This window comes from Natrix helvetica, assembly GCF_964273705.1.
Source record: "Natrix helvetica genome assembly, chromosome: 5".
NCBI classification, from domain to species: domain Eukaryota; kingdom Metazoa; phylum Chordata; class Lepidosauria; order Squamata; family Natricidae; genus Natrix; species Natrix helvetica.
In genome coordinates, this window is record NC_138551.1 from 142,147,657 (window position 1) to 142,277,663 (window position 130,007).

At 47.4% G+C, this 130,007-nt stretch overlaps 4 protein-coding genes across 8 annotated transcripts; 3 read left to right on the top strand and 1 right to left on the bottom strand.

Annotated features, from left to right (window-relative positions):
* Window positions 1-18,061: 18,061 nt before the first annotated feature.
* Window positions 18,062-26,883, bottom strand: KIAA2013. The gene is made up of 2 exons (XM_081954645.1): window positions 25,800-26,883; window positions 18,062-21,445 (listed from the first exon to the last, which is right to left on the bottom strand). Exons 1-2 carry the CDS (start codon window positions 26,755-26,757, stop codon window positions 20,586-20,588), a joined length of 1,818 nt encoding a protein of 605 aa, XP_081810771.1. The 5' UTR covers window positions 26,758-26,883; the 3' UTR covers window positions 18,062-20,585.
* An 87-nt stretch (window positions 26,884-26,970) lies between these two features.
* Window positions 26,971-69,254, top strand: PLOD1 (procollagen-lysine,2-oxoglutarate 5-dioxygenase 1). 4 transcript variants are annotated; one of them, XM_081954630.1, is made up of 20 exons: window positions 26,971-27,100; window positions 29,633-29,840; window positions 32,488-32,579; window positions 34,489-34,622; window positions 37,612-37,775; window positions 39,992-40,104; window positions 45,448-45,511; window positions 49,491-49,588; window positions 51,858-51,959; window positions 53,596-53,727; window positions 54,491-54,612; window positions 55,397-55,501; window positions 57,956-58,081; window positions 59,176-59,317; window positions 61,657-61,770; window positions 62,723-62,788; window positions 64,064-64,168; window positions 65,016-65,162; window positions 65,445-65,570; window positions 67,919-69,254. In XM_081954630.1, the coding sequence occupies exons 2-20, from the start codon at window positions 29,684-29,686 to the stop codon at window positions 68,072-68,074; spliced, it is 2,265 nt and encodes a 754-aa protein (XP_081810756.1). In that variant the 5' UTR covers window positions 26,971-27,100; window positions 29,633-29,683; the 3' UTR covers window positions 68,075-69,254. The 4 variants fall into 4 exon arrangements, with proteins under 4 accessions (XP_081810756.1, XP_081810757.1, XP_081810758.1 ...); XM_081954631.1 differs by lacking the exon at window positions 26,971-27,100 and having other exon boundaries at window positions 29,613-29,840; XM_081954632.1 differs by lacking the exon at window positions 26,971-27,100 and having other exon boundaries at window positions 29,744-29,946.
* Window positions 69,255-73,148: 3,894 nt separating this feature from the next.
* MFN2 (mitofusin 2) lies at window positions 73,149-109,144 on the top strand. 2 transcript variants are annotated; one of them, XM_081954628.1, is made up of 19 exons: window positions 73,149-73,227; window positions 75,821-75,901; window positions 79,714-79,892; window positions 82,747-82,882; window positions 84,607-84,769; window positions 85,166-85,290; window positions 86,897-87,005; window positions 89,038-89,145; window positions 89,246-89,399; window positions 89,752-89,819; window positions 91,401-91,522; window positions 92,479-92,605; window positions 92,945-93,049; window positions 97,417-97,519; window positions 98,425-98,645; window positions 98,907-99,062; window positions 103,619-103,815; window positions 105,425-105,559; window positions 107,254-109,144. In XM_081954628.1, exons 3-19 carry the CDS (start codon window positions 79,718-79,720, stop codon window positions 107,321-107,323), a joined length of 2,274 nt encoding a protein of 757 aa, XP_081810754.1. In that variant the 5' UTR covers window positions 73,149-73,227; window positions 75,821-75,901; window positions 79,714-79,717; the 3' UTR covers window positions 107,324-109,144. The 2 variants fall into 2 exon arrangements, with proteins under 2 accessions (XP_081810754.1, XP_081810755.1); XM_081954629.1 differs by having other exon boundaries at window positions 89,246-89,384.
* Window positions 109,145-110,836: 1,692 nt separating this feature from the next.
* On the top strand, window positions 110,837-125,844 carry MIIP (migration and invasion inhibitory protein). Its single transcript, XM_081956593.1, has 10 exons — window positions 110,837-110,900; window positions 111,450-111,673; window positions 115,272-115,661; window positions 116,280-116,382; window positions 117,584-117,695; window positions 119,075-119,139; window positions 120,486-120,615; window positions 121,244-121,340; window positions 123,590-123,688; window positions 125,688-125,844. Exons 1-10 carry the CDS (start codon window positions 110,897-110,899, stop codon window positions 125,826-125,828), a joined length of 1,365 nt encoding a protein of 454 aa, XP_081812719.1. The 5' UTR covers window positions 110,837-110,896; the 3' UTR covers window positions 125,829-125,844.
* The last annotated feature ends 4,163 nt before the right edge of the window (window positions 125,845-130,007 follow it).

Sequence of the window (130,007 nt, forward strand, 5' to 3'; positions counted from 1 at the left end):
GGAATTAAGAATAGACTAGAATAAGAATAGAATTAAGAGTTAAATGTTAATAATACAATAGAGTCAGGAATTAGGAATAGAATAGAATTAGGAATAGAATAGGATAAAACACAACAAACAGAACAGAAGCACAGATTAGACTAGACTAGATTCAAGCAGAACAGAACAGAATACAGAATTGAATGAATAGAATAGAAATAAAATCCTAGGGCTGGAAGGGACCCTGGAGGTCTTCTAGTCCAGCCCTCTGCCCAAAGCAATAGAAACCAGGGAAAGTTTGTAAATGCCATTTTCTGCTTGCAGGCACAAAAGGTTTTGCCTTGCAATTCTTGCAGTTCCTCCCAACCTGGAGCCGTTCAGATTCACCAAACCGCAGGGCACGTCATCCCCAATTCTCACCCCCCCCCAAAAAAAAAACCCAGTTTCCTTGCAAACGTCTCCCTGGCTGCCCAGTTTAGATATTTTCCAACAGCCTAAAAACAATCCAAAGGCAGAGGTTTAAAACAACTCTGGCCAGGCGGCGACAGCTGGGCCTTGGCTGACCCCTTGTGGTCGTCCCCTCTAAGCGCAGGCAGAGCCTAAATATCTTCCTTCACCAAGCCTGGCAGCGAAGGCTTCTCGCGACCTGAATGGAATTGCGAGTCGGCTGGGTGAGGAGGGAGGGTCTGGAGCCTCTCTAGGGACCCCGGGAAGTCTTTCTCCCATCCAGCGGGGGAGCCCGGGTGCCCCCCAGCCTGGGTAGCAGGAGGATGATGTAGCATATGAGAAGCGGCGGGGAGTTTCTCGCTGCCCAGACTCCTCTCGGTACCGGCGCTGAGCTGTTGGGATTGAAGGGGAAAAAAAGAACCATGTCTTAACTGTGTTCAAACCGTTTCTGCCTTCTTCCCCCCCCCCCCTCGCAGGTATTTCTGCAAAACCTGGATCGACAATTTGGGATGGTGGGGGTTAGAAGAGTCCTGGTGTCAGGCCTGCAGCCATATTCCTCTTGGATCTTTGGCTTGCCCATACTTTCTGTTATTCTACTATGCCGTTTCTATTGTGGGAAAATGGGAGGGGGGATGGTACGGAGTGAGATGCGATGTAGCCAAAACAAAATTCTTGCTAGAAAGCCAAGGTCATCCTTCGTCTTTGCAACTCTGCACCTGACCGGAACTGGATGGATGGAAGGAACTGCCAGCATGGCAGTGGGAGATTGGACCATGCGATGGGCTGGTGGGTGTGGGGACAAGATCTTGAACTTTCAACTGGGTATGGAAAACCGGGAAGCTTTCTGATCCGGGTTTTCCCAGATGTGCTAACATGGCTCTCTTAATAAATAGGAACCTTGAGCAATACTTTGCCTTGGACTCTGATTTACTTTTGGGTGCTATTTGGAACCCTGGCTTCATTGGGGTCAGACTGGATGACCTCGAAGGTCCCCCTTTGTGATTTTTCAATGGCCTACCTCCTGCCCGGAAGGTGACCTCAGTCCTGACTTCTTTCTCTGAGACATCCCTGGGTTCCAGTGACAAACGAGGCTGTCATTTTGGACGCTGTAGTTCTTATTTCCCAGCAACCAGTACGTTTTCATTTTCCCTTTGCCCTCCAAAGGGAAGAAGAGAGGGGGGGAGGGAGAGAGAGAGAGAGAGAAAGAAAGAGAGAGAGAGAGAGAGGTGTATTCAGCCAAACAAACATAGAGCAGAAAACTAAATGGCTTTAGTTATGAAACACCTGGGACAAAGCGTTTAAAAACTGTAAACTGAGAAGCTGCGGGTGAGGAGATTTCGAGGGAAGAACAAAAATGTGGATCTGGGGTTTTTTTCCCCCCAAGGATGAGATATTTTATTCTCATGCTGGTGTTATTTTTGTGTGCCTTTTCCCCTGCTTGTGAGTGCATGCTCACATTTGCAACTGGTAGGGAAGGTAAATGAATAGGACCCCTGGTCAACATCAAGGTAACCTGAGGGGAAAGAGGGAATGGAACTATCAGAGAGAAAGAGAGAGAGAGACAGAGACAGAGGTGGGGCCTGGACCGTCCATCAGCCCTCAGAGGGAGAGTCCACAGCCCCCAGGTCTGGAGTGGCTGATGAGGAAGAGGAGGAACAGCTGGGTCTAGTGCCTGACATATGGATGCACAGAAGGCAGAGGAGAGGAGAGCAGTGGAAATCTATGGGCTGATCCTGGGGTCGGAAGAGCCACCGCTGCTAGCAAAGCCGCTCCTTAACTCTGGGGACAAAAGGCAGGGGGTGGAGATGAATAGGTGTGACAGACAACGTTTCATCTCCCCGTCGGACAGACTTGTTCGCCTGCGGTGAGAGAGAACCGTTTTGCCGGGGTTGCCGCCGCTCCTCATAAAGGAATCTTTGAGTTCACTTCAGAGGGTTTGTTGTGGTTGGGGAGCTAGGTCAGAACAAGGAAATCAATTTTTTTTTAAGGGAAGCCCAAATAATAATAACCAAAATACAAACCTTCACCTCAATTTCTCCTCTGGGCTCAATTTCGTAGGCATCATCTTCAAGCAGAGCCTGGTAGGTGACTGAGCTGATGTGTATTTTCTGTGCTGGGGAGGGATAATAATAAAAATACTCTTTTAAAGCGCTGCCTTTCTGCTCCATGTCAACAGAGAAGAATACAAGCAATTGCCTGTTGTGTGTGTGTGTGTGTTCCAGCATAACTCTGGAACACCTCAAGCAATTTCAACCAAAATAGGTACACTGATGACTTACTCTCTGGAAACAAATACTGTGGGGGTAAGACACCCCTAAAACCCCTCAGTGTGTGTGTGTTCTGTTAAGATACAGCCTGTTGTGCCTTAAAAATGGCTTCTACTGTACTGCCGTAAAATGGCTTCTACTGTACAGCGCAGTGGAGTTCCCATGGTAAAGGCTTCACAGTACTCCCCAAGGGGGCTCCCTCTGGTAAGGGGGAAAATCCAATATTAGAAATTACATTTGGTCTGGACATTTCCCCACTATAAATAAATACCCGGGCAATGCCGTATTATCAGCTAGTCCTCAATAAATGTAGACGCCAAGCCTGAGACTTGAATAAAAAAAAAACACCAGGAATTTTGTCCAGGACTCTCAAGTCGACCCCTGTTCTTTAGCTGTTTCCTTCGTCTGGCAGCTCTGCGCATGCGCACACTGGGAACAGGCTCGAGTTGTTCTTCTGCCTCACTGATGTCTGGCTCTGAAGGCAGCTGATAATTGTCGGACGGCCTTGACCCCATCTCTGCCTCCGACACAGAACCTTATCCGAGCCTTCCCCAAACTCCAGGACTGGCCCAGGTTCCTCCCCAACCTCCTCACCGTCTGAATCTACTACCAGCTCCGCTGACCACTGGCGGGCCACAATACATTGAAAAGTAAATAGAAAGAAGATACAGAATATTATCTAACATGGAATTTATTCTACCAGCGATTGGAAAATAGGGCTGGAGAATAAGAACGCAATTTGCGCTGCTAAGCAAACAAAACAACCCAGGCAACGCAATGTTTATTAAGCGCTAACAAAATGTAAACAATAGAAAAATCAATAAAACTTTTTTGTTTTTGTTTAAAGGTATGCCTACTCACGCAGACTGCTTGACTCCATGCGAGAGGCCGTGTTCACCGTGTCGCCAAAGAGACAGTATCGGGGCATTTTGTGCCCGACGATGCCAGCCACGCAGGGCCCTGCAGGAAAGGCGGGGAAAGAAGAGAGAGAGGTCGTAGACACACACACACTCCCCTCCGGTGAAAAGCAACGGGTCGGCTCACCTGTGTGAATCCCAGCCCGTAACTGCAGCTTGCTCATGGGCAGGTGGGGGATCGCAACCTGTCGGACCGCAGCGACTAGATCCAGGGCCATCTTGGCGATCTCGTGGGCGTGCCTGGTGCCGTTCCTCTCGGGCAGACCGCTCACGACCATGTAGGCGTCCCCGATGGTTTCCACCTTGCGGCCCCAAGGAAAATCGGGAGCTGTCATGGCTGACTCGCTAGGCTCGCAACCAGACAACAGTGACGGGAAAGGCGGCGGGGGGGGGCACGGGAATGTAAGGGAGGTTTGGGAGGGCAATGTGGAATGCCATTTGGCCAACTGGAAGCCCTGAGACCAACCCCATATACCAGTGTTGGCAAACCTTTTCAGCACCAAGTGCCGAAACGGAAGTGTGCGTGCGCAAACATGCAGAGGCGCCGGAAGCCGGAAGAGTAGTTCCCCGTCGCACAGGCCTACGCCAGGAAGCTGAGCTTCCAGTTTCCAGCGTGTGCCTGTGCGCCGGTCACCTGGTCTTCTGGTTTTTGGCACGCATGCGCACGCCGCAAACCGGAAGCTCAGTTTCCCAGTACACGCATGCACGCCAGAGAGTTGCTCTTCCAGTTTGCAGCACTCCCGCATGGAACCCAGAACAGCGACAGCTGGTGTGCCTGGAGAGATGGCTTTGCGTGCCACTCCCAGCACGCGTGTCATAGGTCCGCCATCACAGCAATATACCAAGTTCACTGGCTGTCCAACTTCAGACAGTGTCAACCCTGAAGTTGGCCAAACCGTGGCCATTTTCTTTTGTAGTTTTTTCTCTAGAGAAGTTCTGCTTGCAGCTGACACAGCCTGGAGCGAAGGAGCCAGGGGAACGGGGAGGGCATAGAGATAGCTGGGGTGTTGTAGCCGAAATAAAATTATTTGCCCCCGAGAATCAAGGACATTGGTGCAGGTATTCGAAAGGTAGTGCCTGAAGTCACCTAGAAAGTGGACTACATGCTGATTGGACCTTGTGATGGGTGACTCTGGGGCAGTGGTGGGTTTCAAATTTTTTTAGAACCTCTTCCGTAGGTGTGGCCTGCTTTATGGGAGTGGCTTGCTGGCCATGTGACCGGGTGGGCGTGGCCAACTTGTAAAATGTGGTGAAACTCATTTAACTTAGCAACTTTGCTTAGGAACCAAAATGTTGGCTCAGAAACTCTGGCATTTGAAGCATGCAAGTCTTAAAGCTATCAAGTTACAAGACCTTTGCACCCCTAACCCTTTAGGAAAAAAAACCCCAGGGGTGTTCAAGCTTGACAGCTTTAAGACTTGTGGACTTCAACTCCCAGAATTCCTTCTCCAGTCATGTTGGCTCAGGAACTCTGGCATTGAAGTGTGCAAGTCTTAACGCTGTCAAGTTACAAGACCCTTGCATCCCTAACCCTTTAGAAAAAAAACCCAGGAGTGTTCAAACTTGACAGCTTTAAGACTTGTGGACTTCAACTCCCAGAATTCCTCCTCTCGCTCTTCATCTTGATGATGTGCAAACGGGGGGGGGGAGCTGGAACCGGTTCTAAACGGCACTGTAGATTTGTGGAACCTCTTCTATAGAAGGAGGTTAGAACTGGCAGGAATCCACCCCTGCTCTGGGGGGGAAGTGATAAATTGTTACTTTTAAATGGGTGTAAAACCGGCAGGAACCTAGAGCCGTTTTTTCACTAAGAAAATGCCAATTGGATATGTTCCAATAAAATGTTCTTTGAGGAATATGCCTGCCTCGGGGTTCTTATTGGATGGGAGCGTTACCTGGAATCTTGACAGACAGACGGTTCTCCCAAAAAAGCAAGTGCAAATGACTGGTGGACAATGGGAGAGCCATGGGGGAGAAGGGAAAAGTTTTCCTATGCTGTTTGCGCGTGAAATTGTTAGAACTGGCTTTTCACTTTCTCTACCAGCTGAGATTTTCCAGTAAAGTTATCCCCTTGGTGAGAAATAATGTCCTAGGAGTTTTCTTTTGCTGTCTAACCTGTGAGATGGTTGTCAGTAGCCCCCGGGACGAAGTCCCCTTCGGATTCAGGAAGGGCGAACAGCCAATTCCCCATCCCCAAAAACTTTTCCAAAACCCGAGAAAAATGAGACTAATTTTAACAATCTTGGGGATGGCTCTTCCAAACCTAAATTAGCTTTATAGATCCTGCCTCTTACGTTATCCTCTCCAGTTATGGATTTCTAAATTCTGTTTTGGGAAGAATCATTTCTTCCCGATTAAGGAAGTTAGAAGTTCAGGCTGGAGATTTTCGTAACAAAAATCCTCTTTTTAAGCATATAATTGCAGGTGGTTACAACATTCCAATTAGTGAACTACCTGTATCAGCACTGAAAAATATGACTTATGACCGTTTTCCCACACTCGCGACCATTTCACCCTCCCCAGGGTCACAGGATCGAAATTTGGACACTTGGCAACTGACTCACACTTACGACGGTTGCCGTGTCCCCAAAGTCACATGATCTCCTTTTATGACTTCTGTCCATGAGGAAGCCAGGTTAACTTAACCAACGTGACACTGACTTAACAACTGCAGCGATTCATTTAACGACTGTGCCAGGAGAGGTTGTTAAATGGGACAAAACTCACTTAACAACCGTCTCGCTTAGCAATGGAAACTTGGGGCTCCGTTGTGGTCGTAAAATGAGGACTTCTTTATATGATTTGGGTTTTTTTTTCTTTTCTTTTACGGGGACCTCTGTTCTTGGGCCAGACTGAGCTGCTCTGGCAACGGGGAGCAAAACCTGTACCCATTTCCTTGCTGTCCCCCAGGCAGAAGAAGGTGGGCTGACCTTGTAGACGTCGTAGGAGTCGATCCTGGTGTCGAAGCACACGTAGAGGTTGTTGAGCATTTCCACCACCTGCAGCGGGGTGCACGAAGCCGCGATGGTGGTGAAACCCACAATGTCCGAAAAGAAGATGGTCACCTGGGAGGAGGAGGAGGAGGAGGAGGAGGAGGAGGAAGAGGAGGAGGAGGAGGCAGAAGCCGTGATGATGCAGTGGTTAGAAGGCAGTATTGCAGGTTAATTCTGCCCACTGTCAGGAGTTCAATCCTGACCTGCGCGAGATTGACTCAGCCTTCCGTCCTTCCGAGGTGGGTAAAATGAAGACCCGGATTTTGGGGGGCAAAAGGCTGACTCTGCAAACTGCTTAGAGAGGGCTGTAAAAGCACTGTGAAGCGGTATATAAGTCTAAGCGCTATTCCTTCCTTCCTCCTTCCTCCCTCCCTCCTTCCTTCCTTTCTTCCTTCCTCCTTCCCTCCTTCCTTTCTTCCTCCCTCCCTCCTTCCTTCCTTCCATGGTGCATAGTGGTTAGAATACAGTATTGCAGGTTAATTCTCCCCACTGTCAGGAGTTCAATTCTCACCAGGCTCAAGGTTGACTCAGCCTTCCGTCCTTCCGAGGTGGGTAAAATGGGGACCCAGATTGTTGGGGGCAAGAGGCTGACTCTGTAAACCGCTTAGAGAGGGCTGTAAAAGCGGTATACAAGTCTAAGCGCTATTCCTTCCTTCCTTCCTTCCTTTCTTCCTCCCTCCCTCCCTCCTTCCTTTCTTCCGTCTTTCCTTCCTTCCATGGTGCACAGTGGTTAGAATGCAGCATTGCAGGTTAATTCTGCCCACTGCCAGGAGTTTGATCCTGACTGCGTAAGGTTGACTCAGCCTTCCGTCCTTCCAAGGTTGGTAAAATGAGGACCCAGATTGTTGGGGGCAAGAGGCTGACTCTGTAAACCGCTTAGAGAGGGCTGTAAAGCACTGTGAAGCGGTATATAAGTCTAAATGCTATTGTTTCCTCCCTCCCTCCCGCCCTTCCTTCCTTCCTTCCATGGAGCATAGTGGTTAGAAGCCAGTATTGCAGGTTACTTCTGCCAACTGCCAGCAGTTCGATCCTCACCAGCTCAGCCTTCCAACCTTCCGAACAGAAGTGACTATTTGACAGAACAGCAGAGCTGGAAGGGACCTTAGAGGTCTTCTAGTCCAACCCCACCTGCCAGGAGACCCTAGACCATTCCAATCTCTTCTTAAAACCCACCTGATGATGGTGCAGCCATGGTTTCTGGTTAATTGTTCCCACTGTCAGGAAATTTCTCCTTAGTTCTAGGTTCTAGTTCTTTAAGCAGTCTTCCATCCATTACTTCTTACTCTGACTTCTTCTCTGCAGCAGCCCCTCAGATATTGGAAGGCTGCTCTCACGTCTTTCCCTAGTCCCGTGATGGCAAACCTATGGCACGTGTGCCACAGGTGGCACACGGAGCCATTTGTTAGGGCACGTGAGGCGTTGCCCTGTCAGCTCCAGCGTGCATGAAGCCTCCGGAAGGCGAAAAATGGCCCTACGGGCACACCGAAAGTCCATTCCTGAACTTCCAGTTTGCCCATAGAGCTGTTTTTCACCCTCCGGAGGATTCAGGGAAGCCTCCTGAAGCATCCCGAGGGCCTCTGGGTGTGGTGGGGAAGGCCGTTTTCGCCCTCTCCATGCTCCTAAAAAGGGAGGACGAAAAACAGGTCCATCACACACCAAAAGTAGAGGGAGGGCAGGGGCCACACACGCATACGTGGGGAGGGGGTTCGTGCACATGTGCGCAGAGGGGGATCACGCGCATACAATTATGGGTGTGGACACGCCCATGCACGAAACCCCCCCCCTGCGCTCCACCCGCTTTTGGCATGCGGTGGGAACGCCATCGCTGCCCCAGTTCTTCTCTTCGTTAGACCAGACAGACCCAATTTTGACTCTGACTGAAACAGACTGGCTTCATTTCTAAGACACAGTCTGGAATATGGAAATGACAGCCACCCTCCCCCCAGGCCTTTCTATCTTCCCATAATGCCTTAGGGGGACAGTAGCTCAGAAGCATTGTGGGAAATGGGGGAGAGGGTCAGAGCCGGAGAGAATATCTGTGATAGGGTGATCTTGGCACACTCATACGTCATTCTTGGGGCTCTTTGCATAGTTCCCTGAGATGGTGCCAAAACTGGAAATGCGCAACGCAGCATGGAATAAGCAACCTCGCTAACTTTGTAGAAGGATGTCTATTGGCTTTATTGTTATGTGTGGGAGGTGGAATGGAATGGAATGGGATGGGATGGGATGGGATAGGATAGGATAGGATAGGATAGGATAGGATAGGATAGGATAGGATAGAATAGAATAGAATAGAATAGAATAGAATGGAATATGGAAAAGAATAGAAAAGAATAGAATAGAATATGGAATAGAATAGAATAGAATAGAATAGAATATGGAATGGAATGGAATAGAATAGAATATGGAATAGAATAGAATAGAATATGGAATGGAATGGAATAAATAGAATAGAATATGGAATGGAATGGTATGGAATAGAATAGAATAGAATAGAATAGGGAAAAGAATAGGGAATAGAATAGAATAGAATAGAATAGGGAAAAGAATAGGGAAAAGAATAGAATAGAATAGAATAGAATAGAATAGAATAGGGAATGGAATGGAATAGAATAGAATAGAATGGAATATGGAATAGAATGGAAGGGAATATAGAATAGAATAACAGAGTTGGAAGGGACCTTGGGGGGGTCTTCTAGTCCAACCCCTTGCTTAGGCAGGAAACCCTACATCACTTCAGAAAAATGGTTATCCAACATCATCTTAAAAACTTCCAGTGTTGGAGCATTCACAACTTCTGGAGGCAACTTCTGTTCCCCTGATTAATTGTTCTAACTGTCAGGAAATTTCTCCTCAGTTCTAAGTTGCTTCTCTCCTTGATTAATTTCCACCCATTGCTTCTTGTTCTACCCTCAGGTGCCTTGGAGAATAGCTTGACTCCCTCTTCTTTGTGGCAACCCCTGAGATATTGGAACAATGCTATCATGTCTCCCCTAGTCCTTCTTTCTCTTAAGCTAGACATTCCTAGTTCCTGCAACCGTTCTTCATATGTTTTAGTCTCCAGTCCCCTAATCCTCTTTGTTGCTCTTCTCTGCACTCTTTCTAGAGTCTCCACATCTTTTTTACATCATGGCGACCAGAACTGAATGCAGCATTCCAAGTGTGGCCTTACCAAGGCATTATAAAGTGGTATTAATACTTCACGTGATCTTGATTCTACCCCTCTGTTGATGCAGCCTAGAACTGGGTTGGCTTTTTTGGCAGCTGCAGCACACAGCTGGCTCATATCACAGAAACCTGAATTTTCTTCTCCTGCTCCTGCTTGAGACCCTAGCTGGATTTTGTCTGTATCTTGATGTTCTGTTTTTAATTCCCCCATTATTTCCAGATGGTTTCTGATACGTCTATGGCTATACATACCCTAATTGACCAATTAGGGTAATGATGACAGCACTCAAGGAAATGCAGACTTATTAGACAGGGGGGATTAATTAAGGGGGGGGATGTCCCTCTCGATGTGTGAGGGGAACAGCTGAGGACTGACAAGCGAAAGAAAATAAAAGAGCAACAAAGAGTCAATAATTATATCACAATTTGAATGTTCTTTGATTATGGGCCAATCAGATATAAAGAGCAATCATTATTTTGTATACTGCCCTAGGCAGAATTTGAGATGGAGGGGGCAAGTGGGTTTGAGGTATAAACACCCCCCCCCAGACTAAAACGTATGAAGAACGGTTTCAGGAAGTGGGCCTGGCTAGTCTAGTGAAGAGAAGGACCAGGGGAGACAGGATAGCATCTTCCAATATTTGAGAGGCTTCCACAGAGAGGAGGAGGAGGTCAAGCTATTCTCCAAAGCACCTGAAGGCCAGACAAGGAACAATGGATGGAAACTGATCCAGGAGAGATTCAACCTGGAAATAAGGAAGAATTTCCTGACAGGGAGAGCCATCAACCCATGGAACAGAAGTTGCCTTCAGAAGTTGTGGGAGCTTCATCACTGGAGGCTTTCAAGAAGAGACTGGACTGCCATCTGTCAGAAATGGTGTAGGGTCTCCTGCTTGGGTGGGAGGTTGGACTAAATGACCTCCAACGTCCCTTCCAACTCTGTGGGTTTTTATTTTAGGCCTCACTCATATCTCCCTTACTGATCCGGCTTTTTGTACGACAGAATTGTGCCGCGTTCAATCGGGAACCTTAAAGTTGTCTGACCCCTTCATGCATCATCTTACCTGGTCATAATTTTCTGCCTCTACATGCTTGCGTTTCCGTAGCTGTTTGGCCACGGATTTGGGCAACATTTGATGGAGAAGGTCTTCAGCTAAGTGCCTTTCCCGCTTCAGATCCTCCGTTCGCTCCTTGAGGTTCCTGGCATAATTCTGGATCCATTCGGTCATCTCTTTGAAGGAAAAAAGAACAGCCGGGTAGATAAGGCCGGTGACTACCAAGAGGCTGATTTTGAGACTGACCAGGGAGATGATATCCTTAGACTTCTTCTGAAGCTTCTCCTGGCTTTTCTGAAGCGAACATCTCTGGAGGACGTCAAATTCATCCATTAAAGGAGGGGACAATGACCAGAAGACTGAAGAAGGAGCAACTGTGTGGAGTCCTTCACGATGGGTGGCCAGGATGGAGAAGTTAGGATGCTCAGCCCAACATTCTTGGCTGCTTTCGGAGGTAAAAACAGAAGAAGTAAGAAGAGCAGACAGCCGATGCCACAAACCTTGGACCTCTTCAGGGTAGAGGGACTTTTCTGAAGCTCGTACCAACGCACCTTTGGTTCTCAGGAGAAGTTTGAGAAAGACCACATCTAACCAGTCTGGATTTGACCTCAACTTTTGGTCATCTCCCTCCTCAAGCGTCTGAAGGATCTCCAAGATTCTTGCAATCATTTGGAGCTGCAGGAAAGCCATCTCAGCGGCCTCAGTGCCATTGGTTCTCTCCCTGATCGAGGCGATGTAAGTTGGACAGCTGAAACGATCGTTGTCCTTGCACCAGGATTCTTTGCAGAGAGCAACTAGCGTGTCTTCCAGCCAAGAGATGTTCTCCACTGCCATGTTTCTCCCCTCTCCTCTTCCTCCTTGCCAATTAGCTTCTTGGACAAGGAGGTTGAACACTGAGAGGGCCAAGAAACTCCGGCACAATGAGAGATTGCTGACGGACTTCTCGGTGTGCCTCCAGGACTCCAGAAGTTGGCTTAGATCCAGAGCGGTGTTTCCCAGCAAGGTGAACAAGGAGATGGAGCAGAGAGCCAAGACCCGTCTCACCGTCTTGCTGGCGTGGCAGTCCGAGGGAGGGGAAGAGCATCTGGAAGGAAGGCGAAGGAGAACCTGTTAAGTGAGTAAGCTTCCCATGTTCTTCCTCCTGCGGTTAGCCTGGATTCTCCTAATAATATTCTGACAGGGTTACAGAATGAGGGGAGCCAAAGTTAATCGATCTGTTTCTTTCAGCCATGTTTGATATGCCATGCAAAGGTGGGTAATGCTTGGCGTACTAATATGCACCCCATTTACATGGGTTATACCCCGAAAATTCTCCAGTTGTGGGCATTTAAACACGCCTAGGGTCAGAATCATTTTCTGGCAGTTTTTTCCTCTTATTTTTTCCTACAATACTCAAAAATTGGACTCATAAACACATCCTGATTTGCATGTGGTTCATGTGGACGCCTTCCCTTGCTCTGGAGAATTATGGCTAGCTTTTAAGGGTGCGAAATTGATGTTGTTTTATTTTGTAAATTATAGAAAGAAGAGCCAGGAAATAGCTATTCTATATATCTATATCTATATCTATATCTATATCTATATCTATATCTCTATATCTATATCTATATATCTATATCTATATCTATATCTATATCTATATCTATATCTCTATCTCTATATCTATATATCTATATCTATATCTATATCTATATCTATACCTATATCTATACCTATACCTACCTACCTACATACATACCTCTATCTATCTACAGTATATCTATACCTATCTATCTATGATATCTATCTATCCATCCATCCATCCATCCATCCATCATCTACTGTATATATCAGTATCTATCTATCTATCTATCTATCTATCTATCTATCTATCATCTATCATCTATCTATCATCTATCTATCATCTATCTATCTATCTATCTATCTATCTATCTATCTATCTATCTATCTATCTATCTATCTATCATCTACTGTATATATCAGTATGTATCTATCTATCTATCATCTATCTATCTATCTATCTATCTAATCTCTCTCTCATATCTATCATCCACCTCTCTCTCTCATATCTATCTATCTATCCATCCATCCATCCATCCATCCATCCATCCATCATCTATCTATCTATCTATCTATCTATCTATCTATCTATCTATCTATCTATCATCTACTGTATATATCAGTATCTATCTATCTATCTATCTATCTATCTATCTATCTCTATCCACATCAATGTTGATATATCATCTCTCTCTCTCTCTTATCTATCTATCTATCTATCTATCTATCTATCTATCTATCTATATCCATATCAATATTGATATATCATCTCTCTCTATTTTATCTCTCTCTCTTATCTATCTATCTATCTATCTATCTATCTATCTCTATCCATATCGATATTGATATATCATCCCTCTCTCTCTTATCTATATCCACATCGATATTGATATATCATCTCTCTCTCTCTTATCTATATCCACATCGATATTGATATATCATCTCTCTCTCTCTCTCTCTCTCTCTCTCTCTCTCTCTCTCTCTTTCTCTCTCTCCATTGATATCTATTTCTATGAGAGACAGAGAGAGAGAGAGAGACAGACACAGAGAGAGAGACAGAGAGAGAAAGAGAGAGATTGAGATTCTGAATTAGCAGCATTTCAGTTTGGAACTTGCCCCACGATGGAGGTTAGAAAACAGCTTGAATTTGGTAGTTTGAAAGAAAGATAGAAGCCAGCTTCCCGAAAGGTGGTGAAAATAAGAAGGATGGATATGGGGAACTAGCAGAGTAGCTAGAAAAAAAAGTGCATTGAATGGTGAATTTAATGGCTGCAAAACCTCCAAACTAAATAAAAATAAAAATGTAGACCGCTCTTTTTATATTGTTTGGGTTTCAGGCCAAACCAAAACGGAGTTCTTACTAACTGCTTAAAAAAAATATTGTTTTTTTTTTAAAAAAAATGGCTAGTTGAGATACGTTTATACGCTTCCCTTCTTAAAGTCCATCTTCTTTGTCAGAATCCATCTTCAATTTATGCTGCCTTTTTTTTTCCCCAGTGGATGGACAGATGAATTATTCAATGAGGCTTGTTTGAATCTTGGTCCCAATTAAGGACCCCATCCGAAGAGGGAAGCCCACCTCTTCTTGGGCAGACAGCGACTTGAGAACAAACGCCATTTAAATTGAAGATGCTGCTTTTTTTTAATTTATTTTTTAATTTTAATTAAACAAAAACGCAAAAAAAGAATCATCCTTCATTATATCTTGTAGAAAGCGTGTCGATTGGTTACAGATAACTTTCGTGCATTTCTTCCACAATTATTACTTATAGTTCATATTAGATTATACACTTTAAATAAAAAAATCTTTGTATATCTTACTATCAATGTACCACAATTCTCATTTGACTACAATTATTTGAATGTGCTTTTACCTCAAATTATTCATACTTAAAGACACAACCACATAATGGCGTTCATTAGCTATTTCAAAAAATCTTCTAATAATATTACACTTTAATGACATATTCTAAGTAAAAGTCAATTAATAAAATTTCTAAACCTTTTTTTTCCTCCTTCCCCCCACAACTTGCTGTTTAGAGTTTGTACCCAACTTACTTTTACCAATACCAGAGCATGTATATATTATTAGACAATATCCATTGACATTTCCTTGTTGTTATTATAATTGGCTAAAAATCATTTACTATTTATATCCTACCTCCTCTCGTCAAACCCCCAAAACATTACACCTTTATGACAAGACCTGAATAAAAGTTTGTTAATAAAATTTATAGGTCTTTTTCCCCAGATCGCAATTTGCAATTTATATCCAAGATGCTTTCTTGATCCTGACGTAGAGCAAAATTCCAACCTGCCCCCCCAAATCATGATTTAAAAAACAACAACAGATGATTAAACATGGCTCGTCGGAGGCTACTCAAATGTTGCTTCCACGGGTGGAATCTTAGAAGAAAATAAACTTTGCTTTAGGATGCTGCAAACCATTCTCCCCTAAATGCTCGGACGTGATTGAAAATATAAAACAGCTTGGTTGCCAGCTTCTCCATCTTAAAAGCAAAAACACTCACCTGCAAGAAGAGAACCTGCTACGGGAGCGAAGCGAATCTGGACTCCCGCTCTCGCTTCCCTCTTTGCTCGGGTCTGACTTCACCTTGCAGGAAGACAAGGGAGTAAGGTAACGCAAGCTTTCTGTCCCCGACATGGTCCAGCTAGCGGCCCAGATTGGGACAAGGGCTGGGCAGGGAAAAGTCCCTTTGATCCAGGCTTCTGCTGGGAACAGAGAACGCAGCACCGTAACCAACAGTACATCTGTAGAACTATTCTGGGATTTCTAGCTCTTTTTTGAGCTACGTAGTGAAGAAACATGGATGCTCTCCCACTACAGGGCATTTGAAGTGGGAAGGAAATAGAGATTACAGATGAACAGAGTTGGAAGGGACCTTGGAGGTCATCTAATCCAACCTCCCCACCCCACCCCCTAACCCTACACCATTTCTGACAGATGGCAGTCCAGTCTCTTCTTGAAAGCCTCCAGGGATGAAGCTCCCACAACTTCCGAAGGCAACTTTGGTTCCATCGATTGATGGTTCTCACTGTCTGGAAATTCCTCATTTCTAGGTTGAATCTCTCCTTGGTCAGTTTCCATCCATTATTCCTTGTCCGGCCTTCGGATGCCTTGGAAAATAGCTTGACCCCTTCCTCTCTGTGGCAGCCCCTCAAATATTGGAAGGCTGCTCTCATGTCTCCCCTGGTCCTTCTCTTCACTAGACTAGCCAGCCCAGGTCCTGCAACCATTCTTCCTATGTTTTAGCCTCCAGTCCTTTGATCATCCTAGATAGATTCAGATTAACAGAAATGGAAAGGACCTTGTAGGTCATTTAGTCCAACCCCCCACCCAAGCAGGAGACTCTGGACCATTTCTGACAGATGGCAGTTCAGACTCTTCTTGAAAGCTCCCACAACTTCCGAAGCAACTTCTGTTCCATGGGTTGATTGCTCTCCCTGTCAGAAAAAAATTCCTCCTTATTTCCAGGTTGAATCTCTCCTTGTTCATTTTCCATCCATTATTTCTCGTCTGGCCTTCGGGTGCTTTGGAAAATAGCTTGACCCCCTCCTCTCTGTGGCAGCCCCTCAAATATTGGAAGGCTGCCATCATGTCTCCCTTGGTCCTTCTTTTCATTAGACTAGCCATGCCCAGTTCCTGCAACCGTTCATCGTATGTTTTAGCCTCCAGTCCCCTCATCATCTTGGTTGCTCTTTTCTGCATTCTTTCTAGAGTCTCAAAATCTTTTTTATAGTGTGGGGACCAAAACTGGATGTCATACTCTAGGTGTGGCCTTACTAAGGCTTTATAGGGTGGTTTTAGTACTTGCTGCTTCCCTCCAGTAAGCAACTAAGCGCGAGGGGGGATCAGGCGAGCTCACGCCTTTTGCGAGGGAAGGCCTTCCAGGCCTTCTGAAAGGCGCTGGTCGGCGATGGTGGCGGCGGCTTTCGCACACCACCGAAAGTGGGTGGGCGGCAGGGGCGGGCTAGCTTTCGCGAGGGAAGGCCTTCAGGCCTTTCCTTATGAGAGCTGCGAGCTGGCATATGCCGCGTGGTCGAAAGTGGGTGGGTGGCAGCAGCGGCGGCAGGCTAGCTTTTGCGGCTTTCGCCTGAAGGCCTTCCCTCGCAAAAGCCACGAGCTGGCGTATGGCACGCGGCTGAAAGCGGGTGGGTGGTGGCAGCGGCAGGCTAGCTTTCGCGAGGGAAGGCCTTCAGGCCTTTCCTTATGAGAGCTGCGAGCTGGCGTACGCCGCGTGGTTGAAAGTGGGTGGGTGGCGGCAGCGGCGGTAGGCTAGCTTTCGCGGCTTTCGCCTGAAGTATAAATTATTGCTGGTAGAATACCTTGAAATGGTTACAGTATAAATTATTGCTGGTAGAATACCTTGAAATTGTTTTTAAGGATTTTTTTATTTATAGAATATCTGTTTTTTAAAATTATTTTTAGGGAATTTTTATTTTTTAGTTGTTTATAAAATATATGTACTACAAGAAATGTTATTCCTTTTTGCAAATGTTTTCTTTGTGATGAAATGTGTTGCTTTTAAGTGTTCAGACCAGGTTTATGTGTCTCAAAAGTGGCTGCTTTTCTATGGTCAGGCCAGGTTGGTGCACGGCAGCTTTGCCAGATTTAGTGTGTTTCACCCCAGTTGTTTAGGTAATTGTGAAGTGGTTGATGGTTCTGTGAGCTTCCTGGCACTGTCCTTTATAATTTCCCACAATGCCTTGATGGTTTTTATTCCAGTGGCTTTGTCTTTCCTGTCCTTAGGGTTAGGGGGGAAAAAACTGGTTTCATTTGCAGTCCTTTTTTGGGGAGGGGGATTCTTTTTTTTTTTGGTGTTTTCCTGGCACTGTCATAGTTTGTGTGGGCGTGGGTGTGTAATGTCCCGCAGTTATCTACACATTAATAATGATCAAGAACTAATATTTCCTTATACATTTTAATGACCTTTCCTTACATAATTGATGTTTTCTTTCACTTTTGGATTTCATCCATTTCAGTGACATCGTCTTGGCCGCTCCTACCCAGTCACATGACTGCAAGGCCACTCCCACCCAGTCACATGGCTGGCAAGCCACTCCCACCCAGTCACATGGCCGGCAAGCCACTCCCACAAAGCAGGCCACACCCACAGAGTAGGTTCCAAAAAAATTTGAAACCCACCACTGGTACGAACTGTAAGATTCCCAAATATTATATTAAAGGTAAAGGTTCCTCTCGTACATATGTGCTAGTCGTTCCTGACTCTAGGGGGCGGTGCTCATCTCCGTTTCAAAGCCGAAGAGCCAGCGCTGTCTGAAGACGTCTCCGTGGTAAGGTGGCCGGCATGACTAAACGGCAAAGGGGCACGGAACGCTGTGACCTTCCCACCAAAAGTGGTCCCTATTTTTCTACTTGCATTTTTTTAATGTGCTTTCGAACTGCTAGGTTGGCAGAAGCTGGGACAAGTCACGGGAGCTCACTCCATTACGCGGTGCCAGGGATTCGAACCGCTGACTTTTCTGATCGGGAAGCTCAGCGCCTTAGCCACTTGCAAGGAAGAGAATTAAGAGACATCAAACAGGCCCTCTTTGCCCTGTGAGTGCCGTTCGAGACCCTTTCTTGTTTACCGAATAATCGAGCAAAAGCAGGGCTTAAAGAAAGAACAAAGCCAGCAAGAGACATCAAGTACAGATTCGAAAGATTCTTTTTTTTATTTCTTAAAAAAAAAAAAAAAACCAAAAAATCAAAACCCACAACCTTTGGTATCTTAAAATAATCACAATCGGGGTTTTTTTTTTTTTTTTTTTTGCAAATCGCAAGAAAAATCTCGTTCAGTCTCTCTAGAATTTAAAACAAAACAAAAAAAACCAAACAGGCAACAAACTTGGCGAAAGTCTAAATCAACAGCCTTTTCCCTCCCCCCCAATAAAAGTTCACTAAAGTTACTGTCAATTATACACCGTCTTCAGAGAAAAGATGCGAGCACTCAGTGTTAAGATGAAAAAGTCAAAATGAAAGCACAGGTACATTCTAAGTTGGCTGTTTTTCGGCCCGAAACGGTGAACAAAATGCCTGAAAATCCACCAACAATAAGTTAAGAAATGAGACGAACGCTCAGTTTAAGGGTTGGGAGGGGGAGAGAAACAACCCCCCCCCCCCATCTTTTAAATCGAAGTTAAGCAAGAACATTCAAACCCAAGAAGCCTGTGCTGATTAAAGGCCTCCTTATCGCTTAACATCGACATTAAAAAAATCCTTAATGCACTTTTTCAAGTATTTTTCAACAAAGAACAAAATGATAAGGAAAGCCAACGGAATTAAGAAGCGATAGAGAGAGGGGGGGGAGTCTTTGGGGTCATGGTGTGTGTGTGTGTGTGTGTGTGTGTGTAGAGACATAGCCAGGACACCCCAGGGTTGTCACCGCAAATGGTTTGTGTTCTATTTGCACCTCCTGTGCAGGAAGAGAGAGACACACACATACACACAAAGGATGTTGTTTTATGGGGATTTCTTGGACCGAAGACCCAAGATGGGAGCCGAGTCATTTATTGGCTCAAAAAGCAACTGATTTGGGGACCCCAGAGGTGGTTTTTTTGGGGGGGGACTGTTCCATCTTCTTTTTGCTTTTGCTAGGCTGCTCTTTGAAAAAAATGCACCTGCAAACACACAAACACACCTTCATTCTGCAGGCATAATTTCTTTTTCAACTGCTTTAACGATGGGAGCAAATCGTTCACCAATTTCCATACCAAGTTTTGGAATACAAAGGGAGGGGAGGGAGTATCTTAAGAGTATCCGCGGTGCTTATTTCCAATAATTCCCTGCCGGGGTTATTAATATCGGCAAGGAGGGGAAGGTTTCAAGAGGGATTGTCCAAGCCTGTCAGTCCCTCTTTTTTTAAAAAGAAAATTTTTTCTGAATAACTAAATAAGCAGCAGCCAAAGTTGAGGGGAAAAGCCAAAGGGAACCCGAAAAAAAAAAACCAGATTCCAGTAAATATGCACATATTATATACCAGGGGACTCTTTCCACACTGTTCTGCTTTCTTGGTTTTGCCACTTTTAGCACACAGCCGGTCCAATTGACTCCCTGCCTTGTTTTTAAACGGGTTTTTTCAGGTCAGAGGAGAGACAGTTCCCTGCCTGACCGAAGGCCCAGAATTCTGCCCCCGTGTCAATTCCAATTGTGCTGGGTAATCCTGGCGCTTCCCTGTCTCTGCTCGTCAGCTGAATAGCTAAGGAGACAGACAGACAGAGAGACAGTGAGAGACGTGGGGGGGGGGGGGGAGAAAGAGAGAGATGGAGAGAGACAGAGAGAAAGAAAGAGATCGAGAGAGAAAGAGATGGAGACAGAGACACAGAGAGAGAGAGAGACAGAGAGACAGAGAGATGGAGAGAGACAGAGAGAGAAAGAGATGGAGAGACAGAGACACACACAGAGAGAGAGAGAGAGAGAGAGAGAGAGAGACAGAGACAGAGACAGAGACAGAGATGGAGAGAGACAGAAAGAGACAGAGAGAGAGACATACACACCCAGAGAGACAGAGACACAGAGAGATGGAGAGAGACACACACACACACACAGAGACAGACAGAGACACAAAGACAGAGACAGACGCAAGCTAAGAAGGTTTGATTTTTACTCCGCATAAAGCTACATTTTGGGGGTACGGTCAGATCATTCGTGACAAGCTTCCCAACCCTCCCCCCAAAAAAGCATCCCCCCTCTACTCCTTCATCCTGGTTCATTTCGGGGTTACTCGTACAAGTGAGGGAACACAAGTGAGGCCCCTGCTTAACCCTTGGGGTGTCAGCCCCGGCACCCCTAAGCCAGCTTCCCCATCAATCACACTCCCCATCAACGCTTTAATTTTCGAGCAGCACCCCAAGACAAGGGAGATAATTACAATTACGGAACCCCGCATCATTTTGGTAGAAGAACTTTTATTTTTAACGGGCCTTTTGATCAGCCTTCCCCCCCACCCTCCTCGAGAGCTTAACTTCCAAAAAGGCAAACGACTAAGTAAACAGGTGCACAGGATGTGCAAACACACACGCACACAGCACAAAGGCTGCCTTCTTCCGAAGATGTCCTCGGCTCCTACAGGTGCCCTGCTTCCAGGGCTGATGTCAGAGAGAAGAAGCTCACACACACACACACACACACACATACGGGAACCCGGGGCCCTGCTTTGGCCATCGAGCCGAGCCTTAGACCTTGCTTCGGAAGAGAGGCTTGGCTCCGGGGCCGCAGTACTCGTTGTAAATGAGCTTGAAGAGGAAGAGATGGAAGAGGGTGATGAGGGAGGCCACGCTGAACCAGAAGAGGAAGGGGAGGCCCGGGTAGCGCTTGGCCATGTGCTCTTCGTGGGCCAGGATGGCCTTGAGGTGGAGGGTGTGGCGCAGGTCCTGCAAGTGCACCAGGTCGGTGGAGATGTACAGCAGCGGAGTGATGGGCTGGGTCACCATGACGGGGAAGGTGTGGCCGTGCACCTGGGAGGTCAGCTCCACGGGGTCGTTGGAGCAGCCGCCCTCGCAGGCGTACAGCTTCACCGGCTTGTCCTGGAACTTGACGGAGACGTGCAGGAAGGGCTTCCCGTCGGCGTCCAGCAGCACGGCCAGGTTAATCAGGTCCTTGTTGTAATGGATCCCCCGCAAAGAGTAGCTGTTCTGAAGGACTTCCGGGTCGGATTGGAACTGCAGGTGGTTTTCGGTGAACTGCAGCCCGCCAAAGCTGAGCACCATCCCCTGCATGAGGCCGTGAGCCCCGGCGGCCACCAGTCCTTTGCAGCCGCGCTTCTGCAGCGTCAGCTTCCACAGGTTGGAGAGCTGCAAGACCTGCAGGACGGTGGACAGCTGCCCGGGCCACAGGTTCTCGGCGTGCATGGTGGCGTGGCCGCTGAAGCAGTGGTCGGCATAGTTCAAAGTGGCTTCCATTTTCGCCTCCTCCTCGGGGCTGATGTGGGGGTCCAGGAGGGGAGCCGGGGTGGTGGACAGGACGAAGTAGAGCGTCAGGTTGACGGTGTCGCTGGAGGGGGTGTGAGCGTCGGTAATCTTGCGCATTTCCACACCTGAAAGGCAAAAAGATTGCTCAGTGCTTTTAAGAGCTCTGTCCTCCCCGGGAATAAAGAAACCTTGGATAATAAGATAATAATTCTTGGATAAAGGTAAAGGTTCCCCTCGCACATATGCGCTAGTCGTTCCTGACTCTAGGGGGCGGGGCTCATCTCCGTTTCAAAGCCGAAGAGCCAGCGCTGTCTGAAGACGTCTCCGTGGTCATGTGGCCGGCATGACTCAACGCCCAAAGGCGCACGGAACGCTGTTAGGTGGTTCCTATTGCATTTTTTACGTGCTTTCGAACTGCTAGGGACAGAAGCTGGGACAAATCACGGGAGCTCATTCCTTTACGCGGTGCTAGAGATTAGAACCACCGAACTGCCAATCTTTCTGATTGACAAGCTCAGCGTCTTGGCCCCCGAGTGCCATTAAGTCTTGGATAATAAGATAATAAAAGTCCATCATTAAATCCTCACAGTACAGTTAGCTAGCAAGGACTTTCCCTACCTTCTCCCTACTTCTCCAAGAAGTGAGAAACCTTCACATAGCCCAGGCATGTCCAAAGTGCGGCCCGGGGGCCAAATGTGGCCCTTTTTCAAATTTCAAGCGGCCCGCAGCCTCTTCTCCCCACTGGAGTTATTTGTTTAGTCTTTCATAAAATACCATATTTTTCGAAGTATAAAGATGCATCTTTTTCCCCTCAAAAAAAGAGGCTAAAAATCTGGGTGCACCTTATACACTGAATACAGCATTTTTTGCCTCCCAAAACTCTGCCCCCTTCACCAAAATGGCTGTGCATAGCCTTTAGGAGGTTTTCAGAGTGATCCTGGGGACTGTGGAGGGCATAAATGGGCAAAAAAGGGCCATTCTTTGCTCAACCTTGCCCCCCCTAGCCCCCAGGAGCACTCTAGAAGCCTCTTAAAGGCTATTCATGCCCTTTTTAAAAAAGGCCCATTTTCATGAAAAATGGGCCATTTTGGGGAGAGTGCAAAAACTTTTTTTTTTAATTTGCCTCTTCAAAATCTTGGTGCGTCTTATATCCCGAAAAATACGGTAGTTAATTCGCATTTAATGTTAAGGGTTCAAAGAATGTCAGGCTGAATGATCGGCCCCACACATTTTCACCTCACCAAATCTGGCCCTCCTTGCAAAAAGTTTGGACACCCCTGACATAGCCTGTACCAGTCAGGTCCTCGCCTTACAAGAGTTTGTTTAACGGCCGCTCAGAGTTAACAACGGCACCGAAAACAAGTGAAATATGACCATTTTCCACACTCAAGATGATTGCAGCATCCCCACGGTCCCCAGATCAAACGGAAGGTGCTTGGAAACGGGCCCCTATTTATGACGGTTGCAGGGTCCCGGGGGGGGGGGGGGAAGGTGTCACATGATCTCCTTTGGCGACCTCCGGATAAGCGAAGTCAAAAGCCGGATTCCCTTAACGCCATGTGTTGCTAACTTAATCGTTGCAGTGTTTCACTTAACAGTTCTGGCAGGAAAGGGTGTCAAACAGGGCAAAACTCACTTAACAACTGTCTCACTGAGGAACAGACATTTTAGCTCGGTTGTGCAGGTCCGTCGAAGACTACTCCACGTTTGCTCAGGCTTTTACAACCACCACTGTATTTTTTCCCGTGAGTAATTCCGATTATAAAATAGTCTGTCCCAACTAGGCTATTTCTACTTTCTGGACCTGGAGAGGCAGTCCTTCGGGGGTGGATAAAAATAGATGATTTTTAAAAAATAATAATTTTGATGGTAGTTTTCTATTTAAGATACGTGAATCTTTTAATTGATTCAGCATGAAATGGAGCTTAGTTATGCTGCATGAGGCTGTATATCAGTGGTCACCAGCCGGTGGTCCGTGGGCCACGGGTGGTCCCCGAGAAAATTTTGGTGCTCCGCAGAAAAACTATCTGTATTTTTTATATTGCGTTATTGACCATTTAAAAAAAATTCATACTAGTGGTCCATGGGATTTAAAATTATGAATTTAGTGGTCCCTGAGGTTCAAACGGTTTGTGACCCCCCCTTGCTGTGTGATCTGCAAGATTTATACATTTTTGGTAAACTCATTCCATGAACCCAAGGCCCGCAAGCTGAGATAATACAATACAATACAATAGTAGAGTTGGAAGAGACCTTGGAGGTCTTCTAGTCCAACCCCTTCCTAGGCAGGAAACCCTATACCGTTTCAGACAAATGGCTATCCAACATCTTCCTAAAGACTTCCAGTGTTGGGGCATTCACAACTTCTGGAGGCAACTTCTGTTCCACTGATTCATTGTTCTAACTGTCAGGAAATTTCTCCTCAGTTCTAAGTTGCTTCTCTCCTTGATTAGTTTCCACCCATTGCTTCTTGTTCTACCCTCAGGTGCCTTGGAGAATAGTTTGACTCCCTCTTCTTTGTAGCAACCCCTGAGATATTGGAACAATGCTATCATGTCTCCCCTAGTCCTTCTTTCTATTATAGACATACCTAGTTCCTTCAACCGATCTTCATGTTTTAGTCTCCAGTCCCCTCATCCTCTTTGTTGCTCTTCTCTGCACTCTTTCTAGTCTCCACATCTTTTCTACATTGTGGGGACCAAAACTGAGTGCAGTATTCCAAGTGTGGCCTTACCAAGGCATTATACAGTGGCATTAACACTTCACATGACCTTGATTCTATCCCTCTGTTGATGCAGCCTAGAACTGTGTTGGCTTTTTTGGCAGCTGCTGCACACGGCTGGCTCATATTTAAATGGTTATCCACTAGGACTCCAAGATCCCTTTCACAGTTACTACTATTGAGCCAGGTACCACCTATACTGTACCTGTGCCTTTTGTTTTTCTTGCCTAAATGTAGAACCTGACTCTTTTCACCATTGAATTTCATTTTATTAGATAGTGCCCAATGTTCAAGTTTGTCAAGATCCTTCTGTGTCTTTAGCCTATCTTCTGGAGTGTTGGCTATTCCTGCCAGCTTGGTGTCATCTGCAAATTTGATGAGTTCCCCATTTATTCCCTCATCCAAATCATTGGGAATAATTCTAGATAACATGTACTGCATTGAGGCATTGGTACAATTTCACAGCAGAGATGGCAATGTTTGCACTTTAAAAATCATGATTTAGATCGAGTTGATTTAAATCAAGCTTTTTTTTACTAGAGACTTAAATCGTGATTTAAAGCAACTCGATTTAAATCAAATCCACCCGGCAGGCCTTTGAATCGATCTTGGCTTCCTGAACATAGGATGTTCCCCCAGTCTGCGCCAATTTCCCAGGAACACAAGTAGAAGGCACCATAGTCCATCCAGACACAACTTTGAGGTAGAAAATGCCAAGATTTCTACCCTCAGAGACAAAAATCTGTTTCCCATCGCTCCAGAGCTTGTGGTTTTTGCAGACTTCCTAAAGAAGTCTTCCTACCAAGAAACCATCTCAAAAAGAGAGGTGTCACTGACTTATTTTTCAAAGCACCAGAAGGCAAGACAGGAAACGATGGAGGGAAACTAATCCAGAAGAGCAGCAAGGGGGAATTAACCAGAAATTTCATGACAGTGAGGACAAATTAACCAGTGGAACAGCTTGCCACCAGAAGTTGTGGATGCTCAATCACGGTTTTTTTTTTTTTAAAGAAGAGACTGGATAGTCACTTGTCTGGAATGGTATAGGGTCCCCTGCTTGAACAAGGGGTTGGACTAAAAGATCTCCAAGGTCCCTTCCAGCTCTAGTTCTGATTAAGTCCCAGAGGTGTTTTTTCAAAAGGCGACTGGACTTTCTTTTCTCCTTGACAATGTCTCGCTTCTCACGCAAGAAGCTTCTTAGCGCCTTCTTCAGAACTGAAGAAGCTTCTTGGATGAGAAGCGAAACGTTTTCAAGAAAAACGAAGGAAGTCCAATTGCCTTTTGAAGAAAAAAAGAAAAGTCCCTTTGGGACAACCAATGACCTGGTCTCTTACTTGAGCTCAATTCTCCAGCTCTATTCTAATTTGATTTAAGAAACCTGGAGTCCATTACAGGTTTTGGGGTACATTTCAGCCCCTCTACAGCCTCAAGGAAGCCTGTAGGACCACTGGAGCAGGGGTCTCCAACTTATGGCCACTTTTAAGACTTGCGGAGATTGGAGCTGGCTGAAGAATACTGGGAGTTGAAGTCCACAAGTCTTAAAAGCAGCCGAGGTTGGAGATCCCTGTGCCAGAGGAGAACTATCTTGCTCTGAAACTGCCACCTTTCTGGCACCTGGTTGGTACCAAGCATCACATTTCTCACAACACCACACTCAACGGCACCGTCCAAGTCCGAAGCTGGCAGTGCCCAACACCGAGGCTGCATTGTGGCTGGTCACTCACTCGCAGAGTCCAAACCAGTGGATATCCCCGCACCTGAGATGAACAGCTCGTCCCATGCCCGTCGGTGTTCCTGGACCAGCTCCTCGGTCCGCAGGGGCAGCACCTCCATCATCTCCCTCTTGGCAGCTTCCCGCAGCCGCCCGAAGGTCTCGTCCAGCTGGGCGGCCTCGATGGGCTCCGAGCTCAGCACCACGGACACCAGCGTCTCCTCGAAGCGCGACTTGGGCGCCACCTGCACCCGGCTGACCAGCTTCTTGGCCGCCACCACGACCAGCACCAGCTTCTCTCCGGCCGGCTGCAGGGCCCGGCCCGAGGACAGGAAGAACTGCCGGTCGCCCGCTTTCTCCAGGCTGGTGACGAAAGAACGGCCGGAGGAGGACGAGGAAGAGGACGAGGAAGACGGACCAGTCACGTCCAAAGCCACCAGCCGGTCGGTGGGGTTGTCCACGCTCAGGCGCTGCAAATAGAGATGGGGGCGTCCCCGGTGGGCCAGCAGCTCCTCCCGGACGGTCACGCAAGCCCCGCCGGGACCCCCGGGTTGGATGCAGCGGACTCTCCGGAAGGTCCCTTCCTTGGGCAGCAGGGCGGATGCCCCCGCTTCGCTCTCAGCCCCGGCTGGACCCCGCAGCTGGGCCAAGGGCCCGTAGTCGGTGGGCCAAGCCGGTCCCCCCATAGGGGCCACCCAGAGGCGGTTGGCTTGGGCATCCAGCAGCAGGTGCCCGTTGCCCACCAGCCCCGGGGGAGTCTGGCCAGGGCCTTCCCCCAGCAGCCGGGCGTCTCCCTTCCGCCAGGCGCGGGTCTCGGCCTGCAGGCACAGCCCCGCCGCCGCCCCCGAGGCTCCCCCGGGCCGCAGGCGGAGCAGCAGGCGCGGCCAGGCGCCGCCCAGGTACCAGGAGGCGGCGAGCAGGAAGGCCAGCAGGGCCAGGACCCGACGCGCCCAGCTGCTGGACAGCAGCCCCGGCAGGCCCTTCAGCCGCTGCTGCAGCCACATCGGGGCGGCCGCGCTAACTCATGCCCCCCCCACCCCGGCGGCGTCGGCGGCTACGCGAGTCCCCGGCTTCGGCGCGGCCTAGTCGCTCCGGCCTTCCGCCCTCTCCTTCTTCCGCCGCCGCTGCTTCTGGTTCTTCTGGGGCGGTCCCGGGCGGGGCGTTGGCGGCTCCTCCTCCGCCTCTTCTTTTTGCGGCCTCGGAGCGTCCCGAGGCCGAAGGGGTCCCCTGGCGACGGAGAGGCGGCCTCTGAGCATCCGCAGAGCGCCCCCCGCTGGGAGGAGAAGGGAGGAAGGAGATGGCCCGGGAGAGCCTCTGAGCATAGGCAGAGCGCGCCTTTTCGCCCAGGTCCCTGAGCCTGTGAAGAGGGATTCTCTTTAAGGCCGCGTTTCTCAAGCTTGGCAACTTGAAGGCCTGCGGACTTCAACTCCCAGAATCCCCCAGCCAGCATAGCTGGCTGGGGAATTCTGGGAGTTGCAGTCCGCAAGCCTTCAAGTTGCCAAGCTGGAGAAGCAGTGCTTTAAGGGCTGCGTCTAGGCACGGGGTCTCTGAGCCTCTGCAGAGTGCTCTTTACGGGCAGCGGGAATTTCCTGAGCCTGTGCAGAGTGCTTCTCTTCTCCTGAGGCTTTCCTTGAAGGCACGGGGTCTCTGAGCTTATACAGAGTGCTCTTTAGTGGCAGCAAAATATCTCTGAGCCTCTGCAGAGCGCTCCTATTCTCCTGAGGCTTTCCTTGAAGGCACAGCGTCTCTGAGCTTATACAGAGTGCTCTTTACTGGCAGCAAAATATCTCTGAGCCTCTGCAGAGCGCTCCTATTCTCCTGAGGCTTTCCTTGAAGGCACAGGATCTCTGAGCCTCTGCAGAGTGCTCTTTACTGGCAGCGGGAGTTTCCTGAGCCTGTGCAGAGTGCTTCTCTTCTCCGGAGGCTTTCCTTGAAGGCAAAGGGTCTCTGAGCCTATACAGAGTGCTCTTTACTGGCAGCAAAATATCTCTGAGCCTCTGCAGAGCGCTCCTCTTCTCCTGAGGCTTTCCTTTAAGGCAAAGGGTCTCTGAGCCTCTGCAGAGTGCTCTTTACTGGCAGCGGGAGTTTCCTGAGCCTGTGCAGAGTGCTTCTCTTCTCCGGAGGCTTTCCTTGAAGGCAAAGGGTCTCTGAGCCTATACAGAGTGCTCTTTACTGGCAGCAAAATATCTCTGAGCCTCTGCAGAGCGCTCCTCTTCTCCTGAGGCTTTCCTTTAAGGCAAAGGGTCTCTGAGCCTCTGCAGAGTGCTCTTTACTGGCAGCGGGAGTTTCCTGAGCCTGTGCAGAGTGCTTCTCTTCTCCGGAGGCTTTCCTTGAAGGCAAAGGGTCTCTGAGCCTCTGCAGAGTGCTCTTTACTGGCAGCGGGAGTTTCCTGAGCCTGTGCAGAGTGCTTCTCTTCTCCGGAGGCTTTCCTTGAAGGCAAAGGGTCTCTGAGCCTATACAGAGTGCTCTTTACTGGCAGCAAAATATCTCTGAGCCTCTGCAGAGCGCTCCTCTTCTCCTGAGGCTTTCCTTGAAGGCACAGGGTCTCTGAGCCTCTGCAGAGTGCTCTTTACTGGCAGCGGGAATTTCCTGAGCCTGTGCAGAGTGCTTCTCTTCTCCGGAGGCTTTCCTTGAAGGCAAAGGGTCTCTGAGCCTATACAGAGTGCTCTTTACTGGCAGCAAAATATCTCTGAGCCTCTGCAGAGCGCTCCTCTTCTCCTGAGGCTTTCCTTTAAGGCAAAGGGTCTCTGAGCCTCTGCAGAGTGCTCTTTACTGGCAGCGGGAGTTTCCTGAGCCTGTGCAGAGTGCTTCTCTTCTCCGGAGGCTTTCCTTGAAGGCAAAGGGTCTCTGAGCCTATACAGAGTGCTCTTTACTGGCAGCAAAATATCTCTGAGCCTCTGCAGAGCGCTCCTCTTCTCCTGAGGCTTTCCTTGAAGGCACAGGGTCTCTGAGCCTCTGCAGAGTGCTCTTTACTGGCAGCGGGAGTTTCCTGAGCCTGTGCAGAGTGCTTCTCTTCTCCGGAGGCTTTCCTTGAAGGCACAGGGTCTCTGAGCTTATACAGAGTGCTCAGGGATATTTTGCTGCCAATAAAGAGCACTCTGTATAAACTCAGAGACCCTGTGCCTTCAAGGAAAGCCTCGGGAGAAGAGAAGCACTCTGCACAGGCTCAGAGATATTTTGCTGCCAATAAAGAGCACTCGGTATAGGCTCAGAGAATCCTTTGCCTTCAAGGAAATATCCCTGAGCCTCTGCAGAGCACTTCTCTTCTCCCGAGGCTTTCCTTGAAGGCAGAGGGTCTCTGAGCCTATGCAGAGTGCTCTTTACTGGCAGCAAAATATCTCTGGGCCTCTGCAGAGCACTCCTCCCGAGGCTTTCCTTGAAGTCACAGGGCCTCTGAGCCTATACAGAGTGCTCTTTGTTAGCAGCAGGAGATCTCTGAGCCTGGGCAGAGCGCTCCTTCTCCCGAGGCTTTCCTTCAAGGCAAAGGGGTCTCTGAGCTTATGTAGAGAGGGCTCCTTCATCGTCATCAGAAGATCTCTTGAGTGTCCCACTTTTCAAAAGGCAGGGGAGAAAACCCCTCCTGATTTCAGCTCTCACCCTGCCAGCTAAAACCTCCCTGCTTTCCCAGCGCTTTTTGGGGGGACTCCGGTTTCCATCAGCCCCGGCCTGGCGGACAAATAGCCTGGGAATTGGCATCCAAACCTCTCTAAGGGCAGGGGGGGGGGGAAAGAAAGTGCAGGAATTTGGTTGTGGATTTGGACTCTGGAGGGGAAGGGGGGGGCTCTTTGGAAAGTATGAAGTGGGGAGTGTCCCGCCTGCAGTGATGATTTTGTGCCCCTGTGTTTTCTTTTATTTTTCTTCCTTCTTTCCTTTCTGCAGGGCTCCTGATCTCGACCCGAGAGAGAAAGAGGACGATGGAAGGGAGCCGGGATGGACGGACCGAAGAGAGGGGCAGAGGGAGGAGGAGGCCTGCCTCCCTCCCTTCCTCCCCACACTTGGGGAGTGGGAGGCGTGTTCATTGCGTGGCACATCAGGAGGGGCTTCCTTCCCAAGCAGAGCCTGCAGCCTTTCCCCCAACAGCTGCAAAGTGAGATTCCTTCCTCGAAGTTTTCCCACCATGATCTCGCCCTCCCTTCTCTTCCTTTTACTTTTCCTAACACCCCTGGAGGGTGGGAGCCACCCAGCCGAAGACGGTAAGCTGAGGAATGTGTGTGTGTGTGTGAGAGGGAGAGTGACGGGTGGTTGAAAAGTTTGGGGAAAACTGGCTTGGGACTTTGCTTCCTCCATAAATCCTCTCAGGGACCTTTTTTTCCCCTGGGGAAGGGGAATGAGGATGAGAAACGATATGTCTTAAAAATCATAAAAACGTCATAAAAATATTTATGAAGATCATCGACTTACCTGTCCAAGTGGAATTGGACAGGTAAGTCGATGATCTTCATAAATATTTTTATTGGCTCGCTTGGCATAACACCATGTTCTTTTTATTAATCTCCCTTTCTGCTTCTCTTCCTCTCTCTCTTCCTCTCTCTCTCTCTCTCTCTCTCTCTCTCTCTCTCTCTCTCCCTCCCTCTCTCTCTCCCTCCCTCCCTCTCTCCCTCTCTCCCTCCCTCCCTCCCTCTCTCTCTCTCTCTCTCTCTCTCTCTCTCTGTATTTTTTTTAAACTATCCTAAATTATGTGTTCTTGCTCCGTTTTCTTAAGTCTGTGGTAGCAAGAAATCAGGAAGAGTCTTTTTTTTCCCCAGGCAAACACTTTATCCAAAAGTCGAGATTGCTTCTCTGATTCCTACAACACTGTCAAATTATTTACTAAGACTGTATTACTATTATTCTTCTCTTCCTTTCTCCCACCAATCTCTTCCCACTTATGGCTATAACCATGTTGCCTGTATCTTGTCAATTTATATTGTTTTATTTGTTTACTAGTACGGTTTGATAGCTTATTAGTAACCTTGACTATCACTAAGTGTTGCATCTTTTTTTCCCCAATTTTATTAACAAACATGTAAAATACACACACACAAAACCTAGACGTACAACACATTTACACAATGCAATACAAACAGGAGCTTGCTGTTCTTTCTAATAGCAATTATCAATCGATACCGCTCACCTTATATTATTTCCCCTTCTATTGTATTTCATTTGGATTTCACCATTCATAACTCTCTTATTTTACTCATAACTATTATTTTTGCGTTTTGTTATATTCCTTCATTGATTCTTGTTTCTTTCCTCCATTCACCTATACCATTTATCCCATATCTGATAGCACCTTTTTATTCTTGATGAATGTATCTTATTCTCCTTATGTACACTGAGAGCATCTGCACCAAAGACAAATTCCAATCACACTTGGCCAATAAAGAATTCTTTCTATTCCATTCCATTCTTTTCTTTTCTTTTCTATTCTATTCTATCCACGATGTAGAAAAGATGTGGAGACTCTAGAAAGAGTGCAGAGAACAGCCACAAAAATGATTGGGGGACTGGAGACTAAAACATACGAAGAGCGGTTGCAGGAACTGGGTATGTCTAGTTTAATAGAAAGAAGGACTAGGGACATGATAGCATTGTTCCAATATCTCAGGGGTTGCCACAAAGAAGAGGGAGTCAAACTATTCTCCAAGGCACCTGAGGGTAGAACAAGAAGCAATGGATGGAAACTAATCAAGGAGAGGAGCAACTTAGAACTGAGGAGAAACTTCCTGACAGTTAGAACAATTAATCAGTGGAACAGAAGTTGCCTCCAGAAGTTGTGAATGCCCCAACACTGGAAGTCTTTAAGAAGATGTTGGCTAGCCATTTGTCTGAAACGGTATAGGGTTTCCTGCCTTGGCAGGGGATTGGACTAGAAGACCTCCAAGGTCCCTTCCAACTCTGCTATTGTATTGTATTGTATTGTATTCCATTCCATTCCACTCTACTCTGTATTCTATCCTATCCTATCCTATCCTGCAAGCAGCACGATATAAATCAGGATATAATCCTCTCCCTTCTCTGGATATAAATCAGGATATAATCTTTCCCTTCTCAAACAGGGCTAGAAATTGCCCTTCTGGCATGCTTTGGATGTGGGCTTTGCAGGAAGTTTCCCCAGTGGAGTGTTTTACACAAAGCCTGAAGGCATCTGAGCTATCTCTCGTGAATGAAGGCTGACCCTCCCATATTTCCAAAAAGTTTTGGGCATGCCGTTTCCCCCTGCCGTGCTGCAAGGCTCACCATGCCAGCAGAAACCCGAGAGAGGAGTTATAAATTACATTTCAACTGCTTTGCCTCTTTCTTGCTGGTCAACTCCAGTCCGGTTTTGTGGGCTGTGAACACGCTGCGAGAGAAGGATTTGGGCACCCATTTCTGACTCATTTAAAGTCACGTCCCACACGTGGGTTGGTCTTGGAAAAATGTCAGTATTTAGAGAGAGGGAAGGGGGAAATATTGTTGGAAGGCTGAGCTATTTGCTTATTAAAACAAGAGACGAGATTTTTTTCCCCCCCTGACTGTCTCTTTCTCAGTTCACAAATATTCTGAGATTTTTTTTTCCCAAGAAATGGGGAAAGTCTACTAAATAAATCCGGAAATCTTTCCATTCGCAGTCTGGGTTTTGCAACAGAGCTGTGTCTCTCGAGTATGCAATTTTTTTTAAAAGTTGCAGTGATTGGGGAATGTGGGAATTTGTAGCAGTTGAGGATAATCTGGTTGATGTATGTCTGATTCTTTTTTTTCCATCCATCCAGATAATTTATTGGTCTTCGCGGTGGCCACCAAGGAGACCGAAGGCTTCAAACGCTTCAGAAGTTCAGCCCAGGTTTTTAACTATAACCTCAAGGTAGCAGAAGTGAATAATTTGAATAAAATTCCCAGGTTGTTTCATGACAAAACACAATTCCTAATTCAAAACTCCCTGCTTTTCCTCAAATTTTAAAACCCACCCTTGGAAAAAGCATGGGGCAGAATTATACTGCATCATTTCTTAATTTCAATTGATGAGCTTGTCATAATGTTAATTGTTTCTCTGGCTGCTCATTGCTGATTATTTTTCTTTTCTTTATTGTACCCCAAAGCACAAACGTATTAAGTGGGTAATATAATATTAAAAGGGACCCAGTGGCTCAGTGGCTAAGACGCTGAGCTTGTTGATCAGAGAGGTCGGCAGTTCTTACATTAGTAGACTAAAGAGAATAGTAGTAAGATTACTATTGCGATGTAACTAATTAAGAAATAAAGAAATGATAGTACATTGTTAATTGTAGAAAAAAAATTGAAAGGAATGCTCTCTATGTTTAAATTGAATTAGAGGGGATATATGCTGTTTGTAGCAAAATATACCAATGGAGAAAATAAGAAAGGAAAATTTGGTGTAACTTTGATATTGTTTATGTATTAAGAAAAAATAATCATAAAGATGAAAAGTAATGGAAGAGAATAATTTGGCAGAAAGTAAAAAGGAAACTACGATGTGAAAAGGACTATGTAAATGAGAGGATGTAAAAGAAAAAACCCGGACAACTTTTTGCTCCTATAATATGTATAATTTGTATTAAAAAATAAAAAAAAACCTTGAATGACAAAAGGAAGGTCGGCAGTTCGGCGGTTCGAATCCCTAGCGCCACTTAACTGAGTGAGCTCCCATGACTTGTCCCAGCTTCTGCCAACCTAGCAGTTCGAAAGCACGTAAAAAATGCAAGTAGAGAAATAGGGACCACCTTTAGTGAGAAGGGAACAGCGTTCCGTGTGTCTTCGTCGTTGAGTCATGCTGGCCACGTGACTACGGAGACGTCTTCGGACAGTGCTGGCTCTTCGGCTTTGAAACGGAGATGAGCACCGCCCCCTAGAGTCGGGAACAAGTAGCACATACGTGCGAGGGGAACCTTTACCTTTAATATAATATTTGGGAATCTTAATAGTTCATGCTGTAAATGTCTGTTTAAAAAAAAAACTTCCCAGCACAGTGTAAATCATTTGCAAAACAAAATGTTCTTAGTTGTTAGTTGGAGTCCTAGTGGACAACAATTTAAATATGAGCCAGCAGTGTGCAGCAGCTGCCAAAAAAGCCAACACAGTCCTAGGCTGCATCAACAGAGGGATAGAATCAAGATCACGTGAAGTGTTAATACCACTTTATAAGGCCTTGATAAGGCCACACTTGGAATACGGCATTCAGTTTTGGTCGCCACGATGTAGAAAAGATGTGGAGACTCTAGAAAGAGTGCAGAGAAGAGCAACAAAGATGATTAGGGGACTGGAGACTAAAACATATGAAGAACGGTTGCAGGAAGTGGGTATGTCTAGTTTAATAGAAAGAAGGACTAGGGGAGACATGATAGCAGTCTTCCAATATCTCAGGGGTTGCCACAAAGAAGAGGGAGTCAAACTATTCTCCAAGGCACCTGAGGGTAGAACAAGAAGCAATGGGTGGAAACTAATCAAGGAGAGAAGCAACTTAGAACTGAGGAGAAACTTCCTGACAGTTAGAACAATTAATCAGTGGAACAGAAGTTGCCTCCAGAAGTTGCGAATGCCCCAACACTGGAAGTCTTTAAGAAGATGTTGGATAGCCATCTGTCTGAAACGGTATAGGGTTTCCTGCCTAGGCAGGGGGTTGGACTAGAAGACCTCCAAGGTCCCTTCCAACTCTGCTATTGTATTGTATTGTATTGTTCCCTTCGGTTCAACGTAGAGGGAACAAGCGCAAAGTGGTTTGAAACTTGTGACAAAATCTCCTTTGATCCGTCCAGGTTCTGGGACTAGGAGAAGAATGGCCTGACCGAGAGGACCACAGGACAGCAGGGGGAGAGAAGGTCCGTCTTTTGAAATCGGCTTTGGAAGCCTACGCAGATAAAGAAGATTTGGTGATTCTTTTCACCGAGAGGTAATTCCTGGCTGAGCAGAACAAACATGAGCTGGGGTAGATTCCTTTCTGTATTCAGAGGAGCTGAAGACACATAGTCCTCTACTTACGACCACAAAGGACGCCAAAATATCTGTTTGTTAAGCAAGACATTGGTTAAGTGGGGGTTGTTCCTTTTTTACGACCTTTCCTGCCGCCGTTGTTAAGTGAATCACTGCAGTTCAGTAGCAGAGCTGTTAAGTGAATTTGGCTTCCCCGTGGATTTTGCTCGTCAGAAGGTCACCAAAGGGGGTCCACAGTGACGGTCATAAATATGAACCAGTGACAGCAGTGTTCCAATGTCTCAGGGGCTTCCACAAAGAAGACAATTCAGGTTTCTGTGATAGGAGCCAGCCGTGTGCAGCAGCTGCCAAAAAAGCCAACCCAGTTCTAGGCTGCATCAACAGAGGGATAGAATCAAGATCACGTGAAGTGTTAATACCACTTTATAAGGCCTTGGTAAGGCCACACCTGGAATACTGCATTCAGTTTTGGTCGCCACGATGTAGAAAAGATGTGGAGACTCTAGAAAGAGTGCAGAGAAGAGCAACAAAGAGGATTAGGGGACTGGAGACTAAAACATAGGAAGAACGGTTGCTGGAATTGGGTGTGGCTAGTTTAAAAGAAACAAACATGTAAAATACACACACACAAAACTTAGACGTACAACACATTTACACAATGCAATACAAACAGGAGCTTGCTGTTCTTTCTAATAGCAATTATCAATCGATACAGCTCACCTTATATTATTTCCCCTTCTATTGTATTTCATTTGGATTTCACCATTCATAACTCTCTTATTTTACTCATAACTATTATTTTTGCGTTTTGTTATATTCCTTCATTGATTCTTGTTTCTTTCCTCCATTCACCTATACCATTTATCCCATATCTGATAGCACCTTTTTATTCTTGATGAATGTATCTTATTCTCCTTATGTACACTGAGAGCATCTGCACCGAAGACAAATTCCAATCACACTTGGCCAATAAAGAATTCTTTCTATTCCATTCCATTCTTTTCTTTTCTTTTCTATTCTATTCTATCCACGATGTAGAAAAGATGTGGAGACTCTAGAAAGAGTGCAGAGAAGAGCAACAAAGATGATTAAGGGACTGGAGGTTAAAACATATGAAGAACGGTTGCAGGAAGTGGGTATGTCTAGTTTAATAGAAAGAAGGACTAGGGGAGACATGGTAGCAGTCTTCCAATATCTCAGGGGCTGCCACAAAGAAGATGGAGTCAAACTATTCTCCAAGGCACCTGAGGGTAGAACAAGAAGCAATGGGTGGAAACTAATCAAGGAGAGAAGCAACTTAGAACTGAGGAGAAATTTCCTGATAGTGAGAACAATGAATCAGTGGAACAGAAGTTGCCTCCAGAAGTTGTGAATGCTCCAACACTGGAAGTCTTTAAGAAGATGCTGGAATGGCCATTTGTCTGAAGTGGTGCAGAGTTTCCTGCCTAAGCAGGGGGTTGGACTAGAAGACCTCCAAGGTCCATTCGAACTCTTTTAATTCTGTTCTGTCCGAATAGTGATCACGCAAAGGCTACAAAGTGTGAAAAATGGTCCTAAGTCCCTTTTTTTCAGTGCCGTCCGTAACATGGAATAGTCACTAAATGAATGGTTTGTTAAGTAGAATAAAACCTGTATTTTGGTTGCTGCTTAACTATGGTTTGTCATGTTAATTACATTGTGGACTGCGAACAATTGTCGCAACGATGTGTTTGGAACAAGTCCATTTAAAGGGTGGTAGGGCAGCTCAACTGCAGAATCTCCATCTGGAGATTTCAAAATGGAATGCAAAAGACTAATGATCTTAAAATTGAGTGCGTTTCATTTGTTCCCAGCAGGCAATTTCTTGATTATTCCCTGTTTCTTTCTTTGCGGGTCTCAGGGTCGCAAGTAGGCCTCAACAAAAGTAGGCCCCAACGAAAGAAGAATCCGAGGATGAGTTTCCTCAAAGTTCCGTTTTATTAGAGATGTCATGTCGGCACATCTGGGGAAACCCGAATCTGAAAGCTTCCAGGTTTCCCCCCCCCCCCCCAAAAAGGCCAAGTCCCTGCCCAGCACCCACCTGTCTATCACACAGCCCAATCAAGCACCATTCCAACTGGAGATGCCTCCCAGTCACGCCGCTCCAGGCTCAGGGCAGGATGTCCTTGACTCTCTGAGAAAGGAATGTTCTTTAGGCTATATCTACCCCACTCCATAGGGACACGGTGGCTCAGTGGCTAAGACGCTGAGCTTGTCGATCAGAAAGTTTCCGCAGTTTGGCGGTTCGAATCCCTAGCGCTGCGTAACGGAAGGAGCGCCCGCTACTTCTCCCGGCTTCTGCCAACCTAGCAGTTCGAAAGCATGTAAAAATGCAAGTAGAAAAAATAGAAAGCATCTTTGGTGAGAAGGTAGCAGCGTTCCGTGCGCCTTGGGCATTGAGTCATGCCAGCCACATGGCCACGGAGATGTCTTCGGACAGCGCTGTCTCTTTGCTTTGAAACGGAGATGAGCACCGCCCCTTAGAGTCGGGAACGACTGGCACATATGTGCAAGGGAAATGTTTACCTTTTTACCCCACTCCATATAATCCCCACTCCCATTTTCCCACAGCATTAAATGTGGCAGGCCTGAAGGCCCAATGTAGAAGATGGCTTCCAGGCCTGACAGGCCGCCCCCCCTCAGGAGAAGTAGCACATATGTGCAAGGGGAATGTTTCCATTTTTACCTTTACCCCATTCCATATAATCCCCACTCCCATTTTCCCACAGCATTAAATGTGGCAGGCCTGAAGGCCCAATGTAGAAGATGGCTTCCAGGCCTGACAGGCCGCCCCCCCCTCAGGAGAAGTACAGTACAGAAGCCCTGTAATGAGAGTAACACAGGGGGTTAAAATCATACAACTTAAACAACTTCAGGGCTGCCAGCGGGGTAAAACTTTCGTTCAGGTGTCTCTCCTCCTCCTCTTGCAGCTATGACGTCATCTTCGCTTCGGGGCCTGCAGAAGTCCTGAAGAAGTTCAAGCAGGCCAAGTCAAAAGTTGTCTTCTCATCCGAGACACTCATCTATCCGGACCGGAGGTTGGAGGCCAAGTACCCGGTGGTCCAAGAAGGGAAAAGATTCCTGGGATCTGGAGGTAAGGAAAAGCGGGAAGGTAGAAGTTCTATGGAGGAACTCGTGAGCGAGCAGGAAGGAAAAGGGAGATGGGAGGAAACGTTACCTTCAAAATACACATTTTTCTTTGGCATCCGCGCCTATCAGTCGGCTAAGCTGCCCCTTTGAGCTCAAGGAAGAGAGAGGGGTAATAGTAATAATAGTTATAGTCAAATAGTAAGGTTCTACATTTAGGCAACAAAAACAATGCACAGGTACAGTATAGGAGGTATCTTGCTCAACAGTAGTAACTGTGAAAGGGATCTTGGAGTCCTAGTGGACAACCATTTAAATAGGAGCCAGCCGTGTGCAGCAGCTGCCAAAAAAGCCAACACAGTTCTAGGCTGCATCAACAGAGGGATAGAATCAAGATCACGTGAAGTGTTAATGCCACTTTATAAGGCCTTGGTAAGGCCACACTTGGAATACTGCATTCAGTTCTGGTCGCCACGATGTAAAAAAGATGTGGAGACTCTAGAAAGAGTGCAGAGAAGAGCAACAAAGATGATTAGGGGACTGGAGACTAAAACATATGAAGAACGGTTGCAGGAACTGGGTATGTTTAGCTTAAGAGAAAGAAGGACTAGGGGAGACATGATAGCAGTGTTCCAATATCTCAGGGGTTGCCACAAAGAAGAGGGAGTCAAACTATTCTCCAAAGCAACTCAGGGTAGAGCAAGAAGCAATGGGTGGAAACTAATCAAGGAGAGAAGCAACTTAGAACTGAGGAGAAACTTCCTGATAGAACAATTAATCAGTGGAACAGCTTCCCTCCAGAAGTTGTGAATGCCCCAACACTGGAAGTCTTTAAGAAGATGTTGGATAGCTATTTGTCTGAAACGGTATAGGGTTTCCTGCCTAGGCAGGGGGTTGGACTAGAAGACCTCCAAGGTCCCTTCCAACTCTACTATTGTATTGTATTGTAAATAAATGATTAACAATGATAATAATGTATGCTTATATTCTAGATTGATAATAGCAGATTTTATATAATTTGTAAGTGGACTATGGAGAGGATGCACAAAAAGTTATGTAACCAAAGATAAATAATCTTATAAAATATGGAATTTATCTTGTCATTGGCTAGACAAAAAAATATGGAAGTGAAATATTCTAGAGAATTTTATAAAGATGTATTACTATTGGATGGATTTAGGATGGTGTGTAGAGAGATGCCATAATATAAATTTATTCAAAATTTAGAATCTCTTACATAAAATGAAGTAATAATAGTTATAGTCAAATAAATGTTTTAACAATGATAATAATTGTATACCTATGTATCAGATTGATAATACGAGATTCTACATAAATTGTAAGTGAAGGCTAGGATGAGGATGCAGAAAAGTTTTGTAACCAATCGACACGCTGTACGAAATTGGAAGATGGTTTTATGTTGGTCTGTGCTTGTTTGTTTAAAAACAAATAAAAAATAAAAAAAAGAAAGAGAGAGGGGAACGTTTGCAGGCAGTCTTCAACTTACAACCGTTTGTTGACTGACCTTTTCAAGTAACAAGCGACACTGAAAAAAGTGACTGGGTCAAAATTCAGATGCTTAGCAACGGGTTCATATTTATGACGGTCGCAGTGTCCCGGGGGGTCACGTGATCCCCTTCGGCGACCTTCTCACCAGCAAAGTCAAGGGGGAAGTCTCTCACTGCAGGCTAATAAGTGTGTCCAGCAGGAAGATGAATATTTCCCTGCCTCACTAGCAGCAGTGACTCTTCCGTCCCAAGGACCGGCCCATAGATTTCCACTGCTCTCCTCTCCTCTGCTTTCTGCGTATCAAGCACTGGACCCAGCTGTTCCTCCTCTACCTCATCAGCCACCTCCAGACCTGGGGGCTGTTGACTCTCCCTTTGAGGGCTGACGGACCGCCCAGGCTCCGCCTCTGTCTCTCTCTGTCTCTGTCTCTCTCTATCTATCTATCTGTCTCTCTCTCTGTCTCTGTCTCTGTCTCTCTCTCTCTCTCTCTCTGTCTCTGTCTCTCTCTCTCTCTCCCTCCCTCTCCCTCTCTCCCTCTCTCTCCCCCCCCCCAGCCCTCTTCCTCTTTGGAGCTCTCAGGTTGCCTTGATGCTGACCCTGACTCCCACGTCTCCTCCTCCTCCCCTGATTTGGCTGCCGGAGGTGCAGCAATGGAAATGTTGGATTCAATTGTGGTCGTAAGTCAAGGACCGCCTGTATTCTCTCTTCCTGCAGGATTCATCGGTTATGCTCCGTATCTCAACCAGCTGGTGGCTGACTGGCAAGGCCTGGACAGTGAGAGCGACCAGCTGTTTTATACCAACGTGTTCCTGGACCCTGAAAAGAGGGTAAGCTCTAAAAGCAGAGAGTATTGGTGGGTGACCAAGAAATGCAGCACATATGCGGAATCAGGCAGGCCCAGGTGGTATAAATAAGTCTGGGACCTAATTTTGATCTTGCATAGTTTCCCCGCTAATAAAATTGAATCATGGGGGGCATGACTGGTCTCTATACATGTAAACCAGGGGTGAGTTCCTGCCAGTTCTAACCTCTTCTATAGAAGAGGGTCCACAAATCTACAGTGCCGTTTAGAACCGGTTCCAGATCCCTCCCCCCGCCCGTCCACACATCATCAAGACGAAGAGCGAGAGGAGGAATTCTGGGAGTTGAAGTCCACAAGTCTTAAAGCTGTCAAGTTCGAACACCCCTGGGTTTTTTGTTTTTCTAAAGGGGTGCAAGGGTCTTGTAACTTGACAGCTTTAAGACTTGCACACTTCAATGTCAGAGTTCCTGAGCCAACATGACTGGAGGAGGAATTCTGGGAGTTGAAGTCCACAAGTCTTAAAGCTGTCAAGTTTGAACACCCCTGGGTTTTTTTTTCTAAAGGGTTAGGGGTGCAAGGGCTTGTAACCTGACAGCTTTAAGACTTGCATGCTTCAATGCCAGAGTTCCTGAGCCAACATGACTGGAAGAGGAATTCTGGGAGTTGAAGTCCACAAGTCTTAAAGCTGTCAAGTTTGAACACCCCTGGTTTTTTTTTTCTAAAGGGTTAGGGGTGCAAGGGCTTGTAACTTGACAGCTTTAAGACTTGCATGCTTCAGTGCCAGAGTTCCTGAGCCAACATAACTGGAGGAGGAATTCTGGGAGTTGAAGTCCACAAGTCTTAAAGCTGTCAAGTTTGAACACCCCTGGGTTTTTTTTCTAAAGGGTTAGGGGTGCAAGGGTCTTGTAACTTGACAGCTTTAAGACTTGCGTGCTTCAAATGCCAGAGTTTCTGAGCCAACATTTTGGTTGCTCAGCAAGAGCGTTGTTAAGTGAGTTTCACCACATTTTACAAGTTGGCCATGCCCTCCCAGTCACATGACTGCCAAGCCACTCCCGCTCAGTCACATGGCCGGCAAGCCACTCCCACAAAGCAAGCCACACCTAGATCTTTTTTTCCTTTTTTTATTTTTAAACATAAAAAACAACATTAAAATTTTTTCATCCATTACATACAGCATGTCGTTTGGTTACAAGCGTTTTTGCATCCCTATTTTCAATTACATATTTTCCATCTAATATAACTACCGTATTTATTCGAGTATAACGCGCAAAATTTTGTACCAAAAAAAGGAATTAAAGTGTGGGTGCGCGTTATAAACGAGGGCTGGGCCGTGCCGTGCTCAATAGTCGCAACTCAGCTGCCTGCCGCCTTTCCCCTCCTTTGTCTCCCAGCTATTGCCGCTGCTGCTGCCGCCGTTCACAGGACCCGCGAAGAGGGTGAGAGGCGGGTCCTGTGAACGGCGGCAGCAGCGGTGGCAATAGTCGCAACTCGGTGGCGGGCCGCCCCGGCTGGGAGACAAAGGAGGGGAAAGGCGGCAGGCAGCTGAGTTGCGACTATTGCCGCCGCTGCTGCCGCCGTTCACAGGACCCGCCTCTCACCCTCTTCCTCCAGTCGGCAGGAGGAAGAGGGTGAGGGGCGGGTCCTGTGAACGGGTCCTATTTCCCTTAAATGTGAACCAATTGGGGCAATTGCAACAGAATTTCTACTTATAGCATAAATGCACGCAGATATTTTACTGGGAGTAGCAGGTACAGTGATTCTTAGAACTTATGGTAAAAGATAATTTCCCCCCATTATACTGATGTCATATTTTCTCTTCTCCATGTGCCTCTGCTTCACTACATTGTCAGTGGGATTTTTTCCTTAATAACCAAGGATCTTGACAAACTTGAACATTGGGCACTGTCTAATAAAATGAAATTCAATGGTGAAAAGAGTAAGGTTCTACACTTAGGCAACAAAAACGGAATGCACAGGTACAGTATAGGTGATACCTTACTCAGTAGTAGTAACTGTGAAAGGGATCTTGGAGTCCTAGTGGACAACCATTTAAATATGAGCCAGCCGTGTGCAGCAGCTGCCAAAAAAGCCAACACAGTTCTAGGCTGCATCAACAGAGGGATAGAATCAAGATCATGTGAAGTGTTAATACCACTTTATAAGGCCTTGGTAAGGCCACACTTGGAATACTGCATTCAGTTCTGGTCGCCACGATGTAAAAAAGATGTGGAGACTCTAGAAAGAGTGCAGAGAAGAGCAACAAAGATGATTAGGGGACTGGAGACTAAAACATATGAAGAACGGTTGCAGGAACTGGGTATGTTTAGCTTAAGAGAAAGAAGGACTAGGGGAGACATGATAGCATTATTCCAATATCTCAGAGGTTGCCACAAAGAAGAGGGAGTCAAACTATTCTCCAAAGCACCTGAGGGTAGAACAAGAAGCAATGGGTGGAAACTAATCAAGGAGAGAAGCAACTTAGAACTGAGGAGAAATTTCCTGACAGTGAGAACAATTAATCAGTGGAACAACTTGCCTCCAGAAGTTGTGAATGCCCCAACACTGGAAGTCTTTAAGAAGATGTTGGATAGCTATTTGTCTGAAACGGTATAGGGTTTCCTGCCTAGGCAGGGGGTTGGACTAGAAGACCTCCAAGGTCCCTTCCAACTCTACTATTGTATTGTATTATTGTATAACCTATTTCCTTAATAACCCATCTTCCTTCTAAGCTTTAAAAAGCTAGACATTTTCCAAATTTCTATTCTATACATGTATTCAATCAAAAATATTTCTTTTTGCATATGCAACAAAATCAAAAGGAAATCATTTTTTAAAAGATTCCGTGAGATATAGGACAGCAAACAAAATGATATAATACATTTAGCATATAAACAAAATGTAATGAGAATTATACTAAAATAATAGTACTTGCATTGGTTCATTAAAAGTTAATGAAATGGTGTGAAACAAAATTTTATACCGATTTTTAATCGAAAATTAGGGGGTGCGCGTTATACACGTGTGCACGTTATACTCGAATAAATATAGATCTCACTTTCATTGTACAACATATACTCAATTACGATTCATGTTTCTTTCTTTTCAATAAACCTAATTCTCTTACATCCTTGATTGTCTGCTTAATAACAACATACCTTTATGTCGTCATTATCTCAGTCTAAATATTTTTACAGTATAAAAGAATTGACCAAGTGTTTCTATTTATATATCTATTATTATTTTCAACAGGCTATCTTTATAGCATGCACTTAGAGTTATACATTATATCACCAATCCTCTATCAAATGTACGTAAATTCATTATTATCCTTGACCTTCATTTTATAGCAATAAAGATCTTCAGGCAGAGGGCGGAGCCCCTTTCCAAGTGGGTGGTTCTGTACGTCTAAACCCTTAGCAGGTTGCTAGGAACCTGCTTTGTGTTGTCCTCTAAAGTTGATCAGACTCTCTCTTTCTACTTTTAGAAATTTTAGACAGTGGCCTTTATCCTTCTTTGTCTACCCTTAACCTGAAGGAGTCTGCAAAGAGCAGGGGTTCTGCCTCTTTGTAAAAGCCGTTAGTCAGAAAAGGTGCTGTCAGAATCCTCCTACTTTTCCGATTCCATAGAGCAAGGGTATCAAGCTCGGTGTCATTGAGGGCCACATCAGGGTTGTGTTTGACCTTGGGGGCCCCAGTGGGCGTGGCCAGCTCAACATCCTGCAGCTCTCTGCCAGTGAAAACAGAGTCCTCCCGGGCTCCGTTTTTGCTAGCAGAAGGCTGCAGGAGGCTGTTGCAGCTGAAAACGGAGCCTGGGTGGGCCGCACACAGCCCTCCTGGGCTCCATTTTAGCTAGCAGAGGGCTGCAGGAGGCTGTTGTGGCTGAAAACGGAGCCTGGGTGGGCCGCACACAGCCCTCCTGGGCTCCGTTTTATCTAGCAGAGGGCTGCAGGAGGCTGTCGCGGCTGAAAACGGAGCCTGGGTGGGCCGCACACAGCCCTCCTGGGCTCCGTTTTAGCTAGCAGAGGGCTGCAGGAGGCTGTCGTGGCTGAAAACGGAGCCTGGGTGGGCCGCACACAGCCCTCCTGGACTCCGTTTTATCTAGCAGAGGGCTGCAGGAGGCTGTCGCGGCTGAAAACGGAGCCTGGGTGGGCCGCTCACAGCCCTCCCGGGCTCTGTTTTCGCTAGCAGAGGGCTGCAGGAGGCTGTCGCGGCTGAAAATGGAGCCTGGGTGGGCCGCTCACAGCCCTCCTGGGCTCTGTTTTCGCTAGCAGAGGGCTGCAGGAGGCTGTCGCGGCTGAAAACGGAGCCTGGGTGGGCTGCTCACAGCCCTCCCGGGCTCCGTTTTCGCTAGCAGAGGGCTGCAGGAGGCTGTCGCAGCTGAAAACGGAGCCTGGGAGGGCCGCACACAGCCCTCCCGGGCTCCGTTTTCGCTAGCAGAGGGCTGCAGGAGGCTGTCGCAGCTGAAAACGGAGCCTGGGAGGGCCGCACACAGCCCTCCCGGGCTCCGTTTTCGCTAGCAGAGGGCTGCAGGAGGCTGTCGCAGCTGAAAACGGAGCCTGGGAGGGCCTCAGCCCTCCTGGGCTCCGTTTTCGCTAGCAGAGAGCTGCAGGAGGCTGTCGCAGCTGAAAACGGAGCCTGGGTGGGCTGCACACAACCCTCCTGGGCTCCGTTTTCACTAGCAGAGGGCTGCAGAGGCTGTCGCAGCTGAAAATGGAGCCTGGGAGGGCTGCACACAGCCCTCCCGAGCTCTGTTTTCGCTAGCAGAGGGCTGCAAGAGGCTGTCGCAGCTGAAAACGGAGCCTGGGAGGGCCGCACACAGCCCTCCTGGGCTCCGTTTTCACTAGCAGAGGGCTGCAGGAGGCTGTTGTGGCTGAAAACAGAGCCTGGGTGGGCCGCACACAGCCCCCCCGAGCTCCGTTTTCGCTAGCAGAGGGCTACAGGAGGCTGTCGCGGCTGAAAACGGAGCCTTGGAGGGCCGCACACAGCCCTCCTGGGCTCCGTTTTCGCTAGCAGAGGGCTGCAGGAGGCTGTCGCAGCTGAAAATGGAGCCACAGCCCTCCCGAGCTACGTTTTCGCTAGCAGAGGACTGCAGGAGGCTGTCTCGGCTGAAAACGGAGCCTGGGAGGGCCGCTCACAGCCCTCCCGAGCTCCGTTTTCTCTGGCAGAGGCACTGGGGGCCGGTCCTTTGCGGTTTTCAGGGTGGCCCCATGGGCCAGATCTAAGCATCCTGCGGGCCGGATTCGGCCCCCGGGCCTTGAATTTGACACCCCTGCTGTAGAGCAACGTGCCCATCTTACATTCACTGTATCTCTTCCAGCCTTTATCACACTTGCTGTTCCCCCCCCCCCTTTCTTCTTCCTCTGCAGAAGACCATCAACATCACTTTGGATCATAGGTGCCGGATCTTCCAAAATCTTCACGGCGCTCTAGGTGAGAATCCGTAGAAAGGAAATCCTGCGTCCAAAATAAAAAGCAGGTGGACTGAAGGGCGATTCTTCCGCTGTTACTGGAGAGCTACAAACAAGCTTCACGGGACCTAGGGCTGCCTGGGAGTCTCCGGGTTGATACCCGAGGCCGTTGACCTCTGCTTGTGTGGTTTGCCAAGCTACTCCAGTTGGAGTCAAACTGCAACGTTTGTGTAAAAATGGAGCTCGAGTAGCAGATAAAACGGCAGCTACAAGCTTGTTCTACAGTTGATAGAAGATTTGGGATGACTCCTTCCCTCCCTCTCCCGCTCCCACTCTCTCCCTCTCTCTGTTTGTCCCTCTCTTTCTCTCTCCTTTCCTTTTTCTCTTTCTCTCTCTCCCTCCCTCTCCCTCTTTCTCTCTCTCTCTCTGTCCCTCTCTTTCTCCCTTCCTTTCCTTCTTTTTCTCTTTCTCTTTCTCTCTCTCCCTCCCTCTGCCTCTTTCTCGCTCTCTCTTTCCCTCTCTTTCTCCCTTCCTTTCCTTCTTTTCTTTCTCTTTCTCCCTACCCCTCTTTCTCTCTCTCTGTCCCTCTCTTTCTCTCTCTCTCTCTTCCTTCTTTCTTTCTCTCCCTCCCTTTCCCTCTCTCTCTTTCTTCTTTTCCCTCTCTCCATCTCTCTCTCTCTCTCTCCCCTTCTTGCTGCTTCATGGTTTATTTTATTATCTGCTATTTCTTGCCTCAGGAAGGACACCCTCCAAGATTTAATTAAGGTCTTTAGAGCCTTTTTAAAAATCAAACTGGGTGGCTTGCTCCTAAAATATCCTATTGCATTGGGTGGGAAATACCAATAGCACTTATATGCCGCCTTACAGTGCTTTCCAGCCCTCTCTAAGCAGTTTACAGAATCAGCATTTTGCCCCCCAAAATCTGTGTCCTCATTTTACCCACCTCGGAAGGATGGAAGGCTGAGTCAACTTTGAGCTGGTCAGGATCGAACTCCTGGCTGTGGGCAGAGTTAGCCTGCAATACTGCATTCTAACAGGGAGGGAGGGAAGAAAGGAAGGAAGGAAGGAAGGAAGGAAGGAAGGAAGGAAGGAAGGAAGGAAGGAGACTTATATACCACTTTACAGTGCTTTTACAGCCCTCTCTAAGCGGTTTACGGAGTCAGCCTCTTGCCCCCAACCATCTGGATCCTCATTTAATCCACCTTAGAAGGATGGAAAGCTGAGTCAACTTTGAGCTGGTCAGGATCGAACTCCTGGCTGTGGGCAGAGTTAGCCTGCAATACTGCATTCTAACAGGGAGGGAGGGAAGAAAGGAAGGAAGGAAGGAAGGAAGGAAGGAAGGAAGGAAGGAGACTTATATACCACTTTACAGTGCTTTTACAGCCCTCTCTAAGCGGTTTACGGAGTCAGCCTCTTGCCCCCAACCATCTGGATCCTCATTTAATCCACCTTAGAAGGATGGAAAGCTGAGTCAACCTTGAGCCGGGTGAGATTCGAACTGCCAAATTGCAGGCAGCTGGCAGTCAGCAAAAGTAGCCTGCAGTACCGCACTCTAACCACTGCGCCACCATAGCTCATAAGGTTATATCTTGGATTGGATTGGGAGGAGAGGGGTTTCTAAGGACGTGGCTACTTTGAAAACCTGAATGGCATCCGTCCTTCTTAGCCAGCTAGCAAAAAAGGACTCCTGGCCTGAGAATCCACCAAGAGCATACTCTACTACTGCAATAAATGGTTAAAAGACAAAAGGAAACGGCACCTGGCAAATCGGCACAAAAAAAAAACACATTACACTTAATGTTCTTTTCCCCCTGGCCGCCTCCTTAACTATCGGTCAGCATCCAATTAGCAGCGCTGATTTTGTTTTGGGAACGAAGATGGGCTGTCGTGCCTTCTCCATCGCTGCATTCTTTCCATGGCCTTGAGCTCTCCTTTCTTGCCCAGCACAGCTTGGATCCCAGAAAATCCCACCTTTCATCCTCCCGCATTCCTGTTCTTCCTCCCTCCCCCTTAGGTGACAGTGTCAGGTTGGCAAGTTGTTGTCGTGGCCCGCCAGCTGTCAGCCGAGCTGGTAGTAGATTCGGACAGTGAGGAGGTTGGGGAGGAACATGGGCCAGTCCTGGAGTCTGGGGAAGGCTCTAATGAGAGCTCTGTGTCGGAGGCAGAGACAGGGCCAGAGCCGTATGCCAGTTATCAGCTGCCTTCAGAGTCAGACATCAGTGAGGCAGAAGAACAGCTGGAGCCTGTTCTCAGTGTGCGCATGCACAGAGCTGCCAGACGAAGGGAACAGCTAAGGAGCAGGGGTCAACTTGGGAGTTAAGGCCACAGGTGGACGATGAATGGCCCCTCCCAGAGGAAATAAAAGAGGAGCGAAAGGGGAGTGGAGTTTGCAGGAGACCATTAGTGTGAAGGAGGGAGGGAGTTTCCCCCCTTCTAATTCACGAGGTGTGGACCGTCAGCCCTTCCTTATTCAGCATATCTCTGAATAAGCAGAAAATAAAACCCGATAACATGTTCTAATAAAACAAACTTTAATATAAAATAAAATAAATCTTACTATCTAAATCTTACATTTTGTCAAGAGCAATTGTTGCCCACCTCCTTCGGCAGGCAAACGGAAGATCAGAAGGAAAGGAAAGGAATGTGATGACGTATTAGGAGACATGCGCAGTAAATCATTGTCAGATTAAGAAAACATTTCTACAGTATAACTCAGAATATAAGGTCAAGTTGACAAACAAATTAACGTAGTGACGATTAGTTCGCTTAATTGATTCGTGACTCTCCGAGACTCCTGGCTAAGTTTTGCAGATATCAACCAGGCAGCTCTCCAAGCCAGCTAAGGTCTGTGACTGTAAATCCTCCCTTGAAAGACTTTGCTGGATGTGATTGAGCAGAATTCACAGTCAATTCATAAAAGGGTTTTTTGTCGGGACCAGGAGTTGGCTTCAGGCTCTTGGGAAGCCTCGGTTAGAACCGTTATGAAGCGAAGCAAGCAGAATGGCAGGCATGACAAGCTGGCCTAACATTATTATTATTATTATTATTATTATTATTATTATTATTATTATTATTATTATTATTATTATTATTGAAAAAGTTTTATACAAACAAATTTCCCCCCTTTCCCCCCCCCGCCATATAATGTAAATCACATACAAATACTGTACCCCCTCCCCTCCCCCCGTCTTAAAATAGATTTCTCATACAAATATTGTGCCCCCTCACCTCCCAACAATCATAGTATAAGTTTCTCTTAAAGTAACAATAGCCCAATAACCCCATCATCTAAATTAATTAAACATATATAGGTCATAATATAGGTTTCTCTTAAAGTAGCAATATCATTAATCTCATTAATCCCATTTTCTAAATTTATTATGCATATATATTTCCCCACCCTCCACCCTAACCCTCCCCCACCTCCCAATCAAACCCACCCCCCTGACTTCCGCTATACACCACTCTAACAATTCCAAGCATCCCACATATTATTTACTCTGATCATCTGTCAATCTGAACATTCTTATCTAAAGGCTACATAGTACTTCCTAGTCTGATATTTATTCTGTATATAATCAATCCATTTTACCCATTCCTGTGTATAATTCTCCTGCTTCTGACCTTTTAAGAAAGCTGAGATTTTTGCCATTTCGGCGAACCCCGCCACCTTCTGAATCCATTGATCAATTGTCGGTAAAAAATCTTTTTTCTAATGTTGCGCAATCAACAACCTAGCTGCTGTAACCATATACAAAACCAGTTTTGTTTCCCCTTTGGTAAAATTCTTAGTTATACCCAGTAAAAACATTTGCAGAGTAAATTGTATTCTTTTCTTAAATACATTTTGCATAACCCACCATATTTTTATCCAAAAAGCTGGCCTAACATTATTATTTTCTGCAAACCGTTATCTCCCCTGGCATACATGTGAAAGAACCTTTTGTCATTGTTGTTGTTGTTTTGTTTCATTCTTTTTCTCTGCTTCTTTCCTTCCCAAGACGAAGTGGCTCTCAAATTCGAAAACGGCCAGGTGAGAGTGCGGAATCTGGCGTTTGACACCCTCCCTGTTGTCATTCATGGAAACGGACCCACCAAGGTAGGCCAAATCCCGGCTCCCTGGAACTAGGATGTTCCTTCTAGGACAGGGATGAGAAACCCTTTCTGTAAACGTGTGCCAAGATTGTGTGTGCACGCCCCACACCCCGCAATGCAATGTGCCCCCCCCTGTCACTGCGTTAATTGTTTGCTAGCTGTGCTGAGATATACTGCGCAGGTCATAGGCCTTATCAGCAATGATTTACTGTGCGTGCCTCTTAACACGTTTCTTAATACATCACACATTCCAGAGACTTCTGTACTTTTGATCTTCTGTTCTCACCCCCCAACTGAGGATGTGCGCATGAGCACCCCACCCCAACGGGCTAAGCCAGGGCTCAGCAAATCGTGGCTCTTGAGCCGCATGTGGCTGTTTTATCTCTCTGCTGTGGCTCCCTGTCTCCAGGCGGCACCACAATTTTGAGAGGAGCTTCCGGTTAGGGGCGGGGCAAACAGAGCGCTCCAGGAGGAGACTCTATGGCAGTGTCTCTCAACCTTGGGACCTTTAAGTCCTGTGGACTTCAACTCCCAGAATTCCCCAGCCAGCTTTGCTGGCTGGGGGATTCTGGGTGTTGAAGTCCACAGAACTTAAAGTCGCCAAGGTTGAGAAACAATGCTCTATTGGCAAGGGATGGCTTTTCCGGTCAGCTCCACAATTGATAGGGCTTTCGGTTAGGACAGGTAGAGGGAAAAAGGACGCCGCGGTAGGAGGAGAGGGGGGAGAGGGGGGGAGGAAAGCGGACTTCCGGTCGGCTCCAGAATTGAACGGGGGGCTTCCGGTTAGGACCTTTGTGGCTCTTTGAGTGTTTAAGGTTGCCGACCCCTGGGCTAAGCATTTCCGACTTCCGGAGAGCCTCCAGGGGGCCAGGGGAGGCCGTTTTTGCCCTCTCCAGGCCCTGGAGGCTTTTCTGAAGCCTGGGAAGGGCGAAAACGGCCTCCCCATGCCCCCTGGAGCTGACAATGTTATGGTGGAAAACCATATTATGGTGGAAAGCAATGGTGGAAAATCATATTATGGTGGAAAACCATATTATGGTGGAAAGCAATGGTGGAAAGCAATATTATGGTGGAAAACCATATTATGGTGGAAAATCATATTATGGTGGCAAGCAATACTATGGTGGAAAGCAATATTATGTTGGAAAGCAATATTATGGTGGAAAACCATATTATGGTGGAAAATCATATTATGGTGGAAAGCAATACTATGGTGGAAAGCAATATTATGGTGGAAAACCATATTATGGTGGAAAGCAATATTATGGTGGAAAGCAATATTATGGTGGAAAGCAATGGTGGAAAACCATATTATGGTGGAAAGTAATATTATGGTGGAAAGCAATATTATGGTGGAAAGCAATGGTGGAAAACCATATTATGGTGGAAAATCATATTATGGTGGAAAGCAATATCATGGTGGAAAGCAATGGTGGAAAATCATATTATGGTGGAAAGCAATAAATTGGTGGAAAACAATATTATGGTGGAAAACCAATATTATGGTTGAAAGCAATATTATGGTGGAAAGCAATATTATGGTGGAAAGCAATGGTGGAAAACCATATTATGGTGGAAAGCAATATTATGGTGGAAAGCAATATCATGGTGGAAAGCAATGGTGGAAAATCATATTATGGTGGAAAGCAATAAATTGGTGGAAAACAATATTATGGTGGAAAACCAATGTTATGGTTGAAAGCAATATTATGGTGGAAAACCATATTATGGTGTCCCAAAGGTGCTTTTTTCAAGAGGCAACTGGACTTCCTTGGTTTTTCTTTGAGGATGTTTCGCTTCTCATCCCAGAAGCTTCTTCAGCTCTGGCTGGATGGTGGGGCATGGAAGGATGGATACTCCTTGCAGACAGCTGGTCATTTGCATCCTTTTTGAGGGACGTTGAGGCCACCTGGAGGTTTGTCTGTGTCCTCAGGGTCACCTGAGTGGTGCAAATGGTTCCTGTAGTCTGTATTTTTTCCCCTCTGGAAATCCATCCCTACTCCCCCACCATTCCAAGGGTCCTCATCCCAAATTGTGTAGCTAAAAGTCTGTAGAGATTCTCAAATCATCCAGGTCCAAGGTGCGTTTTTTCAGGAGGCCACCGGACTCTCCTGTTTTTTCTTCAAAGACATTTCGCTTCTCATCCAAGAAGCTTCCTCAGCTCTGGATGACTGAGAATCTCCATATAGACAACATGATGGTGGAGTCAGGTTGACGAAGGAAGGAAGTTTTCTGTTTCAACATTGTGAGCACAGCCATTTCTCTCTCCAAAGCTGCAGCTGAATTACCTGGGGAACTACATCCCTCAGTCTTGGACCTTTGAGAGGGGCTGCACCGTTTGCAAAGAAGGCTTGAAGAATCTCAGCAACTTGAAAGTAAGAGTTTGCGCAACGCCGGTCAGGGTTGGGGAAGGTTTAAAAAAAAATAAAACTCCGCTCGGCACGATTTCCTCGCTTGTCTTGGCACCGTGCAGAGAATCCTGAACTTCTCAAAAATGGGAAATTGCTATAAAAGGTTCTGAATTATTTATAGGCTTGAAACCCCAACATCTCTCATGTGGAAGTTGGAAGAGAGATGCAGTTAAATCAGTTATACATTTGCAAAGATTTCCGGGGTGTTTTAACAAGTAAACATGGACTTCGTGGGTTTTTACATTGCCTGGAATGAGATGATGCAGTTAGGAAGTGGGAATTTCCAGGCAGGCTGGATTTTTAGAAAATGAGAGGGATCTTGGAGTCCTAGTGGACAACTGTTTAAATATGAGCCAGCCGTGTGCAGCAGCTGCCAAAAAAGCCAACTCAGTTCTAGGCTGCATCAACAGAGGGATAGAATCAAGATCGCGTGAAGGGTTAATATCACTGTATAACGCCTTGGTGAGGCCACACTTGGAATGCGGCATTCAGTTTTGATCGCCACGATGTAAAAAAGATGTGGAGACTCTAGAAAGAGTGCAGAGAAGAGCAACCAAGATGATGAGGGGACTGGAGGCTCAAACATATGAAGAACAGTTGCAGGAACTGGGTATGTTTAGCTTAAGAGAAAGAAGGACTAGGGGAGACATGATAGCATTGTTCCAATATCTCAGGGGTTGCCACAAAGAAGAGGGAGTCAAACTATTCTCCAAGGCACCTGAGGGTAGAACAAGAAGCAATGGGTGGAAACTAATCAAGGAGAGAAGCAACTTAGAACTGAGGAGAAACTTCCTGACAGTTAGAACAATTAATCAGTGGAACAGAAGTTGCCTCCAGAAGTTGTGAATGCCCCAACACAGGGAAGTCTTTAAGAAGAGGTTGGATAGCCATTTGTCTGAAACGGTATAGGGTTTCCTGCCTAGGCAGGGGGTTGGACTAGAAGACCTCCAAGGTCCCTTCCAACTCTGCTATTGTATTGTATTGTTTTGTAAATGTAACGCCTCTTACAAATTGATTGCCCTTTTTAAAAAAGTAAAATAAAAAAAGAGCTGTAGTGGCACAGTGGTTAGAATGCAGTATTGCAGGCTAATTCTGCTGACTGCCACCAGTTCTGCAGTTCGATTCTGACCGGCTCAAGATTGACTGAGCCTTCCGAGGTCGGTAAATGAGGACCCTAATTGTTGGTGGCGATAGGCTGACGATGTAAACCACTTAGAGAGGGCTGTGAAGCATTGTGAAGCGGTATATAAGTGCTATTACTACTTCCCTACCTCCCTTCCTTCCTTCCTAGTAGCTAGAATGCAGTATTGCAGGCTAACACTGCCCCACAGCCAGCAGTTCAATCCTGACCAGCTTAAGGTTCACTCAGCCTTCCATCCTTCCGTGGTCGGTAAAACCCAGATTGTTGGGGGCAAGAGGCTGACTGTATACTGCTTAGAGAGGGCTGTAAAAGCCCTGTGAAGCGGTATATAAGTCTAAGCGCTATTGCCATAAAGTGACTACCTTCAGCTCGCCGAAGAGGAACATAACCCAGAGGCAGCTCTGTGAATTTTTGATCCTGATCTTCTTTTTCCCGCCACTTCCCCTCCCCTGCTTGCAGGAAGACTCGCTCCCTCTGACCGTGGTCGGGGTCTTTATCGAGCAGCCCACCCCTTTCCTCGACCAGTTCTTCAGAAGGCTCCAGCTTCTCCGCTACCCGAAAAAGAAAATCCACCTGTTCATCCACAATCACGTGAGTCGAGATGATCTGGGTGAGAAGGCACCTCTCCCCACCCCACCCCACCACCACTCAGCCCCCTCCTCCTGGCAACTTCGCCTCTCGATTCATAACCCACACAAGGACAGCCGGTGAATGTGCTGCCCCCCCCCGACACACATACACACACACACACACACACACACACACACATGGCAAGAGTTCTAGAGGGGTTTATTCAACCCCCTCCCCCCCCAAAGCACCCGCTCAAATCACCCTCCTTGGGAAGCAGCCCCATTGCGCAGGTCTGGATTCCAAGCTCAGTACAAGAAGAGTCCCTGGGCTCTTCCGTCCCGAGGACCGGCCCTTAGATTTCCACTGCTGTCCTCTCCTCTGCCTTCTGTGCATCTGCTCGTCAGGCATTGGACTCAGCTGTTCCTCCTTCCTCATCAGCCAGACCTGGAGGCTGTTGACTCTCCATCTGAGGACTGACGGACAGCCCAGGCTCCGCCTCTGTCTCTCTGCCAGCTCCATTCCCTCTTCCCCCTCGGAGGTCACGGGTCGTCCTGATGACTCCCACGCCTCCTCATGTGATTCGCCTGATGGAGGTGCTGGAACAGACTAGCAGTATCTGAGCCCTGATCCTGAGCTCCGCGCTTTCCTGTACAGACTCAAACTCACACTCCACCTCCGAACTCGCCCCCAGAGGGGTAGGGGCAGGAATCCAGGACAGTGAATGAGGCTGCTTGCCAGAATGACGGGCCCCTCGGTAACATCTCTTGCTTCTCGTCACGTGCAGGAGGAACATCACCTGTCCCAGGTGAGCTCCTTTGTGGACCAGCATGGCCAGGAATATCGCTCCCTGAAAGTGATGGGGCCGGAGGATAATCTGGAGAATGCCGATGCTCGCAACCTTAGCATGTAAGAAACGTGGAGAGCAGCGGTGAAATTCAGGAGGTTCTGGAGAGCAGATTTTGCAGTATCCTTCCCCCAGGAGTAGGGAAGGAATGGGGATTTTGCAATATCCTTCCCCTGGAGTGGGGAGGGAATGGGGATTTTGCAATATCCTTCCCCTGGAGTTGGGAGGGAATGGGGATTTTGCAGTATCCTTCCCCTGGAGCGGGGAGAGAATGGGGATTTTGCAGTATCCTTCCCCTGGAGTGGGGAGGGAATGGGGATTTTGCAGTATCCTTCCCCTGGAGTGGGGAGGGAATGGGGATTTTGCAATATCCTTCCCCTGGAGCGGGGAGGGAATGGGGATTTTGCAGTATCCTTCCCCTGGAGCGGGGAGGGAATGGGGATTTTGCAGTATCCTTCCCCTGGAGTGGGGAAGGAATGGGGATTTTGCAGTATCCTTCCCCTGGAGTGGGGAGGGAATGGGGATTTTGCAGTATCCTTCTCCTGGAGTGGGGAGGGAATGGGGATTTTGCAGTATCTTTCCCCTGGAGTGGGGAGGGAATGGGGATTTTGCAGTATCCTTCTCCTGGAGTGGGGAGGGAATGGCGATTTTACAGCATCTTTCCCCTGGAGTGGGGAGGGAATGGGGATTTTGCAGTATCCTTCCTCTGCCACGCCCACCAAGTCACGCCCCAGAACCGGTAGTAAAAAAAAAAATTAAATTTCACCACTGGCGGAGAGGTCCCCCAAACACTGTCCTTGTCCCCTTCTGCGAAGGGCCTGACTCGTTTGCTTCCTGCCCTTCTAGGAATCTGTGCAAACAGAACCCTGCGTGCGAATATTACTTCAGCCTGGATGCCGAGGTGGTGCTCAAGAACCCCGATACCCTGCAGATCCTGATGGAGCAGAATAAGTGAGTGCGGGGCTGCACTGTAGGTGGCCCTCCTGGGATTGATAGGGGAAAGGGAGGACCCAGCTCTTCCTTGCTCCAGATCAGGGGTCTTCAAGCTTGGCAACTTTAAGACTTGTGGACTTCAACTCCCAGAATTCCTTTGGTAACCTTAAGACTTGTGGACTTCAACTCCCGGAATTCCTCCACCAGCAGCTCGCTGAGGCATTCTGGGAGTTGAAGTCCACAAGTCTTAAAGTTGCCAAGGTTGGAGACCCCTGCTCCAGATCATAGAGAGATCTAGCTGATAACAGATTCTATTGTCTATATTGTCCCACATGCTGTGGGACTTTAATTATTAATTGGATTTTAAGGCTGCATTCCTAACAGATATGCAGATGTATTTTGCATCTTCATGTAGGTATCCCTCCACTTAACAGTTCATTTAGTGACCGTTTTTCACAGTTAACCTTTCGTGGTGTGGAGACAATAATTTGGTCCTTAACACTAATAAGACCAAGGAACGTATTGTGGACTACAGAAGGAATAGATCAGACATCCAGCCAGAGATGGGATTCAGGAAGTTCTGACCATTTCTGGAGAACCGGTAGCGGAGATTTTGAGTAGTTCGGAGAACCAGCAAATACCACCTCTGGCTGGCCCCGCCCCCATCTATTCTCTGCCTCCCGGGTCCCAGCTGATCGGGAGAGAATAGGGATTTTGCAGTATCCTTCCCTTGGAGTGGGGAGGGAATGGGGATTTTGCAGTATCCTTCCCCTGGAGTGGGGAGGGAATGGGGATTTTGCAGGATCCTTTCCCTAGAGTGGGGAGGGAATGGGGATTTTGCAGTATCCTTCCCCTGGAGTGGGTAGAGAATGGAGATTTTGCAGTATCCTTCCCCTGGAGTGGGAAGGGAATGGGGATTTTGCAGTATCCTTCCCCTGGAGTGGGGAGGGAGTGGAGATTTTGCAGTATCCTTCCCCCAGGAGTGGGGAGGGAATGGGGATTTTGCAGTATCCTTCCCCTGGAGTGGGAAGGGAATGGAGATTTTGCAGTATTCTTCCCCTGGAGTGGGTAGAGAATGGAGATTTTGCAGTATCCTTCCCCTCGAGTGGGAAGGGAATGGGGATTTTGCAGTATCCTTCCCCTGGAGTAGGGAGAGAATGGAGATTTTGCAGTATCCTTCTCCTGGAGTGGGGAGGGAATGGGGATTTTGCAGTATCCTTCCCCTGGAGGGGGGAGGGAATGAGGATTTTGCAGTATCCTTCCCCTGGAGTGGGGAGGGAATGGGGATTTTGCAGTATCCTTCCCCTGGAGTGGGGAGGGAATGGGGATTTTGCAGTATCCTTCCCCTGGAGTGGGGAAGGAATGGATATTTTGCAGTATCCTTCCCCTGGAGTGGGGAGGGAATGGGGATTTTATAATATCCTTCCCCTGCCATGCCAACCAAACCATGCCCACAGAACCGGTAGTAAAAAAATTTGAATCCCACTACTGCATCCAGCCGTTGGTTATCAATGGAGACCAAGCAGAGCCAGTTTTAAGTTTCTGGGTATCGTCATAAAAAGAGGACCTGATCTGAGGCGCTCACCTTGCAGCCCGGGTCAAAAGGGCCCAGCAGATATTATACTCCCTGAGACTTCTCAGGAAACAACAACTGAATGGAAAACTGCTGGGCACCTTCTACCACTGCACCATAGAGAGTATTTTAACTTACTGCCCCTGTGTCTGGTTTGCCAATTGCCCAGTGGCAGATAGGACAGCGCTCCAGAGGGTCAACGTCATTGCCCAGAGGCTCATGGGTTGCCCCTCTCCCCTCTTTGGAAGAGCTCGATAGCTCCCGCTGCCTTAAAAAAATTCAAAACGTTTTTAAAGATCCATCTCATCCTGGACATCCATTTTTTTTTAATTATTACCATCTGGCAGCCCGTACAGGACAATAAAAACAAGGATAAATAGGCAATAACCCTATTAAATTCTACGTTATAGTGCATTATGAATGCAATATCAGGGGTTTTCAATTGTATGGAATGTGAAGGGTGTCTGTTTGTGTTTTTATTTTTATAGTTATAACGTACACTGGAGATGGCATTTAATTTCGTTATACGACGTGCAATGACAATAAAGTAAACTAAATTTTGCAACATCCTTTCTCTCTTTTTCCCTCTCTGTCCCTTTCTTTCTCTCTTCCTTTCCTTCCTTCTTTCTTTCTTAATTTGTCTGTCTGTCTTTCTCCATTCCTTTCTCTCTTTCTCTTTCTCCTTCTCCCTTTCTTTCTTTCTCTTCCTCTCTCTCTGTCTCTTTCTTTCTGTCTGTCTGTCTTTCTTCACTCCTTTCTCTCTTTCTCCCTCTCCTTCTCCCTTTCTTTCTCTTTCTTTCTTTCTTTCTCTTTCTCTCCCTCTTTCTCTCTCTCTCCGTCACCTTTTCTCCCTCTCTCCCCTTTTCTTTTCCTCGCTCTTTCTTTCTTTCTCTTGCCAGGTTTGTGATTGCCCCTCTCGTGAGCCGCATCGGGAAGCTGTGGTCGAACTTCTGGGGGGCCTTGAGTCCCGAGGGCTATTATGCCCGCTCAGAGGATTATAGGGACATTGTCCAGAGACGGAGGATGTGAGTAGAGTGACGGACTCGGGGCTGCGGAAGGCTTACAAAATCCTCCTTTAAAACTGTTTTTGCTCCGGAGGTGAATCTCATACCTGAAAACAGTCAAGATCCTTCAGAAGCTGTTTGCTTTGACTTGGACACTGAAGTATCATCAGCTTAATACTATGCTAAGCCTTGTGCATCAAGTTGTGTTTTGTGCAGAGTTTTACTTAAGCCCTGTTGAAAGTTACCATATTTTTCAGAATATAAGACGCACCTTTTTCCCTCAAAAAAGAGGCTGGAAATCTGGGTGCGTCTTATACATCGAATACAGCATTTTTTACCTCCCGAAACCCCTCCCCCTTTGCAAAAATGGACGTGCGTAGCCTTTAGGAGGCTTCCAGAGTGCTCCTGGGGGCTGGGGAGGGCAGAAATGAGTGAAAAACAGGGCGTTTTTTGCTCAATTCTGTGTCCCGTCCCCCCCCCCCCGCCTCCAGGAGCACTCTATAAGCCTCCTAAAGGCTATGCATGCCCATTTTTTGAAAAAAAAAAAAACAGCTCCTGGGGGCTGGGGAGGGCAGAAATGAGTGAAAAACAGGCGTTTTTTGCTCAATTCTGACCCCCCCTCCCCGCCTCCAGGAGCACTCTATAAGCCTCCTAAAGGCTATGCATGCCCATTTTTTTGGGGGAAAAAAACAGCTCCTGGGGGCTGGGGAGGGCAGAAAAGAGTGGAAAAAGCCTCCTAAAGGCTATGCATGCCCATTTTTTGAAAAAAAAAAAACAGGACCATTTTTGTGAAAAACGGGCCATTTTTTGCTCGTTTTTTGGGGGGGCACACCCCAGGAGCACTCTACAAGTCTCCTAAAAGCTATGCATGCCCTTTTTCTAAAAAAAACATTTTTTTGGGGGGGGGTCTGCAGAGTTGTTGTTTTTTTTAATTTGCCTTTTGAAAATCTTGGGTGCATCTTATACTCCGGTGCGTCTTATACTCTGTGACAAAACAGCAAAAACAGCTTCTTTTTCAGTTTGCTTCGTTCTTTATTATCTGGCCTGGTTCATTTTCGGCCTGATTGCCTGTCTCTCTCTCTCTCTCTCTCTCTCTCTCTCTCTTTCTCTCTCAGTGGCCTCTGGAACGTCCCGTACATTTCTAGTGTCTACCTGATTAAGGGCAGCGTCCTGAGGTCGCAACTCGCTCAGCTGGACCTTTTCCGCAGTGGCAAACAAGACGCCGACATGGCTCTTTGCCATAACATTCGCGAGCAGGTTGGTGCCCCCTGCGTTGATAGAAACTGAATGGCATTCTTTTATTGGCCAAGCGTGATTGGACACGGGCAATTGCCGGGATATCCAGAGTCGCCTTCAGGAGTTGTGAGAGCTTCATCCCTGGAAGCTTTCAAGAAGAGACTAGAACTGCCATCTGTCAGAAACGGTGTAGGGTCGCGATGGCAAATCTATGGGCCTCCCTGTGGGCATGCACACCATTGCCAGCTGCTCTTCTTGTTTCCAGCGTGCTCATGCGCACTGACCAGCTAGTGTTTGCACGCGGCAAGCCCCCGGAAACCCAAAACTAGTTGCCCAGCGCACATGCGCTTGCCGTAAACCTGCACGCATCAGCCACCTGGTCTTTGGCTTTATGGCGATCCAGTGCACACGAAGACCAGCTGGTTGGCACGCATACGCAGGCCATAAACTGAAAACCAGGTGGCTGGCGCACACATGCGCCCCAGCCAGCGGGTGTTCAGATTTACGGCGCTCTGGCACGCGCGCACGTTCCAGTTTGGGCACTCAGTGCCAAAAAGGTTTGGTGTAGGTAGGGTCTCCTGCTTCAGCAGGGAGCTGGACTAGAAGACCTCCAGGGTCCCTTCCAACTCTGTTAATCTATCTAATAATAATTGGGGAGGGGAAAGATTCCCATCTTTCAGTTGTAAGGCTAGTTATGGGGTGGATCCCTGCAATGGAAGGTGTTTACTGTATTTTTCGGAGTATAAGGTGCACCTTTTTCCTTCAAAAAAGAGGTTGGAAATCTGGGTGCGTCTTATACACTGAACAGAGCATTTTTTGCCCACGAAACCCCGCCGCCTTCAGCAAAATGGCCGTGCATAGCCTTTAGGAGGTTTTCAGAGAGAGCACTCTATAAAGCCTCCTAAAGGCCATCCATGCCCTTTTTTTGACAAAAATCGGCCTGTTTTAGCAAAACACGGGCCATTTTTTGTTGTTTTTGGGGGGTGCCACCCCACAGGAGCAGTCTACAGGCCTCCTAAAGGCTATTCATGCCCTTTTTTGAGAAAAAATGGGCCTGTTTTAGCAAAAAACAGGCCATTTCTTGCTCGTTTTGGGGGGTGCCACCCCACAGTAGCAGTCTACAAGCCTCCTAAAGGCTATCCATGCCCTTTTTTGACAAAAAATGGGCCTGTTTTAGCAAAAAACGGGCATTTTTTGCTTGTTTTTGGGGGTGCCACCCCACAGGAGCAGCCTACAAGCCTCCTAAAGGCTATTCATGACCTTTTATGAGAAAAAATGGGCCTGTTTTAGCAAAAAACAGGCCATTTCTTGCTCGTTTTGGGGGGGGCACCCCCCAGGAGCAGTCTACAAGCCTCCTAAAGGCTATTCATGCCCTTTTTTGAGAAAAAATGGGCCTGTTTTAGCAAAAAACGGGCCATTTTTTGTTGTTTTTGGGGAGTGCCACTCCACAGGAGCAGTCTACAAGCCTCCTAAAGGCTATTTATGCCCTTTTTTGAGAAAAAGTGGGCCTGTTTTAGCAAAAAACGGGCCATTTCTTGCTCGTTTTGGGGGATGCCACCCCACAGGAGCAGTCTACAAGCCTCCTAAAGGCTATTCATGCCCTTTTTTGAGAAAAAATGGGCCTGTTTTAGCAAAAAAAAACGGGCCATTTCTTGCTTGTTTTGGGGGGGACACCCCCCCAGGAGCACTCTACAAGTTTCCTAAAGGCTATTCATGCCCTTTTTTTGAAAAAAAAACAAACAAACGGGCCCGTTTTTGCAAAAAACGTGCCGTTTTGGGGAGGTTTGCAGAGTGTAAAAACTTTTTTTTTTTTTTTATTTGCCTCTTCAAAACCTTGCTGCATCTACTTGTATTAACAATGGAAAATTATTTCTGGAGTTACGGATGATTGGTGACTTTATGATTAATTGAAAGTAATGATGTACAATATGAGTTAATGGGAATTTTTTTTTAAATCTCTTTTTTAGAGATAGGTGATTTTATAATTCCGTAAAGATTTACTGTTACTTATCGTTACTTAATAGATAATTATGGATTCAAGGAAATAAGGGTTGTTTGAAATGAAAGAATATTAATGGCAATTTGAACCCAGGATGCTCAATGACAGGGAGGGATTTAGTTTTGTTTGATGGATAATCAGTGATTTTATTTCTAATTCTAAAAACTGATGCACAAAAGCTTGTAGCCAAACGACATGCTTGACGAAATTGAGGGAAGTTTTTTGCATGTGTTGTTTTGTTTTTGTTTGTTTATTAAAAATAAAAATAATGTTGTTTTTTTTAAAAAAGCCTTGCTGCATCTTATACACTGGTGCGTCTTATACTCCCAAAAATACGGTATTTGGGTTTTTTTTTCTGCAGGGGGTGTTCATGTTTTTGACAAACCAGCAGCCGTTCGGGCACATCCTATCCTTGGAGAATTATCAGACGAGCCACCTGCATAACGATCTCTGGCAAATCTTCAGCAACCCAGAGGTGAGCAGGCTTACTTTCTCTGGAACCTGAGAACCAGAGGCAGGTGTGGGGTGAAGTAGAGGCCAGTTTGAAAGGATAAAAAAAAGGTTTGTGCTTCTTAGGGGGAGAGAATTTGAGAACAAGGGTTCACGCAGAAAGAGGGAGCAGAGGGTTGAGAGACCGGGAATTATAGACGACGCTGTCTCTCAAAGCAGGTGTTATGGCCTGTTGGCCGTCAGCCTCTCCAGTAGCCGAATCAGAGGAGGAGGAGGAGGAGAAGGTCGACATCAAGGCAATCTGAGAGCTCCGAGGGGGAAGAGGGAATGGAGCTGTCAGAGAGAGAGAGACAGAGCAGAGCCTGGGCTGTCCGTCAGCCCTCAGATGGAGAGTCAGCAGCCCCCAGAACTGGAGGTGGCTGATGAGGAAGAGGAGCAACAGCTGAGTCCAGTGCCTGACACGTGGATTCACAGAAGGCAAAGGAGAGGAGAGCAGTGGAAATCTATGGGCCTGTCCTTGGGACGGTAGAGCCATCGCTGCTAGCAAAGCTCCACCCTAGCTTTGGGGATAAAAGGCAGCGGGAGGAGATGAATAGATGTGGCAGACAACTATTCATCTCCCTGCCGGATGGACTTGTTAGCCTGCGGTGAGAGAAAAACCCTTTGCCGGGGCTGCCGGCGCACCTAATAAATAAATCATTGATTTAACTTCAGAGGGTTTGTCATGTTTGGGGAGCTGGGTCAGAACAGGAGGTTTTGGTAAGGAGGCGTCAGAAGGAATTGGAGCAAAGAACAGCTGAGAAAGATGAGAACGAGCGGCTTTCTTAAGGATAAATTGTGCATTTATGACTTCCAGTTTTGAACTCAGTCTCAAACGAGGGTGGATTTGCAAGGGTGTCTTTTAAGGGAAAAAACACAATAAATCAAGCATCCTACTCATTTTTCTTTATTTTTTTTTTCTCTCTCACACAAAACAGGACTGGAATGAGAAATACATTCACCCAAACTACACGGACGCCTTAAAAGGGAAATTGGTAGAAACGGTAAACCATTTTTCTCTGTTGCGGTGGAATTGGGTGGTGGGAGGCCGGCAGAAAGGAGAAGAGAAGATGGCTCGAATCCCCCTTCACCTTCCTGAAAAATTGGTTGTTTTATTCATTTAAGCTTGTACTTTATGCCATTTAACCAGGTATGGACAGGTAGTCCTCAACTTACAACAGTTTGCTTAGGGACTGTTACAACAGTTACAACTGCATTGACAAAGTTACAACTGCATTGAAAAAAGTGACATGGCCATTTTTCACACAACCGTTTCAACAGCTAGTAACTGTGAGAGGGATCTTGAAGTCCTAAGGGACAACCATTTAAATAGGAGCCAGCCGTGTGCAGCAGCTGCCAAAAAAGACAACAAAGTTCTAGGCTGCATCAACAGAGGGATACAATCAAGATCGCGTGAAGTGTTAATACCACTTTATAATGCCTTGGTAAGGCCACACTTGGAATACGGCATTCAGTTTTGGTCGCCACGATGTAGAAAAGATGTGGAGACTCTAGAAAGAGTGCAGAGAAGAGCAACAAAGATGATTAGGGGACTGGAGGCTAAAACATACGAAGAACTGTTGCAGCAACTGGGTAAGTCTAGTTTGATGAAAAGAAGGACTAGGGGAGACATGATAGCAATGTTCCAATATCTCAGGCGTTGCCACAAAGAAGAGGGAGTCAAACTATTCTCCAAAGCACCTGAGAGTAGAACAAGAAGCAATGGGTGGAAACTAATCAAGGAGAGAAGCAACTTAGAACTGAGGAGAAACTTCCTGACAGTGAAAACAATGAATCAGTGGAACAGAAGTTGCCTCCAGAAGTTGTGAATGCCCCAACCCTGGAAGTCTTTAAGAAGATGTTGGATAGCCATTTGTCTGAAACGGTATAGGGTTTCCTGCCTAGGCAGGGGGTTGGACTAGAAGACCTCCAAGGTCCCTTCCAACTCTACTATTGTATTACTTGTATAAAATAGAATGAAAAGTGAATTGAAATCAAGTAAAAATAAAAGTAATAAAATGAAAAGCGAAGCGAAATGAAATGAAATGAAAAGTGAAATAAAATCGGGTCAATGAAAAAGGAAATGAAATGAAAAGTGAAGTGAAATAAAAAATAATAAAATGAAATCAAAAGTGCAGTAAAATAAATGAAAAAGAAAAGAAAATAAACGAAAGGAAACGAAATAAACAAAACAAAACATACCAATTGCTACAGAGTGATGCAAAAGAGTCCCAGATTTTTAGCTCTGGGTTTTTATCCCTTGTCCTTCCCTTGTCCAGCCCTGCCCAGATGTCTATTGGTTCCCGCTCTTCACCGACACGGCCTGCGATGAGCTGGTTGAAGAGATGGAGCACTTTGGGCAGTGGTCCAGGGGAGACAACAAGGTAAGGTGACTCTCACAGGTGCGGCTCCTCTGGGGAGAGTCTGGATCCTTCCTTTCCACGGCTGTTTCTTCCTTAGTTGAGTCGCCTGCTGAGGAAAGTTTGCCAAGGAAAGCGCCTGGTTTTAAAAATGAACGGAACCGTTTGTTCTGTCCTAGGCCTCCCAAAGATCATGAAGCCCACTCCTCGTCCCGCTAAAACCCCTTTTATTTAGTTCAAAGGGAATTCCTTTCCAGCAAAGTCCTGGCCAACAGTCTTTCAAGAGATTTCACAACTGCAGACCTTGATCAGGCTTGGAGAGCTGCCAGGCCAATATCTTCTAAACTCCATGCTGTAGCAGCAATTACTTGGCAAGCCGATATCTTCCAAACTCCATGCTGTAGCAGCAATTACTTGGCAAGAAGTCAGGAACAGATCTTCCCCCGAATGAATTGAACTCATTGTCTCCTGCAAACTCCCCTCCCCTTTTGCTCTTCTTTTATTCCCTATGGGAGGGGCCATTCATCCTCCACCTGTGGCTTTACCTCCGAGTTGACCCCTGTTCTTCAGCTGTTCCCTTCGTCTGGCAACTCGCCGCATGCGCGCACTGGGAACAGGCTCCAGCCGTTCGTCTGCCCCACTGATGTCTGACTCTGAAGGCAGCTGATAACTGTCAGACGGCCCTGGCCCCCTCTCTGCCTCTGACACAGAGCTCTCATCAGAGCCTTCCCCAGACTCCAGGACTGGCCCATGTTCCTCCCCAACCTCCTCACGGTCCGAATCTGCTGCCAGATCCGCTGGCGGGCCACAACGCAGTTGAGATTTTTTTTTTAGAGCAGCTACCGGCTAACTTTACTCCCTGTTTTTAAAGGACCAGAGGATTTTAGGGGGCTATGAGAACGTCCCAACCATTGACATCCATATGAACCAAGTCAACTTTGAGCGAGAATGGTACCGATTTCTCCTGGATTATATTGCACCCATGACGCAGAAGCTGTACCCCGGCTATTATACCCAGGTGAGTTCAATCTGGGATTGGAAACTCGCGGGATAATTTGAACTGGTGGCTTTTCTCTCTCCCCCCCCCCCCCCGAAATGAAGGACTTTCAGGGGTCTTTTGGGGCAGGCCGAGAGAAAGAAGAAAATACGAGGGCCACGTGCAACTCCCCAAAAGCAGCAATCCCTAATCCTTGTAAGCATTTCTTTTTTTTTTCTAGCTCGCTTGCAACTGATGATGGCGCGCGGGAGATTTCACAAGCCATGGTTTGGCTCAGGCCTTTTTTATTTTTATTTCCTACAGACCCAGTTTGAGCTCGCCTTTGTCGTCCGGTACAAGCCGGACGAGCAGCCCTCCCTGATGCCGCATCACGACGCTTCCACCTTCACCATCAACATCGCCTTGAATCGCGTGGGGATCGATTATGAAGTGAGTGTAAGACCTTCGGGCCGCCTTGAAGGGAGGACAAAACGGCTGAGTCCGTGTAGGAGGGAGATGTTGAAATAACAGAGTTTTTTTTTAAATCTCTGTGCTCAGAGGGCAAGGCCAGAACTGTGGAGATGGAGGGGGGGAGAGGGGATATATTAGCAAGGAACATTTGATTTTGGCCAAGTGTTAGAAGGCACTAAGGAATATTGTCAAATCTTATTAAACTGAAGCTGGACAGGGAGGGAGGGAAGTGGGAGATGAGAAGGGGAGAAAGAAGAGAGAGGGGGAAGGAAGGAAGGAAAGAAGGAAGTAGAGAAAAAGAAGAAATGTTTATCACAGAGGGTGCCAGGAGGGAGAGAGGAAGTGAGAAAGGGGGAAGGAAGGAAGGAAGGAAGGAAAGAAAAAGAATAAATGTTTATCACAGAGGGTGCCAGGAGGGAGGGAGGAAGTGAGAAAAGGGGAAGGAAGGAAGGAAGAAGAGAAAGAGAAGAAAAGTTTATCACAGAGGGTGCTGGGATGGAGGGAAGGGGGGTGGGAAGGAAGGAAAGAAGGAAGGAAGGAGAGAAAGAGAAGAAACGTTTGTCACAGAAGGTAACAGGAGGGAGAGAGGGGGAGATGAGGAAGGGAGAGAGGAAGAAAGAAGAGAAAGAGAAGAAACATTTATCACAGAAGGTGCCAGAAGGGAGGGAGGAGGTGAGAAAGGGGGAAGGAAGGAGAGAAAGAGAAGAAAGGTTTATCACAGAGGGTGCCAGGAAGGAGGCAGAGAGAGAGGAAGGAAGGAAGGAGAGAAAGAGAAGAAAAGTTTGTCACAGAAGGTAACAGGAGGGAGGGAGGAGGTGAGAAAGGAGGAAGGAAGGAAGGAAGGAAGGAAGAAGAGAAAGAGAAGAAAAGTTTATCACAGAGGGTGCTGGGATGGAGGGAAGGGGGGTGGGAAGGAAGGAAAGAAGGAAGGAAGGAGAGAAAGAGAAGAAACATTTGTCACAGAAGGTAACAGGAGAGAGGGAGGAGGGAGATGAGGAAGGGAGAGAGGAAGAAAGGAAGAAGAGAAAAAGAAAGGTTTATCACAGAAGGTGCCAGAAGGGAGGGAGGAGGTGAGAAAGGGGGAAGGCAGGAAGGAAAGAGAGAAAGAGAAGAAAGGTTTATCACAGAGGGTGTTGGGATGGAGGGAAGGGGGGTGGGAAGGAGGGAAAGAAGGAAGGAAGGAGAGAAAGAGAAGAAATGTTTGTCACAGAAGGTAACAGGAGGGAGGGAGGGAGGAGATGAGGAAGGGAGAGAGGAAGGAAGGAAGAAGAGACAGAGAAGAAAAGTTTGTCACAGAAGGTGCCAGAAGGGAGGGAGGAGGTGAGAAAGGGGAGAGGAAGAAGAGAAAGAGAAGAAAGGTTTGTCCCAGAAGGTGCCAGAAGGGAGGGAGGAGGTAAGAAAGGGGGAAGGAAGGAAGGAAGGAGAGAAAGAGAAGAAAAGTTTGTCACAGAAGGTAACAGGAGGGAGGGAGGGGGGAGATGAGGAAGGGAGGAAGAAGAGAAAGAGAAGAAAGGTTTATCACAGAAGGTGCCAGAAGGGAGGGAGGAGGTGAGAAAGGGGGAAGGCAGGAAGGAAAGAGAGAAAGAGAAGAAAGGTTTATCATAGAGGTGTTGGGATGGAGGGAAGGGGGGTGGGAAGGAAGGAAAGAAGGAAGGAAGGAGAGAAAGAAAAGAAATGTTTGTCACAGAAAGTAACAGGAGGGAGGGAGGGAGGAGATGAGGAAGGGAGAGAGGAAGGAAGGAAGAAGAGAAAGAGAAGAAAAGTTTGTCACAGAAGGTGCCAGAAGGGAGGGAGGAGGTGAGAAAGGGGGGAGGAAGAAGAGAAAGAGAAGAAAGGTTTGTCACAGAAGGTGCCAGAAGGGGGGGAGGAGGTAAGAAAGGGGGGAGGAAGGAAGGAAGGAGAGAAAGAGAAGAAAAGTTTGTCACAGAAGGTAACAGGAGGGAGGGAGGGGGGAGATGAGGAAGGGAGGAAGAAGAGAAAGAGAAGAAAGGTTTATCACAGAAGGTGCCAAAAGGGAGGGAGGAGGTGAGAAAGGGGGAAGGAAGGAGAGAAAGAGAAGAAAGGTTTGTCACAGAGGGTGCCAGGAAGGAGGCAGAGAGAGAGAGAGAGAGGAAGGAGAGAAAGAGTAGTTTATAACAGAAGACGCCACTGCAGAATTCCAACCGAGGCTCAGTGGAGATAACTGCCAAGTGCCGTTTGCAATGTGGCAACTCAATCCCCTCAGCAGGCAGGCGGGCGGGCAGGAGCCGTCAAAGAGACCTCAAGGTCGCTGCAACCTTGGCTGGGGAGGCTCAAAATAGCCCCGTTCGTCTTTTTTTCCCCTGCAGGGCGGGGGCTGTCGCTTCATCCGTTACAACTGCTCCATCCAAGCCCCCCGGAAGGGCTGGAGCCTCCTGCACCCGGGCCGCCTGACGCACTACCACGAGGGCCTCCCCACCACCAAGGGGACTCGCTACATCGCCGTCTCCTTCCTCGATCCCTAGAGCCGCCACCAGGAAGAAAAAACTTGGGGGTGGGGGGGTGGGAATTCTATTTTTTTTGCAACCCATTGCACCCCCCCTCCCCCATTAGCTGCACATCTCTCCCCCCTCCCCAGGAAGAAGTGGGGGGGGGGCATACTTCCAGAACAGATCATCTGACTGCACGCCGCCTGGTTGCAAGAGAGATTGCCTAGATTCAGTCGGATCCCTTCAGGGAATCTGGTCCCCCAGGATTCGGTCGCCAGCCTGACCCCCCCAGGTTAGAGCGCCCACCTGCTTTCTCCTCGTGGGGAGAATACCTCTGTTTCCACATTTTTCCTTCCCACGGAGGTGGCCAAGGCGTGTCAGAATCACACGTTGCCTGGATTTTTTTACACGGCACACGGGGCTGATCGCTACAAAAGACTTGGAAATAGGATCCCTGTTCTGACCCAGCTCCCCAAATACAACAAACCCTCTGGACTCAAAGATTCCTTTATTAGGCGCCCCGGCAAAATGTTCCTCTCTCAACGCAAGTTAACAGGGAGATGAATAGCTGTCTGTCACATTTATTCATCTTCCAGCCCCTGCCTTTTATCCCCCAGAGCTAGGGTGGGGTTTCACTAGCAGCAGTGGCTCTTCCGTCCCGAGGACCGGCCCATAGATTTCCACTGCTCTCCTCTCCTCTGCCTTCTGTGCAATCCGCATGACAGGCACTGGACCCAGCTGTTCCTCCTCTTCCTCATCAGCCACCTCCAGACCTGGGGGCTGTGGACTCTCCCTCTGAGGGCTGACGGACGGCCCAGTCTCCGTCTCTGTCTCTCTCTTTGCCAGCTCCATTCCCTCTTCCCCCTCAGAGCTCTCAGGTTGCCTTGATGCTGACCGAACAGGCCCCAACACTCCCTCAGGAGGACAATGAAAACAAAATTCGTGCATCCCTGGTTCATCCTAGCCTTAGATTTCTCAGGAAGCCAGGCAAGAGGACATAAGCAAAGCAAAATGCTTGGAAATATTTTCAGGAATGCCAAAGGCGCGTCGGATCCCGTTGCCAGAGCAGAGAGCTTTCTACCTGCATATATTTATTTAAAAATCACCCCTTTTCTCCAGGCGCCCACTTCTTCTGCACAAGTTGTACAGATTTTGCTAGGGATTTTTTTTTAATATTCAACGTTGATATTAAAAAGAGTTATTTTAAAAAGCCAAACGCCTGCCTGCTTTTTTCTCAGCCTGTGGTGCAGTGGTGAGTTGCAGGCGGTACGCCCCAGTACGGTCGTACCGGAGCTTGCCCAGAGCACCGGATACTGTTCCGGTATGGTGCTCCAGAGGGCCCATGCGCCTGAGCTCCTTACCGGTCTTGTAAGTCTTCGACGCGCACGGCACATACAGCGTCTGCGAGACACTCTGCTGAGCAGCTGGAGCGTCGCGGAAGCTCGTGGCGGCGCTAAGACGCATGTGGACGCCACCGGGCCCGTTCCAACTGTACTGGTTGGAACGGGAAATGGAACCCACCACTGCCGTAGTAGTAGGAGGTCATTATGTGATGGCCGTTAAGAAATATTTCTGAAATTGTGCCTTCAAAGGTCATCCTTGTCAGGGGTAAATTGAGCCCTGTAATTAACGAGGTATGAATCGTGGCATTTCCTTGAAGCATACTTCTTAAATAAGCAAAATAAACCCAAGATATATTCTAAGAAAAACATTTTATTGTAAAGAAAAATAAAACAAAACCTACTAAGCTAATGATTACATTTTGGCAGAGTTCCTGTCTGCCTTGGCAGACAAACCAAAGAAAATAAAGTCAACGAAAGAAGGTGGAATGTGTGACATGCGCAGTGAAGCTGAGAGATAAGAGTCAGTTCATTCTACCGTATAACTCAGAATGTAAGCACAGCTGGCAAACCAAATAAACAGGAATAAACAGTTGCAGGAACTGGGTATGTTTAGCTTAAGAGAAAGAAGGACTAGGGGAGACATGATAGCAGTGTTCCAATATCTCAGGGGTTGCCACAAAGAAGTGGGAGTCAAACTATTCTCCAAGGCACCTGAGGGTAGAACAAGAAGCAATGGGTGGAAACTAATCAAGGAGAGAAGCAACTTAGAACTGAGGAGAAATTTCCTGACAGAAAAATTAATCAGTGGAACAGAAGTTGCCTCCAGAAGTTGTGAATGCCCCAACACTGGAAGTCTTTAAGAAGATGTTGGATAGCCATCTGTCTGAAACGGTATAGGGTTTTCTGCCTAGGCAGGGGGTTGGACTAGAAGGCCTCCAAGGTCCCTTCCAACTCTACTATTGTATTGTATTATTGTATTGGATTGGATTGTAAACGCAGTGACAATCCTGGCCCCATGGTAAAATGGGCTCTTGCTGAAAAGCCAAAGCTGGACTACAGAGGCTGTAATTTGTGTGCCTCGGTGGTGTTTTGTGAAATTAAAACAGGAAAATAATTAATTTAGATAAAATACAATAGCAGAGTTGGAAGGGACCTTGGAGGTCTTCTAGCCCAACCCCCTGCTTAGGCAGGAAACCCTCTAGCATAAAAAATGCTTACAATGAGGAGAGAAATGATATTTATTGTTCTTAAGCCTGGAGGATTTGGAAATTAGCCAAGGCATGAGCTGTGACCCGCTGTGGCCAGCCCCATTAAAGCTGCCGGTCAAAGTTGTTCCAAAGGTGCTTTTTTTCAAGCGGCAACCGGATTTTGCTTTTTAATACAATACAATAGTAGAGTTGGAAGGGACCTTGGAGGTCTTCTAGTCCAACCCCCTGCCTAGGCAGGAAACCCTATACCGTTTCAGACAAATAGCTATCCAATATCTTCTTAAAGACTTCCAGTGTTGGAGCATTCACAACTTCTGGAGGCAACTTCTGTTCCACTGATTAATTGTTCTAACTGTCAGGAAATTTCTCCTTAGTCCTAAGTTGCTTCTCTCCTTGATTAGTTTCCACCCATTGCTTCTTGTTCTACCCTCAGGTGCCTTGGAGAATAGTTTGACTCCCTCTTCTTTGGGGCAACCCCTGAGATTTTCTTGGAAGACGTTTTGCTTCTCCTCCAAGAAGCTTCTTCAGCTCTGACTAGATGGTGAGGAATGGAAGGCTTGATATTCCTTGCAGGCAGCTGGTCATTGGAATCCTTTTAGAAAGTCTTGGAGGCCACTTGGAGGTTCACCTTTGTCCTCAAAAGTCACCTGAGAGGGGCAAATGGGTGTGGAGCCTTCTACAATAGTTCCAAGGCTCTGCACCCATTTGCCCCTCTCAGGTGACCCTGAAGACACAGAGAAACCTCCAAGTGGCCTCAATGTACTCCCTAAAAGGATGCCGATGACCAGCTGTCTGCAAGGAGTATCAATCCTTCCATTCCCCACCATCCCCTCAGAGCTGAAGAAGCTTCTTGGAGGAGAAGTGAAACGTCTTCAAAAGAAAAAACAGATCGTGAAGTGTTAATACCACTTTATAATGCCTTGGTAGGGCCACACTTGGAATACTGCATTCAGTTTTGGTCACCACGATGTAGAAAAGAGGTGGAGACTCTAGAAAGAGTGCAGAGAAGAGCAACTAAGAGGATTAGGGGACTGGAGGCTAAAACATACAATACAATACAATACAATAGAATACAATAGAATACAATACAATACAATACAATACAATACAATACAATAGTAGAGTTGGAAGGGACCTTGGAGGTCTTCTAGTCCAACCCCCTGCCTAGGCAGGAAACCCTATACCGTTTCAGACAAATGGCTATCCAACATCTTCTTAAAGACTTCCAGTGTTGGGGCATTCACAACTTCTGGAGGCAAGCTGTTCCACTGATTAATTGTTCTAACTGTCAGGAAATTTCTCCTCAGTTCTAAGTTGCTTCTCTCCTTGATTAGTTTCCACCCATTGCTTCTTGTCCTACCCTCAGGTGCCTTGGAGAATAGTTTGACTCCCTCTTCTTTGTGGCAACCCCTGAGATATTGGAACACTGCTATCATGTTTCCCCTAGTCCTTCTTTCTGTTAAGCTAAACATACCCAGTTCCTGCAACCGTTCTTCATATGTTTTAGTCTCCAGTCCCCTAATCATCTTTGCTGCTCTTCTCTGCACTCTTTCTAGAGTCTCCACATCTTTTTTACATCGTGGCAACCAGAACATATGAAGAACGGTTGCAGGAACTGGGTATGTCTAGTTTAATAGAAAGAAGGACTAGGGGAGACATGATAGCAGTGTTCCAATATCTCAGGGGTTGCCACAAAGAAGAGGGAGTCAAACTATTCTCCAAGGCACCTGAGGGCAGAACAAGAAGCAATGGGTGGAAACTAATCAAGGAGAGAAGCAACTTAGAACTGAGGAGAAACTTCCTGACAGTTAGAACAATGAATCAGTGGAACAGAAGTTGCCTCCAGAAGTTGTGAATGCCCCAACACTGGAAGTCTTTAAGAAGATGCTGGACAGCCATTTGTCTGAAACGGTATAGGGTTTCCTGCCTAGGCAAGGGGTTAGACTAGAAGACCTTCAAGGTCCCTTCCAACTCTGCTATTGTGTTGTGTTGTGTTGTGTTGTGTTGTATTGTATTGTATTGTATTGTAGAAAGTCCGGCTGCCTCCTGGGGGAAAAAAGCACCTTTGGGACTTACGTAGGACTGTACCAATTTGGACTTTGGGGAAGAGGCCTGTTGGGGATACCAGGAAATATTCCGTGCAGAGGAGAAGCAAATACCTAGGTTTTTTTCTTCTTCTTTCACTAATTGCAGTAGTTGTCCTTAAAATGTTCGCTTTAATCAACATTAAGATGAAGACAAGCTTCCACAAGAGTGGAAGCTGTCTTTCCCCCATTATCCCCAGCGAACTGAATGGAAGGAATTGGAGCCCTAAATGGAAGAGTGGGATGCTGAGTTATTAAAAATTAAACTCACTACTCCAGAGCACGTGCAGAGTACATTTCCATCCCCTGCAAAACAGCAGCCAAGGAGAGGGAACCACATGGCTTTCCAAAACAATCTCCGGTCCCGTTTCCTTAGTCTTTGCCTTTATAAAAAAAAGGGGGAGAAAAAACGAATATAAATAGCTGCCGGACTTCAATTCCCAGGAGGCAGCGGGGCGTGGCCGTCGCGACAGGAGTGACGTCACTTCCCGTCGCGTCCTCTGACGTTTCCCGGAGCGCTTTTGGCGAGCGGCTGAGGCAGAAGGCAGGTGAAGGTGAGGCGCGAGGGGCTGGGACGCGTGTCGGCGGGTGTACGCGTTACGCACGGGTTCTGGAGGGGGTTTAATTCGGCCCTCCTTCGGGAATTAGAGAGGGGTGGTCGCGGAGAAGGCTGGGCTTTGTTTAAGGGCTCCCCACCCCCTTTTGCCCCGAGAGAGCCAAGCGGGGGGCCCCGTCACGTCTGCAAGGAAGACGCGTGTCTGGATCGGGCGAGACAGTGCACGTATGCACCCAGGTGACGGCTCGGAGGCACGTTGCAGGGTGACGCCCCGGGCCAAAGGGGTTTTTGGTTTTGGGGTTATTTGGGGGGGGTATGTGTGACAGGAAGGGGGAGGAGCTAGTGGGGTGAGGCGTTCCTGGGCAGTGCATGATGGAACTTCTATCATTCCCCTGGGCAGTGCATTATAGACCTCTACACACACCCCTGGCAGTGCAGGGGATGATGGAGCTCCACAAACTTCCCTGGGTAGTGCATGATGGAGCTCTAGCATTCCCCTGGGCAGTGCATGATGGACCTTCAGCATTCTCCAGGCAGTGCATTATAGACCTCCACGGACTCCCCCGGGCAGTGCATTATAGACCTCTACACACACCCCTGGCAGTGCAGTGCATGATGGACCCACACACACTTCCCTGGGCAGTGCATGCTGGAGCTCTAGCATTCCCCTGGGCAGTGCATGATGGACCTCCAGCATTCTCCAGGCAGTGCATGATGGACCTCCACGGACTCCCCCGGGCAGTGCATTATAGACCTCTACACACACCCTTGGCAGTGCAGTGCATGACAGACCCCCACACACTTCCCTGGGCAGTGCATGCTGGAGCTCTAGCATTCCCCTGGGCAGTGCATGATGGAACTACTAGCATTCTCCAGGCAGTGCATGATGGACCTCCACGGACTCCCCCGGGCAGTGCATTATAGACCTCTACACATACCCTGGCAGGGCAGGGGATGATGGAGCTCCACAAACTTCCCTGGGTAGTGCATGCTGGAGCTCTAGCATTCCCCTGGGCAGTGCATGATGGAACTTTTAGCATTCCCCTGGGCAGTGCATTATAGACCTCTACACACACCCCTGGCAGTGCAGTGCATGATGGACCCCCACACACTTCCCTGGGCAGTGCAGGATGGAGCTCTAGCATTTCCCAGGTGGTGTATGATGGACTTCCACACGCATTCCTGTGATGGGCTGGCTGCTAAAGCAAGGTCATGGCACACACTTGAAAGTAAATCAGGAAGACTGTAATTGGGGTGTGTGGGTCTGTCTGTCTCACAAGAACAAAGAATGCTTATCAACAGGAAATATGCATGTGTAAAGCTTGTAGCAATTATGGGTAGTTATACAATACAATACAATAGCAGAGTTGGAAGGGACCTTGGAGGTCTTCTAGTCCAGCCCCCTGTCTAGGTAGGAAACCCTACACCGTTTCAGACAAATGGCTATCCAACATTTTCTTAAAGACTTCCAGTATTGGGGCATTCACAACTTCTGTTCCACTGATTAATTGTTCTCACTGTCAGGAAATTTCTCCTCAGTTCTAAGTTGCTTCTCTCCTTGATTAGTTTCCACCCATTGCTTCTTGTTCTACCCTCAGGTGCCTTGGAGAATAGTTTGACTCCCTCTTCTTTGTGGCAACCCCTGAGATATTGGAAGACTGCTATCATGTCTCCCCTAGTCCTTCTTTCTCTTAAGCTAGACATACCTAGTTCCTGCAACAGTTCTTCATATGTTTTAGCCTCCAGTCCCCTAATCCTCTTTTAGTTAGAAAGTTGATAAAAGCAACAAGAATTAGACAACTTGCAGACCTCAGCTAAAAGTTAGGAATAGAGATGCCGGGCAGCAAATGAAATGTCTGTTAGATAACTCCGGGGGCATTCATTAGCCAAGGCTTAGGAATGGGACAGCTATAGACCAATAGAACAAATTGTAGAATTATTGCTAAAATGTTTATTAGAGGATATTTCTTATTATTTCACCTTGTCCCGCCTTCTCCTTTAGTGAAAATGTATAAAGCTTTCTTAATCCTTTGTTCTTGGTTCTTGGCCTTTTGGCCAGGAACTATTTTCCTTTTATTGGAGTCCTTCAATAAAAAGAAATCAGAAAACCTGCACCTTGTATCTGGCGTCCATCATTGGCTTCGGCACCAGGCTCAGACCCGAATTGGGGACAATACCTGGGCAGTGCATGATGGACCTCCATATCCCTGGGCAGTTCATGATGGACTCTAGCACTCCCCAGGCAGTGTATGATGGACTTCCACGCATCCCCGGGCAGTGCTTGAGGGACCCCCACCCCCAGGCAGTGCATGATGGAACATTTCAGGATTGGCAGAGAAGCCTCTCCTAAACTGAGTCATCCAGGTTGATTCAACGGTGGAGGGGGAAATGTCTCTTGGTGGGGAACTTGCCTATCAACATCTCTTTATAGGTGTCTTGTAGTTCGAAAATATGCATTCTATGAAGAAGAAACCTAAAAGTGTTTTATATCAGAGTGATTGATGGCCACTTGTTTGTTCGTGGTCGATTTCAAGCCATTTCAGATTTCACCACCTGCATTTTCTAATCTTTGTCTATTTCCCTTTCCTTAGACCACTGCTTGCCCTTTCCAGAGCAGGAAAGAAGATGGTAACCATGCTTCACTTATGAAAACTCCTGCTTGCATCTTAATAGTAAGTGCGTTAGAGAGGCATTTCAGAATTGGAACTGATTTGACTCTGTTTTGGGTGCTGCTAACTCTTGACTCCAATCCTCCACAGGGTAATTTTGGCAAGAAAGGCCTAGTGCTTTCAGAGCAATCTATATATACCGTATTTTTCAGAGAATAAGACACACCTTTTTCCTCCCTAAAAGAGGGTGAAAATGTGGGTGTGTCTTATACACTGAGTGTAGCCCCACTCACCTGCCAGCCTCCACCCTTTGGACTCTGCCTCCTAGCAGCAAACGGGGAAATGGAGCTTGCGTGGCAATCCCTGCAGCCCGAAACTGCTGATGATGGGTGCTGAAATTGAAAGTGAAACTTGCTATTTGCTCCACGAGGCAAATTGCTGGGAGGCAGAGGCAGATTTTTTTTCTTGTGCTAATCAGGCTCTTTTCTGCAAGGAGGTAAGTCAATAACTATAATTGCCTATAGCAGCGATGGCGAACCTTTTTTAGCTCGCGTGCCACAAGTGGGGGGAGCGCAGGGGGGTCGTGTGCGGGCGTGCCGCACCCATAATGCAATGTGCGACCCCCCCCAGTGTGCATGCGCGCACAATGCGCCCCCCATTTTTACATGCTTTTTTCACCCTCCCCAGGCTCCAGAGGCTTTATAGGAGCCTGGGGAGGGTGAAAAGAGCCTCTCCCGCCCCCCAGTGGCCCTCCGGAGGCTTCAGGGACCATCCGGAGGCTTCCCTGAAGCCTTTGGAACGCTTAAAACGACCCTCCAAGCAAACTGGAAGTCACTTCCGGTTTGTTCGGAGGGTTGTTTTAAGCGTTCCAAAGGCTTCAGGGAAGCCTCCGGAGGGCCTCCGGGGGGGGCGGGGACGCTCTTTTTGCCCTCCCCAGGCTCCTATAAAGCCTCTGGAGCCTGGGGAGGGCAAAAAATGGCTTTTAAAAAGGTGGACTCAGCTGGTCAGCGCGCGCATGCGCCTCATGTGCCCTGACAAATGGCTCTGCGTGCCACCTGTGGCACGCGTGCCACAGGTTCGCCATCACTGGCCTGTAGAATCTTCAAATTATTAGACTTATTTTTTAAAGACTGCTTTATTATTGTTCTAGTCAGCTTAACAAAATGAAGAAGCTTTTTAAAATAAATGCTTGATCTGAAGAGGCCCAGTGCTATTGTATCTTCTTTTAAATAGCTGAAAATAGTATGCTTCCAGAAAGCCACATCAATTTTAACAGCTTCTGTACAAGTATAGTCTGAAATATAACAGTGTCCTGTTGTCTAATTAGACCCTGACTTAGTAATGTTTGGAATAGATCTATTTAAATAATTGAGAGGAGTTATGTGACTACATTTAAGAAAACTTTCTGGCATCAATATACTGCCATAATGGACATTTCTCCAATTCTTTGCTATTGCTATGGGTCAGGCACACTTGCACAAAAATACACCACAAACAATGTATATTGTCTGTATTGTTTGCTGTTTGTTGCAAGGAGGCAAATTGCTGGGAGGCAGAGGCAGATTTTTCTCCCTTGTTTTCCTCCCCAAAATCTAGGTGCCTCTTATACTTCGGAGCGTCTTATACTCTAAAAAATACAGTATATATAAATGTGTGTTTGTGTGTATGTGTTTCGGCATAACTCTGAAATGCCTCCAGCAATTTCAACCAAACTTGGTACCCAGATGACTTACTCTCTGGAAACAAATGCTGTGGGGGTAAGACACCCCTAACACCCCTTGGGGTGTGTGTTCTGTTAAGATACAGCCTGTTGTGCCTTAAAATGGATTCTACTGTGCAGCGCAGTGGAGTTGCCATGGTAACGGCTTCACAGTACTCCACAGGGGGCTCCCTCTGGTAAGGGGGGGAAGGGAATCCAACATTACACATTATGTTTAGTCCAGACATTTCCCCCCTATAAATAAATACCCGGGCAATGGCGGGTTATCAGCTATTTAAAAATAAATATCTGCTTCCTTTTAGCGTTCGCTCAGAAATCCAGCCTTTTTTGCTCCTTCCGTTTGGGAAATCTCTTCAGTTCATAACGTACAACTTTTCCATGACCTCTTTAATGGAGTTAAGAGATTTGGCATTTGCCTGGGATTTAAGCATGTTGTAGAAAATAGAGTGATTACTTTAGCATGCGGCGAGAACCAGATCTTCATAGTAGGGGACTAATATGCTTGTTTACCTGGAGCATTTACTGGCACAGTGGTGCGTTGTAAACTACCGTATTTTTCAGAGTATAAGACGCACTTGTTTTCCCTCCTAAAAGAGGCTGGAAATTTGGGTGCGTCTTATACTCCTAATGTAGCCGCTCTGGCCTCTACCCCTTGGCCTCCGCCCGTCCTCTTCCTGGATGCAGAGATTGCCACCAACAATGGCTTGTGTTTTTGGGATACACGCGTTGCGTGTATCCCAAATGCTCGACACCCGGTGTCCAAAATGGCAACCTAGAACAGCTGCTGCCTTCCCTTACCCCCCTTCCCCGCTTTGCCTGCTTTAGTCCCTGGAGCTCCCTCCAAGGATCAGCTGTGCTTTTGAAGCTGTTTTTCTGCTTTTCAAACACCAGCTAAGCGATCTTCCCTGCTTTGCCTGCTCCTCTTAATTGCTGCTCCCTCCAACAGTCAGCTGTGCTTTAGAAACACAGCCCCCCATCATCCCCAACCTCAAAACCAGCCAGCGAACTAATGTGCTGAAAGCTGACTAGGCTAAGGGCTAGCCAGATGAATACCTGGTAGGTAGAATATCCCACCCCCTATTTTCCTCCCCCAAAACTAAGGTGCGTCTTATTCTCTTATACCCAGGGTGGCCGGTTCATTCCTTCTGCCCTACGTATTTACAAAGCCAAAACGCTGGCCCAAACTCTTTACGGCATTCCCATATGGATACGGGGCTTCAAGGATTGCATTGAAAGAACCCAGGCTGCTTTCCTTAGAAAACTTCTGGGTCTTCCCCCTTGTGTTGGTTTTGCCCCGACATACCTGGAACTGGGCATTCGATCGGTGGAATGTATGGCCTGGATAAACACCTTTAAATGGTGGTTTCGGGTGCTCTTTCTGGCAGTTCCTGGCAGCTACCTCTCCCTGGTGTTCACGGACTCCCATATTTCTCGCTGGGAGAAAGAGCTGCTGAAGAAACTTCATCTGCTAGGTTTCACGGAGGATGCCTTGGGAAACTACGACCTCAAGGATGCCCAATTTAGGATAGTCCAACGGCTTGTGGACATATTTACAATATGATTTACAAAATAAAACTTGCTCCCCCCTGACTCTCAACCAAGTTAATAACTATGGATTGAGGATGGCTTCCTATTTTTATACCCTAACCATTCCCAAGTATAGAAGAGCTTTTTCCCTGGCTCGCTTCAATGTCTTGCCCTCAGCACTTCTGGATGGCCGTTACAAGAGGCTCCTGATTAATAAGCGGCTGTGCCCTTGTGACAGAGCCGAGGTTGAGACAGCGGAGCATGTCCTTCTATTTTGCCCTATGTATAGCGTGGACAGATCTAGGTTACTGTCTCTTCCTGAAATCGTCCCTTCTGGTCCTGATGGCCGTGATTTGTTTGTGCATTGCCTTGGGGATGTCTCCTCGTACATCACCTCTCAGGTTTCCAGGTTTTTCTTGAGAGCTGTGACCACTAGAGGAGAGAGCTGTAACCCCCCTTAGTTGGGCTTTTGGTGACTGGCTGCTGTGTCTCTTTTGTACTGTTCGTATTTTGGTCTGTGACTGTAAATAAAGTATTATTATAAGGTGCGTCTTATCCTCCGAAAAATACGGTAAGCCTTTTTCCTCTTTCTTGCGCATAATCCATGCATTTTTCCCCTCCCTTCTAGCACAATGTCCCTGCTCTTCATTCGCTCCAAGTCCATCATCACTAGCAAAAAGGACAAGAGACATATGGCCGACGTCAGTGCCTCCCCCCTCAAGCATTTTGTCACTGCCAAGAAAAAAATAAATGGCATCTTTGAGCAGTTGGCAGCGTACATCCAGGAGAGCTCCGTGTTTCTGGAGGGTGAGTGAAGTTTCACACAGCTTGCTGGCTTGCGCACACGAGTGGGCGAATGCCTGCAAATCAAGAAGACCAGAAGCGTGAACGTCTCTTTAAAAGGATTATTTGGCTACCTCGAGGGTAGGGTTGGAATCTGGGGCCCTCTGCACTTCTGATTTATTTGTTTCTGACTTTGGGTTCAGTTCTCTCGTGTGTGTTTTTTTTTTTAACTATCCTTGTTGTCTTGATGGCGCTTGTTGGTTAGCTTCAAAAGTGGCTGCCGTTTCCAGGATTTATTTTCTTCAGATGGGTTTATTTTATTTTATTTTTATTGAAAAAGTTTTACACAAACAAATTTTCCCCCTTTTTGCCCCCCCACCATATAATGTAAACCACATACAAATACTGTACCCCCTCCCCTCCCCCCGTCTTAAAAAAAATTCTCATTCAAATATTGTACCAAATACTGTACCCCCCCTCCCCCATCTTAAAATAGATTTCTCATTCAAATATTGTACCTAAACGTATATAAATCCTAATATAGGTTTCTCTTAAAGTAGCAATATTTCATTAATCCCATCTTCTAGATTAGTTATGCATATATATTTCCCCACCCTCCACCCTAACCCACCCCCACCTCCCAATCAAACCCACCCCCCCTGACTTCCGCTATACACCACTCTAACAATTCCAAGCATCCCACATATTATTTACTCTGATCATCTGTCAATCTGAACATTCTTACCTAAAGGCTACATAATACCTCCTAGTCTGGTATTTATTCTGTATGTAATCAATCCATTTTACCCATTCCTGTGTGTAATTCTCCTGCTTCTGACCTTTTAAGAAGGCTGAAATTTTTGCCATTTCGGCGAACCCCGCCACCTTCTGAATCCATTGATCAATTGTCGGTAAAAAAAATCTTTTTTCCAATGTTGCGCAATCAACAACCTAGCTGCTGTGACCATATACAAAACCAATTTTGTTTCCCCTTTAGTAAAGTCCTCAGATGGGTTTACTAATTTGTAATATGGCATACAAAGAAAACACAAAAGCGAATATTAGGGGAATTAGGAAAGGAAGAAGGGAAGTGGATAGTGGGGGAAAGCAAGGGAAAAAGGGGGAAAAAAAGCCATTGACTTCCGACTCCTTTGCTGCCGTAAAATAAGGCGTTAAGATCTACCCTCAACTTTTTACTTTTTCACAATAATAGAAACTTGCCATTTCTATAACAACAAACCTATCGGATTTGTAAAACTCAAATTCAAAGTTTCAATTTTTTCCCCCCACCTCAAGCACAAAATCCAGAAGCGGTTTCCAAATAGAAATGAAGGCATTGGGTTCCTTTTCTTGTTTATGTAATACTGCCTGCTATAAGGATGCAAATACAAGGGAGGGGGTCCTTGGTGCTCTCTGAGCTTGCTTGTTTTCTTACAGACGGTTCATTACCCTAATTAAGTAACACCATCAGTGCTTGTGCAAGAAAACAAACATACAATTTCACACACACTCCTGTGATGGGCTGGCTGCTAAAGCACCCACTTGAAAGTAAATCAGGAAGACTGCAATTGGAGTGTGTGGGTCTGTCTGTCTCACAAGAACAAAGAATGCTTATCAACAGGAAATATGCATGTGTAAAGCTTGTAGCAATTATGGGTAGTTATACAATACAATAGCAGAGTTGGAAGGGACCTTGGAGGTCTTCTAGTCCAACCCCCTGCCCAGGCAGGAAACCCTACACCGTTTCAGACAGATGGCTATCCAACATCTTCTTAAAGACTTCCAGTGTTGGGGCATTCACAACTTCTGGTGGCAACTTCTGTTCCACTGATTAATTGTTCTCACTGTCAGGAAGTTTCTCCTCAGTTCTAAGTTGCTTCTCTCCTTGATTAGTTTCCACCCATTGCTTCTTGTTCTACCCTCAGGTGCCTTGGAAAATAGTTTGACTCCCTCTTCTTTGTGGCAACCCCTGAGATATTGGAACACTGCTATCATGTCTCCTCTAGTTCTTCTTTCTCTTAAGCTAAACATACCCAGTTCCTGCAACCGTTCTTCCTATGTTTTAGCCTCCAGTCCCTTAATCATCTTTGTTGCTCTTCTCTGCACTCTTTCTAGAGTCTCCACATCTTTTTTACATCATGGCAACGAAAACTGAATGCAGAATGCAAAGTGTGGCCTTACCAAGGCATTATAAAGTGGTATTAACACTTCGCGTGATCTTGATTCTATCCCTCTGTTGATGCAGCCTAGGACTGCGTTGGCTTTTTTGGCAGCTGCTGCACACTGCTGGCTCCTATTTAAATGGTTGTCCACTAGGACTCCAAGATCCCTTTCACAGTTACTACTATTGAGCAAGGTACCACCTATATTGTACCTGTGCATTTCGTTTTTGTTGCCTAAATGTAGAACCTTACTCTTTTCACCATTGAATTTCATTTTATTAGATAGTGCCCAATGTTCAAGTTTGTCAAGATCCTTCTGTACCTTAAGCCTATCTTCTGGAGTGTTGGCTATTCCTGCCAGCTTGGTGTCATCTGCAAATTTGATGAGTTCCCCATTTATTCCCTCATCAACATGCTCCATACTGGTTTGCTGAGCCAGCTAGATTTTGGTCAAGGTTTTCTGCATGGTTTGAATGTGGCAACTTTAACCAACCAAGGCAATGCAAAGGGATGCTGGGACTTGTAGTTCCACAGCAGGCAGAGAGTTTTGCCCATTCTTTTTTTTTTTTTTAGCTTGACCTCATTTTTTGGCTGGGGAAAATCTTTGTGAAAGTCCTTTTTCTGTATTTCTTCTATAAGAGCTGTCTGGAAGTGGAGATTGCAGCGTTCAAACCACTCGCCTCCCACATGACATATATACCGTTTTCCCCCCTCAGAAATACACAAGAATGGTGAGCTTGACCCTGTCACCACGGAAGAGCAGGTGTCAGAGGTCAAGGGCTACCTGTTCAAGGTCAGCGGGATCAGCGAAGTGCTGGCAAGGCGACACATGAAGGTGGCTTTCTTTGGGAGGTGAGTCAGTTGCTGGTATTAGAAAAGCTTCTATGTATACTTTTTTGTTCTATTTCTTTTTTACAAAAAGGAGAATACATGTTAAAATTAAATATGTATATTTAAAAGGAATTATAAACACCAGCAACATAAAATGGAGCTTGCTCAGAAGCTGAAATACACCAAGTAAATGAGATGAAGAGTGGGAAGTAGAGGAGAGAGAGGGAAGAAGAGAGGGATAGGAGAGAGGGCAAGGGGGGAGGGAAGAGGGGGAGAGAAAGGAGGAGTGGAAAGGGGAGAGAGGAGAAGGAGAGAGGTGAGGGAAGAAGAGAGGGATAGGAGAGAGGGCAAGGGGGGGAGGGAGGAGGAGGAGAGAAAGAAGGAGTGGAAAGAGGAGAGAGGTAAGGGAAGAAGAGAGGGATAGGAGAGAGGGCGGGGGGAAGAGGAGGAGAGAAAGGAGGAGTGGAAAGGGGAGAGAGGAGAAGGAGAGAGGTAAGGGAAGAAGAGAGGGATAGGAGAGAGCGTAGGGGGAGAAGAGGAGAGAAAGGAGGAGTGGAAAGGGGAGAGAGGAGAAGGAGAGAGGTGAGGGAAGAAGAGAGGGATGGGAGAGAGGGCGGGGGGAAGAGGAGGAGAGAAAGGAGGAGTGGAAAGGGAAGAGAGGAGAAGGAGAGAGGTAAGGGAAGAAGAGAGGGATAGGAGAGAGCGTAGGGGGGAAGAGAAGGAGAGAAAGAAGGAGTGGAAAGAGGAGAGAGGAGAAGGAGAGAGGTAAGGGAAGAAGAGAGGGATAGGAGAGAGCGTAGGGGGAGAAGAGGAGGAGAGAAAGGAGGAGTGGAAAGGGAAGAGAGGAGAAGGAGAGAGGTAAGGGAAGAAGAGAGGGATAGGAGAGAGCGTAGGGGGGAAGAGAAGGAGAGAAAGAAGGAGTGGAAAGAGGAGAGAGGAGAAGGAGAGAGGTAAGGGAAGAAGAGAGGGATAGGAGAGAGCGTAGGGGGAGAAGAGGAGGAGAGAAAGGAGGAGTGGAAAGGGAAGAGAGGAGAAGGAGAGAGGTAAGGGAAGAAGAGAGGGATAGGAGAGGGCGGGGGGAAGAGAGAAAAGAGTGGAAAGGGGAGAGAGGAGAAGGAGAGAGGTAAGGGAAGAGGAGAGGAATAGGAGAGAGGTCGGGGGAAGAGGAGGAGAGAAAGGAGGAGTGGAAAGGGGAGGGAAGAGAAGGAGACAGGAAGAGGAAGTAGAGAAGAGAAGGATGACAGAGGGAAGAAAGGAGGTAGGGAGGCGGAGGAAAGAGGGAGAAGAAGGTACAAATATGGTGTATGGAGAGCAGAAGAGCCAATAATTGTTTTGGGGAGTTGAGGGTTAAGATGAATCGATGTAAACATTTAATAATACAATATGATGTTGGCTATGTAATAGTATACATGTGGTTATATGTTAGGAAAACGAAAAAAATTAAAAACTTTATAACAAAGAAAAAAAAAGAAAAGCTTTGCTTGAATCGGAGTCTCTCCAAGTGGACTGGACCACATCACCCATCATTCTGAGTCCATCCTGGCAAAGCTTGCTGGAACGTTTCCAGCTTAAAAGTTGCCCGTAAATTGTTTCAACTGCAGGGATGATCCGAGTTCAGAACTCTGCGCAGTCCCTGCGAGCCTCTTGAGAAATCCCTGCCTCTGGAAATCCTCTACCTTGCAAGGTTGTTGGGAGGATAAAATGGGAGGATAAAGTGGCTCTCTTTGCGTTTTGCATGTTTTTAGGACGAGTAATGGGAAAAGCACCGTGATTAACGCCATGCTGTGGGATAAAGTCCTTCCCTCTGGGATCGGCCACACCACCAACTGCTTCCTGAGAGTGGAGGGGACGGACGGCCAGGACGCCTTCCTGCTCACCGAAGGGTCCGAGGAGAAGAAGAGCGTCAAGGTACAATGGGGGAACGACCCCAAAAATTGAGGATCAGAGAAGCTTGGAGAGGAATTCTATTCTGTGAACATGTACAGCTGCCGGAGGGTGTTGGTCGACATAATCAGGACTCCCCAATCTTGGCAACTTTAAGACTCGTGAACTTCAACTCCCAGAATTCCCCAGGCAGCCTTGGGAATTCTGGGAGTTGAAGTCCACGAGTTTTAAAGTTGCTACGGTTGGGGAGTCCTTGAATAAATAGTATTGTAGGTGGCCGATTACTTCAAAACTAATTTTTTTAAAATCCCACCATCACTTACCTTCTCCAGTGGATTATTATTAAATTCTTTTGAATTTTTGAAACGTCTTTGTAATTAATTTTCTCGGGCCGTCTCCCTTTTTTTTTTCGTGCATCAGACGGTCAACCAACTGGCTCACGCCCTCCACCAGGATGAATTGCTAACGGCCGGGGGTCTGGTCAGTGTCATGTGGCCGAATTCCAAGTGCCCTTTGCTTAAGGATGATCTCGTTTTGATGGACAGGTGAGTGGCTGTTTCTCCCCCCCCCCCCCCCAAAAAAAAATTTAAAACGTTCCATCTCTTACCCCCAGCCAGGAAAATTTCAAGCTATTAGAAGATTGTAGCCGATGCGCCTTTATCATGTGAATAAATGGGTGGACTTTTACTGGGGTCTAAACTAAGGTGGCTCAGTGGCTAAGACACGAGCTTGTCAAACGGAAAGGTTGGTGGTTCGAATCCCTAGCGCCGCCTAACTGTGCGAGCTCCCGTGACTTGCCAACTTAACAGTTTGAAAGCATGCAAAAATGTGAGTAGAAAAATAGGAGCCACCTTTGATGGGAAGGGAACAGCGTTCCATGCACCTTCGGCGTTTAGTCATGCCGGCCATGTGACCACGGAGACGTCTTCGGACAGCGCTGGCTCTTCGGCTTTGAAACGGAGATGAGCAGTGCCCCCTAGAGTCGGGAATGAATAGCACATAAGTGCAAGGGGAACCTTTACCTATAAAAAAACCGGAATGAGGGATTTTTTTTTGTAAATTTTTTTTATTGGTTTTAAAACATTTATGGGAAAAGGGTAAAAGGGTACATAGAAAATTTGGTAGCTCCCATGTTAGTAGTAGAAATCCCCCCCAAATCTCACACTTCTACAATTTTAAAAATAACATATAAAAGATAAGCATAAACAGAATTCTTACTTTATGTCAACCATGTGTTCAATCCTCTCTTCCTTTGTCACTTTCTAGTATATCAACAGTTACAATAATATTTCAGATATATTTATTTTTGCGACCTGAGCCTTTTCGATATTGCTCCCTCCTCCCTGTCCCCAGGTGGAGCCATAGCCCCCCCTTCCCCATGTCTTGTATATTGCTGCCCTTTTCTCCACCCCCGCTATCTTCGTCCTCCGGGAGAGAAAAATATTTTATAATAAAGACTTCGGCCTCATCCACTGTCTTAATTCTAATTCGGCTTCATGAGGGATTTTTTTTATTATTAATCCAGCATAGCCCTTCTGATCTAACCTTTTAGAATAGGAAAGCAACATTTAAGTTTAAAACTCAATACAGGATAAGGGAAATGTTGGAATCATTTCAGTGCGTAAATTAGGTCAGTTCTTACCGGGAGTCCTTGACTTATGACTTAGTTTATGTTCTCAAGCGAGACATTTGTTCAGTGAGTGTTGCTCCATTTTACGACCTTTCTTGCTACAGTTGTTTAAGTGAACCACTGCAGTTGTCAAGTTAGTAACAATAGTTGAATAGTGAATCTAGCTTCCCCCTTGACTTGGCTTATCCGAAAATTGCAAAAGGGGGAATCCGGTTGACCCTGCGACCCCGTCTGCAACCGTCATAAATAGGAGTCAGTTGCCAAGTGTCCGGATTTTGATCATGTAACCGCAGGGATGCTGGGACGGTCTTGTGAAAAACGGCGACGTCTCTTTTTTTTTTTTCAACGCTGTTGTAACTTTGAGCAGTCACTCAATGCACCGCTGTGAGTCAAGGACTGCCTCTATTTTAAAAACTAAAATCAAAATTTAAAGCTAAAGGACGGGGAGCTGTTGGAAGAGAGAAGACCTTTTCAGCGTGTAAGTGATGACGTCGTTTCTCCGTTTCTTGTTCTCTGTTAAGCCCCGGAATTGACGTCACCACCGAGCTGGATAGCTGGATTGATAAATTCTGCCTGGATGCCGATGTCTTTGTGTTGGTGGCCAACTCCGAGTCGACGCTGATGCAGACGGTAAAAACGTCGAAACTTTTCATTGCCTGCCTTTGTTTTTTGCTACAGCCATGGCACTTAAGCTTATATGCTGCTTCATCGTGCTATTACAGACTTGTCTAAGCGATTGACGGAGTCAGCCTCTTGCCCCCAACAATCTGGGGTCCTCATTTTACTCACCTCCGAAGGATGGAAGGTCTGAGTCAACCAGCAGCCGGTCAGGATCAAACTGTTGGTATTGGGCAGAGCTAGCCTGCAATACCGCATTCTAACCACTGGGAGGGAGGGAAGGAAGATAGCAATAGCACTTTAGACTTACCGTATTTTTCGGAGTATAAGACGCACCGTTTTCCCTCAACAAAGAGGCTGAAAATCTGGGTGGGTCTTATACACTGAATGCAGCATTTTTTGCCTTCCGAACCCCCCCTTTTCACCAAAATGGCCATGCAGAGCCTCTAGGAAGCTTTTAGAGAGTTCCTGGGGGGCTGGGGAGGGCAGAAATGAGCAAAAAATGGCCCGTTTTTTGTTCACTTTTACACCCGCCCCCAGGAGCACTCTATAAGCTTCCTAAAGTCTATCCATGCCCCTTTTTTACGAAAAAATGGGCTGTTTTTTGCTCACACACCCCTCCCCCGGAGCACTCTGCAAGCTCTTTAAAGGCTATTCCTGCCTTTTGGGGGGGGGGGGAAACTGGCCCGTTTTTGGGAGGTTTGCAGAGTGCAAAAACTTTTTTTTTTCCTCTTCAAAACCTTGCTGTGTCTTATACTTAGACTCTTATACACTCGGTGCGTCTTATACTCCGAAAAATGCAGTATATACCGCTTCACAGTGCTTTACCGCCCTCTCTAAAGCAGTTTACAGAGTCATCTTATTGCCCCCAACAATCTGGGTCCTCATTTTACCCACCTCGGAAGGATGGAAGGCTGAGTCAGCCTTGAGCCTGGTGAGATTCAGGCTGCCAAACTGCAGCTAGCAGTCCGCAGAAGTAGTACTGCAGTACTGCATTCTAACCACAGCATCATCTCGGCTCTAAGGATACTTACAGGATGCTCTTGGGGTTAGCATCAAGGCTCCTGAAATGCTCAAAAAGTTGGTCTTTGCACGTTGGTGAATCAAAAGGAAATGAGTGGATTTGCTTATTTTTCTGTCTTTTTGCATCACTCCTCCTCAAAAGCTTAAGTTTGCAACTCCTATTTCTAAAAAAATACCTGGCAGGCACAGTTAGGTCTCCATTGATCCCACACTCTTCCTGCTCGAGAAACCTGGGTGGGGGTGGCTCAAAAGAGGCAGAAATTTGGGGTTATTGAATAGACGACTCCTTTGAATAGATGGTTCTTCTTCTTCTTTTTTTTTTTAGCCAGCAATGCCCAAAAAGCTAATACAATCCTGGATTGTATAAACAGAGGCATAGAATCAAAATCCCGTGAAGTATTGGTACCACTTTATAAATCCTAAGTAAGGCCATACCTGGAATACTGCATCCAGTTTTGGTCACCATATTATTAAAAAAAAACACACACACACATTGTGAGACTTTGTCAAAAGTGCAAAGAAGAGCAGCGAAGAGGATTAAAGGCCTGGAAACCAACACATGAGCAGTTGCAGGAATTGAGTATGGCTAATCTAGGGGAAAAGAAGGACTAGGGGAGACATAATAGCAGTTTTCCAGTATTTTAGGGGCTGCCATAAATAAGGGGGGGGGTCAATTTAATTTCCAAAGCAGGCAAAACAAAAAACAACGGATGCGAATGAATCAAAGAGAGAAGCAACCTAGAATTAAAGAGAAACTTCCTAACAGTGAGAATATTTTACCAGTGGAACAGCTTGCCACCAGAAGCCGTGGGTGCTCCCTGACGAGTTTTTTAAGAAGGGACTGGGCAGCCACTTGTCTGAAATGGTATAAGATCTCCTGCTTGAGCAAGGGGCTGGACTAGAAGACCTTCAAATTCCTTTCCAGCTCTATTCCGATTCTGATTTGTCGAGCTAATTTTATGATCATGTTTACGGCAGGTTTTTGTTGTTTATTGCTGTTGTTCCTTTTCTGCCCATCCAGGAGAAGCAGTTCTTCCACAAAGTCAACGCTCGCCTCTCTCGGCCCAACATTTTCATTTTAAATAACCGCTGGGACGCTTCGGCCTCCGAACCGGAATACATGGAGGAGGTGAGGCTCCCTCCGGTGTGGCTGAATGGGGAGAGCAGCCCGGAAGGAAGGCCGTCCTTTCCTATCTAACCCCCTTTTTTTTTGCTCTCCTCTCCTGCAGGTTCGCCGACAGCACATGGAACGTTGCACCAGCTTCCTGGTGGATGAGCTGGGCGTGGTGGACCGTGCCCAGGCTGGCGATCGCATCTTTTTTGTCTCTGCGAAAGAGGTCCTGAACGCCCGCATCCAGAAGGCTCAGGGTATGCCTGAAGGAGGTGAGAGACCCTCTTAAACCAGTGTTTCTCAACCATGGAGACTTTTAAGATAGCTGGACTTCAACTCCCAGGATTCCCCAGCCAGCTGTGCCGGCTGGGGAATCCTGGGAGTCGAAGTCCACAAGTCTTAAAAGTTGCCGAGGTTGAAAAACACTGCTCTAAGCTCTCCCTGTTTCTAAATCCACGAAACCCCCCCACCCCTTCCTCCTTTAAAAATCACGCTTGGCGTCGCTCCTGCCTTGTTCACGTTTGTCTGGGTACCCCTGAGGACTAGAAACGTGTGGGGTGGGGGAGCGCGGGCCTATTTTGCTGTTCAAATCTGATGGTGCTTGGGGTTTTGTGTTCTCTGTAGGCGGGGCACTGGCCGAGGGTTTCCAAGTGAGGATGTTCGAATTCCAGAATTTTGAGCGGAGGTTTGAGGCAAGTGCATTATTAAGACGTTGACGTTTGTGAGTTTCCCCGCTCTTCGGAGCACAGTGGTGAATTCTGACCCATTTTCTTAATTTACCCATGAGATGTAACAATTGTGCTGTTGTTAAATTTATATTACGTGGCTGGGTATGCCTATAGCTCTATAGAAGACTGTTCTGTCCCTTGATTCCAATGAATATGCAGACATAGGCTTGGCTGTCTGCCACGACTAATTACATAGATAAAGCCACCCCTTGGCTAGGAGCCTAGAAAGCTATCTTCAAGAACCCAAGATAAAACTTACGGAATGCTTTCTCAACGGCTAGTAGAATGGACTGTTGTTTCCTGCAAAGATTCCCCTCCCGTCACTCCACCTATAAACTCTTTCGGAGGGGCCGCACCCTTAGCCAGCTGTCCTTACTTCCTTCTATGACGTCGTCTCCACAGCTGTTCCTTTCTCTTCTCAGCTCTACGTTCACGCACATCAGGGGCAACCTCCCTCTGTTCCTCCTCACTGCTCCCTGATTCAGATGCCACCTGGTGGCCAACAGGCCTCTCCAGTTCTTGCTCTGACTCCAAACACCCTCCAGAGTCTTCCTCATCCTCCTGAGCAGTCCCATAATGGTCTGAGCTGCCAGAGTCCACCGACAGCGCAGCCGGCCGCTGCTGGGCCACAACAAAGACCTGTATATTTTAGCAAGCAATGGATTTTTTTTGTAATATATATATATTACATTATATATATGTAAAATATACATTATATACATTATATATATGTAAAAGCCAAACCCCACTCACTCATCACAAAATCTCCAGAACTGTAAAGCCTACAAACTTGAAATTTGGCGCGTATGTTCCTCTTGGCTTCTAGGTGCTCGCTAAGAAAGGATGTTTCAAAATAACCATCAGATCATTAGTATTTCTTATACAATATTAACACACTCTTGACGCTAAGGAGTTAGACATTCTACTCCCCCTCCCCACCTGAAAAGACTCTGTTCCAACTGCCAGTTGCCTTATATTAACATGCTCTGATGCTATAAAGCGTCAATTTATCAAGCCCAATCACATAGTTTCATAGCAAAGCACAGGTATCCAGCTAGGTAATAATAGGCGTGCACGCACACACACACGCACACGCACACACACACCTTGAAGAATCAAATAGCAGGCAGTGTGAACAATATTATCCAGAGCACCTTAATAGTTGTTTTTCCATCTATATACACTCTTTTCTATGAAACCTTATCTGTGAACTACAAAAACCATTGATCTGGTTCCAGGACCAGGACCAAATAATATTATATAATAATATAATAGCATTAAGCAGGTCATCCTGTAACGTTCAACGCCGTGAAGCAGATCGCTTATGCAGAACCCTAAAAGAGCTCGGCTTTGCCTATTTTTGGCCGTGATTTAAGTCGCTAGTCCTCAAGGACGCTCGGCGTCCCGCGTGGAATTTTCAGGGTCTGGAACCTTCTATAATGAGCCCAAGGGGGATGGATTCACGGCCTCGCTGCCGAAGGGAAAAGGATGCTGAGGTTTTTTGGGGGGGGGGTCAGAAGAGCTGAGGTTTGCCTTCCCTTGCAGGAGTGCATCTCGCAGTCCGCCGTCAAGACCAAGTTTGAGCAGCACACGGTCCGAGCCAAGCAGATTGCGGAGGAGGTCCGGCACATCATGGATTCCGTGCATGTGGCCGCGCAGGAACAGAGGTGCCTCGTTTGGGATTTCCTAGAGAATTTGTGAAAGTTGAAATCGAAGAGCCGATCAAGGAGGCCTTTGCCGGAGTTCAGCTAGTTTAGAAACCTGGTCTTTTTTGCCTCCTCTTTTCTTCCTCCCTCCCCCCCTCCATTCCTTCCCCCCCTATTCCTCCCTCCCTCCTTCTCCTCCTTCCTTCCCTCCCTCTTTATTCCTTCCCTCCCCTTCCTCCCACCCTCCTTATTCATTCATTCCTTCTCTCCCTTCTTCCCACCCTCCCTATTCCCTCCCTTCCTATTTCTTCCTCCCTCCCGTTCTCCTTCCTTCCTTCCCTTTCTCCCTCTCCCTATTCCTTCCCTTCCTCCCACCCTCCCTATTCCCTCCCTTTCTATTTCTTCCTCCCTCCCGTTCTCCTTCCTTCCTTCCCTTTCTCCCTCTCCCTATTCCTTCCCTTCCTCCCACCCTCCCTATTCCCTCCCTTTCTATTTCTTCCTCCCTCCCGTTCTCCTTCCTTCCTTCCCTTCCTCCCTCTCCCTATTTCTTCCCTTCCTCCCACCCTCCCTACATCTTCCTCCCTCCAATTCTCCTTCCTTCCCTCCCTCCGTATTCCTTCCTTCCCTCTCTCCCTATTCCTCCCTCCCTCCCTATTCCTTCCCTCTCTCCCTATCCCTCCCTCCCTATTCCTTCCCTCCCTACCATCATCTATTCCTTCCTTCCTTTCCTTCCTATCATCTTCCCTATTCATTCATTCATTCCTCCCACCCTCCCTATTCCCTCCCTTCCTATTTCTTCCTCCCTCCCATTCTCCTTTTTCCTTCCCTCCCCCCGTATTCCTTCCTTCCCTCTCTCCCTATTCCTCCCTCCCTCCCTATTCCTTCCCTTCCTATTCCTTGCTCCCTCCCATTCTCCTTCCTTCCTTCCTTCCTTCCTTCCTTCCTTCCTTCCTTCCTTCCTTCCTTCCCTCTTGCAGGGTTTACTGCCTGGAGAAGTGGGACGACCGCCACGAGCGCCTGGGATTCATCGAGAAACAGCTGGACCTGCTCACTCAGAGCTACAAGTTGAAAATCAAGGAGATCACGGAAGAGGTTGAGCGCCAGGTGAGCTCCCCCACTCCCCCACCCACCCCTCGGAATTGAAAGCCCAGTTTATGTTGCTGGATTCCTTTTGGAGCAAAGACGATCCCAGCAGGAATCACCCAAGAGAGCCTTTCTGGCAACAAAGGAAATGAAAAGCTGGATTCAAGAGCTTCTTTTATCATTGCCGGTCTCTGCCACACTCAGCACCCTGGCTTGGGGATTCAAAAGACAAAACATTTGCACACTTGGTTTTCCTCCGTTTTACCGGGGGGTGTTTGCATCGCAGGGAGGGGTTCTTTTTGCTTTCTTGGAAAGGAAACGCAGCCCGGTTCATCACACCCGTTGTCCCTTTACTTCCAGGTCTCCAACGCCATGGCAGAAGAGATCAGGAAGCTCTCGGTGTTAGTGGATGACTTTCAGCTGGATTTCCACCCTTCCCCCGTGGTCCTGAAGGTTTATAAGAATGTAAGCCACATAATATAGGGACTATAGTGGCTCAGTGGCTAAGGCGCTGAGCTTGTCGATCAGAAAAGTCGGTAGTTCGCAGGTTCGAATCCCTAGCGCCGCGTAACGGAGTGAGCTCCCGTGACTTGTCCCAGCTTCTGCCAACCTAGCCGTTCGAAAGCACGTTAAAAATGCAAGTAGAAAAAAATAGGGACCACCTTTGTTGGGAAGGGAACAGCGTTCCGTGCGCCTTTAGCGTTTAGTCCTGCCGGCCATATGACCACGGAGACGTCTTCGGACAGCGCTGGCTCTTTGCCTTTGAAACAGGGATGAGCACCGCCGCCTCCTAGAGTCGGGAACGACTAGCACATACGTGCGAGGGGACCTTTACCTTTAAGTCACTTAATGCAGACTGGATCATTCCCTGGGAAGCATTGGGTGCCTGTTGCCCCCGTTGTGGGTTTGTCCCCCTTGATGCAAAACCCTCATTCAGAAGTTTAATCCTTTGCACACAAAAAAAGGGGGGGGCCTTTAAGGAAGTCTTTTGCCGTCTCCTTCTCTCAACCCCAAACCCATCAAGCTGGGTAACACAGTAACCTCGATGAAGAGGCATCGAGAAAGGGGAATGAATATTTGTAGCCCAGGGTTGACGTGTGAGGGATCTTTGTGCTCTCTTGAGCTGGGTGGTTTTCTTGCAGACGTTTTGTGACCCAACTAAGGAACGTCATCAGTGCTAGAAGGGAGTGGGGTTTATGGAGAGGAGGAGGAGGAGGAGGAAGAAGGAACGTCATCAGTGCTAGGAGCGAGTGGGGTTTATGGAGAGGAGGAGGAAGAAGAAGAGGAGAGACCTGTGGGGTCCTTGGTGCCCTCTTGAGCTGGGTGGTTTTCTTGCAGATGTTTTGTGATCCAAGTAAGGAACGTCATCAGTGCTAGAAGGGAGTGGATTATGGAGAGGAGGAGGAGGAGGAGGAGGAGGAAGAAGGAACGTCATCAGTGCTAGGAGGGAGTGGGGTTTATGGAGAGGAGGAGGAAGAAGAAGAGGAGAGACCTGTGGGGTCCTTGCTGCCCTCTTGAGCTGGGTGGTTTTCTTGCAGATGTTTTGTGATCCAAGTAAGGAACGTCATCAGTGCTAGAAGGGAGTGGATTATGGAGAGGAGGAGGAGGAGGAGGAGGAGGAAGAAGGAACGTCATCAGTGCTAGGAGGGAGTGGGGTTTATGGAGAGGAGGAGGAAGAAGAAGAGGAGAGACCTGTGGGGTCCTTGCTGCCCTCTTGAGCTGGGTGGTTTTCTTGCAGATGTTTTGTGATCCAAGTAAGGAACGTCATCAGTGCTAGAAGGGAGTGGATTATGGAGAGGAGGAGGAGGAGGAAGAAGGAACGTCATCAGTGCTAGAAGGGAGTGGGGTTTATGGAGAGGAGGAGGAGGAAGAAGAGGAGAGAACTGTGGGGTCCTTGGTGCCCTCTGAGCTGGGTGGCTTTCTTGCAGACGTTTCGTGACCCAACTAGGTAACATCATCAGTGCTAGGAGGTTTGGGATGCGCAGGGAGGAAGAGGAGGAGAACTGTGGGATCCTTGGTGCTCTCTGAGCTTGGTTGTTTTGTTGCAGATGTTTCATGACCCAACTAGATAACTTCATCAGGGCTAGCATCAAAGTCAAGGGAGGGAGGGAGGGAGACAGGAAGGAAGGAAGGAAGGAAGGAAGGAAGGAAGGATAGAGGAAGGAAGGAAATATTTGCAGCTCAGGGTGGCAGATGTTTCATGACCCAACTAGGTAATATCAGTGCTAGTACCAAAGGGAAGGAAGGAAGGAAGGAAAGAGGGGAAAAATGAATTGGAAGAACAGTTGAAGGGAGGAAAGAAATATTTGCATTTCAGGGTCAACCTGAGGGATCTTTGGTGGTCTCTTGAGCTGGGTGGTTTTCTTGGAGACATTTCATGACCCTAACTAGGAACATCATCACGCTAGGAGGTTTGGGATGTGCAGGGAGAAAGAGGATGAGAACTACAGAATCCTCGGTGCTCTCTGAACTTGTTCTTTTCTTGCAAAAGTTTCATGACCCAGCTAGGTAACATCCTCAGTGCTAGAAGGGAATGGGGGGTGGAGGAGAAGAAGGAGGAAGAGAAGACTCTGAGATCCCAAGTGACCTCTGAGCTTGGCGGTTTTCTTGCAGGCGTTTCATGACCCAACTAGGTAACATCATCAGTGATAGGAGGGGGGGGGTATTTGCAGAGTGGAGGAGGAAGGGGACTGTGAGCTTGGCAGTTTACTTGCAAATCTCTCATTGCCAACCTAGGTAACCTCATCAGTGCTAGAAGGGAGAGGGATTTCTGTTCTGCCTCGGGCGTTGTAGGCTTGCTGGGGGCATGCAGTTAACTCCACGCTTAGGAATCTCTTTCAGATCAAGTTTATTATCAGGCATTCTTAATAGCAAAACTTACAGTTCAGTGTTAAGATACTTCTGACTTTCCATGATCTCTTCCATCACGTAGTGTAAAAAGATGACGATTTTACAATACAATACAATAATACAATTCAATAGTAGAGTTGGAAGGGACCTTGGAGGTCTTCTAGTCCAACCCCCTGCCTAGGCAGGAAACCCTATACCGTTTCAGACAGATGGCTATCCAACATCTTCTTAAAGACTTCCAGTGTTGGGGCATTTATAACTTCTGTTCCACTGATTAATTGTTCTCACTGTCAGGAAGTTTCTCCTCAGTTCTAAGTTGCTTCTCTCCTTGATTAGTTTCCACCCATTGCTTCTTGTTCTACCCTCAGGTGCCTTGGAGAATAGTTTGACTCCCTCTTCTTTGTGGTTTTATCCCCGTGCTGAACGGAGATGCAGATGTTACTACTTACTACTCCGGTTCACAAAAACATTTAAACTGCCTGGCCATAAACTTTGCATGTGGGCAAGATGCCCCAGTGGCCAATCATAAACACAGATGGGATCACATGTCATGGAACTACACTTCCCATAAGGCAGTCTGCCTACATTTCCCATGAGGTAGTTTCTTAAAGGAGACAGTTCTTAATTCCTACACTAGCTATATATTGCTGGGGCAGCACAATTTCCTTCTGGTGGTCCATTCTAGCACTGAGGAGGTTACCCAGTTTGGGTAAGGAAACGCCCACAAGAAAACAAGCTGAGTGATGGGGCTGCCCAGGCTTGACCTTCTAGGAAAGAAAGACTCCTAACTCCATTTGAATTCTTTTACTAAAAGCCAAAGTAGTTACTTACAGGAAGGCAAAGCTGGAACCGATGTTTTTGCCCATGAAAGCTCCTTTTTCCTTTCTCCTTCCCCCTAGTTCTCTCCCTCTGTCCAATTAGGTCAAGGTTCCCCTCGCACATATGTGCTAGTCATTGCTGACTCTAGGGGGTGGTGTAATCTCCGTTTCAAAGCCGAAGAGCCAGCGCTGTCCGAAGACGCCTCCGTGGTCATGTGGCCGGCATGACTCAACGCCGAAGGCGCACGGAGCACTGTTCCCTTCCCACCAAAGGTGGTTTCTGTTAGGAATGTAAGCTAACGGTTGGGTCAGCAATATATAAGCCAAGGGAGTAGTACTGTTTCTTTAAGTACTGCTGTCATGTGATTGGTTGCTGTTACCTCAAGCAGCCATGAGAGGGAGCCAGAATGACTATTAGCTCTCTGTTTGTTAGATGCTGATCGGTGGATGTATCATGAGTTACTGTGTTTTTGCTACTGTTAGCTGCTTTGTGTGCTGAACTGATTATATGATACTGGACTGTGTTCGAAGGATCATTCGTTAACTGAGAACATTGATAACTGACCGACTGAACTGTGTGTAAATTGAACTCTGAATACCTCTATTTTTCCACATAAGTAAAATACTATTACTTTGACTATTCGGTGTCCCTGTACGCTGGTTTGTGCGTCTTCTTCCACACCACTCTCATTACGCTTCTCTGCACACTCGCTCTCCTAACGGGGAGCCTTACCTAACAGTTCCTATTTCTCTACTTGCATTTTTTTACGCGCTTTCGAAGTGCTAGGTTGGCAGAAGCTGGGACAAGTCACGGGAGCTCACTCCGTTACTCAGCGCTAGGGATTCGAACCCCCCGAACTGCCGAGCTTTCTAATTGACAAACTCACGCATCTTATCCCCCAAGCCGCCACGTCCCATTACATTGAAATAAATTGTTTTGGCAACCGTCCCTGTCTGGGTGGGGTTGAGTGATGATGTACTCCATGTCTTGCCCTCGAAGGAGCCAATGGCTCTTATCGGAGGGCACTCTGAGTAGTTTTGAGTCTCCCTTCCCAGCTTCCTCTCCCCTCCCCCCCCCCCAATCTTGATACTCAGAGAGCACCAAAGGAGTGGACTTCAATTCCCAGAATTCCCTCGGGGTTTTTTGTTTTTCTCCTTTCCTAGGAGTTGCATCGGCACATCGAGGAAGGCCTGGGCCGAAACATGTCAGATCGCTGCTCCAGTTCCATCGCCGCCTCTTTGCAGGTCATTCAGCAAGAAATGATTGGTGAGCATCCCTTGGGAGGAGGTCCTCTAGTCCAGCGGTCACCAAGCGGTGGTCCGTGGGAAAATTTTGGGGATCCGCAGAAAAATTATTTGCATTTTTTATATTGCACTAAATCAGGGGGCCTCAAACTACGGTCTCTGGGACGGATACGTGCAATGAAGGCTTGTGTTGCTGCAGAGAGTCTCCCCCTTCGGGGTCTTTTTGTGAGGGGCAGAAGGGGGCAGAAATTCAAACTTGGGGGTCTGCTTCAGCCTCCTGGTGGGGGGCTTTGGGCGAAGGCTGGAGGGAAGAGCCGCTGGTGGCAAAGAGCCGGAGGGCCTCGTTCCAGTGGGACTACATCATGGCCTTGAACTGGCTGACCATCTCAGCCCGCTGAGCCTCCAGGCGCCTGTCCCTGGCCTTGCGCTCCCGCAGGTCTTCCCTCTGCTTGGAAAGCCTATGCTCCTAGTCCTCAGTGAGGTGCTTCTGCTGAGCCTCCTTCTCGTCCAGATCCAATTTGAACCGAGCTGTTTTGCCAACTCTTTCTCATGGCAGCTGCTTAGCTCCAGCAACTGCTTCCTGTTGGGGCCCTAAGGAGCCCGGGCAGGCAGGCGTGGAGTGGCTGGGAGGGGAGAGGCTGGCAAGGCACCCCTCGACGTGAGTGACATCGAGTTGGCCACGCCCACCCATTCACATGACCACCTAGCCACACCCACCCAGCCGGTCATTAGGCAGATCCTATTAGTGCTCCCCAGGATTTAAAACTATGAATTTAGTGTTCCCTGAGGTCCGAAAGGTTGGGGACCCCTGCTCTCGTCCCAGGACGTAGTTCTCTTTCCACCCAAAGTTGTGTTGAGATGCAGGGCATGGGTCCTCCTAGCACCACCATCACCCCCCGTCATCTCCCTCACCGCTCTGCCTTTCAGATGGGCTGAAGCCGCTCCTCCCCGTTTCCCTGAGGGGGCAGATCGAGCTGCTGGTCCCCAGGCAGTGCTTCGCCCTCAGCTATGACCTGAACTGCGACAAGCTCTGCGCCGACTTCCAGGAAGACGTCCAGTTCCATTTCTCTCTCGGCTGGACCATGTTGGTGAACCGGTTTCTGGGCCCCAAAAATACACGCCGGGCCTTGATGGGCTACGGCGACCAGGTGAGACTGAGGTTTGATCATGCGAGGTAGATCCCCCCCTACGCCTAGAGGCTCGGCTTTGCCCGAGGCCTTCCGATACATACTGGGAAAACCCACCAAGGGGAGACCCAAGCCGTGCCATCTTCGCTGGTGTGGAGTTTTACTCCCCTTGGGTCCTTTCCCCCGGCCTCGGTTGCTTCAATCTGTAGCAATGGGGACCGGAGGTTGGCATTGCCCTGTCTTGTCTTTCCTGCCCCTAACGATCCAATCTTTGCCCACCAGGTCCAGCGTCCGTTGCCCCTGACCCCGGCAAACCCAAGCCTGCCCCCCATGCCACAGGGGTCCTTGACTCAGGAGGAGCTGATGGTCTCCATGGTAACCGGCCTGGCCTCCCTCACATCCAGGACTTCGATGGGCATCCTTGTGATCGGTGGAGTGGTAGGTTTTTTGGGGAGCGTTCGAATAAAAGAAGTGGGGTGATGGAGGCCAGCTTCCTGATTTCTTCTCCAGGCGGATGTGGAAGCATGATTCAGCCATTCCAAAGTTAGTGGACCCTGCTAGCTAAGGGGGATGATGGGTGCTGTAGTCCGTAGCTCCTTCTAGTTCTGCGTTTTTTCATCTTTCCTGTTTTTTTTCCAAGGTGCTCTCCTTTGCTCTTGTATTATTTTTATTTATCCAATTTATTGGCCGCCCATCTTACCACGGGGTAACACTAGACCAGGGGTAGTCAACCTTTTTATACCTATCGTCCACTTTTGTATCTCTGTTAGTAGTAAAATTTTCTAACCGCCCACCGGTTCCACAGTAATAGTGATTTATAAAGTAGGGAAGTAACTTTACTTTATGAAATTTAGAAAGCAGAGTTACAGCAAACCCCTACCGCCCGCTATGAAAGCTGGAACAACGCCCACTAGTGGGAGGTAGGGACCAGGTTGACTTCCACTGCAGTAGACGGACCAATCAACGTAATTTTAGGGTGTGTATTTGGGACCCCATTTTCCTATAGCTTTGGGGTGTTGGGGAGATGCCTTATAGCCTGTCGGATGCTGCAAAACTTCCCTTAAAAAATTAAAAGGTTTCTTTAAAGAAATCAAGGAGAGAAACAACCTAGAACTAAAGAGAAAATTCCTGACAGTGAGAACAATTACCGTATTTTTCAGAGTATAAGACGCACCTTTTTCCCTCAAAAAAGGGGGGTGAAAATCTGGGTGCGTCTTATACAGCATTTTTTCGCCTCTCAAAACCCCGTCCCTTTTTCCAAAAACAGCTGTGCATAGCCTTTAGGGGGGTTATAGAGTGCTCCTGGGGGCTGGGGAGGGAAGAAATGAGCGAAAAATGGGCCTTGTTTTCTCAATCCCCCCCCCCCCCATCCTCAGGAGCACTCTATAAGCCTCCTAAAGGCTATGCATGCCCTTTTTTTTGACAAAAAATGGGCCCGTTTTTGGGAGGTCTACAGAATGCAAAAACTTTTTATTTTTTAATTTACCTCTTCAAAATCTCGGTACGTCTTATACTCTGGGGCGTCTTATACTCGGTAATACGGTAATCAGTGGAACGCATTGCCACCAGAATGTTGCGAATGCTTCAACACTAGAGGCTCTTAAGAAGAGATCAGGCAGCCATTACTAGAAGATATTCAAGGTCCCTTCCAACCCTGTTATTCTCTTCTATTCTGTCAACCGTCCCTTGCAGTTCATTCATCAAACAAAAGACTCCTGGGGCATTTTAACTTTCCAAGAGTACAATATCCTGAGCTGGCATGGATACAGAAGTAGCAAAACCAGTTCTAACAGGTTCACGTGCAAATAGCATAATTAAACGTCCCCTTTTCTCCTGGCCCTCCCCTAGCCATTTTCTTTCCTCCAATCCATGACGTTCCTTTTGTTTGGGTAACGGGCTCTTCATCTATTAGACTTTCCCAGCAGTCGACCTTGAGACGCTGGCTCTTGCGTTCATTTGACACCCCCCCACATAACTCCCTTACGTTCCAATTCCTTCCTTCCTTCCTTCCTTCCTTCCTTCCTTCCTTCCTTCCTTCCTTCCTTCCTTCCTTCCTTCCTTCCTTCCTTCCTTCCTTCCTTCCTTCCTTCCTATTGCTTCTTGTCAATGTCAGCCTTCCGAGGCGGAACCGGAAGGCATTAGATGGTTCCGCCCCAAGCGCATGATGGAACCAGATAGGTTCCAGACGGAGCTTGGGCCACCTCCTGTGGATCTGACCCGCCCTCGAGTAGAGGACCTGGTAGACGCATGGAACAGTGCGACTACCGGGGCCCTAGACCGGGTGGCGCCTTTGCGGCCTCTCCTGCGGCGACGAACCACCCTGGCCCCTTGGTTTACTGAGGAGCTAAGGGTGATGAAACGCCACAAGAGACGCCTAGAGAGTCGTTGGAGATCCTCCCGTTCCGAATTTGACCGAGCACAGGCACGAGCCTATTTGAGGACGTACCTTGTGGCACTAAGAGCGGCCAAACGTCAATATTGTGCCGCTCTTATTGCGTCCGCAGATAACCGCCCTGCCGCCCTGTTTCGGGTGACCCGCTCCCTCTTGTTTGAGAGACCGCGGGAAGCCCCTTTACAGGGCAGAGCAGAGGAGTTTGGGAAATATCTACAGGACAAAGTCGCTCAAATCCGGATGGGATGGGCCCCTTTCAGTGGTCCAGTAGAGACGCCCGTGGCGAGTCTTGAGGGACCGTTTTGGGAGGAGTTTGACTCGGTTGCCATCGAGGATTTGGACAGGTTGCGTGGACGTCTGCGACCCACCACATGTTTATTGGACCCGTGTCCCTCCTGGCTTGTACTGGCATCCTGGGAGGTTACGCGCGACTGGCTCCTGGGCCTAGTGAACGCCTCGCTGGGTGAGGGATCTTTACCGGCCGCCTTGAAAGAGGCGGTGGTGAGGCCCCTGCTCAAGAAGCCTTCCCTGGACCCAACGGACCTAGCCAATTATCGTCCTGTCTCCAACCTTCCTTTCTTAGCGAAGGTTGTAGAGAATGTGGTGGTACAGCAGTTCCCACGTCACCTGGAGGAAAATGATTATCTAGACCCGCGCCAGTCCGGCTTCCGACCCGGGCACAGCACGGAGACGGCCTTGGTCGCATTGGTTGATGATCTCTGGAGGGCCAGAGATAGGGGTTGTTCCTCTATCCTGGTCCTATTAGATCTCTCGGCGGCGTTCGATACCATCGACCATGGTATCCTGTTGCACCGGCTAGAGGGGCTGGGAGTCAGGGGCACCGTTTTACGGTGGTTTGGCTCCTACCTCTCTGACCGGACGCAACGTGTGTTGGCAGGGGAGCAGAGTTCGACCCGGAGGTCACTCACATGTGGAGTGCCACAGGGATCGGTGCTCTCGCCTCTCCTGTTCAACACATACATGAAACCGCTGGGCGAGATCATCCGTGGCTTTGGGGTGGGATATCATCTGTATGCTGATGATACTCAGCTATACATCTCCACCCCGAACCACCCCAATGAGGCCGTCGAAATGATGTCCCGGTGTTTGGAGGCCGTACGGGTCTGGATGGATGGCAACCGACTAAAACTCAACCCTTCCAAGACGGAGTGGCTGTGGCTTCCGGCCTCCCGGTTCAACCAGGTGCTTCCATCTCTGGCCATTGGGGGCGTGCAACTAGCCCCCATGGAACAGGTGCGCAATTTGGGCGTCCTCCTAGATGCCCGGCTGTCCATGGATGACCATGTAACAGCCGTGGCTAGGGGGGCGTTCCATCAGGTCCGCCTGATGCGCCAATTGCGCCCCTTATTGGACCGGGATGCCCTACGCACAGTCACCCATGCGCTAGTGACGTCTCGCCTGGACTACTGCAATGCTCTCTACATGGGGCTTCCCTTGAGATGCACTCGGAGACTACAGTTGGTCCAGAACGCGGCCGCGCGGGTGATTATGGGGAGGTCTAGATACTCCCCTGTAACACCTCTCCTGCGCGAGCTGCACTGGCTTCCTGTGGTCTACCGAGTGCGTTTCAAGGTTTTGATTATGATCTTTAAAGCGCTTCATGGCAGAGGACCTAGTTACATGCAGGATCGCATCCTGCCCCACACATCCCTACGACCAATTCGCTCACACAGAGAGGGACTTCTCGGGGTGCCGTCCGCCAAACAGTGTCGGGGGGCGACATCCAGGAGCAGAGCCTTCTCTGTGATGGGCCCAGCCCTGTGGAATGACCTCCCCCGTGACATCAGGATTATTTCCGATCTCCGCTCCTTCCGTGTACAGTTGAAGACCCACCTCTTTCAATCATCCGGCCTGGCTCAACCGTAATTTTTCATATTCCTCCTGACTGTCTTTTTTAAATTTTAAATTTTTATTGTATATTGGATTTTTATTTGTTAATGGTTTTAATTTGTCTTAATGTTTTAATCTATTACCTCCTCCGTGCATGTATGTCTTTTGTATATATGTATGTTTATATATGTCTTGGTGTACGCCGCCCCGAGTCCTGCCCGGAAAGGGAGCGGCTAATAAATCCAAATTTATTATTATTATTATTATTATTAATGCACCCATAGAAAACAGAACTCTGAAGCGGGTCGATTTCTCAAAAGAACAGTTTTATTGGATACGTAACTTTAGCACAGGCTGGTGAAAAACCGACTCTGAAAGTTCCCATGAACACACCTAATTAAAAGATCAGGTTTTCCTTCATCTCCAAGTCATTAGCCACATGGTCCAGTCGAGATGCTGGCCAGTTACTTGGTTACTTCGCTCCTCCTCTCCCAGCCACCTGTTGGAATGACCTTGGTTCCCACAGGAACATTTTTTATTTTGACTACAACACCCTAGCTAAGGACTTACCTCCCCCTCCCACCTGAAGCCTCAAAGATGGCTCCGGACAGGTTCGCTTCAGGGTGGACAGTCCGGCTGCGAGACGAAGTGTTTTCAGAGTGAGCCAAGCTTCCGCCGTGACACATTCCGTTAAAAAGTTGCCATTCTTTCTGAGGCCAAGCCCATTTTCTGTCTGCATCCCCACCCCTAGGTCTGGAAGGCGGTGGGCTGGAGGCTGATCGCCCTTTCCCTGGGCCTCTACGGACTCCTGTACGTCTACGAGCGCCTCACCTGGACCACGAAGGCGAAAGAGAGGGCCTTCAAGCGCCAGTTTGTGGACTACGCCGGGGAGAAGCTTCAGCTCATCGTCAGCTACACCGGATCCAACTGCAGCCACCAAGTTCAGCAGTGAGTGAAGCCCCCTCCCGTTCTGACCTAAGCCTCTCAAGATCGTGAAGCAGACTCCTCGTCCCAGTAAAACCTCTTTTATTTAGGTTAAAGGGAATTCCTCTCCAGCAAAGTCCCGGCCAACAACCTTTTATGAGATTTCACAACTACAGGCTTGGAGAGCTGGCAGGCCGATATCTTCCAAATTCCATGCTGTAGCAGCAATTACTTGGCAAGAAGTCAGGGACGGATCTTCACCCTAATGGATTGAACTAATTGTCTCCTGCAAACTCCCCTCCCCTGTCGTTCCTCTTTTATTCCCTATGGGAGGGACCATTCACCATCCACCTGTGCCTTTACTCCCGAGTCGGCCCTTGCTCCTTAGCTGTTCCCTTCTCCTGGCAGCTCTGCGCATGCGCCCACTGGGAACAGGCTCCAGTTGTTCTTCTGCCTCACTGATGTCTGACTCTGAAGGCAGCTGATAACTGGCATATGGCTCCGGCCCCCTCTCTGCCTCCGACACAGAGCCCTCATCAGAGCCTTCCCCAGCCTCCAGGACTGGCCCAGGTTCCTCCCTAACCTCCTCACTGTCCGAATCTGCCACCAGCTCTCCTGGCCGCTGGCGGGCCACAACATCTCCCTCCCACTGCGTCCAGCTCCTGCCAGTGCAGCCTGAGGTCCAGACTGGCGTTTTGCAGGATGCAGGCAGTCCTCGACTTACGACCGTTCATTTAGTGACCAAAGTTAACAACACTGGGAAAAAAGCAACTTACAACCATTTGTCACCGTCGCAGCATCAAAATTTGGATGCTTAGCAACCGGTGGATATGACAGTTGCAGTGTCCCCAGGATCACACAATCACCTTTTGTGACTTTCTCACAATGGGGAAGCCAGGTTCATCTAACAGCCGTGTGACTATTTGTCTGAACATTTGACAAACATTCAGACAAATATATCTAAATATTTCTCTGAAATGGCCTGTCTTGCCTGAGCCACGGGGGGGGTGGAGGGTGGTTGGACTAGAAGACCTCCAAGGTCCCTTCCAACTCTTGTGATGCTGTGACCGACTTAACATCTGCAGAGATTCACTTAACCACGGCAATAAAGGTTGCGAAATGGAGCAAAGTTCGCTTAACAGCCGTCTCGCTTGGCAATAGAACTTTTGGGGGCTGAACCGCAGTCGTAAGTCGAGGACCGCCTGTACACCCAACCATGTTGGCCTTCTCCGAGTAGAAAAAACATCAGAAGTCGCTTGGGGGGAAAAGCTTTTAAAAATTGGTAGCATACACCTCAACCCTGCAGATAGAAGAATTAAAATTAGCCTGCTTTGCAAACTCATATAGGGACTCAGTGTCTAAGACTTAACAAACGCAATGATTCCCTCAACAACCATGGCAAGAAAAGTTGTAAAATGGAGCAAACTCACGTAAACAAATGTTTCACTTAGCAACGTCAATTTGGGGCTCAATTGTGGTCGTAACTCAAGAACTACCTGCATTAGATTTATAGGAGGGAGAAAGAGGCTTTTCTCGCATTGAGGTAAAAGTGCCTTGTCCCCTTTCACTTTTTTTTTTGACTATCCCTTTTTTTTTTTTTTTCCTTTTTCGCTTTAAAAACATCTTGTCAAAGGGAACTGGCGGGAACCTTCGCTCAACTCTGCCAGCAGGTGGATGTGACGAGAGACGATCTGGAGAAAGAAATTGCAGGCCTGAATCAAAAGATTGAGATTTTGGATACCTTGCAGAGTAGAGCCAAGTTACTTAGGTAAGCGTTGCCATTTTCATCTCTGTCCACAAGTTACTTAGGTAAGCGTTGCCATTTTCATCTCTGTCCACAAGTTACTTAGGTAAGCGTTGCCATTTTTATCTCTGTCCACAGCTGAATGGCAGGGCCCAGGGGTGTCAAACTAGAGACCATTGAGGGCTGCATCAGGGTTATGTTTGACCTCGGAAGGCCAGGGTTGGGTTGGGTGGGTGGCAGGGGGCATGGCCATGGTGGGGGTGATACGGGACACAGGGAATCTGTGGTGACCAAGTGCTAAGGCAGGACTTCCCTGAGACCCTCCCGCACTCTCAACATAGCAATAGCCCTTAGACTTATATACCGCTTCACAGTGCTATACAGCCCTCTCTAAGCGATATACAGAGTCAGCCTCTTACCCCCAACATTTGGGTCCTCATTTTACCCACCTCGGAAGGATGGAAGGCTGAGTCAACCTGGATTGAGTCAGGATTGAACTGGCAGTGGGCAGAGTTAGCCTGCAGTACTGCATTCTAACTACTGTGCACCATGGATGGATGGATGGATGGATGGATGGATGGATGGATGGATGGAAGGAAGGAAGGAAGGAAGGAAGGAAGGAAGGAAGGAAGGAAGGAAGGAAGGAAGGAATAGCTATAGCACTTATAGACCACTTCACAATGCTTTTACAGCCCTCTCTAAGCGGTGTACAGAGTCAGCCTCTTGCCCCCCAACAATCTGGGCCCTCATTTGACCCACCTTGGAAGGACGAAAGACTGAGCCAACTTGCAGCTGGTTAGGATCGAACTGTTGGTATTGGGCAGTTAGCCTGCAATACCACATTCTAACCACTGGGAGGGAAGGAAGGAAGGAAGATAGCAATAAGCACTTAGACAGCTCTACTCTCTTCTGCAGTATTCTATATTTGAAAAAGGTCCCTGGCGTTTTCAATTTGAATAACGACTTGGTATGCTCCGCTTTTGCGGCTCAGCGGAAGCAAAGCTGGCTTGAATGGATTTAACCTAGCCATTAAAAGGCTGTAAGTCAGTGATGGCGAACCTATGGCAAACCTTTTGTCAAAAAGCCATCTATTGCCCTCCCCAGGCTCCAGAGGCTTTATAGGAGCCTGGGGAGGGTGAAAAGAGCCTCTCCCCCACCCCCGGAGGCCCTCCGGAGGCTTCATGAGCTTACCTGAAGCCTCCGGAGCGCAAAAAACCAGCCCTATGGGCAAACCGGAAGTCACTTCCTGTTTGCCCGGAGGGTCGTTTTGAGTGCTCCGAAGGCGTCGTGGAGCCTCTGGATGGTCGCTGAAGCCTTTAGAGCGCTCAAAACGATCCTCTGAGCAAACCCGGAAGTCATTTCTGGTTTGCTCGGAGGGTCGTTTTAAATGCTCCGAAGGCGTCAAGGAAGCCTCCGGATGATCCCTGACGCCTCCGGAGGGCGTCCGGGGGGGCGAGGGGGGCTGTTTTCGCCCTCCCCAGGCTCCTATAAATCCTCTGGAGCCTGGGGAGGGTGAAAAAAGCATGTAAAAATGGGGGGTCGCGCCTGTAGTGCGTGCATGCGCACTGGGGGTGTGTCGGGCATTGCATTATGGGTGCGGCACGCCCGCACACGACCCCCCTGCCCACCCCCCACTTATGGCACGCGAGCCAAAAAAGGTTCGGCATCACTGCTATAAGTTATTTCTTTTTTTCTAATATGGTTCTCTGCCCCTACAGGAATAAAGCTGGATGGCTGGACAGCGAGCTGAACATGTTCACACATCAGTATTTGCAGCAGAGCAGATAAGCCACCGAAATGAGAGTCCACCAAGAGGCTGGCTGTTCCCCCCCCTCCTTCCCAGTCACACTACTGGGAAAATAATTCCAGATGATGGGAACTTTTTTGGGGTGGCTGGAAGTGGAAAGTCTCGTTCCCCTTTGCGCCCGTCCCTTCCGTGCACACAGCTAATTTTGAAACCTGTTTTCCTTTCTCCTCAACGTGGGCGCTTCTATTCTCATAGCCAGCCCTTGCAATCTTAGCTGTTTTTGGCTTAGTAAGAAGAAACGTTGACCATCCCGACATTAGGCTGGGGTATCTCCAAACCCTGCATCTAATCTCTTGACTCGTTTTATTTCAGCGGTCGGTAAAATAGCAACTTAATTGGCGTATTGATTTTTCTTAGGGGGTGCGGAATGAAATTAACCCCCAAATGCCTGCTTGCCGCAAACGAATGAGACTGTTCCTCCCGAAGGGAAATCTTAATCGTAATTTATAGGACAAAGTTTGGTGCATCCTAGACCAGTTTCAGAGCTTGGCTTCTGAATTTTGGAAAGCAAGGAACTATATTTGGTTGGGTTTCTTCAACATTGAAATCCCATCTTCTCCTTATGCGCTTGTGACATAGCGAGTGGATCAAAGGTTCTGTGAAGATCCTCAAGATTTCTATGCTCTGATTACGATCGCCGTGTCGTTTGCCCTAAAACAGAGCCTCCTAAAGGGGCTAGTCCTTATGAAGTTAACCGAGTTGATTTCAAACACGAATGAATTTATTAGAGGCGGTGTGTGCAGGTGGACTGAGGGTGACGCACGGAGTTAAGACGGATGAAATGTAAGAAAAAGATTCAGAGGGAAAACGTAGACAATGGCATTTTGTGTCTCCTTCAAGTGAGGGTAGACAGAATTAATCAGCTGTAATGGATTTTTGACCTCTTCTTGATTGTTTCTCTACATTTTTCCCCCTTTGCCCTTCCTTTGTTTATGAACCTTTTCACGACTTCTTCCATTGTCTCTCGTACCTTTCAATTATTAGTGTTTTTTTTTTAGGAAGAGAAATAAGGACGTTGCTCCCTTTTCAATCCAGCCCCATCCCTTTTCAAAATTCAGTTTCCAAAATACGCCTACATTGGCAGATATATTGATTTCCTCCTGGGCTCAGTCAGGGGGTATCGGCTTGGGAAGGGGGCATGCACTGGGAGCAGCTTGTGCCAGTCTAATCTGTGCCACGGTTGGGATTATTCTGGGGTTTTTTGGGGGATCGAAAGACCCTCCAGTACCATGGTTTTCAATCTTGGCATTTTGAAGATATGTGGACTTCAACTCCCAGAATTCCTTGGTCAGCTGGCTAGAGAATTCTGGGAGTTGAAGTCCACACATCTTCAAGATGCCTTCATGTGATTTTTGAAGTGTCTTCCCATTAGCATCTGGGTCCTCCCTCCTTTCCTCACTGTTCTCAGTTGGGGGGCATTTAATTATCTTTCCGGCCAGCTCAGCCAAATTTGTGAGAATCTGACAATTTGGGGTTTGGCCACTGATCGGTTGTAAGCGTGGACCCCCTAAAGACGCTGCGGGTTAACAAGATTTCCCCCCAAAATGCACTTTACCTTTCGTTTTTAATGCTGCTGGTGTTAATTTTAATTTCTAGCCAGGCCTTCAACATCTTCCTTGATGGTGTTTTCTCTGTTTTATTTTTTGGGGGGGCTGTAGGATTTGGGAATAACGATGCTATTGACCTGATCCTGTTTCTAGCTATATGAGTGCTGTTAATAACCGCAAAACGGAATTAAAAAAGGAATACATGGATGGAGACTTCTTTTGTTTTCTTGGATAAAAAATGCTTTCCTTTGGTAATTTTCTTTTGTGGAAGTATTTTTTTTCGCCTCTGTGTTGGAAGAAATGTCCTCCTGGGTTCGGCTCCAAGTGGGGAAAAAGACACTGGAGACATGGAGGCTGCTTGGAAAGATGGTTTGCTACATGGCTTGAGTCCTGGACAGAAAAGGTGATCACATGCTTCAATGTTGGTGGAGAAGAAGAGAAGGGAAGAGAAGAGAGTGAAGAAGGGCTTGCAGGGCTTTTTATAATCTGTTCGGCCCCACCTATCTGTTTCCTGTTCCTGTGTAAGAACTGTATTCTGATTGGCTGTCAGACTCCCATGTGCCCATGCAAGGGCAACCCTCTAGGCTGAGTTTTGAATCCAGGTTTGATTGAGTTCAGATGCCATGTGGTCAGTTGAGTAAAGGCTTATATTATCCTGCCTTAATCCCATCCCCCTGGAGCTGAAGGGGAGAACTCTTTATTATGTAAAGTGGACTAGCTTGGCCTTCTTAATGGCCCATTGATAAAGTGAGGATGGCCAGGAAGCTGCAGGAATTTACTTAGTTTTTAAAATGTGTTTCTCCCTTTTTCACATCCAGGAAAATATAATACTCTGCCTTATCAATATTTCCTAGGATATTTCATTTTTCTGGGAGAGGGCTGGGTGATAACTTCCTACATAGGGAGGGAGGGGAAAAACACTTTCCGCCTTTTCTGCCTCAAGTGAGCTGGCAAGGCTTGGTCACAGGACCTCTGGGCATGTACAGATGGTAGTTAATATTTCAGAGCTATTTCAGAGCATTCAATCTTTATTAGCATGCCTTTTTCTGGATTTTATATTGTTTTGGGGTGGATTTTTTTTTTTTTTGAGATTTAATCTCAGTAACCCCATCTCTACTTTTGTGAAAATAATGACATCTCTGGCCATGTGCAGAGCGCCCACATTTTAGTGAGGAGTGTGTGTTATTTTTCTTGACTTTCACACCGCCAACAGTCTGGAATCTCACTAGGCTTTTAAAAACAGCAGGTTTCCCCCCTCTCTAAAACTCTGGGCCACACTGCTCCTGAACATGGAGGTTTTTATTTATTATTATTTTATTTTTAGTTTCCTGTTTTATTTTGAGCTTACTATTTTATTTTTAATTTACTATTCTATTTTCATTTTATTGTTTTATGTTTATTTTACTATTTTATTTTTATTTTATTATGTTATTTTTATTTCATGTTATTTTTATTTTATTATGTTATTTTTATTTTATTATGTTATTTTTATTTTATTATTATTTTATTATGTTATTTTTATTTTATTTTTAAAAACACAGTAATTTTTAAGTTTCTTATTGAGAATGTGAGTTCCCGGGGCTTTAATTACTTATTTTTAACAGATTAATAGTTGGAAGGGACGCCTTATAGGTCATCTAGTCCATTTTCATTCATGCGCTTGAAATCCATGACTTCCATTAATTTAAAATCGATTCCGTTTTGCATCCCACCTGGATCCTGTCGCTGGCTGCGGATGATAGGGACTGTAATCCAGCGCCGCTGGAGCGCGGGGGGGGGGTGACCGGACCGCAAAGCTCCGTAATAAAAGGCGGACCATGCTTTTAAAAGAAAGAAAAAACCCACGCTCCCCAAAAACGCGAAATGGGGCGAGGTCCCTTTAAGAGCCAAAAATCGCCGAACTTCCGGGTAACGCTGGTTGCCGGGTGACGAAAGCGGAGCGTGGCCAATCAGGAGGCGTTCGGAAGCTTGGCTTTGCTACATAGTAAGCAACGGACGCGGGAGTGAATGAGTGCGTAAAACAGCGTCCTTTTGTTTTGTTTTGGGGGGGGGGGGGCGGGAGTCAGAAGAGGGGGTGGATCCTTCCCCAGGCTGGGTCCGATGGGGGTTGTAGTGCATCGCCTCCGCTTAAGATTTAAGAAAATTGAAATAGGGGAGGGGGTGTCTCTCTTTCCCCCTCTATGGGCTGGGGGCTAAGTAGATCCGCAGGTTCAATTTTGGGGGAGTTAGTGGGGGGACGCCCCTTGAGCAGATTTGGGGATGGGGGCTGATCTTAGGTCGCTGACAAGATAAAACCTATCAGAGATCCAATCAATCGGGGCTTAAACCCCCCCTACCCCACCCCAAATTCTTGCATGGGACTCTTGAGTCAATAAGATCTGACACCCAGCTTGACTTTAGTCTGACCTGTGGAAGGGCTGATAAAGGATGATCAAGGTTGTCTCTGGGCTCGTGCAGAGTTCCCCACCGCCTCTCTAGAGCCAGGCGGGCTTTAGAAATCATCCCGGCCTCCAAATTGAATCAAAATCAGGATTATATATACAGATATTTAACTCCCCAGCTCTCAAAAGGGACGTTATTCGGCTCCAGCCGCACAGCCTTCCGTGTTCCTTGCCGGACTCTGGAGGCCCCGAAATGGATCTTCAGCAGCTCCGCCATTTGAACCAAGACCTCCTGCAAAAGTTGAAAACCAACCAAGAAGAGTTCAGGAAACGCCTCCCCTTCGTGCTGGCTTCCTCAACGGGGACCCCTGAGTGCAAACGGATGCCCGGTTCCAGGAACGAGGTAGGTGGATAACCTGTTCAAAGATGGACACAAATACATCTCCAAAGGTCCAGTTTTGATCCAAATGTATATAAGGTACAGGTAGTCCTCAACTTACGATTTTGCGGCCAGGAGAGATGGCAGGAGATTCGGACGGTGAGGAGGTTGGGGAGGAACATGAAGTCTGGGGAAGGCTCTGATGAGGACTCTGTGTCCGAGGCAGAGATGGGGCCAGGGCCGTCCGACAGTTATCTGCCTTCGGAGTCAGACATCAGTGGGGCAGAAGAACAGCTGGAGCCTGTTCCCAGTGTGCGCATGCGCAGAGCTGCCAGGAGGGAACAGCTAAGGAACAAGGCCCAACTCGGGAGTAAAGGCACAGGTGGACGGTGAACGCCCCCCCCCCCCAGAGGAGCGAAAGGGGGGTGGAGTTTGCAGGAGACAATTAGTTCGCTTAATTAGTGCGAAGATTTGTTCGTGACTCTCAAGAGACTCCTTGCCAAGTATTGTCTTGTGCTTGGAAGATATCGGCCTGGCAGCTCTCCAAGCCTGATAAGGTCTGTGGTTGTAAATTCACCCGCGAAAGACTGTTTGCTGGGACTTTGCTGGATGCGAACGAGAGGCATTCACCTTAGCTTAATAAAAAGGGGAGTTTGTCGGGACAAGGAGCCTGCTTCGTGATTTGGTGAAGCCGAGTTCGGAATGCCATTTTACAACCTCTCTAGCCACCGTTGCTAAGTGAATCATTGCAGTTGATCAATGAGTCACCCGGTTGGGAAGCGAATCTGGCTTTTCCCATGGACTTCGCTTGTGAGAACGTCACTAAAGGGATCATGTGACACACACACACACACACACACACACACACACACACACCAGACACTGCAACCGTCATAAATATGAACCAGTGGCCAAACATCTGAATTTTGATCACCTGATCATGGGGATGCTGTGAAGGTCGTAACTTGGAATGGTCACTAAATGAGCTATTGTAAGTCGAGGACTACCCCTATGTTTAGGCAAGTGTTGGGATCCCTCTGGAGCTCTCTACAGGAATTTAAAATCCAACTCTGACTCTGCCAGGTGGTTTGGAGACCCATTGGGGGAGCTTCACGCTGGAGCTGGTTGATGAAATAAAATCTAATCCCACCTTCCTCCCTTGCCTCTTCCACCCCACCCACCTCCCCGTTTATCCACCTCCTCCCTTCACCCTCGTGTGTTAATAATTTTACAATAATAATACAATACAATAGTAGAGTTGGAAGGGACCTTGGAGGTCTTCTAGTCCAACCCCCTGCCTAGGAAGGAAACCCTATACCATTTCAGACAAATAGCTATCCAGCATCTTCTTAAAGACTTCCAGTGTTGGGGCATTCACAACTTCTGGAGGCAACTTCTGTTCCACTGATTAATTGTTCTCACTGTCAGGAAGTTTCTCCTCAGTTCTAAGTTGCTTCTCTCCTTGATTAGTTTCCACCCATTGCTTCTTGTTCTACCCTCAGGTGCCTTGGAGAATAGTTTGACTCCCTCTTCTTTGGGGCAACCCCTGAGATATTGGAACACTGCTATCATGTCTCCCCTAGTCCTTCTTTCTCTTAAGCTGAACATACCCAGTTCCTGCAACCGTTCTTCAAATGTTTTAGTCTCCAGTCCCCAAATCATCTTTGTTGCTCTTCTTTTATCTGCCTTCTATTTTCTTTTATCTGCCTTCCTTATCTTATAGCAATAGCCCTTAGACCAGTGTTTCTCAACCTTGGTGACTTTTAAGTCCTGTGGACTTCAACTCCCAGAATTCCCCAGCCAGCTGTGCTGGCTGGGGGATTCTGGGAGTTGAAGTCCACAGGACTTAAAGGCGTCAAGGTTGAGAAACACTGCCTTAGACTTATATACCGCTTTACAGCCCTCTCTAAGCGGTTTTACAGAGTCATCCTGTTGCCCTCGACAATTTGTCGGTGGCTCCTTCGGCCATCCTGGAGCATGCAATTCTTACTCCCCCCCCCCCCCCCAATTACCTGTTTTATTCATTAAACATGAAACTTAGTCAACTGAACATTTAAAGATGTGTCACAAATACCATTAGGCGGGTACTAATGGTTGACACGGGTTGCTGCCAGCGTTCGGGGGTATCTCCGTTGGGAGACAGAAAGTAGCACAGCGGAATGTGCAGCCGGAGAGAAAAACGTTGCTAGTAGAAACACACGAATAGAGTCACAGACACTGCTAGTAAAATTAAGTAGCTTTACTACTAAAGTTGCTTCGCAAGCAGCGATAGTAGATAGTAGATATTAGTCCAAATACAATTCAAAGAACAAACAATTGCTGACAGTCGCAGTGAAGTTCCAGTCCTCAAGTCATCAATCATAGAACAAGCAGAGAGAGAATCAGAGAGAGAGTGAGCTCTCCTGACTTCCTCTTATAGCAAAGCTAATTACATCTGTTAGGTACATCCACTCATTTAAAGTAACAGCGACCTTTTGTCATTGTAGATAGATAGATATTGCCTGCCCAACACTAGGAGTATACTCCCAACATTCTTTATTATTTTATCTTTAAAATAATATCTTGATGATGATGACGATGACGACATAATCTTTCCTGGCATATTGTAGCTCTAAACAGGGATTCCTCCTTCTCTTCCTTCTCTTTCTCCTTCTTCCATATCCGTCATTGGACATTGGCGATCATGTTGGCGATCCTATTTTAATCGTCAGCCGAACAAAAAAGAGCGGCTGAATTTTGTCCAAACCGGTCGCTTAGTTTATGAAACCATGATGCTTTTTGTCTGCCTGGACCTCGTTTTGCCTTCAATCTTTCCCTGGAGGATTCATCCAGGCTTGGAAGACCCTCTTACCGAGTACTGAGTAACGGCACTTAGAAAGTTGAAGTTAACTCTGGGTCATCCCCACACTTTCAGCGAAATAGTAAGAATAGAAACTTCCTACCTTCCCCTCAGGTGTCCTGGGCATTGGTGGGATTCAAATAATTGAACTCCCAGTTCTCTGTCCTAAGGACTGGCTGGGTGGGTGTGGTCCTGTTGGGTGTGACAAGCAGCCCTCGGCCTCCTGCACTCCCCTGGGCCGCGTAAATATGGCCTCAGCCGTAGTCGTTTCGAAGTTGACCATCTGTCAGGGTTCCAAATAGCATCCAAAAGTAAATCAAGAGTCCAAGACAAAGTATTGTTCAACGTTCCAATTTATTAAGAGAGCCATGTTGGCACCTCTGGGGGAAACCCGAATCTGAAGGCTTTCCGGTTTTCCCCACCGTTGAAAGTTCAAGATCCTGCCCCACAAGTACACTACATGGTCCAATGCCATGCTGGCAGCTTCCACCCATCCAGTTCCGGTCAGGTGCAGAGACAAAGGATGACCTTGGCTTTCTCGAAAGAATTTGGTTATGGCTACATATCATCTAACTCTGTACAATTCCCGCCATAGAAAAGACATAGCAGAATAACAGGAAGTGTGGCAGGCAAGAGATCCGAAAGAAAACTGCAGGCCTGACACAGTTCCTGATGGAGTCTCCAGATTGCATGTGCCTCGGGGCAGCAGCCTGCCACGCCTTGCTAATTTCGCTGCGTGATCTGCCAGGCAACATAACCTTCTAGCGCTGTCTTCCCTTGCAGATCCAACCACCATTTTGTCCGGACGTGGAAGGGGCCACCCTGAATGTTTCAGAGACGCGAAATTCCCAATTGAGTCTTGACTCTCTGCAGTGTGGGAGACGGAAAGGGGGGTGCCCCCCTAGCTGGGGGCCGCCCCATTCCCCTTGCATGGTCGTCGTGCCGCTGGGCGAGGCTGGGAGTGGAAACGGGGAAACGGCCCAGGAGGATGCCCCCCAAAAGCTGCTGCCTGCTGCTTGCCCTGAGGCAAAGGAGAGGATGTGGGCCCGAGAGGAGCTGACCCGAAGCCCAACAGAAGAGGACAGGAGGCAGGGGGCTTCGGCTCGGATGCCCCAGAGCCCCAAGTCCATTTTGCTTACACCGGGGGGCAAGCACGGCAGGACAAGGAAGAAGGTGGGTGTTGAAATAGAATCTGCTTGGCGGGCAGACTTGATCTCTGGCAGCTGCAAAGCATCTGGAAAGCTGGCAGGGTGGGGGATACTGATTTAAGACAGGGAGACTCCTGGCTTGCACAATGAGGACTAGAATCGCATCTTACTTTTAAAAGGAGGTGAAACTCCGCTGGTTTTCAGGCAAGAGGTGATAGATAATATGTCATCATTCCAAGTAACACCCCCAACGAAAGAAGACTCCGAGGCTTGAGTTTCCTCAAAAGTTCCATTTTATTACAGATGTCCTATTGGCACATCTGGGGAAACCCAAATCTGAAACCTTCCAGGTTTTCCCCACCCAAAGGAAAGTCCAAGTCCTTGCCCCAGCACCCACAGGTCCATCCCATGGCCCCGTCCTAACTGGAGACGCCTCCCAGTCACGCCACTCCAGGTACAGGGCAAGATGTCCTTGACTCTCTGAGAAAAGAATGTTATTTTGACTATATATCTCCCATACTCCATATGGGTCAGGCCTGAAGGCCCAATGCAAAAATGGCTTCCAGGTCTGACATAATGTTGGGCATATTAGGGGCACTACTTGGTCATTGGCAACAAGGAGGCACCGTTTTTTTTTCCCCAGAAGGAAGCCGGGCACGTGACGTTCGTCCCCGACACGGAGGAGCATTTGATCCCAGCGGACAGCCTGTCAGCGCAGCCGTTCCTGGGCTACGACTGGATCGCAGGTGGGAAGAAGTGGTGAGCTTGCTTCCCGCGACATCTACACGGAGCCTCCGTGCTCAGGGGCAGTCTATCTGCACACTAGAGCGGGGAGCTTTTGCAAATCCATCGAACTCCCCTTAGGAGCCTCCCTTCTATCTGTGTAGCTCTCTCGTTTTTTTAAAGTAAAAAAAACACCCGCTGCATTTTCATTTTATTATCGGGAGTGTTCCAGGAAGCAGCTGTGGCTGTCTTTCAGAAGTGTTTTACTCTAGGTCCCATCATGCTGGGCCCTTTGCCCTCTCCTGTTCCTCCTAGCCAGCACAGGATCAACGTTCTAATCAGCTTTCATTCATGTTTGCCAAGAAAAAGGAGGCGTAGATCCTCCTTGCACAGGAATAGTTTACCTGTGTGTGTTCTTTTTTTTTCATGTTTTATTTATATTACACTCCATTTCCATCAGACAGTGTGTGATCTGGGTACAATTATTTGAACAGTCATAACCCACATATTTGTTACTATATTCGTCACAATAATGTTAATAATATCACAATATATTAGTGCGACTGCAATAATACATAACATCTTCGTCGTCAAATTCTCTCCACATTAACATTTTCTCTTTTTGACTCTCCTCCTTTCTGACTTCTGTTTCTATTGCCTAACCACTGATAAAATACATGTCAGAAATATTTTCTTCTTTAGCCTTAATAATAAGCGTTAGTCTGTCCATTTCTGCACATTCTTATATTTGCTTAATTACATTCTCGTCTGACAGAATCTCAGACAAATCTCATCATTTGTCCATTGTTGTGCAAATACAATTCGGGCTGCGTTTGGTATATGTAAAACCAGATACGTAGTCTTTTTATTGTATTTTTCCGGTAGGATGCCCAACAAAAATATCTCTGTTTTCAAGTCTATATGCTGCTTTATCTTTTTTTTTTTTCCAACCGAGTGGTGTATTTTTGTACAATATTTTTTAGCTTTCGGGCAAGTCAATCATATATGAGAGTATGAACCCAACAGTTGATTACACTTCCGACATTTATACATTTTGGCAGGTGAAAAATGCCATCCATAAAACATTTTGTACACATTTTATTTACATAAAGTTTACCTGTGTATTCTAAGGGTTTGAAAACGGAACTTCTGATCCTGCAATTTTGCTCTTGAGGTGGGTTTCAACTGCTCGCTTGGGACTCAAACTTTCTTTTTGTTCCGTAGGGCTCCTGGAGACAGACACTTCCCTGTCGGAAAAACCTGAGGAATATTTTGCTGAGCTGCAGAATTTTCGTCAGGTCAACAAGGAGGCTTGCATCGGCGACCACGGCTTCGAGTACGACCCGGCTGGGGGGTGTCGAGGGGAGAATTGGAAAAAGGGGTGGACGTGGGAGCTTGCCTTGAGATCTGCTCAAACACGAAAAGGGCCATTTTTTTGAAGCAGAGGTTCACACAACATGCTTCAATCCGGAGAGTTAACACCCGCCAGCCGCGCAATTCGCATGATAAATTACGCTTTGCAAGGGGTGGGCTTGTACCGTCTTTTTTCAGAGTATAAGACGTACTGGAGTATAAGACGCACCAAGATTTTGAAGAGGCAATTTTTTTTAAAAAAAAAAGGGTTTTGCACTCTGCAGACTTCCCAAAAACGGCCCGTTTTTTTTTTTTTAAAAAGGGCATGAATTGCCTTTAGGAGGCTTGTATCTTGGGGGGTGGGGGACCCCAAAAATGAGCAAAATATGGCCCATTTTTTAATGAAAATGGGCCCGTTTTTTTGTCCAGAAAAAAGGGCATGGATAGCCTTTAGGAGGCTTATAGAGTGTTCCTGAGGTTTGCGGGAGGGGGGGCAAAATTGAGCAAAAAACGGCCCATTTTCCGCTCATTTCTGCCCTCCCCAGCCCCCAGGAGCACTCTATAAGCCTCCTAAAGGCTATGCACGGCCGTTTTGCTAAAGGGGGTTTCAGGAGGCAAACAAATGCTGCATTCGGTGTATAAGACGCACCCAGATTTTCAGCCTCTTTTTTTTTTGAGGGAAAAAGGTGCTCTTATACTCTGAAAAATACGGTAATTTTAAAATTACCTGCCGTCACTGTGTGATCCCACACAACGACACTTGTTTCGTCGTGGCCTCACAGGGTTAACTCGGCCTCCAAACCAAAGAACGGGAAGATACGTTACAGGTTTCTCTAGCCCAGTGATGGCTCATCTTTTCGTCGCCGCATGCCGAAAGGGTGCGTGCACGCGCCCACGGCCATAATGCAATACGTGTGCGACATACACCCCCACACGCCATGCCCCCCTGCGCATGCGCACACGAATCACCACCACCCCCGCCTCGTTTTGGGCCTTGCAGGCCTCCTTGAAGCCTCCTGGGACCAAAAATAGGGGGCAGGGGGATGCGCCACTTATCCCACCGTCCGTGAATGCGCATGTCTCCCACATGCACCCCGCCCCCCGCGCATGCGTGGCAGAAACCCAAACATCAGCTGGCCAGGAGGAGGCGCATGTGTGGTGAAGCTGGCTGGGGCACCAGCTTCCGTGCCGCAGAGAAGCCTCCACGTGCCGCCTGTGGCATCCGTGTCATAGGTTTGCCATCATGGAACTAGTCCAAGCCGCTATAATATGCAATGTTCCCCCGCCTCAGTTAGTTGAATGACTCACTGCGCCATTCCTTTCCCGGCCTTGTAATTTTCTGGGATTTTCCTTTCTTTACAGGTTGGAAGAGGTGAAATCTTCGGCCCTGGATCAGGAGATGGAAACAGATGCAGCTTCCCACCAGTGTATGCCAGCGCATTTTGGGGGGGGTGGAAATTCAGCAAGAATGATCCTGCCCTGGCAGGATCTAGACCGGGCCAGGTGGGGTGTGTGTGTGTGGAGGGCTGTCTCCAAATTTGGCCACTTGAAGACTTTTTGTTGCTAAATGGAAACCACTTCTGGACTTAGTGCTTGAGGTTGATTTTGCCTTTCACTGATTAGGTTGATTTGCCATTATAGAAATGGCTAATCTTTCTTCTTCCTCTTCTTCTTCTTCTCCTCCTCCTTCTGTTCCTTCTCCTTCTTCTCCTGCTCCTTCTTCTTCTCCTCCTCCCCCTCCTCCTTCTTCTGCTCCTCCTGCTCCTCCTCCTTCTTCTCCTCCTCCTCCTCTTCCTCCTCCTCCTCCTCCTCCTCCTCCTCCTCCTTCTGCTCCTTCTCCTTCTTCTCCTGCTCCTTCTTCTTCTCCTCCTCCTGCTCTTTCTTCTCCTCCTCCTCCTCCTTCTGCTTCTGCTCCTTCTCCTCTCTCTATAAAAATGGCTGTGCGTGTGTATGTTCCAGCATAACTCTGGAACGCCTCGAGCAATTTCAACCAAACTTGGTAAACAGATGACTTACTCTCTGGAAACAAATATTGTGGGGGTAAGACATCCCTAAAACCCCTTGGGGTGTGTGTTCTGCTAAGATGCAGCCTGTTGTGCCTTGAAATGGCTTCTACCGTACTGCTACAAAATGGCTTCTACTGTGCATGCAGTGGAGTTGCCAAGGTAATGCCTTCACAGTACTCCACAATGGGGTTCCCTCTGGTAAGGGGAAAAATGCAACATTAGAAATTACGTTTGGTCCGGACGTTTTCCCCCTATAAATAAATAAATACCTGGGCAACACCAGGTTATCGACTAGTTTTTACTATTTTGGAAAAGTGAAATGGTGAGGTTCATAGTTAATACTTTATTCTACTGCAAGAGAGAGAGAGAGAGTCAATGCTTTTTTCTTTTTACTTTTTCTCTTCTTCCTCCCTTCCCTTTTCCTCACCCCCTTGTGTCCTATTTTTTGCTTTCATATTTTTGTATTTTATTCTATAATCAAAAAAAAATTTTTTTAAAAAGAGAGACTTGTGGACTTCAACTCCCAGAATTCCTTAGCTAGCAAATTCCATGGCTGACTGAGGAATTCTGGGAGCTGAAGTCCACAAGTCTTATTAAGTTGCCAAGTTGGGAGCGCCCCCTGGTTTAGAGGCATGCCCCACATCCCATGAAGAGTTTCAAGCCGCTCATTTCTTAGCCTCACTTTGCAGCCATGAGGGCTAGAAACTTGGCAACGCGGTTTCTGTGTAAAAGGGCCCCTGTCGTAATTTTTTCTGGTACGCCCACAGGTGTCTTCTGTTATCGGTTGAATAAGCGCCTTTTTACTGTGCCAATGCATCCAGAATCGGCCTGCCCCATTTGCAAAACCCCTCGCGCTGAAAAACCTCCCGAGACACTGGTGGAGCCAGCTTTTGTTAGGTGAGTTTTTGCTACTATTTGGGGGCAGATCGATTTCACTCTGATTTTAGGGCGCGCTCCCCAAACAATCCATCATCGAGCGATGCAGTTGTGAAATGAGCCACACACGATGTTCTGGCCCAGGCTTCCCAAGAGCCTGAAGCAAACTCCTTGTCCCCACAAAAACCCCTTTTTTAAATTTGCTGTGAATTCTGCTCGTTCGCATCCAGCCAAGTCTTTCAAGGGAGGATTTACAGTCACAGACCTTATCTGGCTTGGAGAGCTGCAAGGCCGATATCTGCAAAATTGGCAAGGAAATCTCGGAGAGTTACGAACCAATGAAGCGAACTCATTGTCTCCTGCAAACTCCACTCCCCTTTCGCTCCTCTTTTAGTTCCTCTGGGAGGGGCCATTCAACGTCCACCTGTGGCTGTTCAAATCGTATGGGAGTGAGCTCCCATTACTTGTCCCAGCTTCTGCCCAACCTAGCAGCTCTTTACCTTTAGCTTTATGTATTCTTGCTCCATTTTTATTTTGTTTTAGTTTAGAAACGGGTGACTTTAACCAGTTTCTTTATATACAGAGGGTTTTTTCGAAGCCTTACCTGCTCCTTTTAGATGTTCTGATGTTGCAGGGATCTGTTTTGCAGAGTTAGCTTCCCGAGGGCTACCCTCCTCCCCGCGTATAAACACAAAATCCATCGACGGAAAAGCTACGAAATGGAGGACAATTTGGCCCTGCCCTCGGTGAGTTCCATGTGAAGGAATAGAAAGGGAAAGACAGGATTGTGGTTTGGGGGAGAGAAATTGAAACGGATTCTACGGTAGCATCTCTTGGACTGCTAGAATTCAGGGATGGCATTAAATACTGGATGGATGGATGGATGGATGGATGGATGGATGGGTGGGTAGGTAGGCAGGTAGATTAGATAGATGATAGGTAGGTAGGTAGGTAGGTAGGTAGGTAGGTAGGTAGGTAGGTAGGTAGGTAGGTAGATAGATGATAGATAGATAGATGATATAGATAGATAGATAGATAGATAGATAGATAGATAGATAGATAGATGATAGATAGATAGATAATGATGATAGATAGATAGATATAGATAGATGATAGATAGATAGATAGATAGATAGATAGATAGATAGATAGATAGATAGATAGATAGATAGATAGATGATAGATAGATAGATAGATGATAGATGATAGATGATAGATAGATAGATGATAGATAGATACCGTAGATAGATAGATAGATAGATAGATAGATAGATAGATGATAGATAGATAGATGATAGATAGATAGATGATAGATAGATAGATAGATAGATAGATAGATGATAGATGATAGATAGATAGATACCGTAGATAGATAGATAGATACGATGATAGATAGATAGATAGATAGATAGATAGATAGATGATAGATAGATAGATGATAGATAGATAGATAGATGATAGATAGATACCGTAGATAGATAGATAGATAGATAGATAGATGATAGATAGATGATAGATAGATAGATAGATAGATGATAGATAGATGATAGATAGATGATAGATAGATGATAGATAGATAGATAGATAGATAGATAGATAGATGATAGATAGATGATAGATAGATAGATAGATAGATGATAGATAGATAGATAGATAGATGATAGATAGATAGATGATAGATGATAGATAAATAGATAGATAGATGATAGATAGATGCGTGTGAGAGATGATAGATTGATTGATTATGGATGGATAGATAGATAGATGATAGATAGATAAATAGATGAGAGAGAGAGAGAGGTGATAGTAGGTGGATAGATAGATGATAGATAGAGAGAGAGAGGAGAGAGAGAGAGAGTGATAGGTAGGTAGGTAGATAGGTAGGTAGATGATAGATGCACGTAAGAGATGATAGATTGTTGGTGGATAGATAGATAGATAGATGATAGGTAGACAGACAGATAGATAGATGAGAGAGAGAGAGAGGCTTCGTACTTTGGATTTGGTTGTAAAAGCTCTAAGACTGCCATGCAATCCTGGAAAAAGCACACAGTAACTTTGGAAGTTTCAAAGCACTATTCCCCCCCCCCCCGCCCCCTTCAGTGGAATATGACTCCTTGTAAATTTACAGGGCTTGTAAAAGCAGCCTCCTAGGGATGCAGTGGCTTAGTGGCTAAGACCTTGAGCTTGTCGATAAGAAGGTCACCAGTTAGGGTGAGCTCCCGTGACTTGTCCCAGCTTCTGCCAACCTAGCCGTTCGAAAGCACGTAAAAATGCAAGTAGAAAAATAAGGAACCACCTTTGGTGGGAAGGTAAAAGCGTTCCGTGCGCCTTCAGGCGCTTAGTCACGCCAGCCACATGACCACGGAGATGTCTTCGGAGAGCGCTGGCTCTTCGGCTTTGAAACGGAGATGAGCACCGCCCCCTAGAGTTGGGAACAACTAGCACATATCCGCGAGGGGAACCTTTACCTTTAAAGGCAGCCTGCCTAGTACTTGGCTTAAAAATACCAGGGAATTCTGCCATACCATAGTAGTGAGGGACACATCAGGTTGGGTGGCTTTTTTTAAAAAGGAGGGATATATAAAAGAGAAAACTGCCAGTGGCTACTGGTCCCTTGGGGCCTGAGTATTGGAACGGGAGCTACAAAACTCACCCAGAACTTTGAGCCAATCAGAGTGTGCACAGCATGACTATTTTGAGACAACCCAGGAGGAAACTACAGTAAACGGAGGTTTGTCTTTCAAATAGTGGTTTATCTACAAGGGATATATACATACATGTACTACGCAAAGTCAGGCAATCAATCATCAACTACAGCGCGAAAGCACAGAGAGAGAGAGAGCCGCCCTCATAGGGCCTCTCTTATATATACAGCCTCTTAAAGTCATATCAGCCCAAAAACCTTGCTCATTCATTCCTTGCCTTATATCATTGTAGCAGCTGGTCAGCTCTTAAAGTATTTCCCTGACACTTTTTGCCTTTGTTCCCACAGCACTGCCTTGCTGGTTGGGAGAACCCCGTCCAAGTTTCCACCCCCGTCGTCAGCAGCCTGGATCTACATTCATCCCTGGATTCTCAGTGTCCACATCAGGTAGAACCGACTGTCGGAAACTTACACACACTTTGGTTTTCAAACACTCTCCGTAATCCTCAAACTTACAACCAGGGCGGAGCCCAAATGTTCTGTGGCTAAGTGAGACCGTTTTGCCCCATTTCACGACCTTCCTTGCTGTTAGGTAAGGCTCCCCGTTAGGAGAGCGAGTGTGCAGAGAAGCGTAAGGAGAGTGGTGTGGAAAGAACACGCACAAACCAGCGTACAGGGACACCGAATAGTAAAAGTAATAGTATTTTACTTATGTGGAAAATAGAGGTATTCAGAGTTCAATTTACACACGGTTCAGTCAGTCAGTTATCAATGTTCTCAGTTAAGGAATGATCCTTCGAACACAGTCCAGTATTATATAATCAGTTCAGCACACAAAGCAGCTAACAGTAGCAAAAACACAGTAACTCACGATACATCCACCGATCAGCATCTAACAAACAGAGAGCTAACAGTCATTCTGGCTCCCTCTTATGGCTGCTTGAGGTAACAGAAACCAATCACATTACCACAGTACTTAAAGCTACAGTACTACCATCATGGTTTATACATTGCTGACCCAACTGTTAGCTTACATTCCTAACACTTGCCACAGTTTTGCTAAGTGAATCGCTGCAGTTGTTAAGGTAGTCCCGCAGTTGTTAAGTGAATCTGGCTTCCCCACTGATTTTGAAGGGAGTCCCAGGATTCTAAAACAAGTCATAAATACGAGCTAAGCGTCTGAATTTTAATCACTTGACCCTGGGGATGGTGCAATGGTCATAAGTGTGAGAAACGGTCATAAATCGCCTTTTTTCCGTGCCGTCGTCTCTTCAGAGGGCCACCAAACGAACTGTTGCAAACTGAGGACTACCTATATTAGCCAAACGGCTACTGCGGTGGTTTTGATGATCCTTCTATGGCAGGCCAAGTAGGGATTATGGCATTAAAACAAAGTTTAAATCCAGCCTTTGTCTGGGCCTGTTTTGTGGTCTGTTAAATGAAGTGAACTCGTTTTTGAAATTAAGGCATTTCACAGCTAGCTGGAACTGCCGTTAGATCAAATTACAGATGAACAGAGTTGGAAGGGACCTTGTAGGTCATCTAGTCCAACCCCCTGCCCAAGCAGGAGACCCTACACCCGTGATGGCGAACCTATGGTACGTGTGCCACAGGTGGCACGTGGAGCCATTTGTTAGGGCACACAAGGCGATGCCCTGTCAGCTCCAGCACACATGTACACGCTGGCCAGCTGACTTCGCCCTTCATTTTTGGCATTTTTTGCCCTGAAGGCTCCGGAAGGCGAAAAACAACCCAATGCGCAAACCGGAAGTTTGGGAATGGACATCCGGTTTATGCGTTGGATCGTTTTTCTCCCTCCGGAGTCTTCAAGGGAGCCTCCTGAAGGTTCCGGAGGGCAAAAAACGGCCCTACGGGCAAACCGGATGTCTATTCTCAAACTTCCGGCTTGCTCATAAGCCCGTTTTTCACCCTCCGGAGCCTTCAGGGAATCCTCCAGAGGACCTCTGGGGGGGGCGTGGGAGGCTGTTTTCGCCTTCCCCGGGCTCCTAGAAAACCTCTGTAGCCTAGGGAGGGAGAAAAACGGGTCCATTGCATGCCAAAATCAGGGGGAAGGGCGGGGATCGCGCGCACATGTGCTTGGGGGGGGTCCCACACATTAAATTCGGGGCGTGGGCATGCCCGCACACGACCCCCCCCCTGTGCTCCCCCCACTTTTGGCACCTGATGGCGAAAGGATCAGCCATCACTGCCCTAAACCATTCCTGATAGATGGCAGCCCAGTCTCTTCTTGAAAGCTTCCAGGGATGAAGCTCCCACAACTTCCGAAGGCAACTTCCGTTCCATGGGTTGATTGCTCTCCCTGTCAGGAAATTCCTCCTTATTTCCAGGTTGAAGTTGGTTGGAAGGTTGGTATTTTCAAACCAATTGGCCATCGTTCCGTTTATAATTGGGATCTCTCTAAATCTGCTTTTTTTTTTTTTTTCAGAATTCCGGCTCTAGAGTGGCAGGTGGGACGAGGACGGACAAACTGCTTGACCGCTCTCGGGTGGTGGAATTTGAACTCGGCAGCGCCCCTTGGAAGCAGATTCGCCGAAAGCCGCCACGCCACAAAGCCATTTTCCATTAAAACCACCTCCAATCTGTCCTGGTGGTGCCACTTCTTTTTGCTGGGAAGTGGGTGGGGGGGGAGCCATAGGCTTTGTCAATTGTTTAGTTAAGGAACAACAGGGTGTGTCATTTATTTGCACTTTAAAAAAAAAATCTGCCTTTTATTATTTTTTAAACTGTCTTTTAGACCATATGGCAGTGGTGGCTAACTTTTTCTGGACCGAGTGCCCAAATTACGCTTGTTCATGCCTGAACCCCCCAAATTCAATCTGGGCATGTCCCACTGCCATGTGCCCTCCTGCGCATGGACACATGGCCCACCCCATCTGCCCCACCCCCCAGGCATGCACCACGCCCCATCGCGTATATGCGGCAGAGACCCGAAGACGAGCTGGCCGGCAGGAGGCACTGCGCGGCGGAAATGAACTGGGGCGACAGCTCACGTGCCCACAGAGAGGGTGTTCCGTGGCACCTCTGGCATGCATGCCATAGGTTTGCCATGTGGCTTATTAAAGCACCCACCCACCCACAACCACCTTTGAGGGAGGGGAAAACACTGAACAGTTTTTTTTAAAAACCACACTCCTGTTCGACAGACAGGAAGGTTGACATGTGCTGTATGCCTTTTTTTTTAGAAAATTAAAATATTTTTTAAAACACCTCTTGAAAAAAGAACTGTTTTGAAAGCTGTACCTTGAGAAGCGACCAAGCATTTTCAGGAAAGGTGCATCAGTGCAGAGAATCATAAAGTGTATTTAAAAAATCAGAGAGAAAAATATGATTTATGATTTATAGCAGAGTTGGAAGGGACCTTGGAGGTCTTCTAGTCCAACCCCCTGCCTAGGCAGGAAACCCTATACCGTTTCAGACAAATAGCTATCCAACATCTTCTTAAAGACTTCCAGTGTTGGGGCATTCACAACTTCTGGAGGCAACTTCTGTTCCACTGGTTAATTGTTCTAACTAGTACAGATATTTAACATTTAACCTTTGGGGGGGGGGACTCGGAGATAACCGGTGGGTGGAGTCGGCACCCGCCCGCGAAACCCTCAAAATGCAGATAAAACAGGTTTTCACCTCCAGCCAGGGCAGAGCGTTCCAAAGATGCTGTTTGCCGTTGCGGATTGGCTCCTTGTTGCCACGGTGAGGCGTACGCAGCATCCGTTTCCCTCTGTGGTCCAGAATCCGGACGTCTTTGAGACAAAATGAAGACACTGGTTTTGTTCAGTTCGCTGCTTTGGTGTCTCCGATACGTCAGCGGCGCTAGCCTCCCCTTGGCTGTTGGTAAAGGACCGTAGTGATTATAGCTTCCGTTCTAATTCATTAGTTCTGCCTTTTTGGAAGTCCAATGTTTTGCATTTTCCAGGAGAGAAAAATATGGTGGTGCTTTTTGCCATCAGCAGCCGATCTGTAGGCAAGCTTTTCTTTCTGTTAGTTCCCAGGGCCTGTCATGCTGATTTCCCACATGAATAATAAAGCTGAAAGGGGCCTGGGAGGTCTTCTAGTCTAACCCCTGCTTAGGCAGAAACCCTATAGCAGTGATGGCGAAGCTTTTTTGGCTCACGTGCCATAAGTGGGAGGGGCGCAGGGTGGGCGTGTGCAGGCGTGCCGCACCCATAATGCAATGCGCAACCCCCCCAGTGCACATGCGCACACTACAGGCGCGAACCCCCCCATTTTTGCATGCTTTTTTCGCCCTCCCCAGGCTCCAGAGGCTTTATAGGAGCATGGTGAGGGTGAAAACAGCCTCCCCTGCCCTCATGGAAGCCTTCAGGAGGCTTCCCTGAAGCCTCCGAAGCAGTCAAAATGACCCTCCAAGCTCGGAGGGTCGTTTTAACCGCTCCAAAAGCTTCAGGGACCTTCAAGAGGCTTCCCTGAAGCCTTCGGAGCGCTCAAAAAAACCCTCCGAGCAAACCGGAAGTCCGTTCCCAAACTTCCGGTTTGCCCATAGGGGCGTTTTTTTGCGCTCCGGAGGCTTCAAGGAAGCTCATGAAGCCTCCGGAGGGCCTCCGGGTGGGTGCGGGGAAGGCTCTTTTCACCCTCCCCAGGCTCCTATAAAGCCTCTGGAGCCTGGGGAGGGTGAAAAATGGCTTTAAAAAAGGGTGAACTCAGCTGGCCAGTGCACGCATGCGTGCTGGCCAGCTGACAGGGCAGTGCCTCACGTGCCCTGACAAATGGCTCCGCGTGCCACTTGTGGCACGCGTGCCATAGGTTCGCCATCACTGCCCTATACCGTTTCAGACAAATGGCTATCCAATATCTTCTTAAACCTTCCAGTGCAGGAGCATTCATAACTTCTGGAGGCAAGTTGTTCCACTGATTCATTGTTCTCACTGTCAGGAAGTTTCTCCTTAGGTCTAAGTTGCTTCTCTCCTTGATTAGTTTCCACCCATTGCTTCTTGTTCTACCCTCAGGTGCCTTGGAAAATAGTTTGACTCCCTCTTCTTTGTGGCAACCCCTGAGATATTGGAACACTGCTATCATGTCTCCCCTAGTCCCTCTCTTAATAACATTAGACATACCCAGTTCCTGCCTCTGAAGAAAGAGGAAAGGCCTATTCAGATCATCTTTAGCACCTACCTGTATGGGCTGCAGGTAGACTGCTCCTGAAATGAACAGCAGACCTCCCCACCTTCCCAAAGCCACATTTAGTGCAACTCCCTTCCTTGCTCCGCTGCATTTGCAAGTGCTTCTTGAATTAATCCATGTTTGATGGATGATCGAGATTCATAAACTTGAAAACAGCTTGTGATGAAAACAAGCACCGCACGCTCATCCAAGGCAGAAAATTAAATTTAGCCTCTGCTTAATGTGCCCGAGGCGCATTCCTTAAATGCCTGGTGTTCTCAAATGCCTTTACTTTAAATAAATCATTGCGTTTACTTTAAAGGCATATCCTGTTTATCGCGGACGCTGCTTAAAGGCAGCCCTTTTCATATATGGTATAAGCTCCCTCTCGCCCCCGTTTGACTCTCACAACAGCCCTTTGAGGTAGATCTTTCCGGCTCTTCGGCGTGGATCTCCCATCTTCTTTTTGAACAAATCCCCCCCCTTATTTCCCGCTGTCTGCGGGCGGGTGCTAGATTCCCAGTCCTCTGCAATATTTTCTCTCGCTCCTCGCAGGGGACGCCAACATCCACTGGAACAACTGGCAGCCCTGGGTGTGCATGTGCAAACTTCACAAGCAAGCCCGCATACGGCACTTTGTCGTCTGGGGGGTCAACGTCTCGCTCGACCTGAAGACCTCGGAGTTTTGGCAGGAGAAAGCCTGCTCCTTCGAGGACTGCCGTGTTTGCGCTTCGGAAGACTGTCCGGGCAGTGTGGCTCGATCCGGCTTCCTTTCTCGCTTTCAGAGCCTCTCTTCCCCCAGGCCCCACGAAGTCAGAATTCCTCTTCCCCCACCTCTGGATTTCCCATCCTATGACAGCCTCCCCGTCATGGACGACAAAGATGGGGAGTAGGACGACCTCTGAGGGACGTGAAGAAGCAAACTCGATAATCGCTGAGACATCCGTTTCCCATGGCTTGCTTTCCTCCGAGGAGGCTGGACTGCGACACCCATGGTCCTTTGCCGTTTGCCGCAGGGCAGGCAAGGCCGTGAGAGACACACAGACCCCACACACACACACAAAATGAGAATGTTGTGTTTATTCTGTAAGGCAGGAGAGCTGGGCACCAATAAAGGAATTGAAACACTGCTGCTTACGATTAATTCCTAACCCTCCTTTGCTTTTATCTTCAGCTTTGAAAGGTAAAGGTTCTCCTCGCACATATCTGCTAGTCGTTCCCAACTCTAGGGGGCAGTGCTCATCTCTATTTCAAAGCCAAAGAGCCAGCGCTGTCCGAAGCCGTCTCGGGGGTCATGTGGTCTGCATGACTAAACGCCGAAGGCGCACAAAACGCTGTTACCTTCCCACCAAAAGTGGTCTTTATTTTTCTACTTGCATTTTTTTACGCGCTTTCGAACTGCTAGGTTGGCAGAAGCTGGGACGAGTAACAGGAGGGATTCGAACTGCCGAACTGCTGACCTTTCTGATCGACAAGATCAGCGTCTTAGCCACTGAGCCACCACGTCAGTTTCTAGCTCAGCTTCTAGCTCAGCCCTAAAAACCCAAGATAAAAACTAGACTGTTCTCAATCACGGAGATCATTTTCTGCCAAACACGTCCCCCAATGAAGAAACTTTGGAATACCCGGG

What these genes read in the sequence shown, in the direction of transcription:
- KIAA2013 (XM_081954645.1), bottom strand. Translation starts at nt 26,757, where the DNA reads ATGTGGCTGCAGCAGCGGCTGAAGGGCCTGCCGGGGCTGCTGTCCAGC. An exon ending in GGACGAGCTGTTCATCTCAG is followed by an intron (nt 21,446 to 25,799) that starts GTGCGGGGATAT and finishes TTTGCCTTTCAG; the next exon opens with GTGTGGAAATGCGCAAGATT.
- PLOD1 (XM_081954630.1), top strand. Translation starts at nt 29,684, where the DNA reads ATGGACGGACCGAAGAGAGGGGCAGAGGGAGGAGGAGGCCTGCCTCCC. An exon ending in ATTGTCCAGAGACGGAGGAT is followed by an intron (nt 58,082 to 59,175) that starts GTGAGTAGAGTG and finishes TTTCTCTCTCAG; the next exon opens with TGGCCTCTGGAACGTCCCGT. An exon ending in GGTCCAGGGGAGACAACAAG is followed by an intron (nt 64,169 to 65,015) that starts GTAAGGTGACTC and finishes CTGTTTTTAAAG; the next exon opens with GACCAGAGGATTTTAGGGGG.
- MFN2 (XM_081954628.1), top strand. Translation starts at nt 79,718, where the DNA reads ATGTCCCTGCTCTTCATTCGCTCCAAGTCCATCATCACTAGCAAAAAG. An exon ending in GAGCTCCGTGTTTCTGGAGG is followed by an intron (nt 79,893 to 82,746) that starts GTGAGTGAAGTT and finishes TTCCCCCCTCAG; the next exon opens with AAATACACAAGAATGGTGAG. An exon ending in CATTCAGCAAGAAATGATTG is followed by an intron (nt 97,520 to 98,424) that starts GTGAGCATCCCT and finishes TCTGCCTTTCAG; the next exon opens with ATGGGCTGAAGCCGCTCCTC.
- MIIP (XM_081956593.1), top strand. An exon ending in ACGGCAGGACAAGGAAGAAG is followed by an intron (nt 115,662 to 116,279) that starts GTGGGTGTTGAA and finishes TTTTTTCCCCAG; the next exon opens with AAGGAAGCCGGGCACGTGAC. An exon ending in AGATGCAGCTTCCCACCAGT is followed by an intron (nt 119,140 to 120,485) that starts GTATGCCAGCGC and finishes GTACGCCCACAG; the next exon opens with GTGTCTTCTGTTATCGGTTG.